At 44.1% G+C, this 144,179-nt stretch overlaps 1 protein-coding gene across 1 annotated transcript; it reads right to left on the minus strand.

Moving 5' to 3' along the window:
• Positions 1-8,018: 8,018 nt before the first annotated feature.
• Positions 8,019-112,638, minus strand: LOC144682425 (collagenase 3-like). The gene is given in 19 exon segments (XM_078544833.1): positions 8,019-8,119; positions 10,018-10,121; positions 10,214-10,373; positions 10,817-10,950; positions 11,568-11,711; positions 13,033-13,198; positions 13,705-13,830; positions 17,449-17,597; positions 18,397-18,653; positions 21,520-21,575; positions 100,607-100,702; positions 101,534-101,637; positions 101,730-101,889; positions 102,348-102,481; positions 103,097-103,223; positions 103,842-104,003; positions 104,531-104,656; positions 111,496-111,644; positions 112,448-112,638. Coding segments are annotated over 19 exon segments (2,607 nt in total). The 5' UTR covers positions 112,600-112,638.
• Between the last annotated feature and the right edge of the window lie 31,541 nt (positions 112,639-144,179).

Genomic DNA, 144,179 nt, shown 5'->3' on the forward strand with positions numbered 1-144,179 from the left:
ACAAGTGCAATGTAAAATGTAAAAGCTGATAGCAAAAGCTTCTACAAGTATGTAAAAGGAAAGAGAGTAGCTAAATTTAATGTTGGTCCCTTGGAGGATGAGACTGGGGAGTTAATAGTGGGGAATGCGGAAATGGCAGAGACGCTTAATCAATATTTTGCTTCAGTTTTCATGGTGGAGGACACTAGTACCACCCCAATAGTAACAGGTAGTATAGGGAGTATACAGAAGGAGGAACTTAGAACAATCACCATCACTAGAGAATAAGTACTGAGCAAACTATTGGGATTAAAGGGTAACATGTCCCCAGACCTGATGGCCTATATCCCAGGGCCTTAAAGGAAGTGGCAGCGGAGATAGTGGATGCATTGGCTATAATATTCAAAAATTCCCTGGATTCTGGAAAGTTTCCAGTGGATTGGAAAAATGCTAATATAACGCCCTTATTCAAAAAGGGGGGGAGGCAGAAAGTAGGAAACTATAGACCAGTTAGTTTAATGTCTGTCGTTGGGAATTTGTTGGAATCCATTGTTAAAAAAGTAGTAATGGGGCATTTGGAAAGTCAAAGTGCAATCCATCAGAGTCAGCATGGTTTTATGAAGAGTAAATCATGTTTGACTAATTTGCTAGAATTCTTTAAAGATGTGACAAGCAAAGTGCAAAATGGGATCCTGTCCTGTAGATGTAGTATATCTGGACTTCCAGAAGGCCTTTGATAAGGTGCCGCACAAAAGATTGATACAGAAGATAAGATCACATGGAGTTAGGGGTAATATATTAACTTGGATAGAGGATTGGCTAACCAACAAAAAGCAGAGAGTCGGGATAAATGGTTCTTTTTCTGGATAGCAAGCTGTAACTAGTGGGGTGCCACAGGGTTCGGTCCTTGGGCCCCAACTATTTACAATCTATATTAATGACTTGGATTCAGGGATAGAAGGCACTATAGCTAAATTTGCAGATGACACCAAAATAGGTGGGAAAGTAAGTTGCAATGAAGAAATAAGAAATTTACAATGGATATGGACAGGTTAGGTGAATGGGCCAAAATTTGGCAGATGGAGTTTAATGTGGATAAGTGTGAGGTTATCCATTTTGGTCAGAAGAATAAAAAGGTGACTTATTATTTAAATGGAGAGAAACTTCAGAAAGCTTCAGTGCAGAGGGATCTGGGTGTCCTTGTGCATGATTCGCTGAAAGCTAGTATGCAGGTAGAGGAGGTAAAAAGGAAGGCAAATGGAATTTTGGCACTTATTGCTAAAGGAATAGAGTATAAAAATAGGGAAGTGTTGTTGCAACTGTACATTGGTGAGACGGCACCTGGAGTACTGTGCACAGTTTTGGTCCCCTTACTTGAGGATGGATGTAGTTGCATTGGAAGCGGTTCAGAGGAGGTTCATTAGATTGATTCCAGAGATGCGGGGCTTGTCTTATGAGGAGAGAATGAGCAGTTTAGGCCTATACTTGCTAGAGTTTAGAAGGATGAGAGGAGATCTAATTGAGGTATATAAGATGCTAAAGGGGATAGACAAAGTAGATGTGGAGCAGATGTTTCCCCTTGTGAAGCATTCTAGAATGAGAGGCCATAGTTTTAGGCTAAGGGATGGTAGATTTAAATCAGAGATGAGGAGGAATTACTTTTCTCAAAGGGTCATGAATCTGTGGAATTCACTACCTCAGAGTGCAGTGGATGCCGGGACGCTGAATAAATTTAAGGAGGAGATAGACAGATTTTTAATTAATGTAATGGGTTGAAAGGTTATGGGGAGAGGGCGGGAAATTGGAGTTGAGGCTGAATTGAGATCAGCCATGATCGTATTGAATGACGGGGCAGGCTCGATGGGCTGAATTGCCTACTCCTGCTTCTCGTTCTTATGTTCTTATGTTCTGATGAGCAGTGTTTGTGTCACTCAGATGTGAAACCTTGGTTCCTGCACAAAATAAAGGCAGGTGTCTCAGTCCAGGGCCTCTTCCCTGTGCTTTGTGCAGCCTTCAGATCAAAGTGATGGTCCGGCCTCACACACACTGGAAACATTACTGATGCCTGCACCTTGACTGTGCTGGTCATTGCTGCCAGAGTGTCGTGGGCAGGCATCACAGAGTTCCGTCATTCTCTCTGTGTGCTCTCAACACCTTTAAGGTGGGGCTGGCCCCCATCTCTTCAGTATCTGTGACCAGTGATGCTGTGCTCCTGAAGGAGTTAGGTGCTGAAGTTGGACAAAGGATCTAGTGCTTTTAAAGTTTCATGGCTGCGTCTCTATGCTATAACCCTGACCACAATTTGCAAGCGAGCTGCCCTCGGCCAGACAGGAGTCAGATATTTACAGAGCCTATGTGGAGACCTATGGAGTGTCCTCACTGCATGTCATCATCATCCTCCTAATGAGCCGAGTGACTATTAGGGTCTCCACTGCGCCTCCATGACAGGAGCATTATCACAGAGGGTGTATGTACATTGCCATCAGCCAGACTGGAGTCAAACATTCACAGAAGCAATGTAAGGATCTTATGGTGCCTCCTCACTGAATGTTGTCATCATCCTCCACAAATCTAGCAGCTATGAGGGCCTGCCTTGTCTGGCCAGTGTGAGGACCTCATCCCCATCATCATCGCCATCAAGGACCTCATCACCATCAACGTCCTTCTCATCAGAGGAGACCTCCAGCTCCTGCATCTCCTTCTCAGCCAGCTCCTCCCCCCATCGCAGCGCCAGATTGTAAAGGAGCAGACGATGATGATACATGGGCACTCTCTATGGAATATAATGCAGGGCTCCACCAGACCGGTCCAGGCACTGGAACCTCAGTTTCAGTGTCCAGATGGTCTGCTCCACTAAGGTGCGAGTTGCAACATGAGCCTCATTGTACCTTCGCTCTGCTACAGTCTGAGGCCACCGCACGGGTGTCATCAGCCACATCCTCTGTGGGTAGCCCTTGTCACCAAGGAGCCATCCCTGCAGCGTCTGTGGACCCCGGAAGACATCAGGGGCCTGTGACCGACTGAGAATGTAGGAGTCACTCTTGCATCCTGGCTGTCCTAGTCCCAGGTGAAATGCACAGTGTGTGCCATGGAGAAGACGGCATCCGTGACCTCATGGATGCATTTGTGGGTGGCGGATTGTGAGATCCCACAGAGGTCACCTGTGGAGCCCTGAAAGGAGTCATTGGCATAGAAATTTAGTGCCGCAGTCACTTTCACGGCCACTGGAAGCAGATGTCCTCCATGTCCCCGTGGTGCCAAATCCTGCAGCAGGTGGCAGACATGACCAACCAGTTCCCTAGACATGCACAGTTTTCGGCGACACTGGTTCTCGGTCATCTGCAGGAACGAAAGGCGGCATCTATAGACCCTGGGTCTATCTAGGTGCCAACCAGTGACGGCCCTCTGTGGCTCTTCAGCGGTGTGTGCGAGAGCCACAGCCACCCCTTCTTCCAGAGGGTGCTGCTCCTCCCTTTGTGCAGCCACGAGCCTCAGTCACTCTCTCCTCTATCGTCTTCGCTTTCTGTATGCCATGAGGCAACAGCTAGGTCACCAGGCTCCATGATCCTGATGTACTCCTCCCGCAGGATGAAAGAGGGAGACACGTGGGTTAGCATGGGTGTTCCTAAAGCCTCTCTTGGTTAAGTGTGAAGGCCCCTTAACACATCCCGGAGATTGCTAACCGCCACTTTGATGGCCAGAGATCAGTGCACTGCATGATTGCCAAAAGCCCCACCCACCTCTGTCCCCCTCCACCTGACCGATTGGCAGCAGCTTTGCCCATTGGACTGCATGCTGTGCTCTCAGCTCAGGCACAGGCATTCTCCTAACACACACTGCAAGGCTGCACTGTTAGCTTGAACCATGGGGGAGACTGGCCCAAACTGGGATGATGACATTGCAAGGGGCTGTGAGCACCTCCACCAGTGACTGCTCCATGGCCAGCTTTAGCAAGGAGATTGTACAACGTGCCCAGTCGTCTAACTGTTCTTGCAGTCCGCTAAAATGATCATTTGCAATCTGTGCCTGAGGGGCGAAAAGCTCTGGAGCACTTGGTGGCTCTTTGATGCCTCTGCATTGCTTGAGCGGGCAGATAAGTTAGAGGCCCGACTCCACGCATATCAATAGGGCTGCGCCTGAACTGTCTCAGCTGCAGAGGAATGGTCACTTTATACAAGGTTTCGTAATGTGTGGCTGCTTCCCTCACCCACTAACCCCCCACCCCGCATGTGCTTGTGTGCTATCTTCAACCGCAGGGCAGCCCTTGACCCCCCTCCCCCAAGTTGCCTCAACCGCAGGGCAGCCCTTGCCCCCCAACCGTCCCCAACGCGTCTCAACCTTGAAGTCCAACATGCGACCCAGTCGAGCGCTCTGCAACGTTACCATGCACTCACCTCTGATTTCCCCTCAAAGTGCAGACCGCCAAGTGCACACCTTATATATGCTGTTGTGAAAGACATTAGCGTGCAATCACGACAATGTGGGCGAACAATCTAGCCGGGGGGACAATTCCAGCAGGCTGGGCTTATAATGATATGGAGTTGTATTACAATGAGCTTCCCGGTGCCCAATGGTGGGAAACATGGCCTGCCGTCGGTGGGCGGAGTGGACAATCATCAACTGGTTTCACAACGTCGTGAAACCGATTTTTGACCTTCTTGTCATATTATTCGCTCACGCCACCAAACACGCACAACGCCAGTCGGCACAGATGATTCCACCCTGTGTGACAACACATGCAGAGAATCCTACATGTCAATGCAAGATGTGTTTGAATGTGTCACATATTTTGAAATGTGGCCCTCCCAGACTTCTGGAAGAAAAACAGTGGGCAGAATTTTGCACTTCCGTTGGCGGCTTGAGTGGACAATATAGTGAGAAGGTCAAAACTCATTTTTCCCGCCACCACTCATTGGGAACCTAATTTCAATACCTTAGCATTTCATAAGCCCTGCTCACCGCAATCATCCCTCCATACTGATCATCCTTTTTTTTCATTCATTGGATGTGGGCGTTGTTGGCTACACCAGCATTTATTACCCATCCCTTAATGCCCTTGTTCAGAGGGCATTTAAGAGTCAACCACATTGCTGTGGATCTGGAGTCACATGTAGGCCAGACCAGGTAAGGACAGCAGATTTCCTTCCCTAATGGACATTAGTGAGCCAGATGGTTATGACAATCAGCAATGGTTTTGTGGTTATCATCAGACTTTTAATTCCAGATTTTTATTGAATTCAAATTCAAACCCAGGTCCCCAGACCATTACCCTGGGTATCTGGATTACCAGTCCAGTGACAACACCACTACGTCGCCACCTCCCCCTGAGCATCATGCTGGCATGTTTCACAACTCTACATAAGCAACGTGAACCTGGCGAGCTGCACTTTGATCGGGACTTCGAGGTTTGTTTGCCTACTTTGCTTTGGGCAGCACTCATGGTCATCAGCGCCAGGCTTCGCAGGCAGCACTACATCACTTTTAGGGGGTGCTCACAGGCATGTCTCTACCTACCAGACCAGCCATATGTAGGTAGCTTTTCAATGGCTACAGCGCTAGGGTTTGCTTGGGGAAGAGGGAGAAATGGCCTTAGGCAAGAGAAGAGGGTGCAGGGCGAGGGCTGTACTGGAGAAGGAGGGTAACCCAGGGTGTGTGTGGGGCCACATGTTCATCTGTGCAAGTGGCCTCATGATGGTGAGGGCTGAAGAGGCTGGAGATGTGAGGATGTGTATGAAAGAGTGAGTGGTGACGCTCCTTGAGCTGGCAGTGAATGAGATGCCAGTAACAGTGATGAACACTGCCACCATCTCCTAAACTGGAGTTTTGAGATTGCTGGACCTCCTGCAGCCAGAGCGGGGGTGGAGGACATCACAGCGAGCCTTGAAAAGGCATTCCAGTGATGGGTCACTGAACTCTTCTTGGCTTTCAGGGCCATGCCTTTACCGGAGCAGCCCTGGGCTGCAAGCATTGAGAACTGTGTGCGCGGCTGCAGTTTACATATGGCACCCGGAGTGAGGAAACAGTAATCTAATGGCACGGTGGGCGATTCAGAGGCTGCCCGCCAGCAAGATGGAGTGTTTCCTGTGATTGTATAATTAATGAGGTGGTAAGCAGATGATACGGTTCAAAAACCCACTACTGCAGCGGACGTACTACTGCTTTCCACACCTGCTAATGCACTTAGTGCAAACCTGGGCCAATTCCACCCATTATCAAATGATGGCTTGACAAACCACACACCCTGCTCCCATGGATAATGATCTCACCTAGTGTGGCCTAAACAATTGCAGAGAAGCATTACAATGTGCCTGTACAAGAGGTTTTATTGAACAGATAAAAAGGCACATTTGCTGCCTGGACAGATCTGAAGAGGCTCTGCAATGTGCTTCACCTCATGTGCTATGTATCATTTTAGCCCATTGTGTCTTTCACAACTTCAACACAAGGATGTGTACATGGGAATTCCTGAGGAGGTGACCTAGCTGCTTTGCACATAGAACTACATGGAAGAGATTATCATGAAAACTTTCACTCAGAGACCTCCTGCAAGGGGAATCTGGTCATCCCAGCACTGAAATTACAGTCTATTATAAACTATCTTTGATAACAGTTAAGCCTGTATGCTTAAAGCCAACTCCAACATCTGTATGAGTGGATTTGAGAGATGGAACAGCTCCTTGACACTGCAAGAGAAATGGTTTGTCTGGGATTGTTGCTTCACTGAGATGGAAGTCACTTCTGCCTCCAATATTTCATGGCAAGTATCACAGGCAGCCATTTCTCAACCTTGTCTCATCCAGGGAACTTCTCGTAGAAATAGCTGATCAGGTGATCAGCACATAAGGCAGTTGACTTCAGGGGAAGAATTAGTTCTGTTGCAGTTAATGGAACTGACTATCAGACACTGTGTATAATGGGGGCCAACCTGATACTGCCCATAGTGCCTGTTTTGTGCCACCACCAGAAACAAATCTCTACACTGAACATCACTATGTGTCATTGTAAGAAACATTCACACACAGCAGTAGAAAGAATGCAGCAGGAAGACAGTAGTGGGGGGAGGTGGTGGTGGCATAGTGGGGGGAGGTGGTGGTGGCATAGTGGTATTGTCACATTGTCCAGCCAACCCAGGGTTGTGCTCTAGAAACCTGATTTCAAATCCCACCACAGCAGTTAGTGAAATTTGAATTCAATAAAAATCTGGAATTTAAAGTCTGATGGTGAGCCATGCCAATTGTTGTAAAAATCCATCTGGTTCACTAATGTCATTTAGGGAAGCAAGTCTGCTGTCCTTACTGGTCTCAGCAATGTGGTTGACTTTTAATTGTCCTCTGAACAAGGGCAATAAAAAACAAACTACAGGATTCTGTAATAGGAGAATGATAATTTCTGGATTCCTGAGGATTCTAGGTTCTGGAAGCCTCAAATTGAAAACCAATAGCTTGAAGAGAAGGTTCAATGTGCTATAAAAATAGTTTTACATTCATTTATCCATCATCTGATGGCACCAAAAGTCAAATGATGCGTGACAGAAACTACAGAGTATCAGGAAGCAAATTGAATTCCATGTCATTTTATTTTGTTTCCAACACATGAGATGACAAATGATAATAGAGCTTTTCTATATTCTTACACTTCATTTACTCATGACAATGTATTTTGCCCGAGCTCAGAATCTGCATTCTTCATAAATATGCATAATGGGATCATTAATGCTCAAGTATTACCACATATACAGATGTACTGCAGCATAAATATGAATATAAATACATTAAATTTTGAAACATAAATATGAAAAATATAAATATTAAATCAAGAAAACAAAGCATGCAATAGCAATACAATGAATAATAAATACAAAGCAATAGAATTATATTAAATTCTTTCAAATAGTTCATCTGTTTGCAATAATTATAATAGGTCTTCAATACAGTGTTATTTGGAACCATATAAATAAGTTATTCTAAGAGGCATGTTATGTATAATCCATTTAATAGTGTTTATCAGTTAGTGGACCACCAATTTGATAGGGCGTGTAATTAACAGCCCACCCATGAGTTGGTTCTGCCAGTCTGAAGTACTCGCTTCTCCCTGATGTTGAACTGGAATTTAATTGGTCCACGGAAGAAGAAAATATTTCCTAAAAAACAGAATAGAAACTTAGCTCAGGGCCCACAAATGGCTTCAATCAATGCAAGAGAAAAAACAAAATACATTTATTATTGCTACATTTTAGAGGGACCATTCTGCAACCTTTACAAATTGCTGATAAGCTGATGTAATGAATTTCAAAGTCACAAAGTAAATTTGAATTAAGAAAATTGGCTGAAGACACCAATTGAAGAAATTAGTTCAGGAACAGAATAGAGTAAGGTTGCTCTAGGATTGGTCTTAGGAACAGTACTGTATCAAATTTGCATCACAACTTGGATTCAAAAACTCAGTGCAAAATGAATAAATTTGTAGACGATACCAAAACAGGAAGGGCAGTGAAATCAGCAGAGATGGCTAAGGAACTACAAATGAGTCTGACAAAATATCACAGTGAATAAACCAATAACAGACAAAGTTGAACAATGTAAATCGTAATCAACAAAGCCAACAGAATGCTGAACTATATTGTCCAAACAGCTGAGTACAAGCTAGACAAAGTCATAATCAAACTGATTCGACACTTTGAGCTTTTTTTCAGTTCTGATAACTGAAACACGGAGAAGACATTCAAACACTTAAGTTGGTGAAGAAGAGTCAAAAGACTAATATGTAGTATCTGGGGAATGAGGAAAACCAGATAAAATTGAGGCTTTAGCCTCAAAAGGAAGTAGCTAAGAAGTGATCATAAGGAGGGATGCCGGAGGGTAGGCAGTATAGATATGGAAAATTACTTCAAAATAATTTAGGAAACTAGGTGAAAAGGACAAACGCTCCAACAGGCAATCGGCAAATTTAGGGCTGATATCAAGAAGTTCTTACAGAGAATGATTCTTATCTGTAATGGGTTGAGGGCAAATAGGCAGAGACAGAAAGCCTGAAATTGTTTAAGAAAGAATTGGATACAGCATGATGGAGAGAAGTTGGGGGGGAAGAGTGGGACAGTGGAGAGCATTAGGACCTTTCTGGATGGATGAAAATAAATGGAATGAATGGTCATCCTCACTATCTTTCCATGTTCTTAGAAAGATGGCTTTGGATATCTGACCATTGTGTTGTCCTTTTTGCTCAACAATGAACTATGGCTAAAGTTAAATCAACCTGAATTGAATAGACAATGATTGTTTAAATGTATGAGCACCTTCCTCAGAGCATGGAGGAAAACCCTTCTAAATTGAAGCCACTTTATTCAAATTATTTGCCCTAACTATCTCCTTCCTTGTTCCCAAGTTTCTATCATAGAAGTGAAGTTACTGCCACCAGGTATTTCTGCAGGGCTGCTCCTGATACCCCACCAATAGATTGGTGGAAATCCCAGTGAAATGACATAAATATCATTACATCATTCCTCTCAGGTTGCCACTAATATCCACTCAAGTACTACTCCTACTGACAGGAGATGAGGAGCTGCTACGAAATTCTATCCTTATACTGAAACAAAAAACTAGGAATAAAATAAACAGGTCCACTTCAGAGTTCAGGGACAAACGTAAGACCAGTTCAGGCCAGCTGACCAAGCATGCACATACCTACACACTTCCAGGGGTCAATGAAGCTATTAGGAACAGGAACAATGATTAATTTTACTGCCCATGAACCAGAAGCATTCACTGTGCCTATACTGACCCCATTATTACCCAACCTAAGATCACATCCCTGTACAGACCAGAGATCAGTCTGAGACTTTATGGTCTGCATGACTCATGTACTGATTGGGTTAACGCCCTGAGCATTTAGAAGCTCTGTGCAGTATTTACTGAACAAAAAAAATTATGTGTGTTTATTATTGCAAAGACAGTTAAATATATTTTTTACTTGGGGGAAAAAAGACTGCATAAATACTTTGACTATCTCAATACTTCAATGAATAATTGCTTTTAAATTTACCATGGTGTTCAAATGCTGCATCCACGCTGCGAGGGATTCCTGGCCAGTCAGCTGCTTTCAGGCGTGGGTAACCTTCATCCATAGCTTGTTTACCTTCATCATAACTGGAAGGAGAAGCACATACTTTATGTAAACAGTGACATGTCAGTGATGAAAAATATTTACGTGAATCTTTATATAAAGAATGAACCATTACCTCCAGTACTGGTCTCCTGAGAAGAATAAAGTCTTTGAAGTTTCCCTGATATGAACAGCTGCATCTATTTTCTTGACTGATCTTGGAATACCAAATCGGTAGATGTTCTTTGGGTAACCTGGCATGATATCATAGCCACTGATGGCCCAGTATTTATTCCCTATGGGATTACAGAAATTACGTTACCATCTTCATATTAATAAATATGTTTTGTTCTTAGCCTCAATGTCCCCTCATGTGGGCACCATTTCTTAACTAAGATGCTGGACAGCCAACCTAGTTTCCATCCTCTCCTAATCTTGCGCTCACATTGATTTCTTTTTGCAAGAGCTGCAGTCCTAGAGAGGTCCTTTTCTGTTTCTTCTTGGCTCTGTCTGATGAAACTCAGCCAACTGCACATAGCATAACACAGCACTACAGGCACAATCCTAATGAAGAAGTTGTCTTAAGCTTCAATCTTGAAACACACATGCTAAAATGTGAACTTAGCCCAAGTTCCAGAAAACTCTGTCCCTCTTCCCAGTGGCATTGCTGTTTCCAGCAGTAAGCTATCACAAGATCCTAGTCCCCTGTCCTTTAGCATGAAAAGTAACAGTACTAAACCTTTAATAACAACAAGAAAATCTCTGTTCAGGTTTTCATACGCAGCATCAATCTTTGCAGGAATCTTTGGCCAGAATGATCTCACTAGAGACAGTTCAACCTCAGACATTTGTGGATGTCTTCTCCAGAAAAACCTAATAAATAACAAGGGTTTATTAGAATACATTAAACATAATCCATTTATATTATACTTAATTGTTTTCTAAAACAACATTAGTAAACTGTTCATCAAAAAAGAGTTATTTTATAGGTACATCACATGCCTTAAAATTATTCCCTGGACAAAAAGAGCAGGTAAATGATGTATTTCGGGGATGTGCAAATGCTAGTCCTGGGGTACAGCAGTAAATACACTTTATTGGTTCTAAAGCATTTTGGGACACCCTGAGATCATAAAAGGCATGATAAAATGCAAGCTCTTGCTAAGTGCTATTACTCTATAACCGGTCACTGGAACCTGTGCCAGATTAGCCAGGTTGGACTGGTTTTCATTGTCTCACCCAATGAAACATTTTGGTTTAAATTATCATCATTTCCGTAAAGTTTGATGCATCAAGAATCTGACATATGGAGAACTGTAGACAAAAAACCCATACCTACTATGTGAAGGTAAAAAAACAGGAATGTTTACCAAAAGTGTACTCAAATATTTGTGAAAAAAATCCCCAATATGAAACTACCAATATTATCAATAAAGCTAACCAAAAATAATTCTTTAAAAATGTTCTGGAATGTTAAACATGGTTCATACCTGTCTTTGAAAATAAACATCTCTCCTCGAAGACTAGCAATTGCATCAAAGGACAACATAGGATCACATTTCTCTGGTGTCTTTGGTGGTGGTGGTCCAGGGTGTCGATCTGATTTACCTTAAATTAAGTAACCACACATATTACTAAACAAAGAAGAAAATACTGTTCAAGGCAGTGTTAGTAATCCCAGACCAAAGTGGATTAGTGCTGGAGTCCAATTCTAATTAAAGTAATAAGATTTGCTGTATTTCAATGATTGGTGAATCTCACAAAACACCAGACTAGAAGGGAATTGATCCTGGAGTGAGCAGCCAGAAGGTGGTTCATTTCTAAAGAGTTCGCTGACTTGCCCCAGTATCTATAGAGGCGGAGAAACGGAAATTCCAGAAAACAGTGCAAACAGAATTTGTGCTATTTTCCTGGAGTTTCCACAGCTCTTCCATCGAAGTTATGGCAGATGATTGGAATAAACGTCAGAGAAATTCACCCTAATGCTCTTTCAAAGAATGAGGCAGTGAAATTTAATGCAGATACTAGTAAAGTAATGTACATTCGAAGACAAAATTAGTTACTTTTTTTAACCAGTGAGCACTAGCTAATGGTAAAATTGAAAACAATCTGAGTCTTTTGTTTGATTTGGTGCTTAATTTATTAGATCAATGTGCAGCAACAATCGATACATTGTATAGAATTCTGATAACAATGTTAGGTCAGTAGCGTTTTGGTTTACTCTATCCAATTTTAGTTATCTACACTCATAGTGAACATTCCAACCCTGGAGGCAATTCAAAGAGCAAAACACTGACCACTCAGGGACTGAGTTGTAAGGATAGCCTGAAAAAACTTAGAAAGACAGCAATTGGAGAAGGAAGCGCGGAACTGACTTAACATCATCCAAAATATTAATCGAGATCAATATCCAGGTCAGCCAAAACATTCAGATTGACGAGTATTCTTCATGGAAGCTGAGCCTTTGATAAGCTTCCTTTTTATTGCATGGATAAATTTGATTTGTGCTATTCCACCTCTTGAACAGTCAGGTTGGTTTGTTGTCAAGAACTATTTCTTCGTACAAAGAACACTCAACATTCGAAATAGATTTCTGGGTTAGATAGTGGATGCTACAATGTAGAAAACTGCAGAGTTTTATTGCTGAGTTTAATTCCAGGGCTTTAGCATCATTTAAACAATAAACAAGATAAAGTTACAAGGATTGAAAGATTGCTCCAAGTGTTTCAGGCCCATGTGCAATCAAAATGTCCAAACGCAATAAGTTAAACACAACACAAGTAAGCTTTAATAATTTATTTTACAGCAACTAGCTTGCTCTGAATAAATTACTAGTTATAAAAATAATTCATTCTTTATCCTCCAATCACATCACATGATGTCATTACCTTGATAGAGTAACAGCTCTTTCATTACCTGTATTGTCACTAATTGTTCAGGGAGGAATATTTCAACCTACCATACAAAGCCTGGATTCCATTCACATCATCCTGAGGAAGACGGAACTTCTTCACTCTTGTAAATGTATATGTGGGGTACATCAAAGCCCCAGGATCACGAGAGTGAGCGAGTCCGAGTGCATGGCCAAATTCATGGGCGGCCACAAGGAACAGGTTATATCCTAAATAAAACACAGTCACAAAGCAGCAAATTTAAAATCTGTTAAATATGCATTAGAGGGTCAAGAGTTTTAAAATTTTCATAAACCAACAGCTAAATGTCAAACTATTTATTAAAAACTTTAATCCTGAAGTTCATGTAAATGCCTTGTCTGCTATTTCAGATAGGAGTGGTTCAAACCTTTAAACCCTTTTAAACATGCTTCCAACTCTTAATTTTATCAAAGGTATCTGGGCAAATATTTAGCACATGATGCAAGTCAAAATGTAAAGCTTTGACAAATTATTAATGATATTGCATTTCTCAGAAACTGAAAAAGAATTTCTAATTCTGAAGGCTGCACATATGTAGGCGTCAAAATTATGATCTTATATTAAAATGTTGCAAAAAGAATCTCTCAAAATTGACATTGCTAGCCAACTACGTAAACTGTTTTCTAACTAGAAACATCCTATTAGTTTGTTCACATTTTCTCCACTAATTAATAACATTGGTCAATTTTTGTACCATTTGATCCCATTGTCCAGGTTTCGTCTTCATCAAAGTGAGTGTCTCCTCCAAGGCCTGCTGCAGGAGGAAAAGCGTGGGCCAGTAATCCATTAGCTCCATCAAATGGATAATTGTCCCCATGTTCTGGAAATAATGAAACAAAAAATCATCAAAATGAATTCAGAAGTTGGGCAAAATATTACAAATTGTAAGGTAAATAAACACAAAGAAAGAGCTTTTCACTGTGCAGCAAATTTCCCTCCTCACAAAGGGCACTCATGGTAGCCAACTTTGAGAATGCATCACCCAGATGGTGGGATATCCTTTCTATGGTCCACCTTCGTATGTTGCTCGTGAGTTGCGAGCACCATAAGAGTTTAACACTGCAGCTTAGTGTGCCCGGCCAGTATAATACTCATGATTTGGAAGCATACTCAGGAAAGATGAACACAGAGCAGGAGAAACATGTGGTGGCTATGCCCCATTATTATTATGGAGTCTGAAAGAGGACTCTTGCTCCTCCTGGCCTCATCACAGAAATAAGTTTAAAATTAGCTTTTTGTTGCCACTTCTGCTGAACATCCTGGTGAAACTTGGTGAAGCCTGCAATGGATCCCAATTTGCAAATTAAAATAACCTAAACTGGGCTGTGGCCATCCCGTGAAAGGCCCTTTTGAGATTGGTGATGGCCACATCACCAGTGTAAATGGGCCCATTTTCTGGTCATAACCACTCCATCTATATAGGGTGGCTGAAGTTATGATCTACCCACTGGCTCTTGCTGTGTTGCACAGGCACCAGTACTCAGACCTATGCTTCATTTGTTACCAAACATTCACTGATACACCACCACCTTCTTAAACAGAGGTTTCTTAAGCAGAATCCCTGGATGAGTTTCTCCTGTTTTCCACCTTCTTAAACTAGATGCAATTAAGTGAATCACAGTGTTACAACTAACATCTGCTTTGACAACACTGGCCATTAAGTGAACCTGATTCATATGCGTTAGTCTGCACTTTCCACTAAACCATCTGGGGAGTCCAACCTCTTTCTTCAAATGGGAAGTCTAATTCCTGCAAAAAAAAATGATGAGCTGCATATTCAGAATGACATTCTGAGATCTATTCTGTGTGTTTACTTCCATTCTTACAAATTGTGAATGGTCCTACAACATCAAAGGCCGGGATTTTCCGTGCCCGCTGGCATCAGGCGTGCTTGGTGGTGTGAATGGACAATATGGTGAGAAGGCCCAAAATTAGTTTCACGACGTCGTTAAATCAGTTTGTGATCGTCCACTCAGCCATCGATGGCGGGCCGCACTTCTCACCATCGGACGTCAGGAACATCATTGTAATACATCTGCATATCATTATAAGGCCAGCTCGCCCTACTAAGCCACCTCACTGGACCATCTGCCCACCTGCCAATGTGTTTCACAACAGCTTATATAAGGCATGCACCTGGTGAGCTGCACTTCGCTCGGGACTTCAGGGTTTGTTTGCCTACCTTGCTTTAGTCAGCACTCGCAGTCATCAGCACCAGGCTTCACAAGACAGCACCACATCACTTTCAGAGGGGCTCACAGGTTGGTCTCTACCTACCAGGTCAGCCATATGTGGGTGGATTTTCAATGGCTGCAGGGCTAGGGCTTGCTTGGGGAAAGGGGAGAAGTGGTCTCAGGTAAGGGAAGAGGCCGCAGGACTAGGGCTGTACTGGGGAAGGAGGGTATCCCAGGGTCTGTGTGGGGGCACATATTGACCTGTGCCAGTGGCCTCAAGAAGGTGAGGGCTGAGGAGGCAATCTCCAGAGGAGATGAGGCCAGATGGAGATGTGAGGGTATGTGTGTGAGAATGGGTGGTGATCTCCCTTGAGCTGGCAGCGAGTGAGGTGACAGTGAATGTATGATGGGCTTGAGTGTGTGATTTAGAGTGATGAGATAGTTGCCGTACCCTGGTTGCACAGATGAGATCATTCATCCTCTATCTGCATTGGATGGTCAACCACTCAGTGCAGCATTGGCACTGATCATCACTACCAACGCCCACCAAGCTGGAGTGGTAATGTTGCTGCCCCTCCTGCGGCCAGAGCAAGGGTAGAGGACATCACAGCGGGTCTCCCCAAGAAGGCCCGATCCATGGGTGCTCCTCCTTCACTGCCCTTCACCGCCACCCGAACGGTGTTACGTACCCAATGGTATGGGGCTCGACTGGTTATAACCATCGCTTCATGACTACACTTGATCTTAGCCAAAAGGCCGAGAAGTCACTTACACAGATCAACATGTGCCCCCACACACACCCTGGGATACCTTCCTTCCCCAGTATAACCTTCGCCCTGCAGCCTCTTCCCTTGCCTGAGGCCACTTCTCCCCCTTCTCCAAAAAAGCCCTAGCCCTGCAGATGTTGAAAAGCCACCCCCACCTTATAGCTGGTCTGGTAGGCAGAGACCTGCTTGTGAGTCCCCCTAAAAGTGTTGTGGTGCTGTCTGCAAAGTCTGGCGCTGATGACTGTGAGTGCTGCCCAAAGCAAAGTAGGCAAACAAACCTCAAAGTCCCAAGTGAAGAGCAGCTCACCAGGTGCATGTCTCTTATGTACAGTTGTGAACCGACGTGCCTGGATGATCTAGCGTGGGGGGGATGATTCCAGCGAGCAGGGCTTATAATGATATCCAGATGTATTACCATGAAGTTCTTGATGTCCAACGGCAGAAAATGCAGTCCACCATTGATGGGCACAATGGACAATTGCAAACTGCTTTCACGATGTTGTGAAACTGATTTTTGGCCTTCTTGCCATATTATCCGCTCACACAGCCAAACACACCTGCCGCCAACAGACGCAAAAAATTCTGCCCCATGTGTTTGTGTGAAAAACATTTATTTGAGCCATGCATCCTAATTTGTCCTTTCGCTCCAATGTTTTACTCACATGCATCTCTTAATTCTCTCTCCTGATTTAATTACTTCACATCTTTTGGTTTTCCCTTTGCATGTAGTGCCTAACACAATTTCTGACTGTTACTCCACTGTCTTTCCTTTTCTTTGTTTTTTGACTATTATTTGTTACCATTTCTACTTGAGCTCTCCCTCCATTTAAAGTCCTTAGTTTAAAGAGCTTGTGACCATCCTATTTATCCCTTCCTCTAGGACCTAGTCACAGCCTGGTCTCAGCCTAGTTCAGGTAAAGCTGGTCCCAATGGTACATTTCTTCCCAATCCCAGTATGGGTGCCAGTTCCCACACCACTCCTTCAGCAATATATTCACCTCCTTAATCCATGTATCCCTAATGTGAATCTGTATGTAGATTGGGTAAAATTCTAAAGGTTATAACCCTTGAGGTTTTGTTCTTTCATTTGGTTCCTAGTTCTCTCCAAACAGAGAATGTCTTGCATTCTCTCCCCAATATTGTTGGTCCCAACATGGACGACAATGACTGGATGCTCTCCCTCCCTCTTCCCTCAAAGGTCTTGAACAAATTGGAAATCTAATCCCAGCAAAAATTGATTAAATGCATTTTCAGAATATTACTAGATCTACTGTGTGTGTTCACTTTCATTCTTACTAAATTGTGAATGGCCTACAATATCAAACAACCATTAAACCATCATGACTAAAAGTAATAAACAGTATAAATAGAATTCCAGTGGAATACTGCATACATAGTTTGTTCTTTTGCTGTAAGATTGTTCACAAATTAATAAGAGATCTTGATTCCTAAATTTACACTGAAACCAGCAATAGTGTGAATGATTGTTTTTGGTACCTCGAGCCCCAAATGAGATCATGATATCAGCTTCTCCTTTAAAGATTCTTCCAAACTTCAAAGGTGTGATGTCACTCCAAACCTTCAAAGCTTGCGAAATCGCGGTGTCCACATCAGTAGATGGAATATCCGGTGTATAGTTTAAAATTCTTTATTGAAGAAAACAGAAAGTAAGATTTTGCACGAAACGTAATGGACTAAATCTCGCTGGAGCAGGGCATCTTGCAAAGCATGTCATTAGTTAGACTTTTCCCAACATATTTCAGCTCAGGAATTTCTTATGCTGCTGGAAATGATAATTCCACAGTGAAGGCAGTGGGGAATCTGGGACCTCAGTGAACAGCCAGACCAACAAATCCATCCCCATTACCAATGAGATTTAGGATTGAGAAAGGGACAGAGGAACGGAAGAGAAGGAAGGTGAATTGGAGTCAAATCAGGTACAGGAAATAAATAAAGGAAGGAAAAGAGGGTTGGATTAAGAGAGAGAGAGAGAGAGAAAAACAAAGGGATTGTATGAATTTTAAAAAGAAAAAATACACTTAGCATTTTTAAATCTATAAGTAGAATTTACTGCTGGGGTAAATGAGGCTGAATAGTTTCAATTGTTCCTTTCCAGGGACACAGACTGATTGGCACTGAATTAACAATGAACAGGATACTTAAACTCTTAATTACCAGCCTTAAACTTTGGCAGTGAATTTAATGGCAATTCATCTGCAAGTCCAGCAAATTCATTAAAATAACGATGAGGCAAATGGCGAAGCACTGAGAATCAAGCAGCAAGTTCAGGAGGTTCGCAACTCAAAATCTCTTCATCCCCTGAACTTGCTGACCGATTTGTGAATTAATAACAGCGTACATCGTTAACACACTTTTGCTTTTCCAGCAAAATTTCGCCCAATCAACTGCGGAAATGATGTTATGAAATACCGTGGACAATATTACCTGTATGTTATTTTGTTCTTTTTCCATTTCATCATTCCTGGAAAGTGATTATATTCAGCAACGTCAGGGACTCCACATCGAGGTTTCTCCATTACTTCCATAGTTGCAGAATCCAGATTTCCAGTTACCTCAAGACCAAAGAATTCTTGCATTTTCCTAATCTTATTGGATAGGGAACTCTTTGATACAAATTTTCCGGCCATTCTCGCAAACTCTGGTGAACTGTCTTCAAGCGTGTAAAGCCGGTTCAAATAGGTCTAGAGGAAAAAAGTATTAACGTTATTAATCTTGATTTCATCTGTGAAAGAAGAAAGATTAATCTGTTTAAATTAATTTAACTGTTTCTTTGTTGTTAGTTGCATTCTGCACAGTACCTCTGCAAACTGCCAGTCCTCATTTCTCTCTATTTCTGAAAGCAGTGGGACAGCAGAAGAAAATGTTACATAAAGTAGAACAAACAAAACGGAAAAGCAAAGACACGTCATCTTTCTGTTCTCAACTGAAGATTGAGAGAGAAACTTCTGCCTCTGATTCTCTCCTTGAGCCTTTTATACTATTGTGTATCGTCCCACATTCTGTTAAAATGATTCAGATTTGAGTAAGCTAAAACAGGCAAAGCCAGGAAGTCCAATAAAGGGCATGCTTCTCTTGTCTCATTTGCAATTCCTTGAGGTTAGTTTACCAAGAAGCAGTTTACACCTATGTTCAAATTATCCGATGTCAGTAAAATCAGTGTAAATGTTCATCTCATTACAACACACCATGCTGAGTTTCTATGGAAACTGTTATTTTGTAAATGTACAGGAATCAGAGATCATTCCCTAATGGATTATTCCCCTGGGGGCCAAGGCAACCAAATCTGTCACCACCCAACATCCACATAACCCTGAGGAACTGCCAGTAAATGATGGTCTGGAGCAGAAAAACACCTGGCTAATTTTGACCCCTCCCATTCCTAGAGAGGTAACCTATACAGCTCATATCACCATCCTGGCTGAGGTCAGTTAACAACAACTTGCATTTATATGGTCCCTCTGAAGTAGCAAAATGACCCAAAACACTTTACAGAGATGAAATCAGAAAATTATTGAGGAGATGAAACTGGCACTGTCTCTATAATGAATCTCAGGAAGCTTGCTGTGACATATATCAGTGGCATTGAGAGACACGAGGGGCAGCTTGTCGAGTCATCGGTAGCTTCCAGGTAAAAGCGCAGTCATAGATGCTTTGAAAAAGGTGCTTTCATAGGGCTCCCACAGGGCTGGAACCTTTCATTCTATAACGATCCTGGCAGTTAACTCCTCTGAGCTTGTACCCAACAACAATGAACTGCAAGGAATGAATGCAAATGTCACTACTGTGGAGAGTCGCATTCAGTCTGCTGCCCTCTTGCCAAAAGTACTAAGAACATCTGAACATAAGAGAACTTCACCCTTAGGCCTGACACCCCTTGTACCTGCAAGAAAAAGGCCGTCAGAAACGGATTCCTCCAAAATAGCTGCTTCCTTGAGATTGGAGCCACTTCAGATATCTGAGGCTCTGAAAGGTTTACCCTTCAACCTGACCAATCTCAGAGAACACAAAGGTAAATGCAGTTGTAGATAGGATAATTAGATTTTTAGCATTTCTTTGGAGAATATGTTGTTTTGTGAAGCAAACATAGCTTGTTTGTATACAAATTAGTTTTTCATTTCTGGACATGTATCAGCTTTGAGGAATCGGGATGTTAGGGCAGGATACATCGGCTTCTGTCTAATGATAGAACTTGGGAGAAGTGTTTGATAGTCATGGATTTTGCAACTTGCGCCTCATTAAAACAGCTTAGTTGGAAGAGGGTTTGACTAAAACCTACAGGTCCCAAGTTCAATCCCCATTTTCAGCAGTAGTTATTCATATTTTTTGTGCTTTGGGGCATTTTATTATATTAAAGGTGCTACATAAATATAAGTTGTTGTTGGTGTGAGGAAAAATTAAACAGATTTGAAGCGGCTTTTTAGTAAATGGGCATTTATTTGTTGAATGCCCTGTGCTGTGCATTGTGCTCTTCTTTCCCTGGTTCTTGCCTGTCCTGCCCATGTTCTTTCATTCTTATACATCCTCTTCATTCTCTGCAGTGGGAAATCCATATATCTGCTCGCAATTATCAACTTCAATTTCATGCAAACCTGAGGTAGTTATTGCAGTCGGTGTTTTAAGGCTTGCAAAATCATCTGAGGTGTGTTAATCTTCCTGGAATGTCTTCTTACGTTATTAATGCATTAATAATAATATCAGAAATACAAAAACAGCATCTTGTCAATGATGCTTCACAGAAATTATAGCAAGTTCCTCCGAAATTTGCTAAGAGCTCTTGCATCTATGGAAACTCACATTATAAGTCAATGTATAAGACAAAAAGAGAACACTGGGCACAAATAGTGCCAAATTGTGTCATGTGATTGTCCTTGGAGGCTCCGACCAATGAGCCCGGAGCATGTGTAATCCGGAGGGCGGGGCTTCTTGTCGGGGACAAGGTTCAAGCATGTAGCATCCGATAAGCTCTCTGTAATAAAGTTATCTGTTTCTGGTTGAAACCTGTCCAGTACGTCAAGTCATTACATTTGGCAACGAGGGTATAATAGCTCCGACGCTGCACCTCACCTTGTTAACGTGAGTACATCATATCTTAAGAAAAAAAGGAAAAGAATACTCACCAGTCATATCAATCTTTGGCAGAATCAATCCTTACAATGCGACTATGGGAGCCTGGAGCCACTATGTAGACCGTCTTGGTTTTTACTTCATAGCGAATGAAATTACCGTGGAGGAGAAGCAGAAAGCCATCCTTTTGAGTGTATGTGGTAGCAAGGCATACAAACTCATCTGCAGCCTGATGGCCCCGAATGCACCCAATTCTAAGTCCTTTAATTAATTAGTAGACCTCGTGAAAATGCATTTTTAGCTGAAGCAATCTGTAATAATGCAGAGGCTTAAGTTTAATTCCAGCGTAAGAACCCCGGGAGAATCCATCGATTTGAAGTGCACCTTGGAAATAGCATTAGCCATAGAAAGTGCCGCGAGAGACTCGCAGGCTTTACAACTCATACAGCATGGCAATGCCCTTCACGTGGGGCAGGAACCTACCGCCGGGCATGGTGCAAAAACCAGGGACGCAGCAGCAAAGCGAGAGTCAATGTCAGCTGTTAGAAAACGAAAAGGCCTAGTAGAAACAATTCAGCAGCGACTCTAAGGTTAATCTGTTCCAGATGTGGGCTTGGCGCCACGTACCAGATACCTGCAGTTTCAAGGATGCAGAATGCCATTATTGCCGTAAGAAAGGTCACATAATAAAGCAATGCAGGACAAAATCAAAATAACCCATAGGCAGCAAATCAATATGATTGAACTGAATAATGCATCAGAACCTGAAGCTGTCGATACCGACATCTACTCCCAGCACAACGTCACTGCAGTAAAAACCAAACATGTCACTGCCACAATCCAAGTTAATGGGAAGCCATTAATAATGGCGGTAGACACGGAAGCCTCAACCACAGTGGTGGGAGAGCACACATTTAAATACCTAAATGAAGGCAGGTGGCCACTGAATCTGTAGCCAACAACAGCTCAATTAGAAATACACTGGAGAATCCATACAGGTAAAGGGCATTGCCACAATACCTGTGTCCTTTCGGTAACAGACAGCCCAGCTTTCAGTGATCATAGTGACAGGTGAAGGACCTAATGTTTTGGGCCGAGACTAGTTGCAAAAATCAAGCTCAAGTGGTCTGAATTATTTCACTTGAGAACAGGAGAAGTTCCTGAACTGCTAAGGAAATACGACAGTATATGTTGTGATGAATTAGGGGAGTTAAAAGGCTTGCAAGCAAAAATATATGTAGATTCTCAGGCAACACCCCACTTCTTTAAGGCCAGACCTGTGCCTTATGTCTTAAAGGAGAAGGTGGATGCAGAACTGTGTCGGTTAGAAAATTCAGGCGCCATCCAACCAGTCCAGTTTTCAGAATGGGCAGTGCCCAAAGTCCCAATGGAGAAGGCTGACCAAACTATACTTATTTTTGGGGAATTTAAATTGACCGTGGACAAACTAGATAAGTATCCTATCCAGAGGATAGATGACTTATATGCAAAGCTAGCTGGAGGCAAATACTATACCAAACTGGACATGAGCCATACCTACCAACAGTTAGAACTGGATAGCACATCTAGAGGGTATGTAACCATCAACATGCACAAAGATCTGTATCAATGTATCGCCTACCCTTTGGAGTATCATCTGCACATGCAACCTTCAAAAGGACAATGGAAAGTCTTTTGCAAGGACTTCCCCGAGTGGTAGTATACTTAGATGATGTTCTGATCACAGGGTAAACTGAAACCGAACACTTGGCCAGCCTGGAAGAGGTGCTAAGAAGGTTCTTGGAAGCCAGTGTACAATTAAAAAGAGAGAAATGTACATTCCAAGCACCAGAAGTTACTTACATGGGTCACAGGGTGGATGCCATGGGTTTGCATGCGGTAGAAGAGAAAATTAGGGCAAAGATGAGCCCTCTCCATCCAATGTAACTGAACGCAAGTCTTTTCTGGACATGATCAACGATTATAGCCGCTTCTTGCCAAACTTCTCAGCAGTGTTAGCACCATTACACTTGTTGTTAAAAAAGAATCATCATTGTCATGGAATCCACAATAGGAAGAAGTCTTTGTGAAAGTTAAAAAGCTATTACATTCGTGTTTATTTGTACTCTATGGTCCATTGAAAGAGTTGGCATTAACATGTGACGCATCTCCTTATGGTGAACTGTATTATCACATAGGATGGAAGGTGGATCAGAAAGACCAGTTGGCTATGTCTCAAGAACCCTCTCTGCAGCTGAGAAGGGGTATTCCCAATTAGAAAAGGAAGGTTTATCGGTGATATTCAGAGTGCAGAAATTCCACCAGCATCTGCATGGATGACATTTCACTATTGTATCAGATCATAAGCCATTAATGGGTTTATTCAGTGAGGATAAAGCCATTCTGCCATTAGCCTCAGCAAGAATTCAACTTTGGCCTATGATATTATCTGCATATGAGTATACCTTTATGCATATTGCAAATGCGGATGCACTCAGTCATCTCCTGTTACCAGATAGCATTGTACATGCTCCAGTGCCACAAGAAATTGTGCTTGTGATGAATTTCTTGGATTCTTCACCTGCAAAGCAAATTAGAAACTGGAGGAACAGATCCAATTTTGTCAAAAATCCGAGACCTTATATTGCAAGGGTGGTAAAATTCACCAGTGACTGAAGAGATAAGGCCATTCCATGCACATAAAACAGAGTTATGTTGTCAAGGTGGAATCTTGTTGTGGGGATCAAGATTTGTCACCCCTTTGCAAGGAAGAAAATCACTCTTGACAGAGCTTCACAGTGCACATTCCAGGCATTTCGAAGATGAAAATGTTTGAAAATGCTATGTTTGGTGGCCAGACATTGACAGATTGAAAGCATGGTCAAGCACTGTCTCCATTGTCAGCAACAACAGAAGTTGCCCGTTTCAGTTGCACTGCATCCGTGGGAGTGGCCTGGTCGACCCTGGGTTAGACTACATGTTGATTCTTAGATAATATCACCACCTTTAACACCTCATTGTTCCTTTGTCTGTAACATCTTTTGATTATCTGCTCCTATCACTGCTTGCTTGTCCCTACAACCCACCCCCCACCCCCCCACCCCCAACCCAACTTCTCTCCCCCCTCCACCTTAAACTAGCTTATATTTCACCCCTCTCCTAACTTCACTCAGTTCTGCTGAAGGGTCATGAGGACTCGAAACGTCAGCTCTTCTCCGCCGATGCTGCCAGACCTGCTGAGTTTTTCCAGGTAATTCTGTTTTTGTTTTGGATTTCCAGCATCCGCAGTAGTTTTTTGTTTTTATTTACATGTTGATTCTGTTGGACTATTCTTAGGTACCATGTTTTTATTGATTGTAGATGCGCATTCTAAATGGATTGAGGTGCATGAAGTCAGATCACCGACATCAAGCACAACTGTTGAAAAGCTGTGTCAATGTTTTAATATACATGGCCTATTGGAAGTCATTGTTTCTGATAACGATACAGTCTTTACCATCACAGAATTTCAAGGTTCATGATGTTAAATGGAATCAGACATATTAAAACAGCACAATATCATCCCTCATCAAATGGTTTAGCTGAAAGAGCTCTGCAAATTTTCAAACCTGGAATGAAGAGGTTATCAGAAGGCACTCTAGAAACTTGGCTTTCCTGCATTCTTCTCAATTATTGTATGATGCCTCATCCAACTATGGGTTCAATGCCATCTGAATTATTGATGAAATGCTGCCTACGTACACAGTTAAGTCTGGTGTTTCCAAACTTAGAGGGGAAGGTAGAGAAGAATCAGAGTAATCAAAAATTGAATCACAATGTCCATAGCAAAGCTCAAAAATTCATTGTAGGAGCCATAGTTTTCACATGGAATTTTGGAAGTGGACCTCGTTGGGTTCCTGGTATAATTGTCTCAGAAACTGGTCCTTTGTCCTTCCAGGTGGAAGTGAAAGAATGAATTGTTCGAAAATATGTCAACCATCTTAGAAATAGAGAGACAACCAGCTATTCCACCTGTGATTAACATCAAACCATTAATCTCTGAGGTAGACTGAATAGACAGGCCTGATGTCCCTATACAGTTGTCAAACCCTGAACTGTCACTTTCTAATGATATATCTGGTGCTTCAGTTCCTGATCATGTCAATCCAGTGGAAGAACCTCAAGTTGTAGAGCTACGCCACTCTAACCAAATATGGAAACTACCTCAGGGACATAATATTTAATCATCTGAGTTGTATATATGTATATGTTGTTGGATATTAAAATGTTCTCTGTAACTAGTAACTGTAAAAAAAACTAAAGGGGGACAAAATGTAATAACTGAAAGTATAGCTCCTACTTCCAATCAGGGGGTCACGTGATTGTTCTTGGAGGTTCCGACTAATGACCCCAAAGTGCAGGGAATCCTGGGGGGCAGGGGGTGTGGGGCTTCTTGTCAAGGTTGAAGCATGTAGTACCTGAAAAGCTCCCTGTAATAAAGTTATCTGTTTCTGGTTGAAACCTGTCCGGTATGTCAAGTCATAACACTGTACTTGATGCTCATTTATTTTTGGCCCAAGGCGTTGGAGAGAGTGCAATAATGTTGAGAGTAGGCATCTGGTTTATGAGGAAAGACTGCAGATGCTGCGTCTGCTTAGACTGGAGAAGTGAAGGTACGGGGTGACCAGAAGGAATTATTCACCCAGGATTCCTCTTCAAATTTATTATTCAAATCATCCAGGGCACATGAATTTGCACTGGTGTGCCAGGCAGAGGAAGAATCTGGTGTGATCCTCTGTCCAGTACTAACAGCTGCAGTGCAATCATACTTCATCATGGCAACAATAAGTCAGATGAAAAAGAAGTGTTTTACAATTGTTACAATGGTTCACAATTAGCAGGGATAAAGCACCAATATATTGTGTGCCATCGACTGTTGTGCAATGTGTCTTTCTGTTTCACAAACATTTGGACTGAGTCAGATTACCAATGAGAATCAATTAAAAGGATTTTGCTGGGCTGTGGATACCAGCTTCCATCAGCCCCAATCCATTCACAGAGGAAGGATTAAGAATATTAAGTGCTCTCCCCTCAAATCTCAACAATGGCTGGTGCATCATTGGTGCTTGTACATTCCCTATGGTTACCTTGGAGGTTCGTAGAAAAGATCAGTGTCAGGAATTGACCCAGAGCCTCATGAGACATTTCTGTGGCCACTACACACACTGTCAGCTTGATTGCATTAGAACGCAATGAGTGCTGGGTTTTCATTACATTTCAACATTTATGTCACTATGATCCACAAAGGTATAATCTCCACATTTCTTGCAATTAAAAATTTGCAGATTCAGGAATAAATTGTCTTCATACTTTGCACTGTAGAGTTGGTATAACTCAAAATTATGCACTTCTTCCTTCTCATCTCCTCAGCCATCTTTTACTCCCTCTGATTTCCCTTGCATTCTCATCCTATCCCGCCTCTGCTCTCTTCCACTCCCTCCCTTAACTCTATCCTTTCTCAACCTCTCCCCCTCATTTTCCCCCACTCTTTCCTTCCCATTCCCCTTCCCTTCCTCCCTTCTCTGTCCTTCCCTCTCCTTTCTTTCACTCCCCCCTCTCCATTCCTACTTCTTTCCATCTCTCTCCTCCTACACACTGCTTTTCCACCTTCTCCCCTTTCTTTCTGTATCCCCCCAGACCATCCCCTCTACTTTCAGCATACTTGGCAGAGGAATGAGTTGCAATATCATGAGAACAATAAACGTGCTTTCCTGTAATGGAGTGGGTTGACTGAAAATGATCTGTTCTCCTTCTGTCAGTTTAACTCAATATAAATCAGCTCACCAACATCATACCACATGTAAATGTGGAGTCACAGAGATGCTTTGATTTCTAGTTGCTGATATATAAATAAATGCAGGGGTCTGATCATGTCAATTTGTATTGTAATAGCAGTGCTAAAAGTCCAGGTCCCCAACAAAGAATGAATGGAGAGAACAAACACCACCACCATCAAATTCCCCTCCAAGTCACACACTCCCCTATCATAAAAATATATCTCCATTCTTTTATTGTCCCTGAGACAAAATCATGGAACTCCAGACCTAATATTTCTGTGGTAGTGACTTCACCAACAGACTGCAGTTGTTCAAGGAAGTGGTTCACCACTTAAAAACAACTAGGGAGGGACAGTAAATGTTGGCTTTACTAGTGAAACCCACATCCTTTTGATGAACAAAAAAATCTCTCCCAAAGGCAGAATCAAAATTGTTGAAAACCTGAAGGCCATTTTGAACCTGACAGGAAAAATTCCCTCACAAAACTTTTGCAAATTAGCAAGATTTGCCATTGTTTTATATTCATTTTGGAGATACCTGGAGAATTGATAAAATACATATGTTCATGAATAATGGCAACATTCTTGGTTGCTTGTTAATTATATCCTAATTTGTTGCTGCATTTGTTGTGCAGAGTGTATAGAGTAACTTATATTTTAACAGGACAAGACCAAAGATAAGTAATTTTATTAGTTTAGCATCTAATTGGCCAACCAATGACGTATTCGATATTCACATCTCATAATTGTCACCACTCAGTGCCTCAAGGCACTCCTTAATTAACTCAATCTGTTGACACAAACAACAAGTAACAATTTGTAGAAGATTCTTCAATGGAAATAAAATTGCTTTGTTTGCATCATACAGTGTCATTGATGAGATTTCCCGCTTAGTAGTTTGTCAGCCAGTGATTTCCCATATTCATCATAGGCAGGCTGACACAGCCTAGAAATTTGATTGTCTCATATACATTTTTGCTAACTATTCAAAATAAAACTTTCTAAACTTGGAAATTATATGGGCAGAACTTCTACCTGATGGGAATCTTCCCACCTCCAGGCAATGGACAGCATATGGTTTTACGTAATTTTTCCTGGAAAATAAAACACATCTGTTGCATGTAGTTTTGAGATTGGATTGAATGCCATTCATTCTAGCCCTGAAAATGTATGAAACATTTACCCCAGAGAGTGGTGCTTTTGCCTAATGATCCTCGGCAACATTGACTCTGCCATAAGTTGCAGGCCAGCTTATTTGCATGCCTCTTAGCATGAGTTGAGTGCAATGTGATGATGGAATAGGAATTGCAGGACTTCGGAGAGTGTGAAGTCTCTGAACGTTTCGGCAGGAAGCTGGGCATGCATTAGTTACTATTATATATGGCCCATGAGAGTATTTCTGGCACCTTTAAAGTATATTTTCACCTGGAGGGCCTACCGGAGACACCCGAGGGAAAGAACAGGATATTGGAAGGCAGAAAAATGAAGAACACAAATGATCTACAAACCCTCCTGGATGGGAAAGCACATAGGGATGAAGGGTGCACACCAAGATCATTGCAATTGGCATTGCTATGCAGCAAATGACAGCTAGAATTTTCCAAACCCCTCTCTGCACTTTTAATTCCTGCATGATCGCCATAATTTTCTGATTCAAGGAAGCCTGGAAGTGCTGTGAGACATCTTTTCAAAGAGATCTTCAATTATGTCTGACCATATTATAGCTGCACAGGATCTATTTATCAGGAAACACCATGTAATTGAAATCTTTGACCCTCCATTTATCATTAAAAGAAGAAGACCCTTGAGGATCCACAGTCCACAAACATCTAGCACAAGTAGCAAGATGGTGTAATGTGAGAATAGATTGTTTTTTAATTTTCAGGGGGCACTATGTTATCCTGTAAAGAAGGCTGGGTGTCTGTGTGTGTGATTTAATTAAACTGGGCAAGAGTTTGATAGGAGTCAGGTTGTCTGGGGGTTTGGAAACATGAAAAGGATAGAGGTGTTCAGTTGAGGTAAATAGGTTAGGTCTACATTTACAATTTTTAGATACGCTGATAGCTTGAATATCAAAGGAGAGTCAGAGGTAATAAGAAACATGTCTACACCTTGCAGGAGGCCATAGGTAAACAAGTCGTGGGGATGTTATATTTTATTGACCTAAAAGCAAAGCCATGAGCAATCTTATATTTGGAAGGGTTTGAGTTTCGAAGGGGTGAGAACAATGGGATGCGGTGAAAGGGAAAAAGGTTATAGTGAGTTACTTTGTATAACTGCTGATATAGAGATGGCTGGAGATAGCTGGATCTGTCTGAACTGTCGAGATAGCTGGAAATCTGGGCTGGGGGAGGATGCAGTTTGAATCACCTATCTCATCAAGTCAGAAAAGTTTTAGGTTGCAGCAAGCAGTTTTATTTTTAAATAGATTCCACAGCAGAATAGAAGCAGGTAAAGGCCATGTGGTACAGTTTGTGTGATATTGCTGGATTTCATATTTAAGCATCTATAAGGGAGTGTTGCCTGCAAGGTGTTTACTTGTGGGTCTGACCAAGTAGAGGGTTTGGGGTGGAATGTTTTGTCAGACTAACCTTAATTGTGTAACTGTAGCCTTGTGTGCTTAAGTTTTCTTTTATTTTTTGTCGATAAAACTTTTACTTTAAATAAACTTTTACTTTAAATTTTTTTTAAAAAAAGCATTACTGGACGTCTCACTGCTTTACCTCAATTTTAAGTCTTCTTCTCGTTATCAGAATACAAAAAAAAGGTTATGTTCCGTAAGCCAAGTTTCCCTCTGGGATTTGATTTGTGTAGCAATTAACATGGGGGTTGTGGTCATAACAAATTTGGGGGCTTTCCGTGGGATTATTAAAATTCCTTGATTGGTTGGTGTTTGAGAATCCAAGGGATATGAATATGAGAAGAATGCTGAACTCAGGAGTTTTTTTTTGCTGAAGGGTTTTAAAGTGGTTGGGCTGCAACATGGCTTTGGCAATTGCTACACTTTCCTGGGAGTCAGAAATGTGTCTGTGAAGTATTTGAAATCTCTGACTAAAACTCAGTTGAAAGAATTAGCAGAGAAAGTACAGGTGGCGATAAAAGCAGGATTTTGTAAGGCTGATATGGTTAAAGCACTTACCCAGCACTTAAAGTTGGAGAAAGGGATACCTGAAACTCGTGTGTCACAGCTGGAGGCAGTGAGACTTAAGTTGCAAATGAAGCAGCTTGATATAGAAAGAGATAGACAAAGAGAAAAACTTGAATTGGAAGAAAGAGAAAAAGAAAGAGAAACAAAAAAACTTGAGTTAGAAAAGGAGAAGGAAAATGAAAAGGAAGATTAAAAGAAATAGAAATAAAAAAGCTTCAATGGGAAAGAGAGGAGCAGGAAAAGGAAAAGAAAAGATTACAAGAGATAGAAATGCGAAAGCTAGAACTTGAACTTCACAGAGAGAAGTTAGCAATTGAAGAAAGAGAGAGGGAATGAGATAGGGAGCTTGAGAGAGAGAAAGAAACCAGACAGTATGAATTGTCTGAAGTGAAACTTAGAATGAAGGAAGAAAGTAGAGATGGTGGGCGGAATCATCCCAGATTTGCATTAAGTGCGATAGTGGGTAAAAAACCCACAATGGCAGTTTTTCACGTCGCATTGTCCCAAAGCAGCCGCAGTAATCATGCATTCCCAGGAAACGCACCATTTCTATGGCAGGTAGGTTCCGTTTGCCCGCCACACCATCACCTCACTGCTTCAGCATGCCAGGTGCCATATTTAAAGCCCAGCCACATGCACACCTCTCAGAGCTTCCAGCCCACGCCTGCCACAAAGAAGAGATGGCCCTGAAAGGCAAAAAGACTGCAGCCCCCAGGTTCAATGACACATCCCTGGAGCACCTTTTGGACGCATTGGAGGCTCATTGTGAAATCCTCTACCCAACTCTGGCCGCAGGATCGGCAGCAACCTCGCTAATCCGGCTTGGGATGCGATGGCAGCAGTGGTCAGTGCCAAAACCCTTCAAAAGAGGACAGTCACCCAATGCCACAAGAGGATGAATGATCTCCTCCGTTCCACCAGGGTAAGTTACTCTTCTCATCGCTCTCAACTCTCACACTCTGAAACGCATCGCACAGCCACAGGGATCTCAATCATTGCCAGTTCAAGGGACATCACCATTCACTCTCTCACACATGCCTTCATTGTCCTCATCCCGTCCATGGGACCACTCACCGCCCACACATGCCAGGCATACTTATATTTGGCCCAGCAGGTGTCCTGCTTATAATCTCTCCATCTCTATTCATGCAGGGCAAGCTAGAACACAACAAGAGGGAGAGGTTGCAGACCAGTGGAGGAATGCCCGAAATCAAGGTCCTCACGGACTTTGAAAACAGAGCCATCCAGCTGGCCGGCAGGGATCTGGACTGTTCCCGTGCTGACAGTGAGGTCGGCGGTGGTCTATCAAGTGAGGATCCAGCGGTTCAACATCCATCAGACAACCATGCTGTGAGTGATGCGTCCTCTTTCACAGGCCACTGCTCCCCTTGCTTCCACAGGAAGATCTGAGGCCCAGCTGACGTAGTTCACACCCCAGGGCCTCCAATCAAGCCCTGAAGAAACCTCTGAAGAGGAATCTGGAAGCACCCTCCCTGAAGTCCCATCACAGCGCTCACTCACACCCTCCATCAGCGCAGAGATACACACCTCGGTAGGACCTAGCTTTAGAGTAGCCCTGGGATCACAATCTGGTGAGCACATCACACTGTCTGATTCACAGTAGGTGGTGGCAGGGACTTCCCAGGCTTCTGGTACTCGGAGGACTGCTGTAGGCCAGACATTTGCTGAGTCTGAGCAGATGACGAGCCTCTGGACTCGGTCATGTCTTAGTTGCTGGAGCTGCAAAGGCAAGCTTGGGAATATCAGGAAGGGATGTCCGCTGCACTCCTCAGATTGCAAGGCATGATGAAGGAGTCAGTCTGTCTTCAGGTTGAGGCAATAGCGCCCGGTATGCCAGTGCACTGAGGTCAAGACTGGTTGGATGGCGGCCACCATGAGACCTTGGTCCATGACATCACTCCAGCACTGCTGCGCGGGCTGAACTCCATCACTGACACCATAGTTGTCCTCCATCACTGTGCATGCGAGAGGAGTGCTGGGCAGCTTGATCTCACTCTGGCTACCCCATCTCCTCAAGGATTCAGCCAGGGCCTTGGGCACCCAAAGGGAGGAGGATCAGTATGTGTACTCCCCGGGCCACCCATCCAGGCAACTCCAGGTGTGCCCAGCCCATCGGAATCTCCTCTCCCTGTGACCTCAACAGCTCCAGATCCACAAGCCGAGGAGGGGGCCACTGCCACACAACAGGACCCCGGAAGCAGGCCAGGGCCCTCCAGGTCTTGGCCCTCCAGAGGATGTCCATCAAGGTCATCACAGACAGGGCATAACAGTCTGACTCCACCTCTGCTGTGGATGTCTGGGGAGCACCAAGACCTGCACATGGTTTCCAGGGAGTGTCCACAACTCCTACATTCTCAGTCGGTGACAGATCCCTGACATCTTCCAGGGCCCACAGAGGCTGCAGGGATGGCTCTTAGAGGACAAGGGCTACCCACAGAGGCCGTGGCTGATGAAACCTGTGCAGTGGCCTCAGACTGCAGTAGAGCGAAGGTATAATGAGGCTCATGCTGCAACTCGCAACTTGGTGGGGCAAACCATTGGGGTGCTGAAAATGAGATTCCGGTGCCTGGACCAGTCTGGTGGAGCCCTGCAATATAGTCCATCGGGGATGTCATGCATCGTTGTCACCTGCTACGCCCTTTACAACCTGGGACTGCAATGGAGAGTGGAGCTGGCTGAGGAGGAGATGGAGGAGCTGAAGGTCTCCTGTTATGAGGAGGACGTCGACGGACATCGGGGTGAGGAGGTCCTCGAAGGCAACGATGACGGGTTGAAGCCCTCGCAATGGCCAGACAAGGCTGCAGGGCAGCCCTTCCCCCCCACCCCAATGCGCCTCAACCTTGAAGTCCAACAAGCAACCCAGGCGAGTGCTCCACAATATTTTTCTGTACTCACCTCAGATATCCCCTCAAAGTGCAGCCCACCAAGGGCATGCCTTTTATATGCTGTTGTGAAAGATGTCGACATGCAATCACACTGATGTGGGCGGACAATCCAGCGGGAGGGGGACAATCCTAGCAGGCTGGGCTTATAATGGTATGCAGATGTATTGCAATGAGGTTCCCGATGTCCGATGGCGGGAAACGTGGCCACCATCAGCAGGCAGAGGCAGACGAGTGCAAACTGGTTTCACGACGTTGTGAAACCGGCCTTTGGCTTTCTTGCTATAATGTCCACCGGCACCACCAAACATGCCCAAAACCAATGGGCATGGCCAATTCCACCCAGTGATTCAGATGGTGATTTTGATTCTTTTGAGGAATTTAATTTAACTTAAGATCTGTGGTTAGTGCCTAAATTTACAGAGGATGGAGTTGAAAGATATTTTACCTCATTTGAAAAGATAGCTATAAAATTGAATTGGTCAAGACATGCTTGGGCTATCATGTTGCAGAGTATTTTTCAGGTACAGCAATGAATGTGTATGCAAGCTTATCAGAGGAGCAGTTGGTAGATTAGGAAACACTAAACAAGGCAAAATTAAATGCTTATGAGCTTGTCCCTGAAGCTTATCAGCTTAAGTTTAGAACTCTAAGGAAAATACTCAATCAGGCTTATGTAGAGTTTGCAAGAAAAAATAAATTATCTGGTATCAATGGGTCAGGGCATAAAAATTAGACAAGACTTTTGAAAATGTAAGAGAAGTTATGATTATGGAAGAATTTAGAAATAGCATTCCAGCAAAAATTAAGACATATTTAGATGAGAGACAAAGCAAAACGATCCAGTAAGCTGCACTTTTAGCCGATACGTATGATACTTCACACAAACAATTGAGTGTAGGAAAATACTGAAATCAGCAGGGAAGTTGGAAATTTAGAAAACCTGGTGATGGTAAAAATGTTAGTAATAAAGGTCAAACTGAAGGACACCAGCCTATTAAAGATGGAAAGGTGGAAAGTAGAGTTGAAAGAAAGAAACTGATATGTTACTATTGTACTAAGGCTGGGCACACGAGATCAAGTTGTTGGAGATTAAATGGGAAACCGATTGCAATGATTGGAACTCAGAAAAGTTCTGGAAGTAGGAATGCTGTGGGTTCTGAGAGTCAGAGGCAAGAAAAAACAGTGGGTTTTGTACAGGTGGAGCAGGAAGCATCAGTGGTAGATAGAGAATTGGGGATGTGTTCACAACTTACCCAAGGGAGTTCTGAAGTGCAGGTTGCAGGGATGTTTAAGATTTTATATGCAAAGGAAAAATGTATCCATGTGTACAAGGAAAAGCAGGAAAATATGATAAAATTTTGAGGGTACTGGGGCTAGCAAGTCCTTAGTGCTGTGGGATAGTGCTATTCATTGTCCAGATGGGTTATTGCAGGATAAAATATTAATTAAAGGAATCCATGGTGAAGTCAAACCTATTTCATTGTGTAAGATAAATTTTAAAAGTGTTTTGAAAACAGGAGAGGTGATTGTTGGAGTAGTGGAGAAATTGTCCATTGCAGGGGTTCAGTTTATTCTAGGGAATGATATACTGGATCACAGATATGGACAATGCCTGCTGTAGTAGAGCAGCCTGTTGGCCATGTAAATATGCTCATAAAATACTTTGACAGAGCAAAGAGACAGGAGGAGATACTGGTAGTTGTAAGTAAGGAAACGGAGGTAGGAATTAAGGATTCTGAAGTTGATCTTCCTCTGATTAATTTGGACAATGAGGAAGTGCTTAAAAATTTAGGTGTCATATTGGATTATCTTCCAGAAAAGGGTCAGAGTGATTTGAAAGAGCCATTGCAGTGACTCAAAACTATTTGTGGAATTATACTGGGGGTATGGATTTAGCTGTACATGATGTTGATGTGGGGAATTCAGGTTCAATAAGCAACAGAGGTGTTAGGGAAAGAGCATCCTGGATTCTTTCCAGATTGTGTGGTGATGAAATCATGAATGCACAAGTTTAAACAGGAAGAGGAGGAATCTAAAAGACAAGGGGAGGATACTGAAATTCAGTTGGCTGGGTCAGCCTTTGGAAAGGTTACTCAGGAGGAGAAGATTAAAGAGGTTGAGGCTGAGGTGTTTAGTTCAGTAGAGATGCAGCAGAAGGATTCAGGCTTGAAGCAGTTATATCAGACAGCTTATTCTGGAACAGAAGCAGAATATATGCAGAGTGTTATTATAGTAAGAACAATTCCGGCAGATGAAAAGTGGGTGGTAGGGCACCAAGTAGTGATACCATTTGGGCATCAGAATGAAACTTTGAGAGTGGCTCATGAAATTCCAATGGCGGGACATTTGGGAATTAGGAAAACTCAAGTTAAGATACAAAAACATTTCTATTGGCCTGGACTACATAGGGATGCAGTGAAATTCTTTCAAATATGTCAGGTGACAGGAAAGCCTCAGGCAATGATTAAGTCTGCGCCTTTAATTCCAATTCCAGCATTTGAGGAACCTTTTAGCAGGGTCCTAATTGATTGTGTAGGACCCCTCCCCCCTTCCCCCGGCAAGGCTAAAAGGGGAATCAGTATTTACTGACAATTGTGGATGTGCCCACCAGATTTCCTTAAGCAATACCTTTAAGAAAAATTACAGCAAAGGTGACTGTGGAGGAGTTAACCAAATTCTTTACAAGGTATGGAGTACCAAAAGAAATACAGTTGGATTAGGGTTTGAATTTCACATCACAACCGTTTAAAGAAGTAATGAACAGCCTAGGAATAAAAAAATTTAGGTTGTCAGCCTATCACCTTGAATCACAAGGTGTCTTAGAAAGGTGGCATCAGGCTTTAAAGACTAAAGAGCATATAGTCAAGACTACCCACATGGTTGGGATCGAGGAATTCCATTCTTGTTACTTACTATTAGGGGCACCCCTAATGAGTCAACAGGTTTCAGTCCTTTCGAGTTAATTTATGGGCATGAGGTGAGAGGACTATTCAAACTGATTCAGCAGAAATTAATGAGCCAAATATCTGAAACAAATCTCCTGGATTATGTGACAAAATTCGGAGAGAGATGAAGTAAGGTGTGTGAATTAGCTAGAAAACATTTAAAGATATCCCAACAAATGATGAAAGCAAAGGCAGACAAAAGGGCAAAGACTCCCAGTTTTGTGGCTGGGGAGAAAGTGTTAATATTGTTGTCAGTGTCAGGTGAACCATTGAAGACGAGGTTTAGTGGACCTTACGAGATTGAAAAGAGACTGAGTGAAGCAAACTACGTAGTAAGTACTCCAGATAGAAGGAAGAGTCATCAATTGTGCCATGTAAATTTGCTCATAAAACACTTTGACAGAGCAAAGAGACAGGAGGAGGTACTGGTAGTTGTAAGTAAGGAAACGGAGGTAGGAATTAAGGATTCTGAAGTTGATCTTCCTCTGATTAAATTGGACAATGAGGAAGTACTTAAAAATTTAGGTGTCATATTGGATTACCTTCCAGAAAAGGGTCAGAGTGATTTGAAAGAGCCATTGCAGTGACACAAAACTATTTGTGGAATTATAATGGGGGGTATGGATTTAGCTGTATATGATGTTGATGTGAGGAATTCAGGTTCAATAAGGCAACACCTGTGAGAAGCTCACTGCAAGGAGAAAGACTACAGGAAGAACAGCACAATGCAAACCATGGCTCAGAAGGTAGTCTGAGAGGTGGATTAGGGGGAAGAGTAGAATAGAAATGTGGTAATGATAGGGGTCTCTATAGTTAGGCAGATAGTTGGCATCTTCTGTAGCCAAGAACAAGAATCCAAAGGATGTGTTGCCTACCCAGTGCCAGGATAAGGAATATCTCACAGCGTTTGGGAACGAAGCTGGAAAGGGTGGAGGTAAATCCAGCTGCTGGGGGCCATGTTGGAACAAATGACATAGGTAAGTAGAAATAGGGAGGAGGTCCTTCTGAAAGAGTAACAGGAATTAGGCTCTAAATTAAAAAGCAGGACATTGAGGGGAATAACTTCTGGACTACTGCCCAAACCACATGTGAATTGGCATAGATGCAGACAGATCTTAAGAATCAATGTGTGGCTAAGGGGCTGATGTGGGGAACAGGGGTTGCTTTTCCTGGGACAATGACATCAGCTATGGGCTGGGATGGAGCTGTGCTAATGGGATGGGTTCCATCTGAACTCCGATGTAGTTACTGAAAAATCAGGACTAGGAATTAAACATTGCAGGGCATAACATATTTATAAAAGATAGAGAGGAAAAACAGGGAAGCGTAGGAATTCTACTTATTGGAATAACATAATGGGAATAGAAAATATGGATACAGCTATCAGCAAGACAAAAATAGAATCCATATAGCTAAAGATAAAACATAATAAAGAATCAATCAAGCTATTGGTGTAATCTACACATCACCTAATAGTGCAAGGGGGGTGGAGGAAGAAATATGCAGACAAATTAGGGAATTGAGTAAAAACATAGAATAATAATCATGGTGGATTCCAACTAGTCTGATATTAATGGGACAGAAGAGGCAGTTAAAGGGAATAAGGAATATGTTTTTCCAGGCATTTTTGTTTTTGTTAAGGAAAACGACTCCTTTGTAACTCAATTTGTAAAAAGCCCAACAGGGAAATAAGCACTATTGGATCTACTAATGGGGAATGAACCAGACCAGATAAGAGAAGTAAAAGTAGGGAAACATCTAGACAAGAGTACCAAAATATAATAGCCTTTAAGGTGATAATAGAGAAGAATGTACATATGAAGAAAATCATCCTATTGCTGAAAAAAAGAGATTTTTTCTCAACTTTTCATCTTGCATTCATCGGGACAATTTGCAAGAAAATACCAATGTCAGGGGAAACAACATATTTAATACAATCCACTAGTTTTTAGGATGTACAGCCTACATACTTAGCATCACACTGACACTGAAATTCAAACACCACATTGCTCATTTGTGTGATAGGCAGAACATCTTTTTTGGCTTGATGGCAGCATCCTTTTACTGGCAAATACCACTCATGTTGCTACTGCATATTAGCAGCGTGAAACAGCTAGCTTCACCTGTTGTTCAATTTTTTGAGATACCTTGCCCTTCTAGGATAACCTGAGGTAGACTGGGCACTTTTCAGGGCCGAAAGTGATGGCCCTGGGCCCGTTCATGGGTTTGCATGATATACATTGTGAAATGATCTGACCGGGGTAGCCATTACCCCACAGGTGTCTTTGATGTGCCCTATTTCAGCATCAAGCTTGCATGGTGAGCAAGTGGCTCAGGCCCTACTTACGAGGTTCCATGGCAATGCCTCTACCGATCAGAGTCCACTTGCCAACCAGTCAGCATTCTCTTTTCATACAGTATAAATATGTTGTGTCCCCTGACATTGGTACTTTCTTGTGAATTGTCCTGGTGAGTGCAAGACGGAAAGCATTGACAAAAAAATCATCCTACTAGATTGGAGAAAAGCTGATTTTGAGGGACTGAGAATAGAAATTGGCAAAATAAAATGGGCAACAACATGGGCAAACCATGGTGTAGAACAACAATGGGAAACATTGAAAAAGGTGTTCAACAGAGTGCAAGAAAAATAGGAAATAACAAACTAAACACCAGTAGGACTCCATGGATGAATAAAGACATAAGGGAACAATTGAGGATTAGGAAAAAAAGCATACATTAAGTACACAGACAGTAGATGATAAGGGAGAATACAAAGGGATTAGGCGAGAAGTAAATACAATTAGAGAGGCAAAGGAGAATATAAAAAGGAAAGCTGTAAAAGGAATGGAATCATTAAAGGGTAGACAGTACATTGCCACAAATAATAATAGAGATTTGGCAGAAATATTAAATAATTATTTTGCTTCAATATTTACTAGGGGGCTAGAAAAGGTAACATTGAATGATGAGCAGAACAGTGAGATAAGTACATTACAAACTTAAAAAGGGTATATATTGAATAAACTGAACAAACTCAAAGAGGATAAATCCCTTGATCTGGAGGGATTTCATCCACAAATTTTAAAAGAACCTAGGGGAGAGATAGCACAGGCATTACAACACAAATTTAATAATTTGTTAGAAAAAAGATGTAGTGCCAGAGGGCTGACAGATTGGGAGGGATGATCAATCCTGAGGAGGACAAACCAGGTTACAGGGGGACACTAATAAAATTACAGAATGGGCAAATAATTGACAAATGAAGTTTGACACAGATAAATGTGAGGAAGTACATTTTGGTAAGAAGAATAGGAAGGTCACTTATTACTTGGAAGGTACAAGTCTAGCTGGGGTAGAGGAACAAAGGGATCTTGGAGTACAAATACATTAATCACTAAAGGCTGGACCACAGGTTAGCAAGACCATAAAAACCAAACCAAGAACTAGGCTTTACCTCTGGGGAGATAGAATTGAAAAATATGTAAGTTATGCTAAACTTGTAACAAACCATGGTTAGGCGACATTTAGAGTACTGTGTGCAACTCTGGTTGCCATGTTATATAAAGGATGTAGAGACACTGGAGAGGGTGCAGAGAATATTTAAAAGTATGATACCAGAAATGTGCGGATATACATATAAGGAAAGGTTTGACAAGTTGGTCTCTCTTATCATGAAAAAAGAACACACGACTTAGGAGCAGGAGTAGGCCTCTCGAACCTGCTCCGCCATTCAAAAAGATCATGGCTGATCTGAATGCAACCTCAACTCCACGTTCCTGCCTACTACCGCTAACCTTTCACCCCCTTGTTAATCAAGAACCTATCTAGCTCTGCCTTAAAAATATTCAAAGACTCTGCTTCTATCGCCTTTTGAGGAAGAGAGTTACAAAGAGCCACAACTCCCTGAGAGAAAAAAATTATGCTCACCTCTTTCTTAAATGAGAAACCCCTTATTTTTAAACAGTGACCACTAGTTCTAGATTCTCTCACATGAGGAAACATCCTCTCCACATCCACCCTGTCAAGACCCCTCAGGATCTTAAAGGCTTCAATTAAGTTGCCTCTTACCCTTCTAAACTCCAGTGGATACAAGCCTAACCTATCCAAACTTTCCTCATAAGACAACCCACCCATTCCAGATGTTAGTCGAGTAAACCTTCTCTGAACTGCTTCTAACGCATTTAAATCTTTCTTTAAATAAGGAGACCAGTACTGTACACAAAATCCAGATGTGGTCTCACCAATACCCTATATAACTGAAGCATAACCTCCCTTCCTTTATAGCCAATTCCCCTCACAATAAATGATGACATTCTATTAGCTTTCCTAATTATCAGCTGTACCTACATAATAAACTTTTGTGATTCATGCACTAGGACGCCCAGGTCCCTCTGAACCTCAGAGCTTAGCAATCTCTAACCATTTAGATAATAAGCTTCCTTCTTATTCTTCCTGCCAAAATGAACAATTTCACATTTGCCCACATTATGCTCCATTGCCAGATCTTTGCCCACTCACTTAACCTGTCTATGTCACTTTGTAGCCTCCTTACATCCTCTTCACAATCTGCTTTCCCAACTATCTATGTGTCGTCAGCAAATTTAGCCACCATTCCTTCGGTCCCTTCATCCAAGTCATTTATATAAACTGTAAAAAGTTGAGGCCCCAGCACTGATCCCTGTGGCACACCACTTGTCACATCCTGCCAACTAGAAAAAGATTAAAGCAAAATACTGCAGATGCTGAAAATCTAGAACAAAAACAAAATACCTGGAAAAACTCAGCAGGTCTGACAACATCTGCGGAGAGGTTTCTGTTAGCTAGTCAATCTTCCATCCATACCAATATGGTATCTACCTACACCATGAGCTTTTATTTTCTGCAATAACCTTTGATGTGGCACTTCATCAAATGCCTTCTGCAAATCTAAGTACAGTACATTCACTGGTTCCCCTTTATCCACAGCACATGTGACTCCTTCAAGGAACTCCAATAAGTTGGTTAAACATGATTTCCCTTTCACAAAACCACATTGAACTTGCCTTATTACCTTGAATTTTTCGAAGTGCCCTGCTATAACATCTTTTATAATAATGTCTAACATTTTCCCTATGACAGATGTTAGGCTAACTGGCCTGTAGTTTCCTGCTTTCTGTCTCCCTCCCTTTTTGAATAAAGGAGTTACATTTGCTATTTTCCAATCTAATGGAACCTTCTCCGAATCTAAGGAATTTTGGAAAATGAAAACCAGTGCAACAACTATCTCACTAGCCACTTCTTTCAAGACCTTAGGGTGAAGTCCATCTGGACCTCAGGATTTGTCAGCCCGCAGCCCCAACAATTTGCACAATACCACTTAACTGGTGATTGTAATTTTCCTGAGTTCATCCCTCCCTTCCATTTCCTGATTTACAGCTATTTAGGGGATGTTACTTGTGTCCTCTATAATGAAGACCAAAGCAAAATACCTGTTTAATTCATCCGCCATCTCCCGAGGGGTGCCTTCACTAGGAGGTTCTCAATTAATCCTATCTCGTTGCTCAATACCAGGTCTAGTATAGCCTGCTCCCTGGTTGGCTCCAGAACGTGCTGTTCTAAGAAACTATTCTGAAAACATTCTATGAACTCTTCATCTATGCTACCTCTGCCCATCTGATTTTTCAATCTATATGTAGATTAAAATCCCCCATGATTCTTGCTGTACCTTTCTGGCAAGCTCCCATTATCTCCCAAACTGCTTCTACATCATGGTTTCCTGAATTTAGGTCATCCCTCTCTAATGGGTGGGCCAATTAAGGCCTGCCCAGCGGGCTGCCTGACGGGAAGCGCTATGTGCTTCCTGTGGGGGGGAGGGAGGAATTCCCCAACTGTCAAAGTGAGACTAAGTGCTGTCTCAGGGAGATCACTGACAGTGCTTCAAAGTTTAAAAATAGAAAAATAAAAAATTATTAACACGTCCCCCTCATGTGACAATGTCACATGTGATGGGACATGTTAATAAATATGACTAAAACTTTAGTAAAGTTTTTTAAAACAGACATGAAACCTCATCACACTGGTGGATGAGGTTTCATGTATTATCAGAAGCCCGCTGGGGCTCCTGGCCTGCCCGCCAGCCTTAAGGTTGGACGGGCGGGGCCTTTAATTGTCTTAATTATCCTATCAATGGCCTCAATTGGCCATTGACAGGACGGCGGGCGAACAGCTGATCGCGCTGTCCCCCCGCCTTCCTGAATATTTAAATGGGGTGGGATGACGTCGGGGGTTCCTCCCATTGTCATCCCGCATCATTTTTGCGTCGGCGAGCGGGCCCCGCCCCCAACCCGCCAACGGAAAAATTCTGGCCAATGCCATCATTAATTAACAGAGCCACCCCTGCACCTTTTCCGAACTTCCTGTACTTCCTAAATGTCATGTATCTTTCAATATTCAGTTCCCAATCTATGTCATCCTGTAGCCATGTCTCTGTAATGGCTATCAGATTGTACTTATTTATTTCTATTTGCCCTAACAGTTCATCTGTTTAGTTTCGAATGTTACATGCGTTTAGATAAAGAGCCTTTAGCTTTGCCCTTTTATTATTTTTGTAGCGCCTAGCCTTATGTACTGATTTATTCTTAGAATTGTACTCTCTGTCCCTTCCTGTCACAGCCTGTTTATCATATCCCATATTACCTTTCTCTCTTGCCTTGTCTCTACTCTTTGGTTTATCACATCTTCCCAAATTTGATCCATTGTCCCCACTATTCAGTTTAAAGCCCTCTCTACTTCCCAAGTTAGTTGACTCACAAGCCCCAGCACGGTTCAGGTGTAGACTGTCCCAATGGTACAGATCCCACTTTCCCCAATACTGGTGCCAGTGCCCCACAAACTGGAATCCACTTCTGCCATACCAGTCGTTGAGCCACACATTCATTTCTCTAATTTTATTTGTCCTATGCCAACTTGCACATGGCTCAGGTAATAATCCAGAGATTATTACCTTTGAAGTTCAGCTTCTTAATTTGGTGCCTAGCTCCTCATACTGACTCTGCAGAGCCTCCTTCCTTATCATGCCTATGTCATTGGTACCTGGACCAGGACCACTGGATCCTCCCCCTCCCACTGCATGTTCCTCTCCAGGCCTGAGCAGATGTCCTGAACCCTGGCACCAGGCAGGGAACAAAGCCGTCTGGGCTCTCACTCTTTGCTACAGAGAACAGTGTCAATCCCCCTCATTATTCTGTCCCCTACTACCACTACATTTCTTTTTGCACCACCCCCCCAACTTGGATGGCTTCCTGTACCATGGTGTCATGGTCAGTTTGCTCTTCCTCCCTGCAGCCCCCACTCTTATCCTAACAAGCTCAGAGAACCTCCAACATGTTGGACAATTTCAGAGGCTCACACTCCTGCACTCCTGCCCCCTGGGTCTCCTTACCTGCCTCACTCACAGTCACATCCTCCTGTCCCTGGCCACTGACCAAATCAGAATACCTTATCCTAAGCAGTGTGACTGCCTCCTGGTATAAAGCATCCAGGTAACTTTCTGATTAAGCAAAACACTGCAGATGCTGGAAATCTGAAATAGAAACAGAAAATGGTGCAAAAACTCAGCAGTTCTGAGAGCATCTGCGGAGAAAGAAACAGAGTTAACGTTTTGAGTCCATCCTTCAGAGTAAGAGAAGAAGAGTCATATGGACTCAAAATATTAACTCCGTTTCTCTCTCAACAGATGCTATCAGACTTGTTGAATTTTTCCAGCATTTTCGTTTTTTACTTGAGGTAACTTTCCCCCTCCCTGATATGTCGCACAGTCTGCAGCTCAGCCTCCAGCTCAAAGACTCTGAGCCGAAGTGCCTCAAGCCGCAAACACTTACTGCAGATGTGTTTTCCCTGGATCACAATGTTATGCAGGAGCCCCCACTTGCTGCAGCCTTGACACATTACCTGTCCTGCCAAGAACACTGGCAAGGACTGGTTGGGCTGAGTGGCCAGTTTTCCATGTCATATTTCCTATGTAATCCTGTGTAATCTATTACAATTCCATGGCAAGAAGTTCATGAACATTACAATAATAATTTTATGGGGGAATTTTAATGTGAGAACACACTGGGGAGTTGGGGGAGCAGGGTCCGGTAGCAAGTGGGAAACCCAAGAAGATAGTGTGGTTTTTTAACCCAGTCACTACATTTCATCTAATTAGCATACTTACCAACCAGTTCGTGAGAGCAATGGCGATAACATTGCACATGAGTCACTTTCAACTATTTAAGGAGGCACAACTGATGGATTGTGGAGATGGGGGGGACAAAATACTGTCCTAATGGAGTCTCAGCATTCCAAGTGTGCACCAGGCATTACTCTTGTTTCCTTGCAGGTGATCCCTCAGTTTGTAAGGGCCCACAGGGAAATAATCTTCCCAATGGGTGGGAGAAGTCATTCAGGAAGTAGTCACAGCCCCTTCACTTGAAATCTTCAAGACCCATCTCTAGATTATTTCCAGTAATAAGTTTTCATTATCAGGACTACCATATTAACAGGTCATGTCTATCTTAGCTGGTGCTAGCCATATAAATGTTGATGGAATATGGATGTTAGTCTGTCATGTCAACACAGTCAAAGCAGGAGCAGGATAAGCAGAAACAGAAGCAGTAAAAGAAAGCAATCATAGTTGAAGATTACTCAGGAGGCGAACAGCAGGTTTGTGGTGCCATGCTCTTGGATTTAGTTTTGAAAGCTGTTTAATGATCTAATCAGGACAGGAAACGTGAGTACAACTACATCCTGCCGTGTTGACCCCTTTAATCACATTTTGGTTTAATGTTTGTAAGTTTCCTTTAAACTTTGTCCTTGGTTTTACAGCTGACCTGAATTAGGGGCTGTGCTTGATTTCTCCCTTGTTATTGTTAATTTAGTTAATTGTTTTAACTCTACAAGAGTTACATCCTGCCGTGTGAATCACAACAAGCCCCTCACTTTGCCTTCTCAAGCCTGCTCCAACACATAACTCCTCAAATCAACTCACCCAGGAGGTGCACCCACCCCACTCTGTCAATGCACTTCCTCACATTCTCATTTGTCCAGCCGCTACTCTCCACTATCAGCTTCCTATTTTCAGCCCCCTGGGTCCTAAGCTCCATAAGCCCCTCCTTAAATCCATCCACCTCTCACCTCTCTCTCCTCTTTAAGTTACTCCTTAAACCCTACTTCCTTGGCTCAGCATTTGGTCTCCCATCCTAACTGGGCTGAGTTATAAGCTTAAAATTGGTTGGGTACGAGGATTATAGTCAGAAAAATCTGTTTCCTGTCATCAACTCACAGGGTGTTGCATTGTTTGAGGTGCTGCCTTTTAATGAAATTTAAGCTAATGTTCCTGTTCAGGTAGATATTAAAAATCCCATGAAGTGAATTGATTGTGGGCAGGGGGAAGTCGATTCAAAAGTAACAGTCAAATGGAAATTGAACAAAATATTAGAAGGGTAAAAGAATACACAGAGTTATGGAGAAAGAGCAGGAGAGTGGGGTGAATTGGATAGCTCTTCAAAAATGTAGGCACAGACACAATGAACCAAAAGGCCTTCTTCTGAACTATATCATTCTAAGAATCTAAAGCACACTTATTTCCAGCTTTAACTGAGGCCGGAAGTTGAGAAAGTGACCAAACTGTTTCAAGGTAGCAGGTTGGAACTTTAAATATGATAATGAGGCTGTTTCATGCAGGTTTTAAATTTTCACTGCAGTTGGCTGGGTGTTCTGAACGTCACTGAAGCAAAGACTTTGTGGATTCAAGAGATGAGTGCCTTCATAACATCCTCTTTGATCCAGGTTACTTAGTGAAAAGCCATATCCCAAAACATTGCCCCTTCACCCACGCCTCCCACGCCTCCAATCCCACCATGAGACCTCAGATCCAATTTCTAACAAGCGCCAGGCCCCTGATCTGCCCCCATCACCAGGCCTGCATTCACCGCCTCCAGCCTCCAAACTCCAATCCCTGTCCTCAGGGGCAGATTTGCAATGATACACACCATGCCGTGGCTTGGGCCCCGAAATGACAGGGGAGGGGGCCCAAAATGAATGAGTTTCAAAGCATTCAAACTGGGTATGTGAACTGATGCTGCGTTTGCACAGTTAACAAGGGAAGCGCCGAGTAAATGAGCTATTTTTGAGACCAAGCGCTGTGTATGACAGGAATGGCAGGCACCCAGGGTGGTCTTAGCAACATCTTTGCCTCTGATCAGCTACACAAGCATACCCAAAGAAAACACCTTTCAGGTACACTCACTTTGCTGACAAATGATCATTTTGCAAAGTGGGTCTGTCTCAGTCTCTGTCAAACCTTCACAAAGTAAATAGTAAAACTTCACTATTCCACCAGGAAAGTGATGCTTAGAAAAGTAAGTTTGAAAAGAGATTGAAATATTCAGAAATGCTATTAACAGTTGGCTAGGAATTGCTCCTTTTCCAACCAAGTTGCCCCAGCAATTATACTTCCCCCTTTGTTTTGACAAATCCCTTTCCTCCCACATATACACTCTCTCTGATACAAGGCATAGAGCAGACTGCTAGGGGCACACGGTGAGCCAATTCGCATTACCCAACAATGATGAAGTCCGTCTGCTCCTCTCAGCCCATGATCGCCAATGCAAGCCAGGAGCTCACTCACTGGTTGTTTGAATTAATAGCCAGGGCCACAAGTTAAAGGTGTCAGTGGTGGCTTCGATGCTTGCCGTCTGGCCTCGGGGTCAGATGGCTGTGGGTTTAAGTCCCACTCCCCTCCAGAGGAGACACTCCAGGGAAGTGCTGACCTGTCAGAGGTGCAACCCGTGAGGCTATTTTGAAGAAGAGCAGGTGCCCTTGGCGTCCTGACCAATATTTATTCCTCAATCAGCATCACACAAAACAGATTCTGGTCATTATCACATTGTGTGTGGGAGCTTACTGGGTGAAAACTGGCTGTGGCATTTCCCACATTCCCGCTTCGAAAGTACTTCATTGGCTGTAAAGCTTTGGGACTTTTGGTGGTCTGTAAATGCTGGTATGACTATGAGGTGGTTTTAGAAGGACCAGCCCATCATGCTGGGACAGGAGGAACTGCAGCCCACACCCATGCTTACGGCTAGCTTCTTACCTCAAAAATGCCAAGTTCGACTCATTGACAGGAAATAAGTAGAGACAGATTAACCTGGCACTGCTCTGGGCTAAATCCTATCAGCTGGTTTCATAGTCACATCGTCAGAATCATTCCTTGGCTCTCAATGTCTCATGTAAAGAGACAACAAAAACTGGACTGGAAAATGGACTGTGGTCAGATGTTGAAGGGAAGATGCCGGGCAGTCCCAAAGCCTCACTCTGCACATTCTCTTACTAATCAGCAAGCTTTGATCAGGAGAGAAGCTTTAGTAAAACCTCAGCCAGTTTGACCAGAGATTGAAACATTGACCTCCAGCCAAGTTTTAATTTAATTTTAATTTAAATGATTGTAATGCAGGCTGGCCTGAAACCACAACAGCAGCTCATGCTCCTCCAATGAACGACACTGAGTGAGTGATGAGATCTCAGTAAAGTACAATGTTTCTCGAGTCTCCTATGTAGCAGATGTGTTGGCCGTGATATTTTGCTTCAGTAAACTGTTGGCACCGGAGCAGGGCTCCAGTCTGCTGTCTCTGTGTCTGAACAAAATTTTACCAATAGACTGAGATATCAATGTTCAAGTGGGCATCTAGTCAGCTTCTGTCTCTTGCCTGCAGACACTCTCTCTCCCTTCCTCTCTCTATGTATAATCTGTCCTTTGTTTTTGGCTTTTCTCATTAGCAAGTTCCATGTTTTCTTGCTTCACATTATTTACCATCTTCACCATCATTCAGGCAAGAGGATTTGATTTCAACCAGGCAATTGTTCATACAGGCACATTTTTACAAGTGAAGAATTTGTGTATTTTCTTGGCTTTGCCTTTCGGGTCCCAGAGGGTGGGGCCCAAACATGCAGCTGAGAACAGGGCCCCACTAACTGTAAATCCACTGCTACCCATCCTAACCAATCAACCCATGCCCACCCCCTGACACACTTTAGCCCCTATAATCGACCCTCTTCCTCCGTCCACCTAATTGACATTCCCATTCTGATTGATCCCCCCCTTCCTCCATCAATACCCCCCTCCTGAGGTAAAGGTTTAACAGCTTATGGGGAAATCCTAAATTGCGGGTCCCCAACCACACTCTGTGGGTCAGGTCTGTAAATATTCTGCCCACCGTTTCTACATGGCTTGGTGTTAAATTCTGTCTGATAACACTGCTGTGAAGTGTCTTGCACTGTTTTAACTACTTTAAAGGGGCTGTAAAATGGAAGATGTTGTTGCATTCTCTGGAGTGGCAGAGGTGCCATCTTTTGGAAGAGAATTTAAAATGAAGGTTTCACAGATTAAGGTGACTGACAAAAGAACTAACAGCAACATGAGGTAAACTTTTTTATGCGACGAATGATTAGAATCAAGCTTGAGTTGCCTAAGGGTATAGGAAAGGCAAATTCAATTGTTGCTTTTGTTACGATCCCTGTGAGATGATAGCTTTTAAAAAGAGATATTAATTTCCCAGCAACCAACGGAAAGAATCGCACGACAGGATGTCACATTTTAAGACTTTTACTCTGTCATGCCCAGTAACGGTGTGTCGTATTCCTAACCTTTAAGATACATTTTTTATTCAATGTGGATCCTGAAATTGACTTTTCCTTTAAAAAGTGAACAATGTGCCACAAAGATGGCTGCCGAAGGTCAGATGACCTGGCTTGTGCATTCAAAAACTAACTCAATATCTAACAAAGACAAAGGAGGACGCCCCAGGCAAAAAAGTGTCAGCTACACAAACCCTAAGACCATCAAAAGACATTCCCAAATTGAATAGGTCTTTTTTGAAACAAAGAAGGTCTTAACCCCCTCACAACCAATGTCTTCAAACAATAAATCAGGATGTGGCTAATCAACCCAATACCAGCACAACATTTGGAAGAGGAACTGCAATTGTGAGGGGTCACATGGGGACGCAGACAGGTTTGTCACATGTTTTGTAATCTTTAAATGCTGACTGCAGAAAGTAAGATAGCAGAAGCAGAAATGGCAGTAACAACTATGCCTTAAAAGAACCAGAAGCTGTAACATCACAAGCCTGCTGCTTTTCAGTCCACCAGTACAGCAGACTGATCCCCTGGTAACGAGACTATGATTAACTAACTTCATGACTTGCAGAAAGTCCATCCCTTCAAGAGAATCCTGAAACTAATTTGGCGTACGATTTTGGCTGTTGAATTCAGCTAAACCACATTTCAGGAGTGAAGACATCTTCATCAGGCCTGCAACACATGTTTTCCAGAACAAAACAATCACATGAATTCTGAACTTTATATAACTTACAAAAGAGCACTATTCTCCTCAGCTGTACTTCCCTTGAGGTGTGTTTGTGATTATATGAGTGGGGCGTGTGCTTAAATAAACAACCATCTTTCTTTAATTAAAGCCACGAAAAACTTGCTGCCGGTTTTCAAATTGCCCACACACTCAGGGGTTAAACACACACACACACACACACACACACACACACATCTTCCCCTCAAAAGTTTACTGATTGTGGATAGTTGGGAAAGCAACAGGAATTTCAGCAATTCTCTCTCACCCTGTCCATAACAACTGTAACAAATAAACTAAAATCAGACTGGCAGCTGGAGTCAATGTGGCGCATCCATGGGCCTGAGAGCCTCATGGATAACAGGCTCAGAGACGTGGTCACACTGCAGCTTAGGAGTGGAGGCAGAGAGGGAATGGGTGACCACCAGGCAGTCCAAGAGGACCAGGCAAGTAGTGCAGGACTTCCCCCGGGGTGCCACTCGTTAATCGTTTTTCCATTTTGAATATTGTGAAGAACAAAGAACAAAGAAAACAAAGAAAAGTACAGTACAGGAACAGGCCCTTCGGCCCTCCAAGCCTGCGCCGATCATATTGCCCGTCAACTAAAACATTTTGCACTTCCGGGGTCCGTATCCCTATATTCCCATCCTATTCATGTATTTGCCAAGCTGCCTCTTAAACACCACTATCGTACCTGCTTCCACTACCTCCTCTGGCAGCGAATTCCAAACACTAACTACCCTCTGCATAAAAAACTTGCCCCGCACATCTCCTCTATAGTTTTCTCCTCTCACCTTAAATCTATGTCCCCTAGTAATTGACTCTTCCACCCTGGGAAAAAGCTTCTGAGGAATGCAGTCAGAATCAGGTTTCTGGCACCATGGGGTGGCTCTGCTGTACAGGAGATGAGGGCAAAGAAGAAAAAGCAGTAGTGACAGGGGATTCGTTAGTTAGGGGAGCAGACAGGCATGTTTTTGGCCATAGAGTTGACTCCAGGATGGTATGTTGCCTCCCTGGTTTCAGGGTAAAGGACATCACAGAGCGACTGCAGGACATTCTTCTGGAGGAGGGTGAATAGCCAGAGACCATGGTCCACATTGGTTACAATGACTTAGGTATAAAGGTGGTGAGGGCCTGAAAGCAGATTTTAGGGAGCCAGGAAAAAAATTGAAAAGCTGGACCTCTAAAGCAGTGACCTCAGGATTACTCCCTGTCCTACGTGCTAGTGAGCATGGAAATAGTGAATTGAGTGTTGAACGTGTGGCTGGAAAGCTGGTGTAGGAGGGAGGGCATCAGATTTCTGAGGCATTGTGACCAGCTCTGGAGAAGGTGGGATCTGTACAAGCTGGACAGTCTACACCTGAACAGGACTGGGGTGAATGTCCTCATGGGGAGGATTGCTGGTGCTGTTAGGGAGAGTTTAACTAGATTGGCAGGAGGTGGGAACCTGAGGGCAGGTTCAGATAGGATAAATTCAAAGCAGGGAGCGGGAGACAGAAAATTAGCGAGTGACTCTGAAAGACAGAAGAAGCAAAGGTTAAAATGTTTACAACACAGGAATTTACCAGGGTTAAAAGATGTATATCTAAATACAAGGAGTATAGCAAATAAAGCCAATGAACTGAGGGCACAGATTGACACATGGCAGCGTGACATCATTGCTATAACGGAAACTTGGCTTAAGGACGCGCAAAAATGGCAGCTCAACATCCGTGGATATAGGGTTTTCGGGTAGGATAGAGAGAGGGATAAAAGAAGCTGGGAGTTTAGCATTATTGGTTAAAGAAACAATCACAGTTGTGAGGATGGTTGATATACTAAATGAAGCATCAAATGAAGCCATATGGGTTGAGCCCAGAATTTAAAAAGGGGCAGCCACACTACTAGGAGCATACTATAGACACCCAAATAGTGAAAGTTAGTTAGAAGAGCAAATATGTGGGCAGATTTCTGAGTGTAAAAACAATAGAGCAGTAATAGTTGGAGACTTCAATTACCCTAATATCAACTGGGATACAAACAGTTTGAAGGACAGAGGGCACAAAGTTTTCTTGAGCTGCATTCAAGAAAACTTTATCAGCCAGCATGTAACAAGCCCAACGAGAGGGAGTGCAAATCTTGATTTAGTATTAGGCAAGAAGCAGCAGTGGGTGACCATTTTGGAGGTTGTGACCATAATAGTTAGATTTAGCATTATTATGGAAAAGGACAAAGGACAAAGAAAGGACAGGGGTAAAAGTTCTAAATTGGGGAAAGACAAATTTTACAAAGCTGAGGGGTGACCTTGGCGAAAGTGGACTAGTTACAGCTACTAGAAGGGAAATCAGTGACAGACCAGTGAGAAGTCAGACTCTACGGGCACAGTGTAGACTTGTTCCCACAAAGAAAAGGGCAGTACTGCCAAATCTAGAGCCTATTGGTTATCCAGAAGCATACAGGGTAAGATAAAGCAGAAAAAGAAAGTTTATGGCAGTCACAAAAAGCTTAATACTGTAAAAAGCCCAGAGAATATAGAAAGTACAGGCGTGAGGTAGAAAGGAAATTAGGAAAGCAAACAAAGGATATGAAAACATATTGGCAGGTAAAATCAAGAAACACCCAAAGATGTTTTATCAGTACACTGAAAGCAAGAGGATAACTAAGGAAAGGGTAGGGCCAATCAGGGATGTCCAAGGTAACTTATGCATGGATGCAGGAGATGTGCGCAGGGTTCTCAATGAGTAAATTGTCTCTGTCTTCACAAAGGAGGTCGATGATGCAGACATTCTAGTTAATGAGGAGGATTGTGAAATATTAAATACAATAATCAAAATGAGAGAGGAAGTACTGGAGGGACTGCTATCTTTGAAGGTGGATAAATCACCTGGGTCCGATGGATTGTATCCAAGTTTGTTAAAGGAAGCCTGGGAGGAAATATCGGATGCGCTGAGGATCATTTTCCATTCCTCACTAGATACAGGTGAGGTATCAGAAGATTGGAGATTTGCAAACACTGTATCATTATTTAAAAATGGTACAAGGGATAGGCCAGAAAATTATAGGCCTGTCAGTCTGACTTCAAAGGTAGGCGAATTATTGGAATTGATTCTGAGAGACAGAATAAACTGACATTTAGAAAGGCATGGGTTGATCAGGGATAGTCAACATGGTTTGGTTAGGGGAAGACTGTGTCTTACTAATTTAATTGAATTTTTTGAGGAAGTAACAAGGAGGATTGATGAGGGTAGTGCAGTGGATGTTGTCTACATGGATTTTAGTAAGGTATTTGACAAGATCCCACATGGCAGGCTGGTCAGAAAAGTAAAAGCCCATGGGATACAGAGGAATGTGGTGAGTTGAATCCAAAATTGGCTCAGCGGCAGGAAACAAAAGCTAATGGTTGAGGGATGTTTTTGCGAGTGGAAAGCAGTTTCCAGTAGCATTCCACAAGGCTCAGTGTTAGGGCCCTTGCTGTTTGTTGTATATATTAATGATCTGAACTTAAATGTGGAAGGCATGATTGAGAAATTTGCAGATGACCCAAAAATTGGCCGTGTAGTTGATAGTGAAGAGGCAAATGGAATTCAATCCAGAGAAGTGTGAGGTCATACATTAGGGGAGGGCAAACAAAGCAAGGGAATACTCAATAAACGGGAGGATATTGAGAGGAGTTGAGGAAGTGAGAGACCTTGGAGTGCATGTTCACAGGTCCCTGAAGGTGGCAAGACAAGCGGATAAGATGGCAAAGAAACCATATGGAATACTTTCCTTTATTGGCCGAGGTATTGAATACAAAAGCAGGGATATAATGATGGAACTGTATAAAACACTGGTTAGGCCACAGTTGGAATTTTGCATACAGTTCTGATCACCTCATTAAAGGAAGGACATAATTGCTCTGGAGAGAGTGCAGAGGAGATTTGCAAGAATGTTGCCAGGGCTTGAAAATTGCAGTTATGAAGAAAGATTGGATAGGTTCGGGTTGTTTTCCTTAGAACAGAGGAGGCTGAAAGGTGACTTAATTAAGGTGTACAAAATTATGGGTGACCTTGATAGAGTAGACAGGAAAGACCTGTTTTCCCAAGCTGAGGGGTCAATTGCCATAGATTTAAGGTGGTTGATAGAAGGATTAGAGGGGATAAAAGGAAGAACTTCTTCATCTAAAGGGTGGTGGATGTCTGGAATTCGCTGCCTGGCTTGGTTGTGGAGGCAGAAACCTTCAATTCATTTAAAAGATACCTGGATCTGCACCTGAAGTGCCGTAACCTGCGCAGCTATGGACCAGCTGCTGCAAAATGGGATTAGAATGGACGGCTACTTTTTATTTTTCCTTTTACGGCTGACGCAGATACGATGCCTGAAATTTTCCAGCCCATTGGCCTTGGGTGTCATGGCGTACGGGGACAATATAGTGAGAAGACGAAAACTTCGTTTAACGCCATCGTGAAACCAGTTTGCGACCGTCTGCTCCACTTATCAATGGTGGGCCGCGTTTCCCACCGCCACACATCAGGAACATCATTTTAATACATTTGCGTCTAATTAAAAGCCCAGCTTGCTGGAATCATTCCCCCATGTTGCCGAAGACTGCACATGTCTAGGGAACTGGTTGGTCACATATGCCACCTGCTGCAGTATTTGGCAACACGAGGACATGGTGGGCATCCACTGCCCGTGGCCAAAGAAGTGACCGCGGTGCTCAATTTTTATGCCAGTGGCTCCTCCCATGACTCAACAGGTGACCTGTGCAGGATCTCGCAAGCCTCCATGCTCAAGTGTATCCAGGAGGTCACGGATGCCATCTTCGCGAAGGCACAGAACTTTGTGCATTTCGACTGGAATCAGGAAAGCCAGGGAGCAAAAGCGTTGGGATTTGTGGCGATCTCAGGTTTTCCACAGGTGCAGGGTGCCAACGACTGCATTCATGTGGCGTTCAGGTCTCCGTGGCAGCAGCAGTCAACTACGTCAACCCTATGGGCTTCCACTCATTGAATGTGCAGCTGGTGTGCGACCACCACAAACACATCCTGCAGGTTTGCACATGACCCCCAGGGAGTGTCCATGACTCCTACATCCTTAGCAGATCTCAGATCCCTGACATCTTCTACAGTCCACAGAGGCTGCAGTGTTGACTCCTCAGGGACAAGGTCTACCCGCAGAGGACATTCTATGACACCTGTGCGGCGGCCTCAGGCTGCAGCAGTGACGGGACATCGAACCTCGTGCCACAATCAGGACTTTGGTGGAGCAAATTCTAGGCATTTTGAAAATGAGGTTCCAGTGCCTTGACAGGTCCAGTGGAGCACTGCAATACAGTCCCCAGAGGGTGCTGCGCATCATCGGCACTTGCTGCATGCTCCACAACCTGACTCTGCAATGGGGGGGAGGACCTGACCGAGGAGGAGATGGAGGAACCACACATACCCTCTGCTGAAGAGGACGTTGAAGGTGATGATGGTGATGAGGTTCTCAAAGGCGAGGATCCGGGCAATGAGGCCATCGCACTGGCCAGACGAGGCTGTCATGCCCAGGAGGCCCTCATAGTCGCAAGATTTGTGGAGGATGATGACGAGATGCAGTGAGGACAGTCCTGACATCCTCACCTTGCATCTCTGAACATTTGACTCCTGTGTGGCTGATGGCAGCGCAGATACCCTCAGTGTTCAGGCTCATGTCACAGGGAAACAACGGAGACCTTAATAGTCATTAGATTCCAGGAGGATGACAACATGCAGAGAGGACATTCCATAGATCTTCACAGAGCCTCTGAGAATATCTGACTCCTGTCTGGCTGAGGGCAGCTCGCTTGCACTCCGTGATCAGGGTCATATCACAGAGACGCAGCTGTGAAACTTTAAAAGCACTTGATCCTTTGTCCGCCTTCAGCACCTGACCCCTTCAGGAGCACAACATCACCAGTTACAGAGGCTGAAGAGATGGGGGCCAGCCCCACCTTAAAGGTGCTTGAAGCACACAGAGAGAATGATGGAACTCTGTGACGTCTGCCCACGACATTCTGGCGGCAATGACAAGCACCATCGAGGTGCAGACATCAGTAATGTGTCCAGTGAGTGTGAGGATGGACCATCACTTTGATCTGAAGGTTGCACAAAGCACAAGGAAGAGGCCCTGGACTGAGACACCTACCTTTATCTTGTGCAGGAACCAAGGTTTCACACCTGAGTGACAAGAACACTGCTCATCAGAACAGAGAGCCATAGGAAAGAGGACATTCTTGGGAATTGATTTACAATAACGAACATTAAGTACAAATGATTAACACCCTTGCCCAGGCTGACGTTGACGAGCATTCTCTGGAGGGCCATGACCCGGAGGGCCTCGGCCTACTTTCGGGGTCCTGCTGTGTGGCAGTGGCACCCTCCACGTCCTGCGGAGCTGAAGCTGCTGGGGTCACAGGATGGGCTGGACACTCCCCGATGGCCCCTGGGTGTGCACCTGCTGAGCCTGCTCCCTATGGATGCTCAAGGGCCCCTGGCTGACTCCTTGAGGGGAAGAGGAAGCTGCAATGAGGTTGAGCGGCCCCACACCCCTCTCATGTACACACTGTTAGAGGCCAATTATGGCATCAGGGATGGAGCTCAGCCTGTGCAGCCGTGCAGGACCGATGTCCTGGACCAAGGCCTCCATGATGGCCGCCCTCCTACCAGTGTTGACCTCGGTGAGTTGGCATGCTGGCGCTATCATCTCAGCCTGAAGGCGGATGGAATCCTCCATCATGCCTAGCAATCTGAGGAGTGCAGTGGACATCCCTTCCTGATGTTCCCGAGCTTGCCTTTGCAGCTCCATCAACTGTGACATGACTGAATCCAGAGGCTCATCATCTGACTTGGACTCAGCATATTTCTGGCCTACAACTGTCCTCCAAGTGCTGGAAACCTTGGAAGACCCTGCCGCCGCCTGCTGTGGATCAGACAGTGCGATGTGCTCACCAGATTGTGACCCCAAGGCTACTCTGGAACTAGGTCCACTGAGGTATGTGTTCTGCGCTGGTGGACCATGTGGGTGAGTGCTGTGATGGGTCTTCAATGAGGGTATCATCAGATTCTTCTTCTGAAGTGCCTTCGGGGCTTGAGTCGAGGACCTGGCTCATGGGCCCCCTTGGTTGCTTCCCAGATGTGCCTGCGAAAGCAATGAGAGATAATTAGTACACGGCAAGGGACTGTGGAACAAGGGGACAGACTCACAGCATGGTTGTCTGATGAATGTTGCACTTCTTGGTTCTCATTTGATTGAGCACCATCGACCTCACCGTTAGCACAGGAATGGTCCAGATCATTGCCGGTAGGCTGAATGATTCAATTTTCAAAGTCTGTGAGGAACTTGATGTCGAGCATTCCTCCACCAGTCTGCGACTTCTCCTTTTTGTTGTCTGCTAGCTTGTCCTTCATGATTACAGATGAAGAGAGTATAAGCAGGACGGCCGCTAAGCCAGATGATAAGGATGCCTAGGTTGTGTGGGTGGTGAGTGGTGCCATGGACAGGATGAGGACACGATCCACAGGGCAGGTGAAGGTGTGTGTGAGAGAGTGAATGGTGATGTCCCTTTAACTGGCAGTGAGTGAGATCCCTGTGGATGTGTTATCGGTTTGTGAGTGTGTTAATGCATGATGAGAAGAGTGACTTACCCTGGCTGAATAGGGAAGATCCATTCATCCCCTTTCAGCACTGGGTGGCTGTCCTCTTTTGCAGGGCGTTGTCACTGACCACCACTGCCACTGTCTCCCATGCTGAATTGGTGGCCTTCACCGAGAGCAGGGTTAGAGGATTTCACGGTGGGCCTCTACTGCGTCCAGTAGGTGCCCGAGGGAGGCATCACTAAATTTGGGGGAAGCATGATTCCTCCCTTTCTGTAGTAATCTGATGTGTAAAATATACTTTTAAGAAGAAAGCTATAATGGAAGACCACATGATCTTGGTATCCAATAGCAGAGTAGCGCGGGCTACCTCTGTAGTCAGTCTTCTTTAGTTAGAGTCTGGAGTGTAGAGTCAGAGTCTGAGTTGTAAGCACACAAGTGTAGCTGCTGAGTTGCTTTGTAAATAAACAGAATGTGTTACTTCTAAGAACGGTCTGCTGATCTTCTCCATGTTGCCAACTTGGCCATCCCGAAACAAGCGTGCAACCCGGATCCATAAGTCCCGACAAACCAGTGGCTAGAATTTGGCAACGAGGAAGAAGCACAAAATGATGAGAAAAGGCAAGAAAGAATGAAGGAAATCAAGAGAACCGAAATTGGGCCGTACTTCACACAGTAATTGTAAGTTGAATATCCATCCTAATCGTCGAAGCAATCCTGTCAAAGTGTGCCGCAATTTGGAATAATTGATCCTTTCGATCCAGCCTCGGAGGATTGGTGTCATATTAAATGCTTTGTGTTTTTTTTCCAAGCGGGTGACATTGCAGGGAAGGAGAAGAGGTGAGTGATCTTCTTATCCATGTGTGGACTAAGACCTATGGATTGATTTGAAATTTGATGGTGCCCAGTGACCCAGATTCGAAAAGTTTTGATGACTTAGTGAGCCTCGTAAAGAGTCATTACCAACCAAAGCCCTCGGTAACAATGCAACACTTCAAATTTAACTCAAGAATTAGAGCCCCAGGAAAGATAGTTGCTTTTTATGTGGTAAGTCTGAAACAGTTAACAGAACATTGCGAGTTTGGTACATCTATAAATGATATGCTTAGAGATCGTTTGGTGTGCGGTATAAATTAAGACTTGATTCAGAAGAGATTACTGTCCAAAACAAATTTGAATTTTAAGAAGGACCTAGAGATACACTGGCTATGGAAGGTGCAGTGAGGGACTTGAAAGCTATACAGGGAGCACAAAATGGCGCCGACCTCCATATTGGTGCAGAGCCCCAGCCAAAAAGTGTGCGAAAATGCAAGGCTCTGCTCAGAAGTGGGAAACAGCCACCGCTACCAGACAAATAAAAAGAGATAACTTAGCAGTGAAAACATGGCATAATGGTAACAGGGATGGAAGCAGACAACCTTGTAATGAATTAGTTTTAAAAAATTGAATGTTTTTACTGTCATCGAAAAGGACACCTCATGAGAAATTGCAAAGATAGAATCAGGCAGACTTTCAAGCAAAAGCAAAAACCCCGTGAAATCTACAATGTAGAAGAGCCTGAAGTGACAGATTCAGATATTTATTCATTGTATAGTTTGAAGGCGGGAAGAATGGAACCAATCTATACAACAGTGAGAGTGAATGATAGGCCAATTAGAATGGAGATGGGCACAGGATCTTCAGATACTACAGTAATAAGTTAACATACCTTCAAGTATCTGAATTATGGGAACATAAATTAAATTTGGATGCCAAATTGAAAACTTACACAGGCGAAGACATCCAAATCAAGAGTGTAAGTAAAGTCACTGTACACTACAAAGTCAATTGGTAAAACTACCCTTGATGGTGATAGCAGGTGAGGGGCCAAACCTCCTTGGATGAAACTGGCTGAAAGAAATTAAATCGGAATGGGCTGAAATCTTCCAACTGAGAGCAAGTGGGCTATCAGAACTACTACAAAAATACGCCTCAGTCCTCAAGGATGAACTTGGGAAGATCGAAGGGCTACAAGCAAAAGTTCATGTGAATCCAGAGGCAACCCTCATGATTCATGAAGGCAAGACCAGTACCTTATGCAATGCGGGACGCCGAACTAGACAGATTAGAGAAACTGGGCATTATACAAGCTGTCCAGTTCTCAGAATAGGCAGCACCAATAGTCCCCATACTTAAACCTGAGCAAAGCATTCAAATTTGTGGAGACTACAAATTGACAATTAATAAAGTGGCTAAGTTGGACAGAACCCTATACCAAAAATTGAAGACCTGTATGCTAAGCTGGCAGGCAGAACCGCCTACACGAAGCTTTATATGAGTCATGCTTATCAACAATTGGAGTTAGAGAGGCCTCCCGGAAATTTGTAACAATTAATATACACAAAGGGTCGTACCAATATACCCATTTGCCTTTTGCTGTCTCCTCAGCTTGCGCCATATTCCAGAGAACAATAGGAAGTCTATTTTAGGGACTGCCCCATGTTGTAGTTTATTTAGATGATGTTCTGGTGACAGGACTCACTGAAAAGGAGCATTTGGCAAACTTGGAAGAAGTTTTAAAATATTTCCCGCAGGCTGGAGTGTGTTTAAAAAAAGAAAAGTGCACGTTCCAAGCAAAGGAGGTAATCTATTTAGATCACAGGGTAGATTCACAGGGCCTCCACCTGGTTGAGGAAAAAGTGAGAGACATAAGAGAGGCACCAGCACCAAAGAACACCTCCAAGCTCAAATCATTCTTGGGGATGATCAATTATTATCGGTGCTCCTTGCCTAATTTGTCAACAGAGATGGCACCACTGTATTACCTACTTAAGAAAAACAACATTGGTCTTGGTAAACACAGCAGAAAAAAGCTTTCACAAAATTGTTGAAAAAATTCTTGCAATCATCGGCCCTATTAGTACATTTTGGCCCGAAGAAAGAGTTAGTGTTGACATGTGACACACCTCCCTATGGAGTGGGAGCAGTGCTCTCCCATTGAATGGACAACGAATCGGAACAGCTTATAGGAAATGAATCAAGAATGCTCAACAGAGCAGAAAACGGACACTCAAAGATTGAAAAAGAAAGCCTGTCAATCATCTTTGGTGTCAAGAAATTTCACCAGCGTGTATACGGCCATCGTTTTATTATCATTTCTGACCACAAGCCGTTGCTAGGATTGTTCAACAAGGACAAGGCTATGCCACCCATAGCCTCAGCAAGAATACAAAGATGGGCATTGATCCTGGCAGCTTATGAGTATACTTTCATTCATAGGTCTGGAAGTCAAATTGAAAACGCTGATGCACTTCGTCATTTGCCCATGCAAGTAAACGATGGGGATGTTCCAATTCCTCAAAAATTCATTTTATTATTGAACATCTTAGATTCATCACCAATATTTGCCAGACAGATTAGAGATTGGACAAGTCAAGACCCAATCTTTCCCAAAGTATGAGAACAACTTCTTTATGGTTGGTCACAAGAACAGGAATCTGACAAAATGAAAGCGTATTTTCGGAAAAGATGCAAAATAACCAGCCAGGAGGGTTTCTTATTGTGGAGAGCACAGACAAAAGCCATTGTTGACTGAACTACATAGTGCACATCCAGGAATTTCCCAAATGAAGACAATAACACACAACTATCTCTGGTGGCCTGGGATGGATGGAGAAATAGAGAACTTAGTGAGGAGTTGTATGCAGTGTCAGCAAATGCAAAAGTTACCTCCAACAGCTCCGTTACACCCTTGGGAGTGGCCAAGAAGGGCATGGGTGCAATTACACATCGACTATGTGGGACCTTTTATGGGAATGATGTTTCTACTTATCGTTGACATTAAAGGAAATAGCTACAGAGATAGTGGATGCACTGGTAGTAATCTTCCAAGAATCCTTATATTCTGGAAAAGTCCCAGAGGATTGGAGCATGACGAATGTAACACTCTTATTCAAAAAGGGAGGGAGACAAAAAACAAGTCGCTATAGGCCAGCTTAACATCGATCATTGGGAAAATGTTGGAGTCTATTATAAGGGATGTAATAGCAGAGCAATTAGAAATACGTAATCTAATCAAGCAGAGTCAGTATGGCTTCATGAAAGGGAAATCATGCCTAACAAATTTATTAGAATTCTTTGAGGAGGTAACAAGCAGGATAGATAAAGGGGAGCCAGTATATGTAATATATTTGGATTTCCAAAAGGTGTTCGATAAGATACCGCACATAAGGCTATGTAATAAGATAAGAGTCCATGGTGTTGGTATATTAGCATGGATAGAGCATTGGCTAACTAATAGAAGACAGAGAGTTGGGATAAGGGGGGCATTTTCAGGATGGCAACCTGTAACTAGTGGAGTGCCATTGAGATCAGTGCTGGGGCCTCAATTATTTACAATATATTGATTAATGATTTAGATGAGGGAAGTGAATGTACTATCACTAAGTTTGCAGATGACACAAAAATAGGTGGGAAGGCAAGTGGTGAGGATTACACAAAAAGTCTACAGAGGGATGTAGACAGGTTAAGTGTGTGGGCAAAGCTTGGCAGATGGAATATAATGTGGGAAAATCTGAGGTTATGTACTTTGGCAGGAAGAATAGAGGAGCTGAATATTACTTAAATGGAGAAAGACTGCAGAAGGCTGCAGCACAGAAGGATTTGGGAGTCCTTGTGCATGAATCCTAAAAAGCTAACATACAAGTTCAACAGGTAATAGGGAAGGCAAATGGAATGATGGCCTTTATTTCAAGGGAATTGGAATGTAAAAATAGGAAAGTCTTGCTAAAATTATACAAGGCACTAGTTAGACCACACCTAGAATACTGTGAACAATTTTGGTCCTCTTATCTAAGGAAAGACAATTAAAACAAAAATTGCTGGAAAAACTCAGCAGGTCTGACAGCATCTGTAAAGAGAAAGACAGAGTTAACATTTTGAGTCCGTATGACTCTTCTTCAGAAAGATGTACCGGCATTGGAGGCAGTCCAGAGAAGGTTCACTAGGTTGATCCCGGTTATGGAGGGATTTCCTTATGAGAAGAGGTTGAGTAGGTTGGGCCTGTATTTATTGGAATTTAGTAGAATTAGAGGCAACCTTATTGAAACATATAAGATTCTTAGAGGGGTTGACAGGGTAGATGCTAAGAGTTTGTTTCCCCTCGTGGGAGAGTCTAGGGACAGATGGCATAATCTCAGAGTAAGGGGACACCCATTTAAAACAGAGATGAGGAAGAATCTCTTCTCTCAGAGAGTAGTCAATCTGTGGAATTCTTTACCACAGAGGGCTGTAGAGGCTGGGCCGTTAAGTATATCCAAGGCTGAGATAGACAGATATTTAATCGGTAAGGAAATCAAGTCTTATGGAGGAAAGGCAGGAAAGTGGAGTTGAGGATTATTAGATCAGCCATGATCTCATCGAAAGGCGGAGCAGACTCGATGGGCCGAATGGCCTACTTCTGCTCCTACATCTTATGGTCTCATGGCTGATGCCCACTCAAAATGGATGGACATATACAAGGTGAAGTCACCAACATCTTCTACTACAATTGACAAGCTACGTCAAAGTTTCGCTATCAATGGACTACCAAAAGTGGTTGTATCAGACAATGGCACAATATTTACGAGGGTTGAGTTTCAATGGTCTATCAGCCTCAACGGTATCATTCATGTAAAAACTTCATTGTACCACCTTTCCTCAAATGGACTGGCCGAGAGAGTGGTTCAGATGTTCAAGTCTGGTATGAAGTAATTAACTGGAGATTCCATAGCGACCAAACTAGCGCATTTTCTTTTCCATTATCAGACCACCCCTCACACAACAATATGTGTCACACCCACGGAATTATTGATAAAATGCCCTCTCAGAATGCGATTGAGCTTAATTATGTCAAGTTTAGGGAGGAAGTTGGAAAGGAGTCAGGGAAGTCAGAAAACTGGACACGACTGGCACAGTCACGGCAGAACATTTACCATAGGAGAGACTGTATATGTGAAGAATTTTAGAGAAGGACCAAAATGGTCATTGGGTTAAATAAGTGCAGTGGCTGGAGCTCTTCCTTACCACATGAAAGTGAAAGGCCGAGTCATACGGAGACATGTGGATCATGTCAGGAGGAGAGAAACAAAGTATCAAGAAATGATTTCACCAGCGTTCATGACTGAGTCAATGTTTCCTGTTCAAAGAACTCAACTGAGTACAGATGTTGGCTGTATCTGCAAGAGTTGAGCAAAGAGATTTGCAGATGCCCACTGAAGAATCTGATGTTCAGAAAACTCCAGAAAAGCAGGTTCCTGACAAAACATCGGAAGCTGTAGAGCTGAGGCGTTCTACACGCATAGGGAAACCCCTCAATTAACATTGTAACTGTAAAAAATATTTCTGACCAAAAGGGGAGGGATGTAGCAATCTGATGTGTAATATACCTTTAAGAAGAATGTTATAATGGAAGATCACATTATCTTGGTATTCAGTAGCAGAGTAGCGTGGGTTACCTCAGGAGTCAGTCATCTTTAGTTAGAGTCTATAGTGTAGAGACAGATTTTAAGTTGTAAGCACACAAGTGTGGCTGCTGAGTTACTTTTGTAAATAAACCAAATGTGTTTCTTCTAAGAACGGTCTGCTGATCTTCTCTGTCTGTGGTACCAATTTGGCCATCCCGAAACAAATGTGCAACCCACACCCTTAAGTCCCAATGAGCCAGTGACTAGGATCCAACACTTTAGCAGCCATGACTTTGCAGCAGCTTCTGATGCCTTAGAGAGTGCTATCTCTGTGCAGGGGCACCCTTTAAATATGGTGCCCGGATTACTGACAGCCTGAGGTGACGGCAGGGGGGGAAAATCAGAGGCCGCCACACCAACAGCTTGGCGTGTGCCCTGGGAATATATTATTAATGAGGTGGGATGCACCAGGAATGGGATGAGGCAGCACGAATCTGCTGAATTAAATCCTGTTTCGGTGCTATTATATGTTGCCTTAGAGCTGTCTGAATTCTCTCCAAGACCCAAGCCTTGATGAAAGTCTACCACCCTGCACATAAAGCATTCAAATGAACAGAAGAAAATGGAGCTAATTGTAGTACCTTCTGAAGCAGGAGGACTTTCACACATACAGAAGGAAATTTTGGGTTTTGCCCATGGACTAGCTGATAGGAATTATAACCTCCAACCGCCTGGAGTGAATTTTCTGTATGAATCATCCATTTCAAGGCAGTTGTCAACTTGCAGTCTGGTTGACCATTTGAAGTTTTATGCAGCATTTTATTGTTCACTGCATGATTCCTTTCACAGATTCCATTGCAGAAAGAACTTTCATTTGCTGTATTCATGACTATACTCTTCATGTTTTTGCGCATGTCTCTGAACTCATTATTGGAAATTCCCCTTCATTACCAGTCAGAAACTTTATTGGTGCCCCAAGCCCAGTCCCTATCCATTTCTCCAAGATTTGGTCTATAATGTCCATTTTGACCTTGCTAAGTGTTATTTTATGAAGACTAAATCTGGGTGTAAGGCCTACAAAATGTAGGATGAAAATATTTCTACATTTATCCCATACGTTTAGATCCATGGCAACTAACTTTAAAGTGGTGTTCCAGTGGAAGGCTTACAAAGCTTTACAAGGCTTACATGAAGGTGTCCTCCAATACTTTTTTTTTACCAATTTTGCACAATATTCCCTCCTATCAGCTTAATATACCTTACATCAATCACATCTGTGTCTTTTAGCAGGATTTTTAACCTTTATTAAATAGGGTGAGAAAATTGTCTTTGTAACTTCAAGCCAATTGTATTTTCCTCTCTGATTTTCCTCTCCTGCTGCCATTAATACCTGTTGAGCAGTCTGATGGGAAACATCAGTTTTTTTTTAAGGAAACGCAATAATATCTTGACTGGGTAAATTGCAGATCACCTGACTTGCTAAAAATAATTGCCTTATCATGCTCTATGTCTGGTTTTATTTATGCCTTTTTCACTGAAGGTTTACTCAACAGAATAAGGTGTCTCATCATACATTACATTGGTACTCATAAAATGGCTTATTCCAGTGAGTTCATAAGGAATTAGAATTCACTTTAGTGACCTCAATGTGTTGTCATCACCAAACCTAAAGCAAATAATATTTTTATATTCCTTAACTGTTTATCCATCCTCACTATTTAATAAATAAAGGTAACAATTTAACCAATCTGTTCCACAAGCTGTCAAGCTGCAAGTCCTATCTAGCACTGCACAGTTAAATGAGTCTTCGATTAATACATTAATCACAGGACTAAAACTCCCTGTGACCAGTAGAATTAGGAACATAGGAACATTGGGCTTAGGAGCAGAGTAGGCCATTCAGTCCTTTCAGCCTGCTCCACCATTCAATAAGATCGTGGTTGATCTTGTGGTCTCAACTCAACTTTGCTGTCTGCCCCCCTCATAACCCTTGACCCGCTTGTCTATCAAAAATCTGTCTTAAATAAACTGCTTCCTGGGGAAGAGAATTCTACATGCTAATGTCCCTCTAAAAGACATAATTTCTCCTCCTCTTAAACAGTAGACCTCTTATTCTTAAACTGTATCCCCTGGTTCTAGTTCTCCCACAAGTGGAAACATCCTCCTGGTATCTACCCTATCAAATCCCCCCAGGATTTTATATATTTCAATACAATCACCTCTCATTCTTCTAAACTCCAATGGGTAAAGGCCCAATCTGTTCAACCTTTCTTCATAAGATAAGCCCCTCATCCAAGGAATGAGTTGAGTGAACCTTCTTTGAACTGCTTCTAACACAATTAAGTCTTTTATCAAATATGGAGCCCAAAACTATAAAGAGTACTCCAGATGTGGTCTCACCAAGGCCCTGTACACCCGCATTAAAACTTCTCTACTTTTATATTCCATTCCCCTTGCAATAAATCCCAGCATTCCCGAGGAGCTGGGAAAGGTATAGACCCCTCGGACTGTATGGCTCACAATGAGTGTATGTAGTGAATACTAAATGTATTATAATTGTATTGAAGCAGCTCAGAGTGCAACATGATGTATGTTGATAACTCCAATACATTGCACCGTCTGACTGTCTGTAATGACCATATTGAAATGATTGTAATATTCATTGATTGTATTGAAGCGCCTCATGATCCATGTGTAAAAGTTGAATCTGATTGCACTTTTTGTGATGGCGATTTAGAAATGTTTTGTAATGTTCTTTCAGATATTTTACGAATAAAGCATATTTTTCAAAAAAGACCCCAACATTCTATTTGACTTCTTAATCACTTTCTGCACCTACATGCTAACTTTTTTTGATACACGTACCAGGACACACACATCCCTTAGTTGTGGAGTACAGAACTAATCCTGGAGTTCTGCAATCTCTCTCCATTTGAACACAAGCATAAACCTCCTAATGCAACAACCATAGTTCTAGTCTCTGTCTATTTATAGTGCTAAAGTGAATCTCCAGTTAATGTCCACCACCTTTGACCTGTACTGCTTGAACACCATGAAGCAGTCTTATTGAATTTACAAAGAAATCTTTATTAACAGTACTGAATGATGTACCTATTTACGATAGAGGCTAAAGGTATGGAGAGGGCCCCATACTAGGTCCTTACATGTTGCTACCAATCTCTAGACTTCTTTTAGCTCTAGGTCATGTGCCTTCTTACATCACCATGTGGGCAGTACTGTACACAGTTCCACGTCAACACTATAGGTACCAGATCTCCTACTACATCTCCCCCCAAGCCTTCATCCCCTGGATATAGACTGACAACAGTTTACTTACAGTTTGCTTCAAGCCTCACATCAGTATAAGTCTTATGTACCTAACTTTAGTGTTGCAACTATAAATTATTTGAACTCTAAACTATTTAATGATTAACATTACAGCATTAACAGCAAGCTTTAACAATGTTCTCGCTCTTCCATCTCCCCACTTCAAGCCCTTGAAATTGGAGATCTGGGTGGCCTCCAGGTCTTGTACCCCTGCCATGTCTCGTTTGCCATCTGGTTGGGATGGTGGCAGGCTCTAGAGGTTCTTGACCCTGGCAGTGGTTTTGAGGTTGTATCTGGATGTAGGCATGGCTTAATGCACTTCTTCCACTGGAGGATGAGGCACCATGCTTGGTCAGTCTGGCTGATGTGGCGGTGATTTGTTGCAGTGAGTGATGATCATTTCTTTCTGGGTTGATGGAAGGGATGTTCATCAGGTTGTCGGTGGTGTTTCTTCTTCTTCCACCTTTTTCAGTGTCAGGGAGCTCTCTGCAGTTGAAGGAGAGCAGCCCTGTGGATGGAAGAAGGATAGGGAGGTAGCTCACTGCATTGTAGTTGTGTTTGCGTGAGGCGGCTACCTGGTTCCAGCTGATGCTGTGGTTTCAGCATGCTGGTTGGAAGTTGTTGGGCTGTGCATTGGTTGGCATCTCTGCTGTCTGCACCAACCCTCCACCCCCCACCCCATGGTCACTGGTGGAGCAGAGGCTTCTGTCAAGGTCATTCCGGCTCTGGGGTCATCTCCTCTGGAGGTACTTTGGTAACCTCCTGCATGGCGGGTTGGTCTCGCCCTTGGTAGGTTCAAGGATCTGAAATGAAGAAGATCAGACCTGCTCCATGAACAGAGAAGAGAGGTTACCATAAAGTATACATTTGAATGGTTGCGCCTTTGTGAGGATGTCTTTCAGGCTGGGTGAGGACCATGGTTGCCTTTACATCTCCTGTTGGTTGAAGGAGATTGAGTGCTATGCAGGCCTCTCTGCTGAGAAGTGAAAAGGGCTGATTCCACATGACATACATCAGCTCCGTAATCTGGTTGCCACCATACCTCAGTGCCACTGAATCATACCAATGACCGGGAGTTGGACAGGCCGTGCAACTTACAGTGGGGTGTCTGTCGTTTGGACCTAGCGGTCTTGGAGCCACAGCTCCCTGTCCAATAGGACTGTCACTCCAGTGCTGGAATCTAATGTAAAGTTAGTTAGATGGCCATTCACTGAGGTATCTGTGTTCCAAATGAACAGCCTGATGTCACCCAGGATAAAAGGTTGTGTGTTTTCTGGCTTGGTGGCCTCGACTTTGTGGATGGCTCTCAAGTTGTCTGTGAGGTGCTGAGGTCATGACAGGCACAGCTTACTGAAGTGTCCCTGACTGCGCCAGTGGAAGTATTTGGCAGCACTCACAGGACAGCTGCGTGGTTAGGGAATGGCTCATCCTGGCTCAGATGGGTCCCTGCACTTGTGTGCTTGATATGGTGGACCACGGTGTGGCTTCTGCTCCATGAAGTGTCTTCCCCACTGAGAATGGTCCTACGTTGGCCTCGCAGCTCGGACAGCCTAACCAGCGCGCCAGCTTTATGGAGAGTAAGGCCATCCTTGGCTTGGAGAAAGTCGGAAAGCTAATCAGTCATGACACCTGGCACGATCCTGTCTCAGATGATTTCAGATCACTGTGTTCGAATCTTTCTGCCATGCGGTAAAGATCATTGGTAATGTAATCGACAGGCCCCCCGGGTTGCTGGACTCTCCTGATTAATATGGCGCATTCCAAGATCTTGTTAGATCTCAGGTTGAAGAAAAGGTCGAAAAATTTTAAAACATCATCAAATTTAGCAGATGATTCATCTGTGGCTTGCCTGGCACTGATATCGTCTGCAATCGGCCCAATGCAATAAAGTAATGTGCTAACTCGTTCTGCCTCTGACTTTTTATTTAATCCTGCAGCAGTGCTATATATATATTATTTTCCTCAAATAACTCCAATTGTGAGATTGGTCAGGGCCATAGGTAAGGCTCATTGGAGGTGGTAGGGGAAAATTGTGTTACATGTTTAAAATATTTTAACGTGTGGTTGTCCCTTTAAGAGTGAAGGGGATTTCAAGGTGGCATCACCGGTATTGGTAAAAGTGGGATTTTCACGCCGGTACAGTTTCGGCGTGAAATTCAAATTGGTGGCGGCGGTCCGCCGGAGAAGAAGGAGAAGCCTCAAAATGTCTGTGGGTCTGGTTGCTGCTGAGGGTTGTTTTGGCCATGACGGTGTACTGCAGGTCAGGGAGGGTTCAGGAGGGAAGAATCCTCGCTGACCTGGAGACCGAAGAATCACAAGGCACCCAAATTGTTTTTTTTTAAATTCTTCTGTGTTCGATCTTTTTTTGACGTTCCGGACTCGGGGCGTCATGAGGGGAGGGCCCCGAGTCAGAGTTTGGGCTAGCGAAGAAATGCAGGACACAGTTTCTGGCTGATTGGATTTTTTTTTTTGGAAAGTGGTTCACAGGACTGGCTTGTCTGGAATTTTAAAAGGATTTTATCTCGCCCTGCAGGCTGCAGGCTGCTGGCTCTGCATTGTTGAAGCTGACCTTCCACAGGGATTCAGTGAAGACTTTTGCTTGAGCTCAACTTCTGCCTTTTCTCTTTTGCCAGGCTCTTGTGTCTCTGGAGCTGTTCAGGTGAGTTTTCTCAGCATCTTGCTTTTTGAGTGAGGTTGTTTCAGGGCAAAATAATTGCTGGTGTCCTTTCCTTGAGGGTCCTTCAGTCTTTTAGAGAGGATATGGATTTTTTATCCCCTGCTGCCACCATGAGCTGTGGTGCTGTCGGTACCCGTGATGTGTACTGCTGGAGCACCATGAAGCAGTCTTGTTGAAGTTACAAAGAAGTCTTTATTAACAGTACTGAAATTTGTACATATTTACAGTAGAGGTTAAAGGCCTGGACAGCACCCTATAGTAGGTCCTTACATGTTGCTACCTATCTCTGGACTGGCATTACCTCTCGGTCATGTGCCTTCTTACATCATCGTATGGGTGACACTGTGCTCAGTCCCATGTTAGCCCTTTAGGTACTAGATTCTTCTACTACAACCTTCATACAATTAAACACAATTAATATATATTTTGCACTCATCAACAGGTACACAAGCCAAAGATGGTTAACGCTGACTTCAAATCTCCTCCCTCTTCTGCTGGCATTCTGCCCTACCAGGTGGTAGGCTTGCACTGAAGTCACCTTCAGCCAGTACCGGAACGAAAATACTGGTCCTTCTGCTCTGATGATAAGTCACAATCTGAAACATTGGCCAGGGTTTCACGGCCCCTCTTGCCTGGCGGGATATTACAGTCCCACTAATCTGAATGAAGATTTAAATGGCTCACCACATCTGCTGGTGGGGAGACACGCTGTGGCGGGGCCATGAAGTCCTGGTCACTAACTGTGTTCCTCTCCCTATAGATGCTTCCTGACCCGCAACAATGAAGGGAAAAACGTTCACCTTTTGTTCGTGCACACTTCATCATATTTATAAAATAAAAGATGAGCAAGCATTTTAGTAAGTTTGGGAAAAAGAGAGGGAAGGAGAAAATAGTAAATTCTCTAATACACCAGTAAACAATAGATACCCCTATAGGATTGTCAACTGTTAAATGAAAATTTGTTGGATGTTACAAAACATCTTGCAATGAGGCAATGGAAAAGCACCAAAAATAGAAAAAAAATGTGCAAATGGTCAAAAAGGTGAAAAGGCAGGGAAGGCCCACACAAATAACCGACTTAAAGGTAGGAGCTAGTCACAGTGATGTCCAAACCCATCAACACACTCCGTAATTCAGTAACCTGTGTGGATTGTACTGGGAGTCCTTTGTCTGACTAGATTAGACATATATCCTTCTCCCTTTCCACGCTGGGAGACGAACAAAGTCTTCCACACAAATCATTGATAAATCTTGCTTTACCTCGGATAGGATCACCATTGTGACCCACAGGCACTGCTCAGCATGCTCCAGTGCCTGGGTGCTGATCAGCCCCTTTTTTTTTACTATTTCTCTCTTTTTCTCTCTCTCTCTCTCTCCCTTCTCTCTCTCCCTCTGTGTCTCTCTTCCTTCTGTCTCATACTTATAACCAGTCCCCTGAACTTTACTTTTTCTCCCCCTCTTCTTTTACCACTGGTCCATCACTGGTAAAGGTGTTAGGAAGGAAGTTCCTGTTGGAGTAATGGTGAAAAATGACTCCCAACTGTTAGGAGATTGAATCCATTGCTTTTACTTTGGAAAGTTGCCAAATCAACAGGTTCAAATCCTGGCAAAACAGCACTGGATGACATATCTCGTCTTACCATGCAGTAATATCTGGAGTTGCTGTTGTTAGATAATTGCTTCTTCAGCCTTTCAGTAGATTCATACAACAGAAGGCCGTTCTTTCTTTTCTTTGTGTCTTTCTTTTTCTCTCTCCTTTCTCTCTTTTTCTTTCTTTCTCTCTTTCTTTCTCTTTCTTTCATTCTCTTTCTTTTCTCTTCCTCTCTTTCTTTCTTTCCCTCTTCCTTTCTCTCTTTCTCTTTCTTTCTCTCTTTCCACTCCACCCATCTCAATTTTACATTTTGGTTCCAATATTAATGACCCCCACCCCCCATGACCGTCAGGAATACTCAAAACATTACCAAACCATCAGGCATGCATCTGTTTCCATTTATATGGCATCACATTTTGCAGATCTCCAATCCTGGAGACCCAGAAGTCTTCATTAATATGTTTAAATCTGGTTCCTGTGGCCCACTTTGGAGCCCGATTTTGAAAGTCCCTGCTGCTTCACAGGCTTCCCAGATGTCAAGACATCTGGCACTAAAAAAGAGACAGGACCTGTCAGTTCCATAAGATAAGTAATTTTCCAGCACTCCTTGTGTTCAGGAGAAGCTGGAGTGCTCTTCCAGCCATTGAAAGATGCCTTGAACTCTACCCTTCACCTCATCACCAATCTCCCCCCACCACATCTAATTTGTGCTGTCCTCCAGCCCCAATGGGCAATTACCTCCCTTCAGCTTCAATGTCCTTTCTTCTCCAGCCCCAGACTCAATATTCTTTCTCCCATTCTTCCAGAGCCAATGGCCAATCTTACCCCCCTCCAGTCTTTATATCCTTTCTTCTCCACTCCCAATCTCAATGCCCATTCTCCCCTCCCTCCAGTGCCAATCTTCCCCTTCTGATTACCAAGGCCTGTCCCCAAGAGATCCCAGATGTAACCTCATGCCCACTAGTTTTCTCTCCCATCCAGCATGTCAATTTGGCTGGCTGCCAGTCAGGAAATGGATGCAAAAAATAATAATGGGAGAGGCCCTGTCATTAAGTTTTGTGGCACCCCCACAAGCCTTCCAAGTTCTTCAGCCATTTTCAGCCTCCCTTCTATCCCACCCCGTACACCACAGATAAAAGGGCCATTGATTCCGAACTCTTAACCTAACTCTTAGCCATTGTACTTTTCCACTTATATTTTCAATTCTAACTTCTAATCCAAAGTTGGGTGCATGTGTTTGTGTAGATTCTGTTTCTTTGGTCAACTTTCCCATTCACTTTGCTGATGTGTTCCTGCTATTGTTTTCTTAGTGATAACCCTGGAACCTTTCAACTTTCCTCAAGCAAAGTCAAATGAAACTTTTACATTCCCTTCAGTTGAAATTGAGATGGTTTGCAAACACCGACCTCACTATCATCAATGGATTTACTTTTCTTTATCCATTTATGAGTTCAGTCCTGGTGCCAAGTTCTTTGCTATGATCTTGAATAACTCAGTAATCAATATCCATTACCATTCGAATGGCTTGACTATTCTCCATTGTCATCTTCTTATCCAGAATCTTACATTGGATCTGCCTTCTCACCACTGAATTCTTCTGATCACAATCTCATTCAGTAAAGTCCCGCAGTTTGTGAGGCTTACATTCCCACGAAACCTCGCAAACGGTGAAATCGTAAATGTCAAACGTGCTTTACAACAGGAGTCAATTAGATAGGTTCCAGCAATTCGAGGGCAGCATTGGTTTGTGCAGTTACTTTCTGTTGACCACAACAGCCCTGCCTTCAATGCTCGTTTTTACCAGACTAGTCATTTGTACATGATGTTTTTGTGAAGTACCTGTATGCCTGAGCAATCTATGTATGGACTCAGCACAAAATGGGCATAATCACCTTTGCAACTACGGCATCACATTCTCACCTGTGTAAAAAGGCACAGATCCTTTGAGTCTGGAAAGATTTGTTACTTTTATGGTGTCTTGCCTTCAGTGAGAAAGGGCAAAACTTAAATCTCTAACTTAAGGAACAGTGACCATCTGATGTCAGACTAGCTTGCTCAACATTTAGAGGGTGCCTTTAATCCAAGCTGAATTTAAAACAGAGCAAGCCCTACCCATTTCAAGTGTGACATGTTGATTAAAATTGAGCCCCATGGGTAAAGAATTTGGAGAAAGCTACGAAACTATGAAGGCAATTTTTATTTCCAGCCTAAATCAGCTTTTTCTTTTATTCAGCATTTTCTAAAGTTGGCTTCTTTTTTTTTTAAAGTTTAAAAGTGCGGATAAGTTAACAATTGGGCCATAATGGGTCACCTGGTATACAAAGGCTTTAGCGTGGGTAAGCAAATATGTGAACAAGGAAGTCACAAAAGACGAGACTTTATTTTATCTAATTCTTGCAAAATGCCCTGCGACAAATCATGTTCTGTAAACCAGGTCTGATTTGTTGGGAGTTTATTTAATCGTGAATTTGCATGGACCCACTGCAGGCTGGAGCCTCACAAAATTGGCATCTAAGGTGTTTGGCCTACAAATTACAGAGAAGAAAATGAACGGCAAATGCTTACTATAAAGGTGGCCACAGTAAGCCCTGTTTCAATCTATAAATTGCGTAAAATTGATCCTGTCTCAATTCCATGTATTTCTGCCAAGCTCCATTCCTGGTGCTCCAGTTCCCTATATGAAATGGCTGCATGATTTACCATTGGTCAAGGGTGCAGATTTTGAATTCTTAAAGCTTGGGTTATGTTTGCAAAAACTGACTATAAGCTATTTATTTCTTTTCAAGAAGCTTTGATATTTGCCAGCATTGTGTTCTTGACATTCATTTCTGTTGTTGCCATTTTTACAAATCACAACCTTTTTCCCAACAAATTGAACTCAAAGCTACATTGTGCCAAAGACAGGAATTTCTTTGGGAATCCAGCATGAATTGATTGAGGAAGACAAACCCAAGAAAGGACATCAAATACAGATCGGACCATTTCTGAGATGTTATGTTTGCGCCTATCATTATCCCTGGACCCAGAACTACAGAGCCTGACACTCCTACCCACCTATATCAGACGAGACACATCTTCACCAACCCTGCACGAGAAGGGATCCTATTGCTGAGCAAAGCCACCTGCTCCAGCCTGGCCTGCAGAACTTCCAGTACTTTGATAGTCTTTTCCAGTGTGCCTTACTGCTGCCGTGCAGTGATTGGATAACAATGATGCTATGAAAGCCTTCCCCAATGATTCCCTCAACTCTTGCCAAAATGTCATTATCTTGAATCAGGACAATTCTTTGTAAATTGCAAGCTGACTTCTGCCCGTTGATTCTCTGTAATTATCTGTAGTGCTTCCCAGCACTCACACACAAGACATCTGGATGTTTGGGATTAGCAGAATACCCAACCAGCTCTGTGGCTGGCTGACATTGTTTCTAGTGGGCGTTGACTCCAAAGTGCTTTATCCATACTTTCTTGTGGCAGTAGTGATTCAAACCACATGTCCCAAAATTTCTTGAAAATCGCCCACTTTACTGGTAACACTGTGCAGCATTTCACTGTAGGGTTGAATCAGCAGAGGGAGGGAATCACCGTGCATCCTGTCAGTCAGAGGAGACTGCTGAAAAGAGAGGATAATAGAGTTGCTTTCAGTTTGGTTTTTAAGCTGTCAACATGGTTCTTTGCTCAACCTCCTCTACCAACACACCACAAATACTTGCTTCCAGCACTGAAGCAATGGTAGGGGCTGCAGGAAGGAATGTCTGAAGTGGATGCTACATTGCGGAGGCCATTCGTATGCTGCTTTTGAAGGCATATCAATCTCTTTTATGCTATAGTCAGTACAGTCCAATCTCATTGGCCTGCATTTTTACAGTAAAGGTAACAGTGAGACTATCAGCAGTCCCCCATTAATAAGCGGAAATCAGACAGTAACTTCCCGTGACTGCACATGCGCAGTTAAACGCGGGGATCAGGAAGTTGCTTTTCAAGCTGTCCTATTCCTTCAGAAGCTTTGCTGCACTGACATCTCGCTGATAGATTATGTACTTGTTATATATTGTTGTATTATCTGTAATTATCTATAAATAGCCAGGAATGACTTAGCTAAGAATTAGTGTTGTATGTGTAAGTGTTCCGGGGGAAACATTTCACTCTGCACTTGAGGCTGAAGTGAAGTGTACAGAGGCAGATCAATCTGGTTTCACTGTATGATGTCTGTCATCCAACTACACCTAGGGCCACCCCTCTTCCTGCTGTCCTCCACTTCTTCCTCTAGAAGCAATCTCTGTGACTTTTCAGCTCAGATCAAATGGCAGAAATGCTGACATTTTCTTTTCTGGGTGTCATTTTTAGAATTCTTTTTGCTCTTGAGATTGGTGGCTGTGTGCCCGCCAAACTGTCAAAGGCCTGTTAAGGCCATTAGGGAAGTAACTAAGATAATTAACAGCGCTGCCCATCCAACCTTAAGGTTGGCGGGCAGGCGAAGAGCTCAAGCGGCCTTCGCATTTTTCAGGAAACCTCATCCACGGGTGGGATGAGGTTTCCTGAAGGTTTAATGAAATCAATAAATAAATCCTGATAAATTGACAAACATGTCCCAGCTCATGTGACACTGTCATACAAGGGGACTTGTGTAAATAATTTTTATTTTTCTTTATTAAAAAATTTCAATATGTACTTAACCTCCCTGAGGAGTGCAGGCTCCGACTCCCCCTCCTCTGCCCACCCGCACAGGTAGCACTGAGTGCTACTGGCCATGCATCACGCTGGTCAGGCCTTATTTGGCCCGCCCACGTAAAATGGCGGCGCGGAGCCAATCTCAGGCGGCAATAGGTTCCGTGGCCTCCCGCGCCCACTCCCAACCAGCCCGTCTGACACGCAGAAAATTCTCCCCTAAGAGTTTTTATAAATATTTTAAAAAGAAACAAGTTAACAAAGTGAGCGTTGGTCCTATGGAAATCATGTCTGGAGAATTGATAATGAAAAACAAGGAGATGGCAGATGAATTGAACAGAAAATTTGCAGCAGTTTTCACTATAAAGGAAGCGAGTAACATCCCAGAAGCAGCTTAAACCAGGAAATGGAAGTCGGAGAGGAAGTCAGGAAAATGACAGTCACCAGAGAGGTGATACTGAGCCCAGGTCCTGATGGACTTCATGCTAGGGCCTTAAAAGAAGTATCTGGTGAGATAGTTGATGCATTGGTTTTAATTTTCTAAAACTCCCGAGATTCAGGAAAGGTCCCATCAGTTTGGAAGATAGCAAATGTAACTCCATTATTCAAAAACGGAGGGAGACAGAAAGCAGGAATCTACAAGCCAGTTAGCTTAACATCTGTCGTAGGGAAAATGTTAGAAGCTATTATTAAAGAAGATATATCAGGGTATTTGGATAAGCTCAAGGTCATCAGGCAGAGTCAACATGGTTGTGTGCAAGGGAAATCATGTTTAACCAACTTATTGGAGTTCTTTGAGGAAGTTACATGTGCTGTGGATAAAGGGGAACCAGTGGTTGCACTGTACTTAGATTTCCAGAAGGCATTTGATAAAGTGCCACATAAAAGGTTATTGTGGAAAATAAAAGCTTATGGTATGAGGGTAACATATTGGCATAGATAGAGGATTAGCTGGCTAAGAGGAAGCAGAGAGTAGGCATAAATGGGTCTTTTTCAGGTTGGCAAGATATAACAAGTGGCGAGTCACAGGGATCAATGCGGGACTGCAACTGTTTACAATTTATATAAATGTAGTAATTATGGTTTTATTTAGTGTGCAATGTGCCTTTAAGAATAATACTTGTTTGGCAAGATCACATGATCTATAGTAACCAATAGTAGCGCGGGCTACCTCAGCAGTCAATGTAGAGATGAAGTTGGAGTTGAAAGCACACGTGTAGTTGCTGCTGAGTATATTGTAAATAAATTAAATGTTTCCACCCAAGAAGTGTCTGCGGATCAACTCTATCATTAATAGCACAACTTGGCCACCCTACAACAAACTGCGATGAGGACAAAATAGGATTGAACAGCAGAAATCAAGTTAAAAAGAAGGGAAGATATACTCGCCAGGTGTGCTGTCATTTTAAGTTAAAGAATAAACAAGCCCCGATCTAAATGGCTGAGAAATCTCCCGGAGTGCTCCCGACATTTTTTAAAAATACCAAAATTACGAAACCCCTGAGTGAGAATCCACAAAACGGTTGAGCAAAACAAAAGAAAAAAAAGAGAATCTGTACTTCCATTGTGGAAGGGGCGGCAGCTCTGCAGACTTATTGGGTTGGAGAAGCTGGCGCACAGCTTGCAAGTTAAAAAAAAAGAAAAAACTCTGCAGAATCGCCAGAAAAGGGAAAAGAAATCACTGTTGTATTTTTTTCCGAACAGGAACAAAGTTTTACAAAATTAAATGAGAGGAAGACCCACAATCATGGGGATCCTGCTGAAACGTGAACAGCACAGGAAACACAGCACAGAAAAGCTGACAGCTGCAGAGACAGCCTGAGTTAAAAGAAGCGGTGACTGCTCTTAAAGCAGCAATATATTTAAAGTGCTAAATACAAGAAAAATTACTATGGACAGAAAATTAGAAGAGACCCCAGAGAGAGGGCAGCTCTGTGGAAGGCAACAAGAGACCCCAGAGAGAGGGCAACTCTGTGGAAGGCAACAAGAGACCCCAGAGAGAGGGCAGCTCTGTGGAAGGCAACAAGAGACCCCAGAGAAAGGGTAACTCTGACAAAGGGAACAGGAGATCCCAGAGTGAGGACAATTCCACCAAGGGCGACAGGAGACCCCAGAGGGAGGGCAACAAGAAATTAAACAGTTGAAAGAGCAGTTGATTGTTTTTCAAGATCAAATGCAAAGGGGATGCATAACCATTCAGCAACATGAAGAAATTAAGGTCGTCCCAAACAGTAGAAATGTGAATAGGGCTCAGGAGAAGCCCTGGGGCAGAATTTTGCACTTGGCGTGTGGGCTTGGAGGGAGCGGGCGGGCCGGGAAGCCGACTGCCACCTGCGATCAGCACTGCACCGTGATTTCATGCTGGCAGGCCAATTCAGGCCCTCCCAGTGTGAAAGGCAGCTGGGGAAGCTCCAAGAAGGGGCGGGGGCATGATGTCCACCGGGTCCAATGGCGACCCAACAACCAATTCAAAAGCGGCCCAGGCAGCCCCTGGAAGGCTGCCATGGAAGGACGCTGAAGTGAAGATGGAGTCCAGTGCAGTTGGACACGGCAGGCGGGAGGGCAGGTCAGTGGGGCAGTCGGCCCCGCATTTCTCAGATGAGTGCCTCACAGTGCTCCTGGAGGAGGCTGCAGCCAGTAGGGAAACCCTGGTCCTCAGAGACGAGAGGAGGAGGCCCCCTCACCAAAAAGGCCTGGGAGGAGGCGGCATCCAGGGTGAACAGCCATAGCATGGTGAGGCACACATGGGTGCAGTGCCGGAAGTGATTCAACGATCTGCTGCAATCAGGAGGGGTGAGTACCGTGTTGGCATGGGTCGCTTTGCAGAGCAGTTAAGGGCTGGCCATCCCCCCTCCCCGTGGACTTGAGGGGTGTCAGAGCGTGAGTGGCAACTGTGAACGATGCCAGAGCTGGCCAAGGGGGTGAGCCCTGGCTGCGGGGACTGAGTGCCTTGCAGCTCAAGGACCACAAATCAGCTGAGCCTTGCCAGGTGTTCCTCAGGTGGGGTTGGCCAGGCGATGCGGGTACAGAGTGGACTAATCGATGCTCCTCTGTCCTTTTAGGAGAAGACATCCCATAACAATATTGAGAGATTGTGGACTGGCTAGGGACCCCCACAGCTCCTAATCCTGACGCGCAATGAGCAGGAGGCACTGGAGCTCGAGAGATGCCATGCACCTCGGTCAACCGGCTGCAGTGAGATTGGGGAGCCAGAGGGAGGTAAGAGTGCAGTGCACTGAGGTGAAAATGTCAGCTATTGCAACCATTGTTGTGTTGTCTCTATATTGACGTGAACCTCGAAACTGGAGTCCCCATTGATAATGGAAAGACGAGGGCGCCATGATGCGGATACCTGTTGTCTCACCAGAGTGCCTGGCATACACAGTGATAGTGTGATGCCCTAAACTAATGACATGTCCTTCTTCTCCCTTTTAGGTTCACCAGCTGGCAGTCACTATGAGGAGCCTAAAGACCCACCCCTGACCCTGGAGGACCACCATGCAGAGCACGCACCCTTTCTGTCAAGCAGGCACCAGTGCAGATACCAACAGCTTGTTGGGCATAAGATCACCATCTAGTATCTCGGTGCACATTGGTGAGGGCACTTCACAGTCGCTTGAGGTACAGGCAGAGGCAGAGACTGCCCATGACACGAGCAGTCAGATGACTGCTGGAGTCCAGGACAATGATCAGTCAAAGACTGATGATGGGCCTCCGCAGTCATCCATTAGATGGCAGATGCTGGAAGTCCAGCAGGGTGTGCAGGAGGATCTGGCGGAGGGAATGTGTGCCATGGTGTCCGTTTGGGAGGAGTGCCTGTGGAGCATGACCACTGCGTTGACCCTCATGGCCGAGCGCAATGCCTCCTCAGTGTCAACTCTCATGGAGAGGCTGCTCCAGGGACACAATCAGGGGTCCCTGGGGATGCACTCGGACCTGCAAGCCCTCACACCGGCAATAGCCTCAGCTGGTCAGTGTCAGTGTGGGAGATGGATTGGGCATCCAGTATCCCAGCTAAGTGCCCATCCATCAATGATGAGAAGGGAGGTCCAAAGCAACCTCACGCTGGCGCACGAGCTGCCTGTTGTCTCTGTGGACTTCTCTCAGGGCGCTCCGGATGATGGCAGCAACTCCTCTGCTCCTCCACTAGTGACCGTGGCATCTGGTGAGGCTGAGGCAACTGGGGAGATGCCATCCGTGGCACTGGCCGCTCCCTCCCAGGCGGGGGCAGCACAGGCTCCACGGGCCAGAGGACGGCTGCCAAGGTCATCGAGGCCAACAGGACAGCAGAGTCAGCAGGCTGTCTCCAATGCAAATGCCAGTGAGGGGGGAACACCAAGACATAGCACCCGCAAACATAAATGTAAAGCACCTTAAGCCCAAGACGGATTTATCACGGGTGATATTTTGCTCCCCGATTTTGCTTTAATTTTTTTAATGATGTGATAAAGAACACCAGTTTATGTTCATTTCAGGTGTGTTTCACATGCACAATTAAATGAGATGTTATTTTGTGCTATTGGCCTCTGTAGGCTTCCTTTGTTCTGTAGGTGCAGGGAAGGCCATTATGTAATGATGAACAAGTGTCTCCTGAAACTTCATTGCAAAGGCACAGAGTGTGTGTTGTTGGCCAAGGAAATGGTCCTGTCAGGGATTGAGTATGGAGCCTGCAGGCCTGGCATGTTGTGGTGGTTCTTATTTGGTCGGCTAGCTGAAGGAGCGTTGGATCAAAGCACCCCGGGTGCCCCTGCCTCCCTGGAGGTTGCCCAGGTCAGCGTCCATGCCCTCAGCATTCTCCTCACCGTGCTTGTCCTCAGACTCACTACTGGACTCATCATCTGTTGCCTGCACAGCTGAGTCAACATCCTCTTCCTTCACTGGGACCCCCCATGCCAGCGCCAGATTGTGGAGGGCACAGCATGCAATCACTATCAGTCACACCCACTCTAGGGGGTAGTGGAGTGCACCCCCTGAACGGTCCAGGCATTGGAAGCACATCCTGAGAAGACCTATTGCTCTCTCTACCACAGCCCTTGTAAAGGCGTGGCTCCTGTTGTACCGCTGCTCGGCTTCTGTTCTTGGGTGGCAGAGAGGTGTCATGAGCCACCTTTTGACGGGATAGCCCTTGTCACCCAGCAGCCATCTATCCAGTCGTGCTGGAGCACTGAAGAGCCCCAGCACCTGGTGGTGTCTCAGGATGTAAACGTCATGGGAGCTGACTGGGTACCTTGCACAGACTTGCAGAATCTGCATCCAATGGTCACACACTATCTGCACGTTCATGGAGTGGAAGCCCTTCCTGTTGACAAAGGCTCACCTGTTGGCGCCTTGATGGCAACATGTGTGTTGTTGATTGCTCCCTGGACATGGGGGAAGCCAGCAATCGCTGCGAAGCCTCTGGCTCTCTCAGCCTGGCTGGCCTCATCAGTACAGAAATGAATCAAAGTCATTACCTGCCTGAACCGAGCGTCTGTCACCAACTTGACACATCTTTGGACAGATGATTGAGAGACTCCACAAAGATCACCCACTGACCCCTGGAAAGAGCCGGAGGCATAGAAGTTGAGGTCCACTGTGAGCTTCAGAGCCACTGGCATGGGGTGTCCACCCACATAGTCTAAGCTGATCTCAGGCCCGATCATCTGACAGGTGGAGGTCACGATGTCCCTGGAGAGACGGAGCCTCCTTTGGCATTGCACTTCGGACATATTGAGGTAGTTGCATCGCCGCCTGTAAACACTGGCAGCAGGATAGTGGCATCTTCTGCGGCCCCTTCTGCCTTGGACTTACTGTTGGCCCTGCCCCCCTTGTGCCTGCGCCTCTCCTTCCACAGGTCACTCCCCTGGAAGCAGCATTGGGACACCTGGCCTCCTCTCTCTTCTGCCCCTCTCTTCCTCCTCAGAGGAGGTTTCTCCAGCGGAGACCACAATCCCCATTACCAGGGTTATGGAAGGCTGTCTGATACCTGGAAGGGCCCACGCAGTCTGAATCCTCCGGAGGCCTGGAAGACAACAATGAGTCTTGAAATGAAGCCTAGAAATGCTCAGAATGCAGCTCTGAAGCGAGATGAAGCTGTCCAGTTCACAAAATCAACCAGCAGCACACGATCTCCAAAACTCTTCACTACTCACATTGACAATGCTGCTGACCCTTCTTATGCCACCCGTAGATGAGCTTTTGCAAATTGTGGCCCGCCCGTTTTGCCAATGCGATGGCTGAAAATTCGCATAGGCCACGTAAACTCAGAGACAATTGGTGTGTCAAGGGCCTTAACTGGCCTCTTAATTAATGGCGGGGCACCTCCGTCTCTCTCACACACCCAACTAGCAAAATATCTCGAGAGTGCGTGTTGACGTCGGGCACATGCCCGCCAGCTGAGTGAAAGGTTCTGCCCCTGGTGATCGAAGAGGGCTCAGGAGAAGCCCAGGTGATCAAAGAGGGCTCACAAGAAGCCCTGGAATTCATGTATAGCTGGATACAGCCAGGAAACAGGAGTTCCGATAAACTCCAAGGCAGTGTCAGCTCGGTGAAGCTAGCTGTCTGGCAAATAGCTGAAGAATCAGCTAAATGAAGCCAAAGAGGCTTTGGAAGCAAATGTTGCAGAATTTCCCAAGAAGCAGACAGATAATGAAATTTTGGGAGACTCAGCCACTGAGCTCAGACAAGTTGAGCTTCCATCTGAGAGAAGTCTGGCCAATAGTGAAGTCAAAAAGAAGCCCGAGATTAAAGTCTGTTCTAGAAACAAGAAGGCATGTAGAAAGAAGATACAGAAATGCTAACCGGGCCTCCACCCAGCTGAGGAGAAAGTGAGAGCCATAAGAGAGGCACCTGCACCAAAGAACACCTCAGAGCTCAAATCATTCCGAGGAATGGTCAACTATTATGGGCGGTTCTTACCCAATTTGTCTACACTGCTGCCCCCTGCATCCTCTACTCAAAAAGAACTAACGTTGGTCTTGGGAGACACCCCAGAAAGAACCTTTCATAAAGGTGAAACAACTTGTCCATTCGTCCAATCTATTAGTGCATTATGATCAGACAAAAGAGCTGGTGCTGACATGTGACGCATCTTCCTACGGAGTGGGAACAGGGCTCTCTCATCGGATGATGAGATCACAGAGGGCTCAGGAGAAACCCAGGTGATCAGAGAGGGCTCAGGGGAAGCCCTGGTGACACAGAACAGCCAATAAGTTACATATCAAGAATACTCACCACAGCGGAAAAGGGACCCTCGCGGATAGAAAAAAGAGGCCTGTCCATCATCTTTGGCGTCAAGAAATTTCACCAGTACGTACACGGCCGCCATTTTACAATAGTTTCAGACCACAAACCATTGCTCGGATTATTTAGCAAGAACAAGGCTATACCACCCATAGCCTCAGCAAGAATACAACGATGGGCTTTAATTCTGGCAGTATAATGAATATACTTTCATACATAGGCCTGGCAATCAAATCACAGCTGTTAATTCCCTCACTCGTTTATGAGAAATTGATGAGCACGTCCCAATTCCACAGGAACTTGTTTTACTGTTAAATTTCTTAGATTCCTCGCTGGTATGTGCTCGACAGATCAGAGACTGGACAAGTTGGGACACAGTCCTATCTCAGGTAGGGGAACAAGTGCTATATGGTTGGTCACAGGAGCCCGTATCTGACGAAATTAAACCGTACTTCAACAGGAGACATGAAGTAAGCAGCCAGGATCGCATCTTATTGTGGGGAGCACGAGTGATAGTTCCTCCCAAGGGAAGGGAATCACTTTTAGTTGAACTACACAGTGCCCATCCAGAAATTTCCCGAATGAAGACCATAGCACGCAGCTATCTATGGTGGCCTGTGATGGATGGCGATGTATTTATGCTGAATAGGCAATATTTGTAGTAATTATGGTTTTATTTAGTGTGTAATGTACCTTAAGAATAATACTTGTTAGGCAAGATCACATGATCTGTAGTAACCAATAGGAGAGTAGCACGGGCTACCTCAGCACTCAGTGTAGAGATGGAGTTGGAGTTGAAAGCACACGTGTAGTTGCTGCTGAGCATATTGTAACTAAACTTAGTGTTTCCACCCAATAAGTGCCTGCAGATCAACTCCATCACTAACAGAACAACTTGGCCAATCTACAACAATAAATGACTTGGACGAAGGGACGCTTGGGATGGTTGCCAAATTTGATGATGACACAAAGATAGGTAGGAAAGTAAGTTTGCAGCCTGAAGACCTGCTGCCAGCTGTACCTGTTGGGAAGACTTTACTGGTGGCTGTACCATCACCTTCAACATCTTTGCCTCAGGCACCTTCCAGGGCTCTGCAGCAACATTTGCAGGATTTCACAGTTGGTGGCTCACAGAAAGCTGATGCCATGTTTGTCAGGGTCGACAATTATTTGCACTTTGCCACCAATGATACCAGTCAGAACAAGCGAATGCTCAGCTTTGCATTGTGGCTGGTTTCCCACAATTGAAGGATGTTGTCGAATGCGCGCATGTGGCATTGAAGGTCATAGATTACCCGGAGCTTTTGTGAATTGAAAGGGCTTCAAGTCCATCAATGTACAACTAGAAAAGATGTTTATGGAGGTGTGTGCAAGATTCCCAAGCAGCTGACATGATGCTTTCATCCTGCGCCAGTTCACACTCCCTGACCTCTTCACATCTCAAAGCAGATGTACTGGCTGGCTTCCAGGAGACAAAGAATGGCACTTAAAAGGTAGCTGGTGACCCCCGTGAAACACAAGCAATGAGGCCCAGAAGCAATTCAATGAAAGATGTGTATGAGGGCAAAAGACCTTACCCTATTTATTTTTTATAAAATCGATATGGATATCCTTGTGGCTATTTCTAAAATTTTAAAAACTGGACAAAGGCCTTTTAAGTTGGCTGAATCTATGTCTGTCTGTGACCCTCGAACAAAAGAATCTGTCTGGCAGTATTGAAGAAATTTGCACCTCGTTATCTCTGAAGAGACACTAATGACACATGAGCTGCACAAACCAAATTCAAATAGAGCCATACAAAGGCAATCTGCATTTCCCAGGATGTCCAACCAGAGTCTAATTGTCTGCTAGGGAAAAGGGAACCACCACCTTCCTTTCAATTCTGAACGGTTGAGACATTTAACCATCCCAGGGACCCAGGTGGGGGATACACACCCTTTGTCAAAGACGCTGTGAAGAGGTGGGAGTCATGTGACATGAACATCTAGTTTGTGAAACCAGTAATGTTGCCTTGTAGAACTGCAAGCTCAGTCTGCCATTTTACCATCTAATTGACAGCAACACAGAAAAGAAGCTCTGCCCAGATTGAATACCTAGCCACACCTACACTATTTCTGCTGAAACGTCTGTACCGTTGCCTACAAGACTGATTCATCTCTGCATGCCAATTTCATCATATGAACTCAACTCCACAATAAAATTGAATTATACAACATCAGTTTTCAACCTACTGACCTCCATGAAGGAATACCTCATTGGACTTTGATTCTGGACTCTGGAACCCATGTGAAACACCATTTCTTTCCTCTGTGGTCTCTGCACTGTGAATCTTTATTTTCCCTATTCTTCTTTTACTGTATGAATGCAAAGGCAGCTACTTTGCAACCCCCTCCTGCAATTTGAATGTGTGCAAATAAACTAACCCTCTGAGTTCATCCTATCATGAGTTTGCTGTGGAGCTATTAATAGAAATTGGATAACATCAAAACCGAGGAGTTGGGAAACACAAGGGGGAAGTGAATCAAAACACCTTTCTGTTTACGAACGGGTGGCAAGAGCAGAAAGTAAATTAAACCCCCTTCTTTCCGTAACATATGTGACAACGAGAAGTGTCATCAAGCAAGCAATTGGCTTGCTGAAGTTATACTGAAGAAGCTTGAACAGAAATTGAGAGGCCCCTCAACGGACATCAGCTAGGGTCTCCAGAATAATCATAGTTTGCTGCATCCTGCACAACATTGCACAGGGGCTGGGTTTGGACCTTCAAGTCGAACAAGGCTCAGAGCACAGAACCTTTCCAGAGGAGTGAGAGGAGGGAATGTGATGCAATTAATGCAGCATCTGCAGCAAAAATTCTGCCTGAGATGTTCTAATTTAGGCAAGGTTCAGTTAAGTCCCACCAGTGCACTGACCCGGAGCCACATATTAAAACCACTTCCCCTTCAACATCCCCCAATACAAAGCAGTTCTGAAATCAGCCAAGCACCCCTTTCCCAGCCATCCATTTCTCAGCATTAAGCCTTATCTTACCTTGACTCATGAGTAAAAAGGAAACTTGCTTGGAAGCAGTCAAAAGTAGGCAACATGCAAAAGTGGAGTAAAAAAATAATATTTATGTGGCTCAGAAATGAAACACAAACTTACCAATTTAACATTAGGTAATACACCCATGTGCATATCTAAAAAATCTCTACTCTTCCACTTGCAAGATTTTCTGTGGGGTATAACCCCCTGTGGCTTCAGTAGAGTAGAGGTAGGCTGCTCAGATCTCTACTCTGGCTGCTCAGAAGCTTTTGGATGACATCCTATAGGTTCTGGAAATGTGAGACTGCTCAACTTGCATTTGCCCTGAGCTAGACACAGTCATCAAGTCATGAGGCAGCATCTGAGGTATTGACTGAAGTAAGAACAGTAGGTGAAAAGTGGGAATGCTTTGAGCTGAGTTCCCAGTGCAATGTCCCCTTTCACCATCACCCATCTCATGGCCCAACCCTAATACCCTGCTAACAATAAACTGGAGAGCACTTTGCTGCAGATCAGTGAGAAATGAATGGTCAAATCTAAGATTTCATCAATCCTATTCATGTGGCATCCATATGTGGAAGTCATTGGTGAGGGCCTGCATCCATTCATTAGTTTGTTACATCTAATGACCCATGCAGGACAAAGACATCATTGTAAAGGTCTGCGACTCACATTTGAGACAGACTCCTCGAATCTCTCTGCAGTGTACACAGTCTGTCAGTGCATCGCAAGTTCTTTGCTGCTGCTCCAGAAGTGTCCTGTTTGTTGACAGCCCCCAAGGTCCAGCATCTGTGTCTAGCTGAGCAGAGCTTGGAGCATCCTATGCCCTCTGCTGCGAATCCTTCACTTCTGTCCCTGCTTCTACCATCTGCTCAAATTCACCTGTGGTGTGTGTGACTCACCAGGTGAAAACCCAACTATCTTACTTACTGGCCCCCCTGCAGTGTGAGTACCTGAGCAGGTGCATGGTCTCCCTGAATTCTGTGACTATGTACCCTCAGAGTGACCTCCTGTGAGGACACATCATCATGGTCCTGCAGCACCTCCAGAGAAACATGTGGGAGATTAAAGATATGAATTAGAATTGCCAGGGTAAAAATATTTTAATGATCATTATGCACATGATCATAATTAATTGGTGGTTACCATCAATTAACATGAATGAATGTTGTAGGCCATGTAGCTGTGTGATAGGTGGTAGGTAGTTGGAAGATCCCCATCTCACCATCTCTAACAGCCAAGCATATTGAGACAGACTCCACTGATGCCCAGCACCCCCTCCTCATATGGCCTGTGCATAGTATCCTGGCAGCAATAATGATGTGTTCATTCTGCAGCAATCCCCCATGCCAACCACCAAGGCAAACTGAAGGGTGGCAATTGGATGACACAGGCTATCCACTGACAGGATGGTTCATGACATCAATCCACAATCCATATGCGCAGCATACATACAATGAGAGTTATGCTACCCCCGGCCATATGATAGAACAGACATTGGCATGCTAAAACAAGGTTTCCAGTGCCTGGACTGTTCTGGAGGGGCTCTGTAGTACTCAGCTCAGTAAGTTTCAAGATTTCTCTGCACCATTGGGAATCCCACTACCATGGCAAAACCATGTGCTATCTCCTCCTCTTTCTCTCTGGTTAGAGAGAAAACAATGCGCTCATCTCCTCTCGCATACAGAGACACAGTGGCCTCTCAAATGCAGTGACAGATGGTGTACTGGGATAAGCTCACTAAGTCAGCGCTTCTGCCTGCAAGGATCCAGTTGCACAGAAGTTTAGAGCAGAGTGATGTTGATGACCACTGGCGGTGACGTTGATGGCCACTGGCAGTGATATTGATGGGCACTGGCAGTGATGTTGATGGCCACTGGCAGTGATATTGATAGCCACTGGCAGTGATATTAATGACCACTGGCAGCGCCATCCTCACCCTGCTGTGAGGCTGGAGGTCTGTGATCTCAGGTGCCTCAGGCATTGCTCCAGGATGAGGTGGAGTGGGCAGAGTCCTCCTGGAACTTCATTGGTGGACTTGGCCTTCTGCAGAGAGCCCACTTCCTGTGCCCTCTTTGCAGAGCTTTCCCTCTTTTCAGCCTCTGCTTCATTTGCTTATTGTGTTATAGACGCTGTGATAGTGGAGCTACCGATCCTGTAACTGTTGCAGCCTTTGTATGGGTAAGTATTTTTTTTATTCATTCACGAGATGTGGGCTTTGCTGGCTGGACCAGCATTTATTGCCCATCCCTAGTTGCCCTTGAGAAGGTGGTGTGACCTGCCTTCTTGAAACTTTGCAGTCCATACGGTGTAGGCACACCCACAGTGCTGTTAGGGAGGGAGTCCCAGAATTTTGACCTAAACTTTTGTCACAAAACTCCTCTGCCCTCCCCGTATGGAGCAACATGAACCGCCAAGTCCAGCAACTCACCACAACACCTTCCAAAACATTGCTCAGTACTTCCACAAAGTTTACCAGAGCAAAAGCACTCGATCTACAAATTGCATGACTGGCCCATTAAGTAATGCTAGTTGATTAGGACAGAGGGCACCCCTCTTCAAAATGGACACTTGTTCTGGAAGTGGCCAGAAACCTGTGTGCATCATTTTTATACTTGTTGATAAAGTGTGACAGGGAAGACAGGGATAGGTGCAAACATGTGGCACCAGAGAAAAAGGGATCACTCAGGAGAGTGAAAGGCAAGTAGGCTACTAGTCTAGGAGAGTAGTGACGATGAAAGGTTTCAAAAGCAGAGGAATAGACAACCTGCTTGTGCAATCTTGACAGGAATTCTAAATATCTCCTGAGTGAAGGAGAACATAGAGCAGTTGGAAAAACTGCTGAGATGGGTGGGAAAGCAGCCAGAAGCTGTGTCCATCTCAGAGCTAATGGCGTAGGAGTATATTTAAGTTATTGCAGAGGACGTTTAAGGAGTTAAGTGCTGCATTGACTAAGAAACCTTGTGTAGTAATCTCCAGGTTTCTTCCTGTGCTGTGCATTGCTAAGTTTATGAAGAGGAAGATTAGGAAGGTCAACACATGAATACAGGGCCGAGGAAAGGGAACAGTTCATTTACATGGGCTTTGCCGTAAGGTCTGGAAAAAGAGAAGGCAATACTTAATGGACAACTTTCAAATCAACTAAAATCGCACCAACGTGCTAGTGGAGAAGTAAATTCAAGAATTGAAGAGCATTAAATTAATATTGATGACACAGGCTCAATGGGCTGAATGGCCTACTTTTTGCATTGTAACCTTTCTATGGTCACATGGCAGGGAAAGTTTAGGTTTCGATTTTGAGTCAGCAGGATTAATAAACCTTTTAAAATACAAGCTGAGGGTTCCAATGAAATAAGGATGTCAATGTTAACTGTGACACCCGGCACCTCCCTCACTTACCGCAACCCCACACAGTGTTCAGCAGGATTGCTGTGAGCTGGAGGGGTTAAGATAGTGGGTGGGTGGGGCTGCAGAGCTTTCACGCCCACATCATTTTATTTTACCTGAGAACAGGCATAGGAATGCTGCCCCATTCCTCCTGCCCTCACACAGCATAGCATGACAGATGGCATCATCGGTGCTGCAATGGCATTGCAACTTTGGCATTCAAGAGGAGATGTGGCCAAGACCAACAGTCAACAGAGGAATTCAATGAGAGGAGGCCAAACTGCACCACACCCTCTCTCTCTTTATAAATGTGTCCAGCTCATTGAATGTAGTCGGATTGGAAAAGGATTGGAAATGGTTTGCCTTAGGGCTCAGTGTTGCTGTTCTTGATTTATATAGTTGAATGAAACTTGAGCATGGAAACATGGGGCTGGATTTTACCCCGAGGGTGGGCTCCCCAGAGCTCAGCATAAATTTCCAAGGTGAGCCCGCCTCCACTTAGCCAGCTTACCTGTTTTACTTTTTTGGGGAGGTGCGGGGGGGGCATGTGGGGGAGGGCAGGAGTGGGAGGGCGGACATGGGTACATAAAAAGGTGGGGGAGGGGAGGGCTTCTAATTGACACTGGATGCCCGAGGAGGAGGCATCCACCCCTGCTTTCACTGAGCTGCATCCCGTAGGGTTAAACCTGCCAAGCCATACATTGGGTGCAGGCCTCTCCTGCTACCTGTTATAACAGAGCAGTAGGGGGGTGAGGGTATTAATTGGGCATTGATTGGCCACTTAAGAGTCTCAATTGGGCCACGGGCAGGCAACGACCTGACGCCTCCCCGGCTGCCTGTAAAATTGTGGGGGTGGGGGCGGGTGGACCGACGGCCAGTGTGCCGCTGATAGCATAGCGCACAAATTTATGGGTCCACCTGCCTGCTTTCCTGCCACTGTTGGCTTGTAAATTTCAAACAGTAATTTTAGATTTTGCTGACAACATAAAAGTAGAAAGCTTGATGAATAGCAAGGCAGACATTAAAAGATTCAGCAGATGGAGAGGTTAGCAGAATGAGTAGGTGGTAGCAGATCAATTTTCTTTTTATTCATGCACAGGTTCTGGGTGTCACTGACATGGCCAGCATTCATTGCCATCTATAATTGCACTTGAGGAGATAGTGGTGAGTTGTTGCAAGCATAGGGGTTTTTGTACAACTGGGTAGCTTGCCATTTCAGAGAGTAGCTAAGAGTCAACTGCATTGCTGAGGGTCTGGAGTCGCATATCTTACTTACAACAGGATTGAACATGACATCAAGGTGAATTATGGAGCAGCTTTATCAAGAGAAAAGGGCAAAATTATACTGTGGGAGAATAAAATACATATACAGGATAACAAAGGGTTAAGTGGTTATACTATATAATGGAATATTACAACGAAGTGTCCTTGAAACTAGGCCCATCCGTTTTCTCACTAGCACATAAAATAATAGACTAGTCGTGCTATCAGCTACCTTCCCAGACTAATGGGTGCCAGATGGGTTGTGCAAGTGTCAGATGTGGTTGTAAACTAAAAGAACTATTGCGTGCATGCCAAAAGATATGTCCTTTTTTGCTATAACTATGTGTGTACTCTAATGCTTCTCAGAGTGCCGGCTAGCTCCATTGTATGCTGCTGGGCTCTCCATGATATCATGATTCAATAAAGACTTCCAAGACAAACCTCCTGGGTCCGACTGTTCACTCCGTTTTCCACGACAAATTGGTGACAAGGATGGGATCCGACTGAAGTCCAGTAGCCTCTTAAGTTGGAGAGGTGATTGAAATCCTGGGCCGTCGGATCTCTAAAAAAGAACCCTCGCGGAGAAAGGGAGGAACAACTCTCCTAAGTTAGGGAGAGTACGAACTGCATCCTAGCTGAGAGGGGGATTGCAGTGAATTAGCGTCCCAGCTGAAAGGGGGACTGCCAGTAAAAAGGTAGCTACCGACCAAAGAGACTTAAGTGACCCAAAGAATCGGAGGACTTGTTAAGGGATTCTTAAACACCGGTGAGCGCATAGGGTAGGAAACGCGCCGCGCTGTTAATTGTGTTTTCTTTTCAGAAAAATAGGAGGTCGCAACAGCAGAGCGGGCTCTGCCATTCTCCCTGCTTCGCAAAGTACTAAGAACAAACCGAAACTGGTGCTTAAATCAGGAACTTTGAAGATGGGTAAGAAAACGTAAAAAGTAGTAGTAGTATACCCAGGGGTTCGAGACCCCTGGAGGTGAAAAGTAAGTAATTTCTGTGTTTTCTTTTGTGCCCATTACGGTCCTGAAATTGTCTAATATGTTTCTGATTGGGTTAAATGGACTCAAAGTAAAGGAGAGAGCTTCCCACCAGCTGGAACTTTTAATCGGGACAGAACTGAGCGCTTATAATATGTTTTAAGGGAGGTAGATCGTCCGCTACTGAATTTTCTGTAACTTAAAAAAAAATGAATTGATCTAAGTTACAAGAGCTGTTTGTGCTGGAAAGAGAGAGAGAGGGTACCCCTAGGGGGTTAATGAGCAATTTACAAGCAGCAGCAGAGAAAATGTGAGCTTTCGTCAGTTTGAAGGTCCCTATAGGTGGAGCCTTCAAGATCCCTTTGTTCCCCCACTGCTACTCGAAGATTCGGTTAGAGTTAAGTTCAATATTATAGGAGTATCGATACATACCTTTATCTATGTGTTTGTTTGTGTGCAATGAAGCATTTGTATGTGAGCTTTAATGTGTTTTCTTCCCTGAATTGTCTTGTGTGTGTGTAGTTGAGCACTTTAGAGTCGAAAGCCCCATATTAGATTAAAGGAAAAGTTTATTCAAATATTCCAAAGTTTTGAGTATAAGGTTTGAGTTGAGATTTCTGGCAAAAATCATAATTTGAAGGTAGTGCAAAGATAAAACAGGGCCTGCCTTTGTTTGAGATGAACCAACCCTTGTACCACCCCCTTGCAGACTAGTAGGGAATAACCCTCATCATCAGCTTCCAAGCTGATTGGGATTAATACATACGAGTTCGTATCCTAAAATTCGGAGAAAAAGAAATTACTTGAAATTCAGAAGGATTCTAGGAAAACGAAAAGACATAAACACTAGGTCTAGATGGTTCCAATGGATAAAAAGGGGTTTCTTAAGAAGAGATGAATTAAATATTAAAGGAAATCTGCTTTCCAAAAGCACTGGAATTTGAATTGGGGACAATCTTGAGATGTAAAGTGCAGTGTAATTTAACAGGTTACTTTTGAATCACTAGGATGCTATCTAAGATAAAGAATGTGTCGATAAACATACGGAAATTATAACTTGGATACAAATCATTACACATGAAAAAGAGGTTGTTTTAATTTTGATAGTGTAAATTACAGTTCTTACAAAGTTTAAAAATTTGAGGTTTGGTTCTTGATAAAGTTCTCAAAAGGGAATTTTCATTTTAAAAGGTCTGACAACAATTGGCACTAATTCAAATGCTGCAAGCTTTTGTGTTTGTAAGTCTGTTCCCAAAATATGAAGCTAAGCTCAAGACCTTGGCAAAGTTTGGCAGAAATCCAATTTTTGGCCGAGTTAATGAATCTGGGATAATTCTAAAAGAAAAGGGTCAGACACAATTCAGTGGGTTACTTTTGAGACAATAAAACCTTTGAGCAGAAGAAAAGGAAGCAAAACATGTCAATACCTGATTTCTGTTTTCAAAACTGTTATGAGAATACTTTATTGGATTGTAAAGTCTCTCCAGGCAACCTGAACAAGATAAGAAGGTAGCTGTTGCATATGTAAACTGGTATGAGGAAAGTAGGAGAATGAGTTAGGGAAAGTGAACATAATGTACAAACTGTTTTAAGGGAAATGAATTTGATAATCTGGCCATCAACTGAGGCATTGGAACTGCACAAGGGGAGATAAGCAAAGATCTAGAGACAGAGATCCCCGTTGAAATGGAATAGTTAATATGGTCTAAAGAGTAAGGAAACATTTTAAACAATCAAGACAATAGAGAAACTGAACTTAAGAGAACCTTAGGATGATCATGGTCAGGAAAGAAAACTTAGAGGTAAAACTATGAGGAATCTGTAGTTCAGGAATTGAAATGTAAGGAGAAATAATACTTAACAACAATTTACCACAAGATGGATACAGGTAAAGGGAAAGCTGGAAAAAAGCTAAATAGATGTATTACTAATTATATTAATGTGCCTGTGAGCTACAAAAAGTAAAACCATAGGATTAACACCTTGATGACAGGCAGAGTTAAGCGGTTCCCAGAGAGAACCATCACTGGAAGTGAAGATACTGAGCCATTGAAAGATAGGATAAGAAGGTGCATTGTTGAGTTGTGTTGGCAGTTTAAGGAATTGAGGCCTGACATGAGACAGCAGCAGGAGAGAGTAAACTGGAAGGAGTGGGAGTGCCTACCCAGATGGATTCAGATCAGGGAACTCATTTCACAGGGAGAGTCATTAAAGAAATGTGTAATCTTATGGAGATTAAACAGAAATTCCATATTCCTTACCACCCCCAGAGTCCAGGGATGGTGGAAAGGATGAACTGAACTTTAAAAAAAAACGTCAATCAAGAGACAGGGAACAGCCCAATATTCTAATGCACTGTGGGCTACCCCAAGCAGAGCCGCCGGGTTCACCCCATTTGAAATGATAACAGGAAGGGCCTTGCAATTACCTGAAGGCATTATAGTAGGAGGTGTAGGGCCACTGAAAGAAAAAATACAGGACAATGTAAGGGAATTAAGTAGGCAATTGCATGAGTTAAGGAAGGAAGTCAGAGACCGACAGGTGATTAAGGATATGGAAACAGGCAAATCCAAAGAGAAAGATACATGACAATTGACCAAGCGGTAACCCAGAGAACGGAAGCCAATGTTAATGTCTCCACAGATCTACGATCCTGGTTGTGGGCCTATCAGTACTGGCAACAAGGTCGGGGATCATCATTGCTCATCCTGCACCGCAGGAGGAACTTTGGTACAGCATGGACAGTGCCGAATGCGACACGCAACGGGGAATGATAAATGTAACAGTAGGAGAACAAGTGCTTGCAAATTGTAGTAAGGGTTTGCTTCAAGCATGGGAGGTCCGCCACTACCCAGCCACCTCCCACCTCTACTTTCACAGTCTGAGTAGAGATAATTGAAGCCCCTCAAACCACACCGACTGATCCATCTTGTCCAACTATGCATCCAGGACCGACGAATGGTTTGGTACTGCTTAATCAGAAGTTTTGTATGATAATGTACACCATGAGCTGGTACCCATAGTCTTAAATGTATCCAGTGTCGTCCTGCCCCAGTGGTGCTTAACCCATGCCCAAGCACTCTATACGGCTCTGACGCGCCAATTGATGATTGAAGCAGTTCAGTTCAATGGCGAGATGCGATCAGGCTTGGGAGGGAACCACATTAAGCGCAGCCTGATAAATGATGCTGCTACAATACTCAATATAGGGACATCATTGGTTAATCCAAAGTCTGGCCACCGTGCTCGAAACTCATGCGGGGACTATAAATAAATTAATTGAAATAGGAAAAAATATTTCAGACGAAGCGAGCAGAAATGAGGTATGCAACATCTATGGATCTTGGGCACTGGAACAAGCCCGAGAACATTTAAGACAGACTAAAGAAGGGGTAGTCCCTTTATGGGTAACTAATGAGCATCTATTGAATCTCTCACGATACAAGAATCATGACTTGACCGGTTGCCAGCTCAGGGGTTTAACACGTGTACGTAGAATGAATGTTGAATGTATAGTGAATAGTAATATGCTAATAGGCATTGTATTAGTAATACCTGTCATAGTTGTGTCAATGACATAACCAAGGCAAGATGCCCACAGTGACTGCTGGTACGGGTCCCCAGCCATGGGGCCCATTTGTACACCTACAAATGGACTTTATACAAATGCCTAAATGTATTTAATATAATTATGTTTTAGTTCTAGTATGTTTGTTCTCGCGATGGGTGGAGGCGTATCCCACCCGACGAAATGATGCTGTTGTTGTTGTAAAATTGTTGTTCATTTTACTGCTAAGGTGATAAAGGAACTGTTGAAGGCCTTACAATGCAACCATCACCTTTCCTGCCCATACCATACCCAGTCTACTGGAGCGGTGGAAAGACAAAATGGTATTCAGAAAAACAAACTAGCTAAATTATGTGAAGAAACCAGTTTGAAAGGGCCTGAAGCTCTACCCTTGGCGCTCATGACTATGCGCTCTCACCCTAACTGTACCACCTCCCTCTCTCCTTATGAAGTTGTAATGGGATGTCCTATGTACCTCCCAGTGACCCCACCCTTGTCTGCTAGGGAAATGGACATCCACGCTATGGATGAGGGAATGATTACATACTGTATAGCGCTCATTAATTCTCTCAAGAGCTTGCATATATAGGTAGTAGAAGCTCAGAAAAAGCCCACCATTGAAGATTGCCATCAATACCAGCCCGGGGACCTAGTCCTATTAAAGACCTTCAGGAGAAAGAACGGTTTGGAACCTCGATGCGAAGGGCCTTTCCAAGTCCTGCTCACCACCCATATGGCCGTGAAGGTTGAAGGACGCCCTTGTGGATCCACGCATCACACGTCAAGCGGACGCTGACCTCGGACGGAAGTGCTTGTGCAAGAACTTTAACTGAGCCATCAGAATGCTAACTCTGATTTGGATCCTGTCCTGCGTGGTCCTTGCGAGAGCATGGAATACCAATTCTGCGGTTCAATGAATGCAGGCTGTAGCCTCGCAAGTTCATCGGACTAAATATTGGATTTGTACTCATTTTCCTCTATGCAAAACAGCAGCTGAATTGCATGAGAGGGTGGAAAGGACCCTACCTTGTGCTGCTAACAACTCGAACAGCCCTGAAGATTAAAGGGAAGGAAGACTGGGTCCACGCCACTCATTGTAAAAAACATTGTCCGGCAGTCCTATAACCGTCGTTACCAATGAACTAATTTGCATTATGTATCGGATACTGCCTTTTGCTATATTCTGTCTTTTTGCTATATTCCGTGAAGTATACCCAAAGGATTCTCACCCCAACACCTTTTTGTCTTTATGCCGCGCCTATGCTAGACAAGTAGGACAGGGCGCCTGTTGGATATGTGCCCAGACTCCCCAACATGGAGGTAAGTCAAGCACCTATCAGGCAAAACCAATGACTGAGGAAGAAGTGAAGGATCTCACAAATTTCCACACCCAGTCAGATGATGCAGAATCCAATATGTTCAGGGGATGGTTCCGTCGCTCTCCACCTGCTAATGGGTAGAACCATACAGATCATGGGATAAAAATCAAGCCTCCTCAGGAGCCGATAAACACCACCTGTTGGTGTTCGAACCTTGCAGCCGGTACCTATAACCTGGGAAACAGTAGTTGCAAAAACACCATATCTACTAGCCCTGGTAGTTATGACCCTCAAAATTCTCTAAATGGTACGTACTGGGTTTGTGGGGAAAAAGCATACCCCTGGCTGCCTAGGATGCCGCAATTATCTTCCTTCTTTAATCAAGATACCGGAAGTTTGGGCAAGGGCACTACCACTCCCACCTGGAGTGGCTGCTGCTACCTAGCATATTTGAATCCCTATCTTCGCTATATAAGTAAATTAGATATTCACCCGCATCTGCGTCTACATCGCCATGACATCTCAGAATCTGAACGATTCTGGATGATTGCTATCCCTTCTTATGGAGCTGTTCGTAATTCCCGAGAGATTATCAACCTGGCAGCTGCACTTGGAAAACTAACAGTGTCTCTACTGGATTAGGAGGAGCTCCAGTTGTCCCTCAAATGATGCGCACTGGTCCCAGTGAGGCCCACTGGTGTAAAATAAAGCTTTATCCTGCCGGAGATCGGCCTTTTCCTTATGGTTATGAACCCCCATATGATAATTCCTATTCCTCATTGGTGTTAATCTAGAAGATTAACGAGGAGGGATTGTGGGAGAATAAAATACATATACAGGATAACAAAGGGTTAAGTGGTTAAACTATATAATGGAATATTACAACGAAGTGTCCTTGAAACTAGGCCTATCCGTTTTCTCACTAGCACATAAAATAATAGACTAGTCGTGCTATAAGCTACCTTCCCAGACTCATGGACGCCAGATGGGTTGTGCAAGTGTCAGATGTGGTTGTAAACTAAAAGAACTATTGCATGCATGCCAAAAGATATGTCCTTTTTTGCTATAACTATGTGTGTACTCTAATGCTTCTCAGAGTGCCGGCTAGCTCCATTGTGTGCTGCTGGGCTCTCCATGATATCATGATTCAATAAAGACTTCCAAGACAAACCTCCTGGGTCCGAGTGTTCTCTCCATTTTCCGCGACATATACCCTGAAGGTAAAATTCAGTCAGCAATTTGCAGAGCAACATGAGCTATATACTTCCCGTATCATATTTGGATAGCAGAACTCATTTGTAATTTTCAAATTTCTTGTGTCGTTTCCAGCTTCCTTTGTCTTGTTTCTTCATCCTGTGTCTTTCATGCTTTTTTCTCTTCTCTAACCATACAAAACCTCCTACCCAGAGAATCCTTATTATGCTGGAAACTTGCTGGCTCCACTGAGGCTGCCAATTAGAACTCTCCGTATACATTGCACTACACAATTATACAGCTCTTGTCCAATCATGGGTTTGTTATTGTGAGCAGCATTCTCCTGTGCATGAAGACATTTATTTCTTTCGCATTATAATTCCTGCAGCTCTAGTTACGTCACAGTTCAAAATTAATGCAAGCTGCTTTTTTTGAAGCATGGTATTATTCCTACAGATTCTAACTCCCACAAACTAAATTAACACACAGTGGAAGAGCATAATCCTCACAACAGGCAGATTCCCTTTCTGAAAGGACATTTGTGAACCAGATGGATTTTAATAATGACCTGGCAGTTTCATTACTGATGCTAGCTTTTTATTCTAGGCTTTATTAAATTAACTGAATTCAAATGCTCCCACTGCCATGGCTGATTTAAATTCACTGTCACTGGATCATTGGGCCAGGCCTCTGTATTAATCACCCAGTGATATAACCACTACGCTATTGTGTCCAACAATTATGACTTAATGAAGATATATGTGAAGTAATATATTTTGAGTGGAAAACAAGGAATGAGAGTATACATTTAATGGAAAAGCACAAGTGTGTGGATGAAAAGAAAATTCAGAGGGTCAAATACATTATTCTTTGAAAGTATGCAAGTAGATAGAGTAGTGTGTTCAGTTTTTAGTATCTATAGAAAGAATATTAAAGCCAATCAAAATTCACCATGATGATACCAAAGGAGACAAATGATAATTACAAGAAGAAACAAGATACTGGGACTATTTTGACTGGAATAGTTACAATCCCCATAGAGACCGAAAACTTTTAAAAATATATTTGAATTCCTAGTTCTGGTTTCACAGGTTTGAATCCTGCCATGGCAACTGGTGGAATTTAAATTCAATTAATAAATCTGGAATTAAAAAACTAGTCTCAGTAATAGTGACCATGAAAATATTGTCATAAAAACCCATCTGGTTCACTAATGCCCTTTAGCGAAGGGAATAGGGTGCGGGATCAGTAACATAAGCCAGGATATTTCAGATGGTGGAGTTTCCCATCCCACCATCCAAAGAGTCGGTGGTGAACACATCCCTGCCGACACTGCCTTCCCCGCAGCCATTTCACACTCGAATGAGCATCGATTGGCTGCAGGTGGAACTTCTCCCCTCGCTCAGGAGGAAGTCCTGCCTTAGAGAGCTGCTGGCCAATCTGATTGGCCGGCAGCTCTCTAGTCCATGCAGCGCCAGAAGCTGCCATGGACAGAAGTGGAACTTCACGAAGACGACAGAGCCTAAGTCCCAGGAGTGGATAGAAAGATACATTTTGGGGGCCTCAGGGCGGGGAGGGTAGGGAAGGCCTGGGGGATGAATAATGGGCAATTGGGATGTCGGGGGAGAGGCCATGGGGTAAGGGAGGTCCAGTGGCCACTGGACCTTAAGGGGCCGAGGGGGGGGTCCTGAATCTAGAAGGGGGCGAGGATGACAACAAACAAAAAGATACAGAATTCTGATAAAAGGCAATAAAAACCTGATAATTTCTGGATCCCTGAGGATTCTAGGTTCTGGTAGCCCCAATTTAAAAACTAATGCGTTGAATAGAAGCTTTAAAATGTTTTAAAAGTAGTTTCATATTTATTTAACTTTAAAACGTCGAAATGCATTAAAAATCAAATGACGTGTGAAACAAACCACTTGGTATCAGTTAGTAAATTAAGTTTCGTACCATTTTATTTTGTTTACAATATAAAAGTTGAAAATGATGGGGCGCAAGTTCCAATATTCCAACACATTATTTACTCATGAAAACATTTTTTTTGCCAAAGTTAGCATTCATCAAAAATACACATATGACATAAAGAAGTATTTTTATTCAATACTAAATTAACATAACCATAGCTTTTCCACATATACACATAGGGGAGGATTTTCCCCTTGTCGGGTGGGCGTGGCCAGCGTGCCCAGGAGCAGCCGCGTAACAGTCCGCCAACCGCGATTGGGCCCCGACCGCGATCTCACACTGGTTGGCCAATTAGCGGGCAGCCAGCATGAAACGCATGCTGATAACCTCAGTGGTGCCGGGGTGGGGATGGGAGGAGCGTGAGCGCTGAAGTGTGCGCACGCGTGGAGGTGAGCTCAGTGAGAGCTCCCTGAAGGCACAGAGCTGCCTCAGGGAGCTGAAGATTTTAACCTGAAAAAGAAAGAATTCAAAAATAAGGAAATTATGTCCCCCCCACACGTGACTCTGTCACATGAACGGGAACATGCGGAAAATGTGTTTTAAAAATCTTTATTGTTTTTTTATTTACCGTCCAAAACCTCATTCCCACCTGTGGATGAGGTTTCTTTAAAAATGCAAAGGCCGCCTGGCCTATCCATCCGCTCGCCAACCAAACAGTTGGATGGGCAGCAAAATATTAAATTTAATTAATTGATTAAGGCCCTTAATAGGCCTCTTAATTGTCAGCGGGCGCACTGCCACCTCTCCCACGCGCCTGCTGAGCAAAATATCGCAAGAGTGCACGATGACATCAGGATGCCCGCCCAACATCATCATGCACTATTTCACTCCCGTTCGGGTTGGGTGCCCGCCCGCCCACAAGATGACAAATTCTGCCCATGAGGTGCAGCGTAAATATCAAATTATTAAAAACTATTTTGTAAACTAAATATGTCACATAGATATACAATAAATAACATGTAGAAATGACAAGTACAAAAAAATAGAATTATATTAAATTATTTCAAACAGTGTATCTGTTTGCAATAGCTCCTCAATACAATAGTATATAGAACCATTTAAAATAGCCATGCTGTGTGACTTTTTATAAGCTGTTTATGATGGTTTATTAGCTATTGAAGGTTCAATAAATCAACATTTTTGGTATAGTTGTGTTGGATCATGTGTTAGATTAATGGCGAGAGGCTATCAGCTTTGTAAGGCATGTATCTAACAGCCCACCCATTGGTTGATTCTGGAAATCTGAAGTACTCGTTGCGCTCTGATGTTGAACAGGAAGTGAACGGATCCAGAGAAGAAGTAAATAGATCCTGAAAAACAAAAATATAAAAGATAACCCTCAACTCAAACCCTTAGTTCTACCCTTCTACCCAAATAATGCACAAGAAATAAAATGAATTGCTCCACTCCAGAGTTCTGAGTCAAAGTTCAACACAAACTGATCACATGAAGATCTTACATTTTTGTAAAAGCCATAAAATTAAATGGTCAAAGAAATGTAGTATTTGCATCATCTGTGATGGGTGTACTGCACCATCATTGGCATCAAATCCAAGACCAATTTATTCCCAAACAAAACTCTGCTCTGAGTTCTGCTGAAGGGTCATGAGGACTCGACTCGAAACTTCAACGCTTTTCTTCTCCGCCGATGCTGCCAGACCTGCTGAGTTTTTCCAGGTAATTCTGTTTTTGTTTTGGATTTCCAGCATCCGCAGTAGTTTTTTGTTTTTACCAATTTATTCCCACTTGACAACCCACACACTCAACACACACGTGCAAACACACATGTCCAGTAGGGGTCACTAAATTGCAACTAGGAACAGAAATATTTATTGACTTTACTGTGCCTAAACCAGAGGCATTGAACATGATTGTACTGCCTAATTGAATTGTTTAACCTAAGATGACATCCCTGTACAGGCCAGGGATCAAACAAGGAACTTCATGGTCTGTATGGCTCATGTACTTATTGTTTAACTCACTGAGCATTAAGCAGCCCTGTGCAGTATTTACTGAACAAAAAGAAAATGTGCATTTATTTCATTGCAAAGTCAGTTAAATGTTACCTTTGCACAGAAAAGAGCACATAAATACTTTGACTATCTCAATACTTCAATCATTGTTTGCTTTTTAAAATTTACCATGCTCTTCGAATGCTGCATCTACTCTTGGAGGAATTCCTGGCCAGTCATCTGCTATCAGGCGTGGGAAACCTTCATCCATAGCTCGTTTACCTTCATCATAACTGGAAGGAGAAACACATACTTTATGTCAACAATGACATGTCAGTGATGAAAAATATTAACGTGAATCTTTGTATAAAGAATGAACCATTACCTCCAGTACTCGTCTCCTGAGAAGAATAAAGTCTTTGAAATTTCCCTGATATGAACAGCTGCATCTATTTTCCTGACTGATCTTGGAATACCAAATCGGTAGATGTTCTTTGGGTAACCTGGCATGATATCATAGCCATTGATGGCCCAATATTTATTCCCTATAGGATTACAGAAATTACGTTACCATCTTCATATTAATAAATATGTTTTGTTCTTAGACTCAATGTCCCCTCATATGGGCACCATTTCTTAACTAAGATGCTGGACAGCCAACCTAGTTCCAATCCTCTCCTAATCTTGCGCTCACATTGATTTCTTTTTGCAAGAGCTGCAGTTCTAGAGAGGTCCTTTTCTGTCTCTTCTTGGTTCTGCCTGATGAAACTCAGCCCACTGCACATAGCATAACACATCACTACCAGCACAATCCTAACGAAGATTATAGTTTCAAAAGCAAGTTGTCTTCAGTTTCAATCTTGAAATATGTGTGCTAAAAATGTGATTTTAACCCAAGTTCCAGAAAACCATGTTCCTCTTCACTGTGGCATTGCTGTTACCAGCGCTATATTATCCCAGAAAACACCTCTGTTCTTCAGCACGAAAAGTAACAGTACTCAACCTTTAATAACAACAAGAAAATCCCTCTTCAGGTTTTCATACGCAGCATCAATCCCTGTGGGAATCTTTGGCCAGAATGATTTGAGTAAAGTCAATTCAACCTCAGGCAGTTGTGGATGTTTCCTCCAGAAAAACCTAATGAATAGAAAGATTTATTGGAATAAATCAAAAGTAAGCCACTGCTGAAATAAATTCTCAGTACATACCACCAAATAATGTTTTTATGCTTTGTTTTTCTGTAACACAACATTAGTAAATTGTTTTTCAAATAACATGTTTTTCTAGGTACATCGCATGCCTTAAAATATTCCTTTGCCAAAAAAGCAGGTAGCTTTCTGATTCCAGGGCTTCGCGAATTCTACTCCTACAATACAATGGTGCTGACACTCATTGTCGCTCAAGCCCGTTGGGGCATCCTGAGATCATAAAAGACATGATATAAATGCAAGCTCTTGCTATGTGTTTTTACTTCATAACCAGTCACTGGAACCTATCCCAGGTTAGCCAGGTTGGACTCATTCTTGTCACATCCAATGAAGCACTTTGATTTAAATCATCATCATCACTTCCATGGATCTCAATGGAACAGAAACCTGACATGTGGAGAACTGCAGACAAAAGAGCCCTAACACTAGAAGGTAAAAAGACAGGAAGGTTTACCAAAAAAATACTGAAATACTTTTGTTAAAACATTTCCAATATGGAACTGTACTAATAAAAATGTTATGCGATGTTCAACATATTTTATACCTGTCTTTGAAAAACATCATCTCTCCTCGAAGACTAGCAACTGCATCAAAGGATAAAGCAGGATCGCACTTTTCTGGTGTCTTTGATGGTGGTGGTCTGGGTTTTGGGTTGATTTCATCTGTTGCACCTTATGTGAAGTAACCACATATTATTAAACAATGTAGAAAAACTGTTCAAGGCAATGTCAGTAATCCCAGATTAGAGTCCAATTCTAATTAAAGTACATTAACTCTAAGATTTGCATTTCAATGCATCCTTCATGGAAGCTGAGCCTTTGATAAATGTCCTTTTTATTATTGCAATAAACCTGAAATGTGCACGTTCCATCTCCTGAACAGTCAGATTTGATGTCAGGAACCAAACAAAGAGCACTCAACATTTGAAATAGATTTCTGAGTCAGATTGTGGGTGCTACAATGTGGAAAACTACAGATTTTTTTATTTCTGAATTTAATTTCAGGGCTGTAGCATCATTTAAATTATAAACAAGATAAAGGTACAAGCATTGAAAGATTGCTCCGAGTGTTTCAGCCCCATGTGCAATCAAAATGTCCAATCACAGTAAGTCAAACACAACACCAGTAAAATTTAATATTTTAATTTACAGCAATTAGCTTATTCTGAATAAATTGCTGGTTATAAAGATAATTCATTCTTTATATGCAATAATGTCATATGATGTTATGATATGGTCAGTAATTGTTTAGGAAGGAATATTTCTGCCTTTATCTGAGACTTAACCTACCATACAGAGCCTGGATTCCATTCACATCATCCTGAGAAAGGCTGAACTCATTCATACTTGTAAATGTATATGTGGGGTACATCAAAGCCCCAGGATCACGAGAGTGAGCGAGTCCCAGTGCATGGCCAAATTCATGGGCAGCCACCAGGAACAGGTTATATCCTAAATAAAACACAGTCACAAAGCAGCAAATGTTAAAACTCATTCCCCTTTGGTGCTTACTTAAAGTGATGATAAACCAATAGCTAAATATCTAAATATTATCAATCTAATGGTATGTAACAGGAATATAAACTGTAACTCTCAATGTCATGTAAATGCTCTGTCCTTTATCTCAGATGTGAATGGTTCATACCTTAAATAGCTTTAAATATTTTAAATATTTTCCCAAAATTTATTACCAAATGTAACTGGACAAATACTTAGAACTAGATATGAGTCACAGTGAAAAGCTTTAACAAATTTATAATCGAATGACATTTCTTGGTGACATAAAATTAAATTGTAGTTCTTAAGGCTGCACTTATGTGGGCATCAGGGAATCTTACTTTAACATATTACAAGGGAAAAATACTCTCACAATTAACATCACTAGCCAATAGCTACATGAATTGTTTTCCAACTAGAAACATCCTATTAGTTTGTTCACATTTTCTCCACTAATTAATAACATTGGTCAATTTTTGTACCATTTGATCCCATTGTCCAGGTTTCATCCTCATCAAAGTGAGTGTCTCCTCCAAGGCCTGCTGCAGGAGGAAAAGCGTGGGCCAGTAATCCATTAGCTCCATCAAATGGATAATGGTCCCCATGTTCTGGAAATAATCGAACAAAGAATCATCAAAGTGAATTCAGAATCTGTGAATGCTGACAATATGCAAATGTAACAAATTAAGGTAAATAAAGACAAAGTAACAAATTTGCATTGTTTATCTGTTTTCTCTCTGCCAAAAGGATCTATGAATGCTGACAATATGCAAATGTAACAAATTAAGGTAAATAAAGACAAAGTAACAAATTTGCATTGTTTATCTGTTTTCTCTCTGCCAAAAGGATACTACCACAAATTTAACCTATCGAGCGACCATCTAGTTAAATGCACCACCCAAGTTGCCAATCCTGCAGTGGAATGTCAAGTTCAATTGTCCACACTGAGGGAGCTGGCCCCTTTAGCATGCTGTGGGAACCCCATGAGCAGCCCACTGCATCTCACTGCCTCCAAGCCAGTACTATATTGGCGGCCTGTAGATTCACTTATCGGAATTGGAATAGGTTGTTTTTTTTTGAAAAATATACTTAATTCATAAAATATCTGGAAGAACATTCCAAAACATTTCAAAATCACCATCACAAAAGTACAATCAGATTTAACCTATAGACATGGATCACGAGGTGCATCAGTACAAACAATGAATATTACAATAATTTCAATATGGTCATTACATACATCATGTTGCAGTCTGAGGTGCTTCAATACAATTATAATACAATTAGTATTCAATACATACATTCATTTTGAACTGTACAACCCAAGGGGCTCTCAACAGTTCCCAGCCCCTCGGTGCACTGAGCAGAAAGGTCTTGGACAGCGACCTTTCCCCATTGCGCCTTTGTGGCGGCTGCCCCAAGCTTTAGTGTATCCCTCAGCACGTAGTCCTGGACTTTGGAAAGTGCCAGTCTGCAACACTCGGTCGGGGACAACTCTTTGCGCTGGAAGACCAACAAGTTTCGGGCAGACCAAAGAGCATCTTTCATCGAGTTGATGATCCTCCAGCTGCAGTTGATGTTTGTCTCGGTGTGTGTCCCTGGGAACAGCCCATAGAGCACAGAGTCCTGTGTCACAGAACTGCTCGGGATGAACCTTGACAGAAACCACTGCATCTCTCTCCAGACCTTCTTTGCAAAGGCACAATCCACAAGGAGGTGAACAACAGTCTCATCCCCACCACAGCCACCTCGAGGGCAACGTGCAGAGGGGGTGAGACTCCTGGCATGTTGGAAGGATCTGACGGGGAGGGCCTTTCTCACCACCAGCCAAGCTACATCTTGGTGCTTGTTGGAAAGTTCTGGCGATGAGGCATTCTGCCAAATGACTTTGACAGTCCGCTCAGGGAACCATCCCACAGGATCCACCCTCTCCTTTTCCTGCAGGAAACTAAGACGTTACGTGCCGACCACTGCCTGATGGACTTGTGGTCAAAGGTGTTTCTCTGCATAAATTTTTCCACGAGGGACAGGTGGTACGGCACGGTCCAACTACTTGGAGCGTTCCGCGGCAGCGTGGCCAGACCCATCCTTCGCAACACCGGGGACAGGTAGAACCTCAGCACGTAGTGACACTTGGTGTTTGTGTACCGAGGGTCTACGCACAGCTTGATGCAGCCACACACAAAGGTGGCCATCAGTATGAGGGCGATGTTGGACACGTTTTTGCCCCCCTTATCTAAAGGCTTGTACATTGTGTCCCTGCGGACACGATCCATTCTCGACCTCCAGATAAAGCGAAAGATGGCTCGAGTGATCGCCATCGCGCAGGAGTCTGGAATGGGCCAGACTTGCGCCACGTACAGCAACAGCAAGAGTGCCTCACACCTGATGACCAGGTTCTTACCTGCAATGGAGAAGGAGCGTCGCTCCCACATACCCAGTTTTCTTTGCACCGTAGACACTCGCTCCTTCCAGTTTCTAACGCATGCCTCGGTCCCTCCGAACCATATTCCCAGCACCTTCAGGCCATCAGCCCTGACGGTGAAGGGGACAAAGGATCGGTCACCCCAGTTCCCGAAGAACATGGCCTCGCTCTTCCCACGATTTACCTTGGCTCCCGAGGCCAGTTCGAACTGGTCGCAGATGTGGATCAGTCTGCGCACCGACAGCGGATCCGAGCAGAAGACGGCGACTTCGTCCATGTACAGGGAGGCTTTGACCTGAGTGCCTCCACTGCCTGGGATCGTCACTCCTCTTATGCCCGGATCCTTCCTGATCGACTCAGCAAAGGGTTCTATGCAACACACAAACAGGACAGGGGAGAGAGGGCAGCCCTGCCTGACTCCAGATTTAATCGGAAAGCTATCTGATTCCCACCCATTGATTGAGACTGCGCTACTGATGTTAGTGTAGAGCAGTTGGATCCAATTGCGAATTCCCTCCCCAAAACCCATTTCGGAGAGCACATCCACCATGTAGGTGTGCGATATTCTGTCAAAGGCCTTCTCCTGATCCAGGCTGATGAGGCAGGTGTCCACAACCCTGTCCTGCACATAGGCAATCATATCCCTGAGCAGCGCTAGGCTGTCAGAGATCTTCCTGCCCGGCACAGCACAGGTCTGGTCAGGGTGGATTTGTTGATCCTCAAAATGTCGGACTGTGATGACTTTACTGAGCCGTCTCCTTCCTTCAGGCTGCTGATCACAGAGCTCTCTCTGTGTACCTTTTGGAAGAAGAAACGTGAATACGTCTCATCCTGCTCCACGGAGCGGACTCTGGAACGGAAGATGATCTTGGAGGCCTCCGATGCAATGAACGAGACTTGCTGGCTCTTCACTTCTTGGAGTTCCTCCTTGACATCGACCCCCATCGACTGCAGCCGCAGCAGGTTCTGCATGTTTTTCTGGAGTAGGGACATTTCCCTCTGTTCCTTTCTAGCTTTTTGGGTGCCTTTGAGGATGAAAAACCTCTTGTTGTTTCCCTTGATCGCTTCCCACCAGTGTGTCAGGGACTCAAAGAGGGGTTTCACGGTTCTCCAACCTTTGTAATCCCTCTTGAGCTCCTCAATGTTCTCTGGGGTCAGCAGTTGCACGTTTAGCTTCAATGCCCCCCTGCCCACCCTCTGGTCTTCCTCTAAGTGACAGTCAGCCAGTAGGAGGCAGTGGTCAGAGAAGAACACCGGAATGACGTTGGTGGATCTGACTGCGAACGCATGGGACACAAACAGGAAGTCTATCCTGGAACGGATGGACCCGTCTGGCCGCGACCAGGTGTATCTACGCTGCGCTCCGTCTGCAGGGTTGCTGAAGACATCGTGCAGCTTGGCATCCATAACTGTTTCCATCAAGGATCTGGACGTAGCGTCCAATCTGCTGTCGGCCCTGCCGGATTGTCCAGCTGATGCAGTTGAAGTCACCGCCCAGAATGGCCGGCCTGGAGGTCGCCAGCAGCAGTGGGAGCTACTGAAAAACCGCCAGCCGCTCGCCCTTTTGTGCCGGGGCGTACACATTAATTAACCGGAGTGGAGCATTCTTGTACATTACGTCTGCTACGAGGAGGCGCCCACCCAGCACCTCCTTAACCTCGGAGACGGTGAAGTTGCCTCCCCGCAGCAGAATACCCAGGCCAGAGGAACGAGAGTTGTTTCCTCCCGACCAGATCGATGGCCCAAGGGACCACCATTGTGGCCATTACCTGTAGGAGTTGAGGTGCGGTATCGCACACTCCTGCAGAAACAACAGGTCAGCTTTGACCTTGGCAAGGTAGTCCAAGGTCGCAACACATCGTGTAGTAGATTTAATGCTACGCACATTTATGGATACAATCTTTACACCCATTTTAAAGCATTTAGTCTCTTACCAAACCTGTTGTCTCTGAGAGTCCCAGACCTTTGGTCTGCTCCTGCATACCCATAGTGTTCACAAATTGCCTCCCTTTGGATGGGCTGAGGAAATTGTCCTGAACCTCCCCATTGGAGATGTTCTGCTCAGGTGGCATCTGGGGGTTCATGTAGAGAACGGGATTTGAAATGTCCTCTGTTGGAGAAGCTTCTCCAATCCTCTCCCCCTCTGGGGCTTTGCTGCTCCCGGCTTCCCGGAGCTGGGGCGCGCTGAGCGCCTCACTGCTCCCAGATTCCTGGGGCTGGGGTGCGCTGGCCTCTTCGGGTTGTGGGCAAAGTTGGGGTGCGCTGGTCTCCTCATTGCCTCCAATGTTCTGGAGCTCGGGTGTCTGGTCCTCCAACTCCCTAGAGCTTTGCCGCTTCTTCTGTAGGTGTCGCCCTTGCACTTCTTCGTCTGAACAGCAGCTGCCTTTATCATCCGTATCAGATGGGAGACGCCTCTTGCCATTTGTCTGGGAAGTGGCTTGGTCCCTTCTTAGCCCATTCTTCTTTTTGGCTCTCTTCACCAGCTGCCACTCCTCCTGCTGATTTTCTGCTACTTCCTCCTCCATTGATTCGCTCTCCTGAGGAGTGGGAGGTTCAGGGGGCAGTGCTGTTGATTGGCTGTCTGCTGCCTCAATCTTTTCCTCCACCTTGTCTCTCTCCATGTCCTCCTTTGTCCTATTGTTCTCATTGGGGACCTTGGTAGTTGGAGGGTTGCAAGTGTCCTTGGCGGTAGTGACACGAAGCATTTCATCTGCTTCCCCCTCGTTGGCTTTGGCTGCCTGTGCATAAGTGAGGCAGAGTTTGGGGCAGGTCCTGTAGAGGTGACCTGCCTCGCCACACAGGAAGAAGCACTTAGTCTGTTTGCAGTCCTTTGTCTGGTGCCCTTCCTGCTTGCAGTTCTTGCAAAGGACGGCGCTGCAGTTGGCCGCCACATGACCAGACTTGCCACATGAGCGCCAAAGTTTGGGCTGCCCAGCGTAGACAAGGTGGCCATGGCTTCCCCCGATAGCGAAGCTGGAAGGATGGTGGAAGATAGCTCCCTTACCATCAGTCTTGAACGTGACCTTAACCTGGCATTTGCTTGTCTAAATCCCGAAGGTGTCTCTAACCTCGGTGCAGCTCCCAACCTTGTCGACGTACCTGGCAAGGAAAGTGAACACGTCGGCGACAGGGACGTGGGGGGTGTAGAGATGCACAGTCACCACACGGTCCTGTTGCAACAGCAGAGCAAAGAGCGGCTCCACCGTCAGGATCTTCATCTCCGGCTGGTCTCTCATCTCCTCGAACACCTTCAGGAACTTGACGCAAGCTGCCACACACTTGAAAGTCACGTCGAAACATCCAGCGCTGGGGAAGACTTGAAGGGAGTAGATCTCCTCCGCTTCAAATCCACACGCCTTCAACAGGATCCACTTGATGAAGAATGCCCGATCCATGGGCGCACCTCCTTCGCTGTCCTTCACCACCAACCGAATGGTGTTACGTACCCCATGGTATGGAGCTTGACTGGTTATAGCCATCGCTTCATGACTACACTTGCTCTTAGCCAAAAGGCCAAGAAGCCACTTACACAGATCAACATGTGCCCCCACACACACCCTGGGATACCCTCCTTCCCCAGTATAACATTCGCCCTGCAGCCTCTTCCCTTGCCTGAGGCCACTTCTCCCCTTCCCCAAAAAAGCCATAGCCCTGCAGATGTTGAAAAGCCACCCCCACCTTATGGCTGGTCTGGTAGGCAGAGACCTGCTTGTGAGTATCCCTAAAAGTGATGTGGTGCTGTCTGCAAAGTCTGGCGCTGATGACTGTGAGTGCTGCCCAAAGCAAAGTAGGCAAACAAACCTCAAAGTCCCAAGTGAAGAGCAGCTCACCAGGTGCATGTCTCTTATGTACAGTTGTGAACCGACGTGCCTGGATGATCTAGCGTGGGGGGGATGATTCCAGCGAGCAGGGCTTATAATGATATGCAGATGTATTACAATGAAGTTCTTGATGTCTAACGGCAGAAAATGCAGCCCACCATTGATGGGCACAATGGACAATTGCAAACTGCTTTCACGATGTTGTGAAACTGATTTTTGGCCTTCTTGCCATATTATCCGCTCACACAGCCAAACACGCCTGCCGCCAACAGACACAAAAAATTCTGCCCCATGTGTTTGTGTGAAAAACATTTATTTGAGCCATGCATCCTAATTTGTCCTTTCGCTCCAATGTTTTACTCACATGCATCTCTTAATTCTCTCTCCTGATTTAATTACTTCACATCTTTTGGTTTTCCCTTTGCATGTAGTGCCTAACACAATTTCTGACTGTTACTCCACTGTCTTTCCTTTTCTTTGTTTTTTGACTATTATTTGTTACCATTTCTACTTGAGCTCTCCCTCCATTTAAAGTCCTTAGTTTAAAGAGCTTGTGACCATCCTATTTATCCCTTCCTCTAGGACCTAGTCACAGCCTGGTCTCAGCCTAGATCAGGTAAAGCTGGTCCCAATGGTACATTTCTTCCCAATCCCAGTATGGGTGCCAGTTCCCACACCACTCCTTCAGCAATATATTCACCTCCTTAATCCATGTATCCCTAATGTGAATCTGCACGTAGGTTAGGTAAAATTCTAAATGTTATAACCCTTGAGGTTTTGTTCTTTCATTTGGTTCCTAGTTCTCTCCAAACAGAGAATGTCTTGCATTCTCTCCCCAATATTGTTGGTCCCAACATGGACGACAATGACTGGATGCTCTCCCTCCCTCTTCCCTCAAAGGTCTTGAACAAATTGGAAATCTAATCCCAGCAAAAATTGATTAAATGCATTTTCAGAATATTACTAAATCTACTGTGTGTGTTCACTTTCATTCTTACTAAATTGTGAATGGCCTACAATATCAAACAACCATTAAACCATCATGACTAATAAAGTAATAAACAGCATGAATAGAATTCCAGTGGAATACTGCATACATAGTTTGTTCTTTTGCTGTAAGATTGTTCACAAATTAATAAGAGATCTTGATTCCTAAATTTACACTGAAACCAGCAATAGTGTGAATGATTGTTTTTGGTACCTCGAACCCCAAATGAGATCATGATATCAGCTTCTCCTTCAAAGATTCTTCTAAACTTCAAAGGTGTGATGTCACTCCAAACCTTCAAAGCTTGCGAAATCGCGGTGTCCACATCAGTAGATGGAATATCCGGTGTATAGTTTAAAATTCTTTATTGAAGAAAACAGAAAGTAAGATTTTGCACGAAACATAATGGACTAAATCTCTCTGGAGCAGGGCATCTTGCAAAGCATGTCATTAGTTAGACTTTTCCCAACATATTTCAGCTCAGGAATTTCTTATGCTGCTGGAAATGATAATTCCACAGTGAAGGCAGTGGGGAATCTGGGACCTCAGTGAACAGCCAGACCAACAAATCCGTCCCCATTACCAATGAGATTTAGGATTGAGAAAGGGACAGAGGAACGGAGGAGAAGGAAGGTGAATTGGAGTCAAATCGGGTACAGGAAATAAATAAAGGAAGGAAAAAAGGGTTGGATTAAGAGAGAGAGAGAGAGAGAGAGAAAAACAAAGGGATTGTATGAATTTAAAAAAGAAAAAATACACTTAGCATTTTTAAATCTATAAGTAGAATTTACTGCTGGGGTAAATGAGGCTGAATAGTTTCAATTGTTCCTTTCCAGGGACACAGACTGATTGGCACTGAATTAACAATGAACGGGATACTTAAACTTTTAATTACCAGCCTTAAACTTTGGCAGTGAATTTAATGGCAATTCATCTGCAAGTCCAGCAAATTCATTAAAATACCGATGATGCAAATGGCGAAGTACTGAGAATCAAGCAGCAAGTTCAGGAGGTTCACAACTCAAAATCTCTTCATCCCCTGAACTTGCTGACCGATTTGTGAATTAATAACAGCGTACATCGTTAACACACTTTTACTTTTCCAGCAAAATTTCGCCCAATCAACTGCGGAAATGATGTTATGAAATACCGTGGACAATATTACCTGTATGTTATTTTGTTCTTTTTCCATTTCATCATTCCTGGAAAGTGATTATATTCAGCAACGTCAGGGACTCCACATCGAGGTTTCTCCATTACTTCCATTGTTGCAGAATCCAGATTTCCAGTTACCTCAAGACCAAAGAATTCTTGCATTTTCCTAATCTTATTGGATAGGGAACTCTTTGATACAAATTTTCCAGCCTTTCTTGCCAACTCTGGTGAACTGTCTTCAAGCATGTAAAGCTGGTTCAAATAGGTCTTCGAGAAAAAAAGTATTAACGTTATTAATCTTGATTTTATCTGTGAAAGAAGAAAGATTAATCTGTTTAAATTAATTTAACTGTTTCTTTGTTGTTAGTTGCATTCTGCACAGTACCTCTGCAAACTGCCAGTCCTCATTTCTCTCTATTTCTGAAAGCAGTGGGACAGCAGAAGAAAATGTTACATAAAGTAGAACAAACAAAACGGAAAAGCAAAGACACGTCATCTTTTTGTTCTCAACTGAAGATTGAGAGAGAAACTTCTGCTTCTGATTCTCTCCTTGAGCCTTTTATACTATTGTGTATCATCCCACATTCTGTTAACTACACAGTGATTCAGATTTGAGTAAGCTAAAACAACAGGCAAAACCAGGAAGTCCATTAAAGGGCATGCTTCTCTTGTCTCATTTGCAATTCCTTGAGGCTAGTTTAAAAATTTATCTACCAAGAAGCAGTTTAAATCCATGTTCAAATTATCCAATGTCAGTAAAATCAATATAAATTTGATACATAGTTTGATACCAAGATAAATGTTGCCTTGTCCAACCCATTTCCTGTACTTCCGCCCTCACCCCTTCCCATCCCTCCCAGAACAATGATAGGGATCCCCTTGTCCTCACTTTCCACCCCACCAGCCTCCACCATGGCTCCAGCCACCAGCAAACACATTCCCCCCTCCCCTGACAGCATCCCAAAGGGACCGTTCCCACCATAACATTCTGGGCCACTCCTCAATCATCCCCCAACACCTTGTCCGCTTCCCATAGTTCCTTTTCATGCAATCACCACACCTGCCCTTTTACCTCTTTTCTCCTCACCATCCAAAGTTCCAAACATGCCATCCAGGTGAAGCAGTGATTTACTTGTACTTCTTTTAATTTAGTGTACTGCGCTCGCTGCTCAAATTGGGGTCTCCTCTACACTGGGAGAGCAAACACAGATTGAGTTACTGCTTTGCAGAACACCTCCATTCAGTCTGCAAGCATGACCCCAAGCTTCTGGTTGCTGATGATTTTAATTCACTATCTTGCTCTCACACTCACATTTCAGTCCTTGGCCTGCTGCAGTATTCCAGTGAAGCTCAAGGCAGGCTCAAGGAACAGCACCTCATCTTCTAATTTGACACATTACAGCCTTCCAGACTCAACGCTGATTTCAACAATTTCAGGCCATGAGCTCTGCCCCCCATTTTGATTCTTTTTTTGCTATGTGCCAGTCTGAACCTTGTTTTTCATGCTTTTGCTTTCAGGTGAAGATGTTTATTATTCTGGCATTTACACTCACGCTGGACAAATGCTTTGTTTCTATACTGCAACCATTCCCATTCCTTTTGCCTTTTGTTCCATGACATCTTTGTCATTTTATCTCTCCCACCCTCTACCCTATCCCTGACCTTCCCTTTTATTCTTCCCCCCATTTCGACAGCATATAACCCAACACATTTCTACCTTCCTTCAGTTCTGAAGAAGGGTCCTCTTTGGCTTGTAGCATTAACTCCATTTCTATCTCCACCGATGTTGCCAGACCTGCTGATTATTTCCAGCACATTCTGTTTTTATTTAAGAAAAATGTTGCATTACGTTATTTGGTAACTATTGGAAACAGAACTCCTTCCATTTATTAATTTCCTTTATTTGTTGATATGATCCATCACAATCCTATTCTCCTCAACACACAGTTTGATAGGGTCTGGCAGCTGCCTGCTACTTTGGCCATGTAGGCATTCTTTGTAAGCCAGAACAGTAAGAGTTACTGGACACTACACTGGGGTGGGGGAGCACAGCAACCAGATATTACCTTCATACACTCACCAAAGACCTGTGCTAATGGTCAGGAGTAGAAAAATCAGGCGAATTTTCATCCTTACTTGGATGATGTCTTACTAGAGACATCAATCCAAGACTAAAGGTTATGGCCCTGATCCAATCAGCTCTCTGGATGCATAAGCCATTGTGTGGATGTTGATAACATCATGGCAGCTTGCTGGGGTTCTGGCATTCTTGTAGGGGTTAATGCATTTGGCATTGCAAAGTAGCTGCACATTAATAGCATGAAAGCTTCACCTATGCATAAAATTAAGGGGATTGTTATATGGGGTTCTGAGTGGCATATGAATTTCATCAAATGCTCCTTGCACTTATGGGAACCCAACCAGCCTGTACAAATGGATAGCTCTCTCTCGCTTTCAATCGCTTTGTCTGCTCCCACTGAGAAAGCTATGAATTGAGTAACAGTGGCCATCTTGGGTTTTTGGATATTTGCTATAGGTGCCCTATCGTCCTAGTGATCTGAGCAAGGTCATTGACAGTCTGTGTTTCAAGGTCTGCAGAATACTCTGGGGTACAGTGATTGGTTCTCGCATCATTCACTAGCTCATCCACAAAATATTTGAGGAACTTTAAGAACAAGCTTACCTAAAAGATTGAAAAAAATAGCCTGCAAAACTTCTTATCCAAACAGTTATATGAAAAAAATAGAAAAAGCATTTGCTAATTAGGTTCTGCACAAATTATAGAAGCTCCCTAAGAACTCAGTTCAGAGCTCTTGCACCTATGCAGCTCACTTTATAAGTAAATGCATAAAACAAAAAGACAAAATAGTCACTTGGTAGTACAGAACTTGAGTATTACTGAGAAAAAAGACACACAATCGAAACTTTTCATCTTGGACTTATCTGGACAGAATCGCAAGAATACCAAATCTCAAATTCACTATGTTCTGAGTTTTGCAAGCACAGGCTGATTGAGTACATTCAATACTTTGCCTGTTGCGAAGAGCCAAAGTGATGTGCTGTTTGATATGATCCACCAGTTGTTGGGACATATGACCTACACATGTGGCATGACAATGCCTTTACCAATCAGAGTCCACATGCATACCAATAAGCATCCTGTTCTCATGCAGTATAAATTGTTGAACAAAACCAAAAATACCTGGAAAAACTCAGCAGGTCTGGCAGCATCTGCGGAGAGGGATACAGTTAACGTCTCAAGTCCGTATGACTCTTCATCAGAACTAAGGAAAAATAGAAAAGAGGTGAAATATAAGCTGGTTTAAGGAGGGGTGGGACAGGTAGAGCTGGATAGAGGGCCAGCGATAGGTGGAGATTGCTAAAAGATGTCATAGACAAAAGGACAAAGGGGTGTTGATGGTGGTGATATTAGCTAAGAAATGTACTAATGGGGACATTAAGCATAGAAAGCAGGATGAGCAAGGGACAGATAGCCCTTGTGGGGGTGGGGTGGGGGGAAGGGATCAAAATAGGCTAAAAGGTAGAGATGAAACAATGGATGGAAATACATTTAAAAATAATGGAAATAGGTGGGAAAAGAACAATATATATAAATTATTGGGAAAAGGGGGATCGGAAAGGGGGTGTGGATGGAAGAGAGAGTTCATGATCTAAAATTGTTGAACTCAATATTCAGTCCGGAAGGCTGTAAAGTGCCTAGTCGGAAGATGAGGTGCTGTTCCTCCAGTTTGCATTGAGCTTCACTGGAACATTGCAGCAGGCCAAGGACGGACATGTGGGCATGAGAGCAGGGTGGTGTATTGAAATGGCAAGTGACAGGGAGGTCTGGGTCATGCTTGCGGACAGGCCTGCTGCACTGTTCCAGTGAAGCTCAATGCAAACTGGAGGAACAGCACCTCATCTTCCGACTCGGTACTTTACAGCCTTCCGGGCACCCCACCCCCACGAGGGCTATCTGTCCCTTGCTCGTCCTGCTTTCTACCCTTAATGTCCCCATTAGCACATTTTTTAGCTAATATCACCACCATCAACACCTCTTTGTCCTTTTGTCTATGACATCTTTTGGCAATCTCCACCTATCACTGGCCTTCTATCCAGCTCTACCTCTACCCCCTCTTAAACCAGCTTATATTTCACCTCTTTTCTATGTTTCCTTAAGCTCTGATGAAGAGTCATACAGACTCGAAACCTTAACTGCATCCCTCTCTGCAGATGCTGTCAGACCTGCTGAGTTTTTCCAGGTATTTTAGTTTTTGTTCTAGATTTCCAGCATCCGCAGTATTTTGCTTTTATCTCAGTATAAATTGTTGTTTGTTTTGAAATTTGGTATTCACCAGAGTCAGATTATCAATGAGAAAGAGTCTTTGCTGGGCTTCCAAACTCCATCAGCCCCAGTCCTTTCACAGACTGAGGATCAAAATACTCAGTGCTCTCTCCCCAAATCTCAACAATGGTTGCTGTCTCCTTGGTGGTTCTACATTTCCTGTGGTTATCAGCCACATTGATTTGAAGACACGCACAAAAGATTTATGTCAGGAATTGACCCAGAATCCAATGAGATATTCCTGTCAGCTTGATTAAATTAGAAAGCAATGAGTGTTGGGTTTTAGTCAGAATGCTTCTCTATCTTTTTGACCCACAAAAGGAGTAATCTCCATATTTCCTGTAATTAAAAGCGTGCAGAAATGGGGAAAAAGTTGACTTAGTACCTTGCAAAATAAGGAGGTAGAACTCAAAATAGTATACTTCTCCTCCTCTCCTTCTTCCCAGCCATCTCTCTCTTCCTCTCTTCTCACTCTCTTCTGCTCTCTTCCTCTCTTTCCCTCGCATCTTCCCTTCACCCATCACTTCCCCTCATTTTTCCCTCCCTCTTTCCTTCCCATTTTCTGTCCCTTTCTCCTCTCTGTCCTTCACTCTCCTTTCTTTCACTCTCCCTACTCTTCTTCCCTGCTTCTTTCCAGCTCTCCCCTCCTTCTCCCTATCTTCCTTAAGGGATCATAGATTCATACAATTGCTACATCACAGAAGGAGCCCGTCATGTCCCTGTCAGCTCTCTGCAAGAACAATTTAACTAATCTGATTCCCCTAGCCTTTCCTCTCAGCTCTGTAACTATTTTCTCTTTTTCCCTTTTGAAAATCACGATTGAATCTGCTTCCACCACAGTCTCAGGCAGTACATTCCAGATCCCAACCACTCGCTGCAACAATTTTTTTTTCTCATGTCACCAGTGGTTATTTTGTCAATAACTTCAAATCGGTGTCTTCTGGTTCTTAACCCTCCTGCCAATGGGAACACTTACAGTGGGATTTTCCACACCCGCCCACTGCTGCGATCTTCCAGTCCCGCCGCAAGTCAATGGATTTCTGGCTGGGGCTCCACCTCGCTCACAGCGGGTCCCAGGAAAATCCCGGCCTTTGTAACTATCTATCCTGTCTAGGCCCCTCATGAGCACCTTTCGAACACTTCTATCCTTTCCTCTCAACCTTCTCAACCCTATCTTTTCCAATCTATCCACAAAACTGAAGTTCCTATCCCTGGAACCATTGTTGTAAATCTTTCCTGCACCTTCTCTAAAGCCAGCATATCTATCCCAAAGTGTGGTGCCCGGAATTGGACACAATACTCCATTTGAGGCCAAGTCAGCGTTTTATAAGTGCTCATCACAACTTCCTGGCTTTCATTGCTTTGCTGTTGGTGCCATTCTTTATGGTGGGCTAATCTGGGCATCTCTCTCTCTCTCCCTGACATTTTCCTTCTTGGCTTTGCTCTTCACACCACTCCACTCTCAGCCTTGCTCTCTCTGACCACTCCTCTCCTGGCCGCTCTCTTTATCTTCTCCTACTTTCTCTCCCCTTCCTTTCTGTATCTCTCCAGACCATCCCGTCCCCCTCTAAACATGCTTGTGAGTGGTTTAAACCATAGTACCACGAGAACAATAATATGCTTTCCTGTAATGGAGTGAGCTGACTGAAGATAATCTGTTCTTCCTCTGTCAGCTCAATGTAATAATGTATATCAGCTGACTAACTTCATACTACATGAAAATGTGGAGTCACAGAGATGCTTTGATTTCTAGATGCTGGTATATAAATAAATGCAGGGATTTGGTCATGTACATTTGTATTGTGCTAGAACAGTGCTAAAAGTCCAGGTCCCCAACACAGAATGTTAAGTGGAGAGAACAAACACCACCACCATCAAATTCCCCTCCCAGTCACACACTCCCCAATCATGAAAATATATCTCCATTCCTTCATTGTCAAAGAATCAAATTCCTGGAACAGCCTGCTTAACATCTCTATGGTAGTAACTTCACCACACGGGCTGCTGTGATTCAAGGGAGTGGCTCACCAACACCTTCTTAAGGGCAATTCGAGATGGACAATAAATATTGGCCTCACAGGTGATACCCACATCCTGTAAATGAATAAAAATAAACTCTCCCAAAAACAGGATCAAAATTGTAGAAAACATAAAAGACCATTTTGAACCCGACAAGGAAATTTACCTCACAAAATGTTTGCAGGTTAGCAAGATTTGTCATTTTGCCATTATTTTATATTCATTTTAGGGATACCATGAGAACTGAGCAGTTACATATATTTATGAATAATGACAAAGGGCAGAATTTTGCCCTCGGATGGCGTGCGGGCCCCACCGGCTCGGCGGTGGGTGGGCAGCCGAACTCCGCCGCCGAAACGGGGCCGGACGCCATTTTGAGTGGGCGGGCCAATTAAGGCCAGCCTAGTGGCCTGCCCGACAGGAAGCGCTATGCACTTCCTGTGTGGGGAGGGGGAGGGATTCCCCATCTGTCAAAGTGCACACTTTCGTGCATGCGTACAAAAGAGCACACTGCTCCCTGAGGCAAAGTCCTGTCTCAGGGAGATTCGTGACACGTAAGAAAAGTCAAAAAATAGAGAAATATCAAAATTATTAACATGTCCCCCTCATGTGACAATGTCACACGAGATGGGACATGTTAATAAGAAACACATAAAGTTTATTAAATTTTTTAAAAACGGACATGAAACTTCATCCCACCAGTGGATGAAGTTTCATGAATAATCTGCAGTCCGCTGGGGCTCCTGGCCTGCCCGCCATCCTTAAGGTTGGATGGGCAGGGTCTTTAATAATCTTAATTAGCCTGCCAATGGCCCTAATTGGTCATTGACAGTTGGCAGGCGGACAGCTGATTTCGCTGATCACCTGTCTTCATGAATATTTAAAAGGACCAGGATGACATCATCACGCATCATTTTCCCCTCGGTGAGTGGGCCCCGCCCCCAAATCGCCGAGGGGAAAATCCTGGCCAACATTTTTGGTTCCTTGTTAATTACATCCTAATTTGTAGCTGCATTTGTTGTGTGGAGCGTATAGAGTAATTTATCGTTTAACAGGACCAGACCAAATAAACCATAATTTTATTAGTTTCAGTTAGCATCTAATTGGTAACCTATATGCATTTAGAGTTCATATTTCATAATATCACTCAGTGCCTCAGGGCACTCCTTGCTTAATTCAATCTGTTGATATAAACAATGAATAACATTATAGATGACTCTTCTTGCACTAAAGGGATTAAACCTGCTTTCCTTGCATCATACAGTAAGTCACTGGCTGGGGCTTTCCACTTAAGGGTTTGTCAGTCAGTGATTTCCCCTATTCATCATCATAGGCAGGCTGGCACACAGTCATAAATTGACATGAAAGACAATCACAAAATACTGTGGATGTTGGAAATCCAAAATTAAAACAGAAAACATTGAAAATACTCAGCAGGTCAAACAACATTGGTGGAAAGGGAAACAAAGTTAACGGGCTGAATTTTCTGGTTGGCGGGGGGTCGGAGCAGGAGTGGGTGCAGGCGGGCGCGGGCCCGATCGCCGCCTGTGATCAGGTCCGCGCCACCATTTTACTTGGGTGAGCCAATTAAGGCCCGCCCAGCATAATGCACGACTCCCGCGGATAGCAGAAGTGGGTGGGCAGCGGCGGGAGTGCACTGTCCACCGGGTCCAATGGTGACCCGGCGGCCTGTTTGCAAGGCTGCTCACAATGGCAAGTGGAAGGGCTCACCAGAGGGCTTCTGGTGAGCAGGCCAGTCCAGAGGGTAGGCCAGCGGAGCAGGCCAGGCTGGAGGGTAGGGCGGGGGGTCAGTGTGCCCCTCGTTTTTTGGATGACTGCCTTGCTGCCCCCCTCAAGGAGATGGCAGCACAGTGGGAGGTGCTGGTTCCCCAGGATGGGAGGAGGAGGCCCCCTCACATGATGAAACATGCCTGGGAGGAGGTGGCGGAGGTGGTGAGCTCCCGCGATGTGGTGCGGCGCACCTGGGTCCAGCGTTGCAAGCACTTCAACGACTTGTTGCGCTCTGGCAGGGTGAGGACAATGTTGGCATTGGGCATTTAACCCAGCAGGTCGGCTTACCCCCCTGCTGCACCACACTTCACCCCCCTCCCCCACCAGCCTGATTGTCGTGACTGCATTAAATCATTGACGGTATATGACCTTCGCTGGGTGGGCCAGCAGATATTGCCCATGCTGAGGTCACCCTGATAGGGTGGTGAAGAGATGGGTTCTGTGACCCACATTGCTGGTTTGGAGGCAATCTGGAGGAGCTGCACCGAGGCGCAGTGTTTGAACTCCAGCACATGTCCAAGTCAGGGTGATGACATGCTGGGAAGGGAGCTTCAAGGTGGTGTGGCAACAAACCATCTGCTGCCCTCTGCACTCCTCGTGCTTGTGCCTCCTTGCTAAGGAAGGATATACCATGTGATGCCTAATGTGATGTAGGCAGCATGTGTCCAAGAGGGTATGGTGGGGAGTGGTGGGGAGCAGACCCATCATCTTTGTGTGAGTGTTCGGCAGCAGCGGGGTGAGGAGGCACTGGAGCCCTGATATGTCCCACTCTGGTTGGTGTGGGCTGCGGGCGAAGAGAGTCCATGTACAATTTGCACAAATCAATGGTCGTCTCTCATTTTCAGGAGAAGAATGTTCATAACGTGGCAGAGCATGCGAGGACTGGTGGAGGGCAGGCGCAGATTGCCATTCTTAGCTGCTTTGAGCAGGAGGCCCTGGATCTGGAGAGGCGCCATGCACCCAGGCCTACTGGTGTCGATGAGGCTGGGGTGCGACGGCCAGGTATTTATGCCAAACAGTGAGGTCAGCATTGTTCTCCCAACAGCCATAGCGCTGCTGCATGTTCATTGATTTAATTTTGCAACATGGCTTGACCATTGCTTATGGAAGGGTGAGCACATAATAATCTGGGGGACAGGGATGCACTTTGTCATTATCTCAACATTAACCGATCCACTGTCCTTGTTCTTCCTTACAGCATCAGCGGAGCAGGGCCAGGAGGAGGAGCAGCAGAGGCCCCCTCTCACACCTGAGGGGCCTGAAGTCTCACCAGCGTCACACCATTTCTGCGAGACAGGCACCAGTGCAGATACTAACACCTCGGTGGGAATTCGAACATCGGCTAGTGTCCTGGGGCATAGCGGTGAGGGCACTTCACAGTCGCTGGAGGAGCCGGAAGAGACAGAGAGTGCCCATGATTCCAGCAGTCGAAGGACTGCAGGGGTCCAGGCACATGCTCAGTTGGTGCCTGATGATGTGCCTCTGGAGTCATCCACGATGCAGCAGGAGCAGGAAATGCGGCCGGGTGTGCGGGAGCATCTGGTGGAGATACATGAGGCTATGCTTGGCTTGGTGCCTGTGGTGGAGGAGCCCACGCGGACCATCGCCGAAGCAATGAGCCTCATGTCCGAGCGCTATGCGTCCTCCATGGAGAGAGTGGCAACTCTCATGGAGAGGCTCCTCCAGGAGTCCTGTCAGGGCTTCTTGGGGATGCGCTCTGACCAACAAGCCCTCACATTGGCATTGACCTCAGCTGTTCAGTGCCAGTGTGGGAGTTGGTCTAGGCACCAAGTTTCCCAGCTCGGTGCCCATCCATCCACGATGAGCAGGGAGGCCTGAAGCCACCTCATGTCGGCGCAGCAGCTGCCTGGCGTCTCTGTGGGCACCTCTCAGGGTGCTCCGGATGAGGTCGGCAGCTCTTCCGCCCCTTTCCCAGTGACTGTAGCATCCGGTGAGGCTGCAACGACTGGGGAGATGCCAGCTGTGGAACTGGCAGCTCCCTCCCAGGCGGGGCCAGAACAGGCTCCACGGGCCAGAGGACAACCGCCAAGGTCATCGAGGCCAACAGGACAGCAGAGTCAGCAGGCTGTCTCAGATGCCACTCCCAGCGAGGGGGAAACACCAAAACGTAGCACCCGGAAACGAAAACATAAGGCACCTTAGGCACACCACGGGTTTATCACTGGTGCTTTTGTGTTCGCCCGAGATGAGGTCCTTATGATTTGTTTTGATTTGTAAAACTATTGTCTTTTTTCTGGAATAAGTTGTTTTGCCTGACATATTAAATTCAGACATGTCACCATGGCTGAAGCTGCCTCTTTTCTTCTGCATGTGTATGGCTTCCAAAACTGTAATGAGTGCTTTGTTGGACATTCAGCTTTATTAACAAGGCCCTTAGTGACTGTTCCTAACCTGGCAGATTTTGCACTTAGGTGTCGAGTATCGAGCCGACAGCCCAGGTTTGTCCTGGAGGTCCATCTGTGGTGTGATAGCTGAGGATTCGTTGCATTAAAGCCTCCCGGGTGTCCCTGCCTCCCTGGAGTATGCCCAGGTCAGCGTCTACCCCCTCAGCATTTTCCTGTGCACGCTCATCCTCGGAATCACTGCTGGACTCATCGTGTGCAGCCGCAGCCACTGCATCAACGTCTTCATCATCCACTGCGTCCCCCCTTTCCAGCGCAAGATTGTGGAGAGCGCAGCATGAAACCACTATCACCGAGACACGATCTGGGGGGTACTGGAGTGCACCCCCTGAGCGATCCAGGCATCAGAAGCGCATCTTGAGAAGGCCGATGGTTCTCTCCACCACAGCCCTTGTGGAGGCGTGGCTCCTATTATACCGCTGCTCAGCCTCTGTTCCTGGATGGCGGAGAGGCATTATGAGCCATTTTTGAGGGGACAGCCCTTGTCACCCAGCAGCCAGCAGCCATCCATCCAGCCTAGCTGGAGCACTGAAGAGCCCTGGTACCTGGGAGTGTCTGAGGATGTAGGCGTCGTGGGAGCTGCCTGGGTACCTTGCACAGACTTGTAGAATCTGCATCCTGTGATCACACACTATCTGCACGTTCATGGAGTGGAAATCCTTCCTGTTGACGAAGGCACCGAGCTCACCTGCTGGCGCCTTGATGGCCACATGTGTACAGTCTATAGCACCCTGGATGCGGGGAAGCCAGCAATGGCTGCGAAGCCTCTGGCTCACTCTGTCTGGCTGGCCTTGTCCCAGCGGCAGTGCATGCCTGAACAGAGCATTGGTAATCTACTTGACACAAATGTGGACAGCTGATTGGGAGACACCACAAAGATCACCCGCCAACCCCTGGAAGGAGCCAGATGCATAGAAGTGGAGGGCAACTGTGACCTTCAGAGCCATTGGCATGGGGTGTCCACCCACACAGTTAGCGGAGATCTCAGGCCCTGTCATCTGACAGAAATACTTGACTGTCTCCCTTGAGAGACAAAGCCTCCTTTGGCACTGCACCGCAGACATATTGAGGTAGCTGCTTCGCTGCCTGTATGCCCTGGCAGCAGGATAGTGGCATCTTCTGCAGCCCCTTCCGCCTTGGACAACCTCCTGACCCTGCGCCCCTTGTGCCTGTGCCTGTCCTCCTAAAGGTGGCTCCCTGGAGGCTGAATGTGCACTCCTGGCCTCCTCCCCCTTCTAGCCCTTCCTTCCTCCTCAGAGGAGCTGCCTCCAGTGGACAGTTCAGCTCCCATTCCCAGGCTAAGGGAAGGCTTCCTGACACCTGCAGGCCCAGAAAAGATTACTCACAGCAGAGTGCTGACTTGAAGGTTAAGAGTCCATACCAAGCAACTGCTATGGGTTTTGAAGTACTACAGATCACACAGGCAAGTTTCAAAAACTTTCATAAATAAATACTGGACTGTGCACACTCACAATCCCACTGAGCCCTCTTATCCTGCCTGTGGATGAGGTTTATACAAATGTGTCCTACCCGCCTGCCCATTGCGCCAGTGCGCCAAGATTGCACGGGTGCTGAAAAATCGCCGCCGATTGGTGAGTCAAGGGTCTTAAGTGGCCCGTTAATTAATGGCGGGTGTGCGTTGGACATCATCGCGCACCCGCCCAGCGAAATATCGCGATGGCACATGATGAAATTGGGACGCTCGCCTAACGTCACTGCGCGTCATTTTACGCGCGGACGTGCGGGGCCCTCCCCCGCACGCCAACGGGAAAATTCTGCCCAATGTTCCAAGTTGTTGAGTTTCGTCACCGTGGTGTGCATCTTTAGGCCCTGACAGTTGGCCCTGCTTGACAGGCTTGGCTCACAGTTGCACAGGAAGCACTCTGGAGCAGACCTGGGAAACCCAGCAGCCCAATGTAAAATCTGTAAAGTAGGTTAAATCAGAGGCTGCCAGCCTCGTGGGGATGGGTAAATTGCCCACCCCTTGCCTACATTCATAAAGCCTGGAAAGAAGTGAACAGGTTGGGATGGGGCTTCAGATTTTCAAATTTTTAATATCTGACCTGAACCCAGCCCACCTGTTTGTGTGTGCTAAAACTCACCCCAAAGGATCCCATGTCATTATTTGAAGAAGAACTGGAGAATCATCCTAACTAACACCAATAAGACAGATTATCTGGTCATTTATCAATTGCCTTTTGAGAGACCTTGCTCTGTACAATTGACTGTCATGTTCCTCCACACGACAGCAATGACTGCACTAATTGTCCGTGAAGCAATTTTCACCTTCTAGGAGTTTTGAGTGTTGTTTAAATGTGAACTCTCCTTCTCTTGAGGTTATCATGGAGTATGAGCCTTCAAAGAAGAGAATCATTGCTGATCATTGATCATTTGCATTTCGTCAACGTAATAGTTGAGGATGGCAGGAGCCATTGTAAAAGTTAAACATCAACTTTGAAACAATACTGCGTGCAGACTCAGATTTATTGCAACAGAAACCACACTACAATAATAAATACAGTTGCAACACAACTTATTGAAGTGATGATGTGATGTTAATGCTGTATCCTACTTTTTCTGTATACCAGATAAAGCCATTTAATCAGGTTACTGGATGCAAATGTGTAATTCTTTAACAAATCGATTGTCTGCTGGATGAAGAGCTAACTGAATTAGAAAAGGTACATCACATTAATTAATTAAAATCTTACCCAGCTCCAAACTCAACAACACTTACAGGTCAAATTATGTGCTTTAACATGTCTGATTCTGCCAGACCACATGATCAGCCCGACTGGCTTCAAATCTGTCTGTGTCTTTTGTTTTCTACATCCATTTCTAATACATCAGCTGAAGCAAACATTGCTCGTAAGGAATTGGTATGGGAGGTTCACCAACCCACAGGCATGTCCATGTTCTGTTTGTGCTCTGTAACATTAAGCATTTTGAGATACAAACTCAGGAAACACAACTTAATGCTTAAAGATAGGACACATGGCTATTTATTAATGAATGTATTATTTAGATTAACCTGTTACAGTTTATGGTAAAATTAGGAGATCAGATCTTGATTGAACAGCTTAATTTATAGGGTGAAAAGATCAGGAAAAGAAAAAGGACCTGCCTCTCAGGGTCATGCTCTCTTTCATGTAGCTGTAAGATATCTGGGGCTTCCCTGCAGGATATGAGGGTTGAACATACTAATCAGGCCAGCGTTCCTGGCCTCACAGTGAAACTTGCCCTACAGCCTTATTCCCAAATCCCTGCTCACTGATGGAGTCCAGTAACTGGCTAAAGAAATCCAGTAGTTGGACCTTGCCATGTTTAGAGCCAATTAGTGTTCTCTGGCCCTGCTCTTCATGAGTAGCCAAAAGTTTCTGCTGTCAGCAACAGGTACACAAGCTGGATATACTGAAATCTAAAATAAAAACAGAAAATGCTTGAAATACAGGACAGGTCAATTGGTATTGATAAAGGGTGGGGGGTGGTGGAAATCATGTTTTGGCTGTGTAAACTTCATCAGATCTGAAAAATAAAAGACGAGTAAGTTTGGGAAAGGAGAGGGAAAGGTAAAAACAACAAAAACTCCAACAAAGAAGTAAAATATTGCAGACGTTGGAAATCTGAAATAAAAACAGAAAATGCTGGAAATACTCAGAAGGTCAGACAGCATCTGTGAAGAGAAACAGAGTTAATGACCTTTTATCAGAACCTCATTGATCTGAAATGTTAATTCTGTTTCTCCCTATCGATGCTGCCTGGCCTGGTGGATACTCCAAAAGATCTATAAACAATCAATACTCCTGTAGACTTATCAACTGCTTAATGTAAAACCTTTGGATGCTATAAAAGTTTTTGCACTGGAGGTAATGGAAATGTTAGAAGGGAATATGCACATAATCAAGAGGGTGAGATGAGAGAAGCCCACGGAATAATTGTGATTCAAAGGTAAGACCCATTAGTCACAGTGATGCCCAACCCCATTCTACACACACAGTGATTCAGTAAACTGCTGTGGCTTGTACTGGGAGTTCTTCATCTGATTACTGTAGACTGGTCATATAGCCATCTTTGTCTCTCTGCTTTGGGATAGGAACAAAACCTTCCACAGAAATAATTGATGGATCTTTTTGCTTTGCCTGAGATAGGATCACCATTGCTATCCACAGACACTGCTAGGGTTTCAGTGCCTGGGTACCCATCAGCCCCTTTTTTACTATCTCTTTCCCCTTCTCTCTCTCTCTATCTCTCTCTCTCCCTCTCTCCTCCTCCTCTCTCATACTTATAACCATTCCCCTGAACTTCACTTTTTCTCCCCTACCCCTTCTTCTGCCACTGATCTAGCCATGTTAAAGGCATTAGGAGGGAAATTCCTGTTGAGGGGTGTGAGGCAGTGAAAAACAGGTCCTCAGCACAACAACCCGAATGGTAAGAGCCTGAATCTATTGCTTTAACTTTGGGATGTTGCCACATCAACAGATAAAATTCTGGCAAAGCTGCCCTGGCAGATATGACTGATCTTACCATGCAAGAGCACCTGGAGATACTGTCAAGGTCACTGATAAACTACATGGGACTCTGTGTGCACTGACCATTCCCAATCATCATTATACTGGTGACAGTCCCTTTTCACTTCTTTACATGGACATCATGACATCTTGAATAGAGACTCACGGCTTAATTTACCTTGACCTCCGAAACACAAAGAAATGTACGCCACACAAATGTACATCTGGAGGACCAGGTTCACCACCGTAATCCTGCCTGAAATTGGATTACCCCAACCCAAGGGCTTTGGTGCAGCTGTAAAGGTTCACTATGCTGGTACCTGGATACCTGCAGCTACAACGAGAAACTATAGAGTTTAGAGTTATTTTCCTTAGATCAGAGGTGGTTAAAGGGAGAGTATATACAGTTTTCTTTAGTCATTTACGGCATGTGGGCATCGCTGGCTGGGCCAACATTTATTGCCCATCCCTAATTGTCCTTGAGAAGGTGGTGGTGAGCTGCCTTCTTGAACTGCTGCAGTCCAGGCAGTGTAGGTACAACCATAGTGCTGTTAGGGAGAGAGTTCCAGGATTTTGACCCAGCGACAGTGAAGGAACGGCGATATATTTCCAAGTTAGGATGGTGAGTGGCTTGGAGGGGAGCTTCCAGGTTCCATGGTACATGGTGTTCCCTTGTATCCGCTTTCCTGCCCTTATAGATGGTAGCAGTTGTGGGTTTGGAAGGTGCTGTCTAAGGAGGCTTGGTGAATTCTGCAGTGCATCTTGTAGATGGTACACACTGCTGCTACTGTGCGTTGGTGGTGGAGAGTGAACGTTGGTGGATGTGGTGCCAATCAAGTGGGCTGCTTTGTACTGGATGGTGTGAAGCTTCTTGAGTGTTGTGGGCATTGCACTCATCCAGGCAAGTGGAAAGTATTCCATCACACTCCTGACTTGTGCCTTGTAGATGGTGGACAGGCTTTGGGGAGTCAGGGGGTGAGTTACTCACCACAGGATTCTTAGCCCCTGACCCGCTCTTGTAGCCACAGTATTTATATGGCTAGTCCAGTTCAGTTTCTGGTCAATGGTAACCTCCATGATGTTGATAGTGGGCGACTTAGCGATGGTAATTCCATTGAATGTCAAGGGGTAATGGTTAGATTAAATTACTCAAAATTGACAGAGTGAATAAAGAGAAACTATTTTGTTTGGCAGGTGGATAAGTTACCGAAGGACAGATTTCAGATAATTAGAAAAAGACAGAGGGGAGGTGAGGAGAATTGTTTATGCAGTAGGTTACCATGATTTAGAAAACATTGCCTGTAAGGGTAGTGAAAGGAGATTTAATAGAAATTTTCAAAATGGCCTAGGGTAAATCCCTGAAAAGGAAAACTTGCAGGGCTGTGTGGAGAGAGCATGACAATTGAACTAATTGAATAACTCTGTCTAAGAGCCAGCACAGGCATAATGGGTCAAATAGTCTCCTTGTGCCATTCCATGATTCGGGGGAGAATTATCCTCCCATCAGGGGGGATTGTGCAGGGGCGGGTGTTGGGTGGGCGCGGACCCAAGCGGAGCCCCCCGATCGGGTCCGCACCACCATTTTACATGGGCGGGCCAATTAAGGCCCATCCAGCATGAGATGCGCCCGGAAGCACTGAGCACTCCCTGTGCGGGCAGAAGGTGGTGGATTCCCTGAGTCGGGGCCTGCGCTCCTTCACGCATGCGCATGGGGATGCCTCAGGGAGATTAGTTTAAGTTCCCAAAATTTTAATTAAGAAAAGAAAACATTTTAAGACATGCCCCCTTATGTGACAGTGTCACATGAGCTGGGACATGCCAATGACCATTAATGAAAAATTTTATTTAATTTATAAACCCTTCATGAAACCTCATCCCGCTCGTGAATAAGGTTCCATGATAAATGCGAAGACCGTCTGGGCTCTTCGCCTGCCACCAACATTAAAGTTGGATGGGCAGCTCAGTTTATTAGTTTAATTGATAATTAAATGACCTTAATAGGCCTTTGACAGCTCGGCGGACGTGCACCCGAGTCGGCTGTATGCCCGCCGAACTAAAAATCTAAATGACGCGCAGTGACGTCGGGACACCCGCCTGACATCACCGTGTGTCATTTTACGCCTCAGCGAGCAGGCCCCACTCTCACTCACCGAGCCGAAGGCTCAGGCCTAGGATTCTAGGACAGAATTTTCACGTCGGCTTGCGGGGGTGCGCGTCCCGACATCACTGCACACCATCCCAATATTTCAGTGGACGGGCGCTCGATGATCTCCGATGTGTGCCCGCCATTAATTAATGGGCCACTTAAGGCCCTTAAGCCAGTAATTGACGGCAATTTTATGGGGCCCGTGTGATCTTCAGGTCATCGCAAGGGCACAGCCGGGCAGGCGGGTAGGCCACATTTTTATAAACCTCATCCACGGGCGGGATAAGAGGAGTGAGTGGGGTTGCGAATGTTATTTGTCAGACATTTAATGCTTAAACTTACTGCTACTTGTCTGTGTGAGCAGGAATACTTCAAAACTCTTCATAGCTCCTTGGACAGGAGTAACAGCCTTCTGGTCAGGAATCTGAGTCAACATCACTCCTGGGGCCTTGCTGGTTTCATAAAGCCTTCCCTTTGCCTGGGAATGGGAGTTATGCTCTCCACTGGAGGCACCTCCTCTGAGGAGGAAGGGAGGGCTAGAAGGGGGAGGAGGCCAGAAGTCTGCATTCAGCCTCCAGCGGGGCCACCTTTGGGAGGAGAGGCGCAGGCACAAGGGGCACAGGGTCAATAGGAAGTCCAAGGCGGAAGGGGTCGCAGAAGATGCCACTATCCTGCTGCCAGGGTATACAGGCGGTGAAGCAGCTACCTCAATATGACAGGTGAAGTGCCGAAGGAGGCTCTGTCTCTCAAGGGAGACAGCCAACTATATCTGTCAGATGATTGGGCCTGAGATCTTCCCTAACTGTGTGGGTGGGCACCCCATGCCAGTGGTATTGAAGGTCACGGCTGCCCTCAACATCTATGCCTCCAGTTCTTTCCAGGGATCGGTGGGTGATCTTTGAGGTGTCTCCCAGTCAGCTGTCCACACTTGTATCAAACAGGTGACAGACACTCTGTTCAGGCGTGCATTGACTTTCATCCCCTACCACTGGGATGAGGCCAGCCAGACAGAGTGAGCCAGAAGCTTTGCAGCCATTGCTGGCTTCCCCCGCGTTCAGGGTGCAATCGACTGCTGACATGTGGCCATTAAGGCGCCAGCGGGTGAGCTCGGTGCCTTCGTCAACAGGAAGAGCTTCCACTCCATGAATGTGCAGATAGTGTGTGATCACAGGATGCTGATTCTACAAGTCTGTGCAAGGTACCCAGGCAGCTCCCATAATGCATACATCCTCAGACATTCCCAGGTGCCGGACTCTTCAGTGCTCCAGCCCGGCTGGATGGATGGCTGCTGGGTGACAAGGGCTATCCCCTCAAAAGATGGCTCATAATGCCTCTCCGCCATCCAGGAACAGAGGCTGAGCAGCGGTATAATAGGAGCCACGCCTCCACAAGGGCTGTGGTGGAGAGAACCATCGGCCTTCTCAAGATGCGCTTCCGTTGCCTGGACCGCTCAGGGGGTGCACTCCAGTACCCCCCAGATCGTGTCTTGGTGATAGTGGTTGCATGCTGCGCTCTCCACAATCTTGCGCTGGAAAGGGGGGACGCTGTGGACGAGGAAGACATGGACACAGTTGCTTCAGATGCACACAATACTGCGGATGCCGGAAATCTGAAACAGATTGCTGGAAAAACTCAGTAGGTCTGAACAGCATCTGCAGAGAAGAAGACAGAGTTAACGTTTCGAGTCCGTATGACTCTTCATCAGAACTGAAGAACATAAAGATGAATCAGTTCTGATGAAGAGTGATACGGACTTGAAACGTTAACTCTGTCTTCCTCTCCACAGATGCTGTCAGACCTGCTGAGTTTTTCCAGCAATTTTTGTTTTTGTTTTGGATTCTTAAAGCTTGGATTGTGTTTGCAAAAAACTGACTATAAACCATGTATTTCTTTTCAAGAAGCTTTGATATTTGCCAGCAATGTGTTCTTAACATTCATTTCTGTTGTTGCCATTTTTACAAATCACAACCTTTATCCCAGCACGGCTTCTTTGTGTGAGTGTGCAGCAGCTGCAGGGTGACAAAGAACTGGAGCCCTGCAATGTCCCACTCTGGTTGGGTTGGCAGGGATGTGATGGGAATCCAGGTACAGGCTGGACTAATCAATGCTCCTCTATCCTTTTCAGGAGAAGACTGCACACAATTCCGTTGAGTGGATGCGGACTGATGGAAGCCAGGCCCAATTGGCCATAATCACCAGATACAAGCAAGAGGCGATGGAGCTGGAGAGGCGCCATGCGCCCAGGTCCACCGGTGGCAGTGAGGCTGGGGTGCCTGGGGAGGTAAGATTGCCAAGCATTGAGGTCTCCACGTGTGTCCCAGCAGCCATGGCACTGCTGAATGCTCAGTGATTGAAGTTTGCAACATGGGTTGACCATTGATAATGGAAGGATGAGCGCATAATGATCCATGGAACCCGCATGCACATTGACATTGTCTCCACTTGAACTAATCAAATGTCCTTGTTCTTCCTTTCAGCATCACCGGAGCAGGGCCGGGAGGAGGAGGCAGAGGGGCCACCTCTCACACCTGAGGGCCCAGAACAAATAGAATCACCAGTGTCACACCATCTCTGCCAGGCAGACACCAGCGCAGATACTAGCACCAGATATGATTTATTTTCCTTATTGCTTATTGCTTCTGATGATAAGTTATTGACCTGAAATGTTAATTCTGTTCCTCTCTTCACAGATGCTGTCTGATCTTCTGATTATTTCCACCATTTTGTGTTTGATTACAGATTTTCATCATCCACAGTCTTTTGCTTTTATATTGTCTGATTTATTTGACACTGCATCTCCATGGACCCACTTGGTGGCTGGAGCCTCATAAAATTGGCACCTGCATTGTTTGGTCTACAGTTTGCAGTGATGAAAATGGACAGACAACTGCTAACTTCAAATTTGGCCAGAGCAAGCCTTGTTTCAGTCTTTAAATTGTCTAAAATTGATCCTGTCTCAATTTTCTGCCAAGCCCATCCCTGGTGCTCCAGTTCCTATATAAAATGTCTGCACGATTTACCATTGGTCAAGGCTACAGAAGTTGGATTTTTAAAGATAAAAGCAATTGAACTCACAGCAACCATTGTGCCAAAGGCAGAAATTTCTTTGGGAATCCTGCATGAATTGGATGAGGAAGGCAAATCCAAAAAAGGACATCAAATACAGATCGGACCACTTCTGAGATGTTATGTTTGCGCCTATCATTATTCCTGGACCCAGAACTACAGAGCCTGACACTCCTACCCACCTATGTCAGACGACATAGTCCAATCACAGCATGTCTCCAATTGTTGCTATAGAGATGACAGAAGACTCTCCAGTGCATCCCTCTGTATCTTCATATTAAGTTGTGACAATCCTGCAGGCTACTGCATTTTAGTTTTCACATGTTAGCCCATATACAAGGGTTGTTGTCAATTGTCATTTTTTTTTAAGTTTGCGTTTGTTTTGTTAGATTCCTAACTGGTCCTGTATATATTAGCCCAGAGATGGATTAATGGACTATGGATCTAGGGTTGGTAACTCTGACTGTACATTTTTCTGGAAGTTTGATCTTGTGGAGTCTTATCAAGTGATATTGCATCACAAAACATCTGTCCACTTTTTACAAATGTTACATTTACCTTAGTTGAGTTTCTCTCTCACCAAATAAAAATTTCAATCTTTTTGTGTTATAGAAACCAAAGGTTTCAGTGAGATTAATTACAATACATATAAATCAAAGAGCACATAAGAAAAAGAAGATTTAAGGATAAGTAATCTTTAAATACGAACTACTCGCTACATGGGCAGAATTCAATGCCCTCCCCTGTGGTGAGTTCTTCCCACACTTTTGTGGTAATCTCTGCACCTCTTTGTATTTGGAGAGTGATTTAATTCCATTAACTCTTAAAGTTGCTACTATTATAATATAGCCAAATATGATGCCAGCTATTTTTACCAATTCTTACAATAGGCTCAGGGGAGGTCTAGTGGATCAGTTGGTGGTGCCCCTCCCTGTGATTCAGAAGCTCTGAATTCAAGTCCCGCTTGTTAGCCAGGGAAGGATCGTTTATGATGAGGCCAAACAGGTTGAAAATCAACCTGCTGATCCTTTCAATGTGCCCATGGCATGCAGCAAGAGTGGTAGATATTCCTGGTCAGCCATGCTTGATGTGGGGTCGTACTCTTCAAGCTTTATCCACTTGTCTCTTTCTAAAACAAAAGGAGATGCCCACAGTCCATTGGGGACTGTGGCTAATTACAAATGGCCAATGGGTTCACCATGTGCAATCATCTACAATACAACTCCAAGCCTCTCTTGAAATGGGAGGCAAGAAATGGCTGAGACAGAAGGCAGACAAGCTCCTCAGAGACACAGCAAAGTTTAGAAGTGTAACATTCAATCGTTAGCAGGAATGGATCTTGAGCGCCAACAGATTTTTTTTCCATTGATCTGTATATTAGGCACAAAAAGCCTCTCCAAATGCCTTAATACTGGTGAATGAACAAAAACTCAAACATCATCCATGATGGATCTTTCAGGAGCCTATATATTGCAATCAAGTTGCCTAATCTTTCTCTCTCTAGCAGAGCTTGAGTTTAACCTCACTGTGGCCAATCCTCATCTTTCTCTTTATAGTCTTCATGATTCCTTAATTTTAATCAGAAATTCCCAATGCCCCTTTATAATCATGCTTTCTTCCTCCATTTTGTCAAACTGCCTCCATGTTGGCGACATTTTGCGAAAGCATAACATTAGTTTTCACATATATGCTGACAACACCCAGCTCTACCTTTCCACCTCCTCTCTCAACTCCTTCACTGTTGCTAAATTATCAGACTGTTTATCTGACATCCAGTAATGTCCTCCAATTCAATATTGGGAAGACTGAAGCACCTGCTCCAAACTCCATTCCCTAGCTACTAACTCCATCCCTCTCCCTAATTACTGCTCACAACCTTGGTGTCACATTTAACTCTGAGATGAGATTCCGACAACATAGCCACACCATCAGCAAGGCCACCTGTTTCCACCTCCGTAACATCACCAGACTTCACCCCTGCCTCAGCTCATCCATACTTTTCTTACCTCTACATTTGACTATTCCAACACACTCCTGGCCAGCCTCTCACAGTCTACTACTGTCTGCAAACTTGAAGTTGTCCAAAATCCTACTGCCTGTGGCTTAACCTGTACCAAGTCCCTGTCCCCTAATAGCTGAGTGCTCACTGACCTACAATGGCTTCCAGTCAAGCAATACTTTATTTTTAAAGTTCTCATCCTTGTTTACAATCCCTTCTCAGCCCAGCCCCTCCCTATCTCTGTATTTTCCACGCCACATAATCTTCTGAGATACCTGTGCTTAACGAATTCTGGTCTATTTATTGACCTTCCCGATTTTAATACATCCACCATTGGTAACCATGCCTTCAGCTGCCTAGACTCTCAGCTCTGGAATTCCTTCGCTAAATCTCTCCGACTCACTATGTCCATTTCTTATCTAAGACATCCCTAAAAACATCGTTGACCAAACTTTTGACCACCTACCCCTAACATTGTCATATCTGGCTCAGAATCCAGCTTTGTTTTATCAAGTTTCTGTGAAGCACCTTGGAATTTTTTATTACATTATAGGTGCAGCATAAATGCAGGTTATTATTGTTATTATTCTCCCCAGCCACAATGCTGAGGGAGCCCATTTGGCCCAACCAACTCTTTCCCACAGTCACGTTCTATTTCCATTCGCACAATCTCACCACCACTTGAACAGTTTCAGGGCTATAGGCTCCTACGCAAGTTGTTGAGGAGAAACTGATGGTGAGTTTGTAAACATCTGGCACTCTTCAAGGCATCTAATAATTTGACCAGCCTGTATATGACTAGCAACATCGAGACTGCAGTTTGCTGCCTGCAACATGTCAGCTCCATTTAGATGAGGCTCAGGCCTCAAAATGGTTCTGGCCTCTTTGCCTCCAGAATCGGTGAATTGTTGATTGGCTGCATTAAAGTTCACATTGACCGCACTGACTTTTCCAGTCATCTAAATGAATTAATTTCACATTCAATGATTCTATAATATCATTCCTATGTATGTCGCCAAAATATTCTTATCAGTTTGGCCCTCTTCTTTCATACTCATTGCCCAGTTCTGGTGTCTAAGTCTGCCAAGATTCTGACATACGTAAAAATATATTTACAGGCATTTCTCAACAAGTGTACAGTAGGATATGCAGGATATTCATGTGGAAACAAGAAAATATTCAAGTAAACAGCCAAATCAGTAGTTTCTGAGTCAATTCGAATCTAATCTGTTTTCCACCCCACCCATGCATTCCCGTCCCGCACTGTCCCCCAACCCCCATCTGTCCTCCAGTAATGTACAGTAAATCCCACAAAAGATCCTGGAAGCAACACTTGGTAAATGATGAAAAATGTACTCACTGAAATTAGACACAATATACCCCAAGAGAGGGAAACCCCACCTAGCAGTTTGGTTCCAAAGAGGAAACAGAAAGAATACTCACCACAAATACATGACTCAGATGCAGGACTTCAACAGTGCAATGGAAAGACATGAACTTCCATGTGGTTTGAACCCTGGGCTAGATTTTCCTCCCCTGATGGATTCAGTTTGATCGGAAGAGAAAATTAATTTATGAAGAAGCAGCACTGTGATATCTTTGTATAAAGCAGAATGTGGGTAGCCTACAGCACTCACCAAGATACTGCCCATCGTATATTAATAATATTTAAATCTCTCTATAATGTTAAAAGCTACATTTTCTTCTCACAGTGAACATTACTACAAAAGAGACATTCAGGGTTGCTAGATAGTTGCCCACCAGTAGAAGTGAAGTTAATGGCCAATTTTTCTGGCCCAGATTTGTATTTCCTTTTTATTTCTGCCATTTCACTGCTGTGGATAAGTTAAACAGTTCTTTCTGATGATTTTTATTTCTCCAGATGTTTTGACCTTGTAACAATGGTGTTTCGCTTAAAGATTCCCATTGTGCTCTGCTATGAAGATAAACAAAGGGAAGAATCTGGAGAATCTATACAGGAACATCAGGCTGAACAGACACAGCATGTCATCCAGTTACCACCCACAAATATCCACATATCTAGGGGTTAAACCAGAAGCTCACAACTTGGCAATACTTGAGAAAGCTGCTCTTCCCTCATGAGGCCATAACTGAACTATGCCACCATTTATCCTGGACCTGCAGCGCATCTCTCTCAGAAGTATCACACCACTGGTGGCAGTAACAGTGCCATTGAATGTCTATGCTGCAACTTCCCTTCAGACAGCATCAAGGATAATTGCAATGGCAGCCATACATTGACAGTGATGTATTGTTTCTGCATTAGCCCACTTCATTTCCTGCATATGAAGTTACACATCATCATGAGAAAGCTCTTCAATTATTATAGACCATCTGGATTTCTCCAGGTGCAGAATACGTGTAGACTATTCCCATAGTGCCTAGCAAGAATGTTGTAAACTTGTGCGATGAGAAAATCCTATTAAGCAAGTGAATGGTCAACTAGCCAGGGAGCTGCCATAATTCTTTTACTTCAAGACAGTCACAATCGCACCAGTATTCTCAGATAACAGGCAGATGTCTGGATTGTTGTCAGCGATCAAGGCTACCCTCTGTAGTATTGGCTTATGGCAATAGTTCTGATCCTGAGGACACCTGGGAGCACAGATAGAATGAAGCTCGTGGTGGACCAGGTTTGTCATTGAGCAGGCCATAGGAACTTGTTCGGCAGGCTTCTTGTGTTGTTTTGATAAATTACAGTTTACCACAGTGCTCATGCATTGCTGAGGTCCTCTCTATTCTGCACAACACTGCAATCTGCAAAAATTTTTGGTTAATGTCACAGAGGAGGAAGACAATTAAGCCACAAGATTGCAAAGGCCATGGTTGAGATCGCATGGTGAGAACCCTTTGGCCAACTAATAGTTACCTGTTGGCATGGCTCATAAGAACACCTTTAACCTGTGGATAGACCAGTCCTTCCTTCGTGGTCTCTCTTTTGAACATTCATCCAGTCAGTCATGCATTGATATTCCTCTTTATTGAATAATTACCAGTACTATCAGTTTGGGTACATATTATTAATCTTTTCCACAGACGTGCTTCTGTTTTTCCATAAGCCAATCTCCACAGTTCATCAGTGCAAACAGTTCTTTAATGCAGATATATTTGTCATTTTCTTAGTTTTGTCACCATGTCTCTCCTTGATGCCTGAAAACTACATGCTCATATAAACCCAGTCTCCTGTTTCTTTTTTGTGTTTCTTCAGTAGCTGTAGGTTTGTAAATCGGATGACTTAACTGCAGGAGCTACTGCAGATAGAGCTGGCCCTCACCTGAAGACAGAGAAGACCTAAGCAGGACCTGTGACATACTGGCTCCACTGCTGCTGTCAGGCCTTAGCTACCTTTGGCCACATGTGCAGGCTGTTGAGGGGCCTGGCTGGAGGGCAACATATAGTATTGTCCTGAGAGGGAGCATCAAGCTGCATGTGCTCCTGGTAGCTACCATATCCATTTCGCCATTCATATCCCTGTTCAGAATGCTATAAACTTGGTCAACAGTGTTGGGGAAGGAAACAGTTAAAGGAGTTCAATTGCTAATTATTAGGTTGTTTAACTAAGTACCCATTTGGTTGTATTAAAGGGATTACAGCTGTGACTAATGCTGTCTGTGGAGAGTTTTATAACAAGCAATAAAATTCTGCTTTGGCCTTCATTTCAAAAACAACTATTGGAGATTAACTAACAGGAAGGGGCTCTGGCTTGGGAACCGGTGAATTGGGATGCAGGTCAAATGATACTATTACATACAAACATAGGAACAGGGCCAAACCATTCACCCCCTCAATCTTCTGCCATCCAATTAAGTCATGGCAAATCTGTACCTCAACCCCATTTACACAACTTTTATTCCATATCCCTTGACAAATTTACCTAACAAAATCTTTTGATCTCACTTTTCAAAACTTTAACTGACCCAGCATTCACAACCTTTCAGGGCAATCAGTTCCAGATTTATACTACCCTTTGTGTGAAAAGTGCTGCCCAATTTCATGCTCGAATGGTCTAGCTCAAATTTTAAACTTATGTCCCCTTGTTTGGAAATTTCCCACCATAGGAAATAGTTTCTCTGTATCTAGTCTATTAAATCCCTTTGTCATTTTAAAGGCCTCAACTAGATCACCCCTCAACCTTCTAAACTCAAGAGAAAACAAGCCACGTTTATGCAAATAATGTTCTCATAATTTAAACCTACAAGCCTTATTTCAACGTAGATCTTGGACCTCCCCACCCCCATGCTACCCCATCCCATCCACCTGTATTGCAGATTATTCTGGAGCTGCAATGCACATCAGAGTTGACTGGCTGCCTGTACACATGACCATCAACTGAGCAACATCTATAACATATTCTAGGACACTGTTCCCTATGGTTAAACATATGTTTGATGTTCTGCAAGCATCATTCTTTTCCCCCTTTTCCTGTACACTCAATCAGTGTGTCAGCTCTTCCTTCCATCAACATAATGGTCAGTCAAGCCTTCAAGTACCTTATTCATGAGCTGATATAATCCACATGGGCAATTGGAACCTCCAGCCAAATTTTAGCCTGTTGGTAATCTAAATGCATGTTACATCTTCAGGAATCACCTTTTCTTATGCATGAGCATCTGTATATTTGGGAAGTGAGTGTTTCATTGTGTTTACATTTTGGATGTTGAAAGAAACAAATGTTTATCCTTTATTTGATTTAAACTTACAAGAGAGCCTGTTTTGTGTCTATTCTTTAAAGTTACAACACGAAAAAAGGGAAAAAAAAACACTCCTTCACAAAAATATATCTTATTGTGATCAGCCGGGAGATGAAAACAGGGGGAAAGTATTCCACATCTTTCCCCATCTGTAGCAAAGGGCAGACTCTGTCATCATTCAGGAGGCAGCATCTGTCTGGGATCAAGGGATGAGATGTGGGAGTGCCTTGAGAAGTGTCCCACTGCCATGTGCCCTTTCTGCATCTTTCCTCTCATGGTCCACTTGAAATTTCTGGCTAAACAGCACTTTGCTGCACTTTAATGAGGCACTGAACAGCCAAGGTGAGTCTTCCAGCCTATTGAAAGTGACAAACTGAGCATTCAACGCATTGGTCAGGGCCAGTGTGCACTTGGTTACCTGTTACATCTGATGCTCCACGTAGGTGGCCACTTTTTCCATAGAGATTGACATCAGCCCTGCCAGCTTCAAACACACCACTGTAAAAATGGCTTGAGCTAGGGAGAGCATCAGGAAACTGGCATGCCAGAGAGCACCAGCATTTTTGTGCCCCATCCTCCTTGGTTCCTGCATCTAGCAGGGCCCAAATATTCAGCCTCATATCTGTGAATGATGTTACCAAAGGGCAATATGTAGATGAAGAAGAGTAGGTGGCCAAGGATAGATACTTCTAGGACTTTGGTGACAGTGTTACAGGAGCAGAAAGGGAAACCATTACTAGAAACATAGTTAGAGTGGAACATGATGCAATCCCGCTGTACTGATCAATAGAAACAAGACATTTGAAGAGGCTTGAGTGGTTGGCCATTTCGAGGAGAAATTTGGTAAGATGAAAAGTGATAATCTAAAAGGATTACAATCACAGTGGATGTTGTTTGCAACTTTGATTAAGGGCATTGGAGTTAACGTGGCCAATCATTCAGTTTTATACCAGACAATCCATTTTTTAGCCAGTCTGACTTCTGTACAGTACCGGATGACTATGTCCAGTATTTTATGCTTTAGTACACTTACCTCAATGAAGCACCAGCAGGGGCCTGTGGCTGTTCCTTTTCCTGTAGCATTGTTAATCAAGGATGGCATTGGTGCAATAGTTAGAGATGACCATGGTTGAGAAAATCAGGATGTAGAATTGAGTGGAGATAAGGATTAGTAGAGGAAATAATTCACTACTGGGAGTAGTCTACAGACCCCCTAACAGTAATCACAAAGTAGGGCAAAGTATACAAGAAGAAATATTTGGTGCTTGTGATAAAGGAATGGCAATAATCATGAGTGATTTTAAGCTAGGCGCAACCATCTTCAACTGCTTCATCAATGACATTCCTTCCATCGTAAGGTCAGAAGTGGGGATGTTCGCTGATGATTACACAATGTTCAGCACCATTCATGAATCGTCAGATACTGAAGCAGTCCATGTTCAAATGCAGCAAGACCTGGACAATATCCAGGCTCAGGTTCACAAGTGGCCAGTAACATTCGTGCCACACAAGTGCCAGGCAATGACTATCTCCAACAAGAGAGAATCTAACCTGGCCACCGTTGACCAGAAACTGAATTGGACTAGCCATATAAATACTGTGGCTACAAGAGCAGGTCAGAGGCTAGGAATCCTGCGGCGAATAACTCACCTCCTGACTCCCCAAAGCCTGTCCACCATCTACAAGGCACAAGTCAGGGGTGTGATGGAATATTCTCCGCTTGCCTGGATGAGTGCAGCTCCAGCAAAACTCAAGAAGCTTGAGGTAGAGATAGACAGATTCTTGTTAGCAAGGGACTCAAAGGTTATCGGTTTAATGGGAATGTAGAATTTGAAACGCAGATCAGCCATTTAAGAGAATGCATGTGACAGCACTGATGAATCACTGTACAGTGCGAGCAACTAGAAACTGTAAGTCTAGTTCTGGAGGTTTCTGAGTGAGCATGTATGATCTGGTGCACTGCCCTATGTCTCAATAAACCATCACTGTTTATTCTTACATCAGTCTCTTCCTGTTATTGATTGCAAGCAGCAATTGATGAGAACATAGGAAGGTGTGCAGTTATGGTTTGGTTGGTAAAACAAACTCATTTACCCAAGACATAAAAATCTTATTGAATAGCAGAGCAGGCTTGAGGGGCCAAATGGCCACCTTCTGCTTCTATTTCATATGTTCGTAAGTTTTCAGCAGCCTTAAAGTGACTGGGACACATTAAGCAGGTTGGCTTTCATAATTCTTTCCCACCTGCACCACCTCCTTGTCTCTCATTTAGCTTGGCAATTGGGCCTATTCCATCTTGAACAGTAATGGATTTCTGTGTGTGATGATGCCATTGGTTACATCACCCCATATGTGATGACATCACTCCAATACATGATGACGCTATTCGTCCTGCCCCATCCTGGTGATGTCGGTTTTAGTGAACTCCATCATTGGCCACCCTAGTTGCATCCTGTGATAAATATGGAAATCTGATTGTTTTTGATCTTCAACGGAGAGGAATTGGGGGACTGCTTTTTTTCTTTTCATTTCTCATGTCCTTTCAATTAACTTAGGGTCACATTTGATTAGCAGACTAGATGCCTCTAAATGTATTTATGGTGAATAGTCAGTATTTTCAGTAATTATGGTTTTATTTATTGTCTAATGTACCTTTAAGAATAATACTTGTTAGGAAAGATCACATGGTCTGTAGTAACCAATAGGGGAGTGGCATGGGCTACCTCAGCAGACAGTGTAGAGAGCGAGAGTTGGAGTTGAAAGCACAAGTGTCGTTGTTGCTGAGTATATTGTAAATAAATTTAATGTTTCCACTTAAGAAGTGTCTGCGTTCAACTCTATTACTAATAGTACAACCCAGCCACCCTACAACAGTATTATAACTTTAAAGATATTTTGTTTGTCCTTACTGAGGTGGATTAAATAATCCTTCGTCCATCAGTTTGTTTAAGCTATTTCTTCAATTCTTTGAGGTTTTTATTTTTAAGTCCCAGCTGTTGGCCCTCGATATTGCTGAATCCCAAACAACATCAAACTCAGTCATTCTGCGGTTACTACCACAACTTCCTTTTCCTGTTTGTTATCTGCATCACTAACCACTACTAATTGAACAGAATTATTATTGCACCTAACGGATGAGCTCAACTGCACTGATCTTTGGCCTCGATTTTAACCCAGGAGGTAGTATGGTGTGTACTGGAATGATGAAGCCAGATTCCACAAGGCGGGAGGCTGCTGCTGGGGCCTCTGCTAGAACTGGTTCTACCTCCGCCAAGTTTCACCGGCAGATCCAGCTCTGGGAATCACTGTACTAAACGGTTTGGGTCATCGGACCTGACATTTAAATATTGACAAGGTCCTCACCTCCTTGTGGACAATTTCTCCATGACTGGAGTTGGCAAGGTCAAAATAACACCTGCAGCAGAATTTTTAGGTCAGCGTGCAGTTATGCGCCCGACCGAATTTGAAGCGAAATCACGCGAGATGATATTTCAGCCAGCGGGGGCACACACAAGTCAGAAGTGCACCCACTGACAATTAAGATGCCAATTAGTGCAATTGAAGTTGTAATTGTCTCCGGTTTTTCATGGTCTGTCCAACATTACGGTTGGCAGATGGGCAAATTGGCCAGCCGGTCTTTGCATTTTTCATGAAACCTCATCCAAGGGCGGGATAAGGCTTCCGTTGTTAAATTTAAAACAATAAAAATGCATGTACAGAATTTTCATCATGTATATGTTCAGGTGACTGATTGTGAAACGAAGACATTTTTGTCTGGATTTTAAAAACTTTAATTATTGGTTTTGGAGTCTTCAGCTCCCTGAGGCAGCTCTCTGTCTTCAGGAAGCTTTCATTCAGTGCTCACCCGCACTTATGTCAGCGCCCGCCCTCTTCCTGTCCCCACCCCGGCAGTGCTGAGCTTTTCAGCGGGCACTTCACACTGGCTGGCCATTAATTGGCCAGACAGCGTGAAATTGTGGACGGGGGCCGATCGTGGTTGGTGGTCCATTCCCCGGCCGCTCCTGGGCCTGACAATCTCACTTGCACGCCAACCTAAAAATCCTGCCCCTGGGAACACAGTACAAACCAACTAACCGCCATTTTAAGCACCCATCTTGTTCCTACTGGGTTAAAATTGGGCCTTCTATTTCACTGCATCACCCAAGAAAATATAATTTGTGTGACTGCAATTAGTTGGTGGGGTGATGGGGAGGGAAGTTAAACTTGAAATAGTTCCTTTCTGCCTCATTATTTATAACAGCTGCTTAATTTGTTACGAAGTTTATGTCAGCTGCAGCCCAGTGCCTGAAACTCAGTCAGGAATGGCGGCTGTGACTATTTTCTGCTTTTGTTCCCCCCTTTTTACTGAAATACAATGTTGTTCCTACAGGCAAAAAATCGCTTGCTCTTAAAAGCAATAGTAAAGTGTTGAAGGGCCATGAGGACTCGAAACGTCAACTCTTTCCTTCTCCACCGATGCTGCCAGACCTGCTGAGTTTTTCCAGGTAATTCTGTTTTTGTTTTGGATTTCCAGCATCCGCAGTAGTTTTTTGTTTTTATAATAGTAAAGAGGGTTGGCAAAAACTGACCACCTATTTTAAGTGTCGTTGTTTTTAATTCTGTCTTGAGTTGTGAAATAGCATAACAAGTGTGAACCATTCCTGGTGTACCTTCTACAATTTTTCAATCATTAACAAGTAGAAAAACATTTATCTGAATCCCGTTGGTGCAAA

Source organism: Cetorhinus maximus, chromosome 7 (assembly GCF_964194155.1).
Source record: "Cetorhinus maximus chromosome 7, sCetMax3.hap1.1, whole genome shotgun sequence".
In the NCBI taxonomy this organism is placed as follows: Eukaryota; Metazoa; Chordata; class Chondrichthyes; order Lamniformes; family Cetorhinidae; genus Cetorhinus; species Cetorhinus maximus.